General features: G+C 43.4%; 1 protein-coding gene across 1 annotated transcript; it reads left to right on the forward strand.

Moving 5' to 3' along the window:
- Window positions 1-18541: 18541 nt before the first annotated feature.
- On the forward strand, window positions 18542-76387 carry LOC147709665 (extracellular calcium-sensing receptor-like). Its single transcript, XM_086926063.1, has 2 exons — window positions 18542-19243; window positions 76145-76387. Exons 1-2 carry the CDS (start codon window positions 18542-18544, stop codon window positions 76385-76387), a joined length of 945 nt encoding a protein of 314 aa, XP_086782189.1.
- The last annotated feature ends 67792 nt before the right edge of the window (window positions 76388-144179 follow it).

The following is a 144179-nucleotide window of genomic DNA, read 5'->3' on the forward strand; positions in this document are numbered from 1 at the left end:
GAATGAGAAATAATTGACGGGAGGATGTAGAATGAGGAATTGTAGATGAGAACAGAGAATCGGCTGTAGCATTATCTAGAGGACTTAGAATGAGGAATTACCACTGGGACCAGAGAAGCCAGTAGCAGCACTGCCTAGCGGACTAAGAGGAATTAACACAGATGCACCAGTAGCACTGCTTAGAGGATTTAAATGAGGAATTACTACTGCGACTAGAGATATCATTTCAGCACTTCCTAGAGGATTTAGAATGAGGAATTAATGTCGGGACCAGAGAAGCAGCTGCAGCACTACCAAGAGCAACCTTAAAATGAAACACTGCTACACTGTAGGGCAAATAAAATAACTTGCAAAACAAAATCCCTGGATGTTTTCTTTTCGCTATAAATAAACCCTCCACAAAGTGGGGCCCACAGATAAATCTTTGCCTTTTAAAATAAATGTGCTTTTGCTGCAAAGATATTGTAACTTCCTGCCAGCCTTACAAGGGGTTATCATTATAACCAGGTGAAATAACTGCTCGCCGTCAGGGTAAGGTAAATGTAGGAGGTTTAATAAAGGATGGATTAGAGATACTACAACAGTGTCATTTGCGGTCTTCAAAGGACTTGAGGTAATTATACAGATAGAGCAACTCCAACTTACATACCTGCAGAGACGGTATAATTAAAGCGCAGAGAAAAAAAATGGTACACATGCAATTTGGGATAATGTTGGATGACGTGCTATAGAAACGAGTCCTACCTTATCATTATAGTGCTCTTTTTTGCACTATAAAACAGCAGGGCATGCAAGTAAGTAGGGAAGGATAACATAAGACAATACTGTCCTGTAAGTGTATTACGTATATGCTACGGTTTCGTGAAAAAAACAGCAGGCTACAAACAGTGTCCAAGTGTCCAAGTTGCCCATGTTGTACTGCCATTATTTATGTAATGTTAGGGGTTCACCCAATAACCACAGGAGACTTGGTACAGGTAAGTTAAACAATTTATTTAAATTATCGGTAGAGCGCCGGGAACAAGTCCTAACTATGTCCCAGACGCGCGTTCAATGCCGCCCAAGATGGCGGACATGCTCCACGTCATTACGCGGTTGCGTAACGACTGGAGCGCTACACTGCATATCTCCCTCTTTTATAGTACACAAATAAGAAATACAAACCTTTCTGTCCATCAGCCACTCAGCTGTTCACTTCCTCTCATTTCATAATCTCTGTACCTTGCTGGTCTTACCACTGTCCTCCCTGACCGGGTGCGCTTTACCGGGGTAACAGGATGACTCTCCGCACTCTCTGCATCTTAGGGTGTTACCATTCTCCTGGCTGCCTGGGGAGATATTCTCCTCGGAGTTTGGCTGGGGCTGTCCTGGAATTCCATGTCTACAGGATCATCTGCTCCTTCTAACTACCAAGAGCAACTTTAAAATGAAACACTGCTACACTGTAGGGCAAATAAAATAACTTGCAAAACAAAATCCCTGGATGTTTTCTTTTCGCTATAAATAAACCCTCCACAAAGTGGGGCCCACAGATAAATCTTTGCCTTTTAAAATAAATTTGCTTTTGCTGCAAAGATATTGTAACTTCCTGCCAGCCTTACAAGGGGTTATCATTATCACCTGGTGAAATAACTGCTCGCCGTCAGGGTAAGGTAAATGTAAGAGGTTTAATAAAGGATGGATTAGAGATAATACAACAGTGTCATTTGCGGTCTTCAAAGGACTTGAGGTAATTATACAGATAGAGCAACTCCAACTTACATACCCCTGCAGAGACGGTATAATTAAAGCGCAGAGAAAAAAAATGGTACACATGCAATTTGGGATAATGTTGGATGACGTGCTATAGAAACGAGTCCTACCTTATCATTATAGTGCTCTTTTTTGCACTATAAAACAGCAGGGCATGCAAGTAAGTAGGGAAGGATAACATAAGACAATACTGGCCTGTAAATGTATTACGTATATGCTACGGTTTCGTGAAAAAAACAGCAGGCTACAAACAGTGTCCAAGTGTCCAAGTTGCCCATGTTGTACTGCCATTATTTATGTAATGTTAGGGGTTCACCCAATAACCACAGGAGACTTGGTACAGGTAAGATAAACAATTTATTTAAATTATCGGGAGAGCGCCGGGAACAAGTCCTAACTATGTCCCAGACGCGCGTTCAATGCCGCCCAAGATGGCGGACATGCTCCATGTCATTACGCGGTTGCGTAACGACTGGAGCGCTACACTGCATATCTCCCTCTTTTATAGTACACAAATAAGAAATACAAACCTTTCTGTCCATCAGCCACTCAGCTGTTCACTTCCTCTCATTTCATAATCTCTGTACCTTGCTGGTCTTACCACTGTCCTCCCTGACCGGGTGCGCCTTACCGGGGTAACAGGATGACTCTCCGCACTCTCTGCATCTTAGGGTGTTACCATTCTCCTGGCTGCCTGGGGAGATATTCTCCTCGGAGTTTGGCTGGGGCTGTCCTGGAATTCCATGTCTACAGGATCATCTGCACCTTCTAACTCTTCTTCCTCTCCCCTCATCCTTGAGTTCCTTTCTCCTTCCTGTGATGGAACACTGTCCTCCGGTCAGTTCTGATTCCCTTGAGATTGTTGTTCTTCCTCTCGGGCCCACCACAATATCTTGTTGCATTTTGCCATTCTATCTTGGGACCATGTTTTTCCATCATTTAACAGCGCCGCCCGGTCGTACACCTCCTTTACTTGTAAGGGCTCGCTAAATTTACTGTCCCCTTTTCTTTTTAGCTGGGCCAATTTGACTCTGGCCCATTCTCCTCTTTCCAAGTTTGTCTCTTTCACATTCCTCCTCTTGTTATAATGCTCAGTGTATATCCTCTGGGCTCTCTCCAAATTATGATGGACGACCACTGGGGACCATTTGCTCAATACGGTGCGTTCCTTCCAGGCTAGTTTATCTTTTGTGAAAGGGTCACGTCCTCTCAGGATTTGGAAGTGACTGTAGCCAGTGCATGCCAGGGTGATTCTGTATGCCTAGAGGGTACTCTTCACCTCGTTTTCCCAGTCTTTTCCAGCTCCTATTGCAGCTTGGATGGAGCCCATTATGACTCGGTTAAACCTCTCACCAAGTCCATTGCTGACCGGGTGATAGATGGATGTATGTTTTATCTTGATGCCATTCCTTTCCATGTAGTTGTTCCATCTCTCTGAGATGAACTGAGGTCCATTGTCACTCAATATGGAGTGGGGGATGCCTTCTCTAATGAAGGTAGCAGTGAGGAACTTTAGCACTCTTTCCGTATCCATGTCTTCCTGGATGTCTATTTCTGGCCACTTAGAATACCTGTCTATGAGTACTACTATATACTTTTGTACTCCTTGTGCGTCCAACACCGGACCCAATATGCCAATGGACAACTCTTCCCACGGGTTTGTAGGGGTGTCAAATTTTCCCATAGAGGGGCGCATCAAGGTTTGAGACTTGTCAGCCCCTTGGCACTGTCCACATTCCTGGACATACTTTTCGATCACACTGTCCATCGCTGGCCACAAATACATCAACTTCACCGTCGTTTTTGTCTTTACGATGCCTAGGTGCCCTTCATGCAATATGGCCATCAAACGCGGTGTCAGAGCAGCAGAGGGAACTACCTTTTCACCTCGGAATAAAAATATGCCTCGGTCTCCTACAGATAACCCCTCCCTTACTTTGTAGAACTTCCTCTGCTCAGGTTTCATGTGTTACTTTTTGGGCCACCCTTGGAGTATAAAGTGTTTCACCTTCTCAATGTCTTGGTCTTCCTCGTACGCTCTCTCCCACTCTTGTTCACTTAGTACTTTTTCATGGTCCTCCATGAATGCAACACTGTCACCTTTATCTTCCATGTATGGGGAGGCCTCCTACATGGCGGTAGCTCGTCTGAGATAGTCTGCCACTTTGTTCTTTGCTCCCGGAATGTACTCCACGTAGTACCTGTAATCCAATAGATTTAAGGTCATTTTGGCAATGCGTGGGGTGGGGTTCTCGTGCCCACTTGACGTGAGTAGATTGATTAGGGGTTTGTGGTCTGTCTTGAGTCTGAACCTGGTCCCCCAGATAAATTGCCGGAACTTGCCCATGACCCATACAGCAGCTAACATATCCTTTTCTATTACGCTGAACTTCTGTTCTGTGGGCGACAGTGTCCTGGACGCAAATCTGATGGTGACCATCTCCTCGTTTTTTCTCTTCTGCATGAGGACAGCTCCTAGGCCTCTCTCACTGGCATCGCTGGTAAGTATGGATTCTTCTTGCTGATTGAATCCCTGCAAGGGGATTGCTTTGCTGATGTCTTCTTTGATTCTTTTGGAACTCTCCTTGAGCCTCATCCGTCCACTCATAAGTCGTCTTGTCTCGCAGGAGTTGACGCAAATGTTGAGTGTTTGTGGCGAAGTGCTGTACAAATTTACTGTAGTACTCTGCCATCCTGAGGAACAACCTTACTTCATCTTTGCTCTTCGGGGGTGGCGCATCGCAGATGGCTCTAACATTGGCGTGTTTGGGCGTGATACTTTGATTGCTAATCTCATGGCCCAGGTAGGTAACTGAGGGCATTCCAAATCAGCACTTTTCCCCTTCCACCGTGAGTCCATTAAGTTCCAACGTCCGCAACACTTCTGCCAGCTTTTTGTCGTGGTCTGTTTAATCTTTGCCCATCACTAAGATATCATCCTGGAAGTATTGTACTCCCTCTATGTTCTTGAACAGTCTGTGCATCAGCTTTTGGAACACCGCCACTGCAGACGCCAGCCCAAACGGCATTCTGCGACATTGATAACATCCGAATGGTGTTGTGAACGAAGTGAGTTTCTGGCTCGTGTGATGCAGGGCTATCTGATGGTAGGCTGAGGTAAGGTTGATGGTGGAAAACCACCTTATCCCCTTGGTCTTTGCAACATCTCGTCTATCCTGGGCAGGGGGAATTTTTCCACAATTATGTTCCTTTTTAGTTCCCTTAAGTCCACGCATAGGCGGACTTTACCGTTAGGTTTCCTCACCACCACCAGGGGTGCCAACCACTCTGCACAGCTTATCGGTTCAATGATGCAATTATCTTCTAGCCTCTGCAACTCCTGTTGCACCACATCTCTGATGGCTAACGGTATATTTCTCACCTTGTGGGATACCGGTTTTGCGTCAGCCTTCAGATCAATCCTTGGTGTAAATTTTGTCAGCTTCCCAACTTTACCCCGAACGCTGTGGAGAATTCTTCCTTTAATTTGGTGGTGTCAGGTCGTCGTTCCGAACTGGTCATCAAGACTTGTGTGGTGCCTCCCGGATCCAGCTGTATGCCCAGGTCACTTTGATCCATCCATCTGAGCACCGAGGGGCCCTTTTCAGCGATATACAACTTATACTCCGCACTGCGATCCTTAAAGTCAAATTTCAAGATCCGAAATCCTACCATAGGGATGGGCTCACCCGTGTAGGTGACCGGCCGAATGTCCGGAGGCTCCAGCTTCGGTCCCAGGTTGCGTTTGAAGCGTTCATCCCACACCGCTCTTTGTATTATAGTATACGGGGACCCTGAGTCTGCCACCATCTTTATCGGTATCCCCCCTATCACCAGGTCACATTGCGGTTTCTTGGAGCGGTTGCAGTCAATGCCCAGAATGTGCTCTTCTACGCACAGCACGCTGTCCTCCTCTTCCTTTTCTTCATCTCCTTCTGCCCCTGACTCCTGGGCTATGTACTTTACTGTTGGTCTCTTCTTTTTGCGTCGACATACTTTCTCAAAATATCCCATAATTCCACAGAACATACATTTGGTGCAGAAGACTGGACAACGTTTGCTGTACGCTGCATGGGATGAGCTGCCGCATCAGTAGCACTCTTTCTTGGTCTCTTTGGCTTGACTTTTTCCCTGCTCTGCCCGGGGTTTCCATTTGGTTTGCGTCTTCCCTTCCACAGCAGTTGCCTCGCTCCTCTCTGTTGGTTCCATGTCTGTGATCCTGTTGACCATCGACCTGGTCGTCGCGTCTCTCTTTGCCGTGTCTGCACACCTTTTGGATAGTTCCGCTTTCTTTACCATGGCGATGACTTCTTTCAGTGTGGCATCACCATGCACCCACAACTTGTCTTGGATGGCCGAATTCGTTGTGTGCATGACTATTTGGTCTTTAATGAATTCATCATGCAAGGCGCCGAACTTACACGTGATCGCTAGTTTTTTCAGGGCTGCGACATACTCGTCGATGGATTCTCCCACCACTTGTTTCCATTGTTGGAAATTATATCTGTCTATGGGCGTGCACACCGCTGGCCTGTAATGATTATTTAAATCCTCTATTGCGTGTCGGAACACGTCGTCATCTGTCATGGTGCAGGGACTAGATTCTGGAATACTCTTATGCCTTCTGGGCCTAGGTTATGGAGTAATATTCTCCTCCTTCTCTTGCTTGGAAACGCTGCCCCACTCTCATCTTCTAAGGCCTCGAGGTAGTTGACAAAATACTCCCTCCAGTCCTCCCATTTCATCATGGGGTCCCCCGGCTTGGGGAGGAACGGAACTGGCATCGTGAGCGATGAAGGCTGGGCACGCATTTCCACCCACCTTTCAGGTTGTGCCCCCTCTGCCTGGGGCTGCCTGGTGCACCTGACCTGCTTGGGTGTGCGCTGTCTTGCTGAGGGCTGGATGCGCCCTCTCTGCTTTGCAGCGCGTGCTCCACCAAGACCCCCGATGTGTGGGCTGTGCTTTATATGGACTTGTGGGCGTGCTGCTTGAGGTCACGCGCTCCCTCCTTTTTTCTGAGCACGGGCTCTGGTACTCACTGTGGGCAGCACCCGCTTCTTTCCTCACTGACTTTTGGCATGCTTTTCGTGGGAGCGGTGCCCGTGTGCTCCTGTCTTTGTCCTTCTGGCCATATGTGCCTTGTAGTTTGCAGCCGTAAGTGGACGTGGTTAGTGCTCCAGCTAGGCGCTGTCCTCTGCCGTGCTCTCCCTTTGCTTTACACCTGGTGTCGCCTATCACGTGGCTTCAGTTCCTGCGGGGTGTAAGGGTTTGGTCCTCGGTGACTGGCATGTCTGGTATATTTATGATGTTTATTTCCTGCCAAGTCACGGCTGCGTCGCCACTCTAATGTTAGGGGTTCACCCAAAAACCACAGGAGACTTGGTACAGGTGAGTTAAACTATTTATTTAAATTATCGGGAGAGTGTCAGGAACATGCCCTAACTGTGTCCCAGACGTGCGCTCAATGCCGCCCAAGATGGCGGACACGCTCCACGTCATTATGCGGTTGCGTAATGACTGGAGTGCTACACTACAATTTACAGCCTGGAAACTGTTATTTGCGGTTATTTATAGGACCAAAGCAACAGTTTCAGGGAGACCAACTTGCATGCAAAGATGTTAAATAAAGTGTAATTAAAGAGGCACAAACATTTATCATTATGCACCCCTGCAAATTTCGAAAATGTGGTGTGAAGTAGTGTTGAAACCTGCAATTTCGTCATATTATAGTGCTTTTGTTTTTTCAGATAAAGCAGCAGGCTAAGGAGGCTGAACTGCTTTAAATAGTACTTTATGGGGCATATTATCAAGCCCAATTTCGCCACTTTAGCGAACGTTTTTGTCCGAAAAGCGTTGATTTAAATATTGCTTTTTTATCAAGGACACGCTAACACGTGTTTCCTTGAGTTAGCAGCTGTCTTTTCTCCACTTTGCATGTCAGCGATTATTATCGCTAATGACATGCAACATGGGTAAACATTGCTAAAACTGCATCGCCATATTTACAAGGATGCCCCAGACCCGCAAATTGATGATCAAAGTCACGCAAAGGCCCCTTTATCACTGGATTTTAACTCCTGCTATTAATCCGACTTATTAGCAACACAAAAAACCTAGGGGTCTAAAAAGAGGATATTTAAGAACCTCTACATCGAGGACTGGGTGTCTAAGTTAGTACAACCAGAGCCAAGCCTAGACTAACTAATTCTGACTAAGGGCCGGAAAATTCACAAAAGTAAACCAACAGTGATTGTGGAGGAAACACATTCAGGATTCCCATCAAAAGATTGTATGATCAATATTATCATTTGGTCATCCTTCAAGGGTCAGATGTCTCTAGATCATTGAGACAAAGATCGTACCCTTATCAGAGAGATGGGATTCGAGCCCACAATCAGTTTAGGACCAAATGATACAGATCTGATGAGATTAAGTGCAGTGCAAAAGAAAATGTGGAAGTGGTGAATCTAAAATAGGATAGAGAACCACCAATAGGAAATACTTTTTATTAATGAAGAGGTCTCTTCCTATTAAAAACAAGAACAGTGCAAAACTATATGCAGTTTAACCAAATACCTGCATGGGGGATTCACCACTTCTACATTTTCTTTTGCACCTAAGGGGGGTTCAGGAGTGTTCACACTCACTCTGTCTGTCTGTCTGTCTGTCTCTCTCTCGCTCTCTCTCTCTCTCTCTCCCTCCCTCCCTCTGTCTCCCTCCCTCTTTCTCCCTCTGTCTGTCTCCGTCTGTCTCCCTCTCTCTGTCTACCTGTCTCTCTCTATCTGTCTTGCTCCCTCTGTCTCCCTCCCTCTGTCTGTCTCCCTCTGTCTCCCGCTCTCTGTCTACCGCTCTCTGTCGCCCTCTGTTTCCGTCCCTCTGTCTCCCTCCCTCTGTCTCTGTTCCTCTGTCTCCCTCCCTCTGTGTCTCTCCCTCCCTCCCTCTGTCTGTCTCCCCCCTCTTTCCCTCCCTCTCTCTCTCCCTCTGTCTCCCTCTGTCTGTCTGTCTCCCTCCCTATGTCTCCCTCTCTCTGTCTCTCTCTGTCTCCCTTCCTATGTCTCCCTCTCCTTCCCTCTGTCTCCCCATGACTGTCTCCCTCTGCCTCCCTCCCTCTGTCTCCCTCTCTCTCTGTCTCCCTCCCTCTGTCACCCTCTGTCTCCCTCTCTCTCCCTTTCCGTCTCCCTCTCTGTCTGTTTCAGTCTCTGTCTGTCTGTCTGTCCCTGTTTCCCTCCCTCTGTCTCCCTCTCCGTCTCTGTCTGTCTCTGCCTGTCTGCCCCTGTCCCTGTCTCTGCCTTCCTCTGTCTGTCTCCCTCTTGTCTGTCTCCCTCCCTTTGCCTCCCTCCCTGTTTCCCTCCCTCTGTCTCCCTCTCCCTCCCTCGGTCTCCCTCCCTCTGTCACATCTGTCTCCCTCCCGCTGTCTCCCTCCCTCTGTCTCCCTCTATCTGTCTCCCTCTATCTGTCTTCCTCTATCTGTCTCCCTCCCTCTATCTCCATCCCTCGGTCTCCCTCCCCCTCTGTCTGTGTCCTCCCATCTGTCTGTCTCCTTCCCTCTGTCTGTTGCCCTCTGTCTGTCACCCTCTGTAAACCTCTCTCTGTCTTCTATCGCTGTCTCCCTCCCTGTCTCCATCCCTCTGTCTCCCTCCCGCTGTCAGTCTCCTTCTGTCTCTGTCCCTCTGTCTCCCTCCCTCTCTCCCTCTTTGTCTCCCTCTCTCTGTCTCCCTCTCTCTCTGTCTTCCTCCCTCTATCTCCCCCTGTCTGCCTCCCTCTGCCTGTCACACTCTGCCTGTCACCCTCTGCCTGTCACTCTCTACCTGTCACCCTCTGCCTGTCTCACTCTGCTTGTCACCCTCTGTCACCTCACCCCAGCTTACAGGGCACACACACAGCCGCACTGAGTACTTCACAGGTCTTTAAAAAGACCATTTACTTGTTAATGGGGCTTTGTTGTGAATCACCTGGCCCCCATAGAGCAGAGTGTCTCGGAGTCCGCGCTGCTGCAGCAGTCTCTGAGACACTCTTTCAAAGGAATGCCTCTTAATTAGCAGCAGTTATGTGCTAAGTGCCCTTAATACCGGTGTCATCCTGTGACACACCCACCATTTGCAGGCGACACAGTACTGTGTTGGGACACACAGATTGGAAAGCTCTGACCTAGGCTCTTGGGTGCGGAAGCAATTCCAACACTACTAGTCTATTACTGAAATTTGCAGAATTATGTTTAATGTTAAAAATAACCAACATGAATGCAGCCAACAAATAATCTCAGTAGACAGTTTGATGAAGGAGTGAGCCGAGCTCATAATACAACAGTGCTCTGTAGACTTGTTGTGACGCAAGTGACTAAACACCGATCAACATTCCTTAAAACTATCGGATATGAAAGCACCAACCAAAAGGTTAACGTGTAAAAAGCCTATTTGCAGGAGTTTTACAATTGACCAAATAACAGTAAATTCCCAGCACAAAACACCATGAAAACAAGGAGCACCACTGCAATACCTTTTAGTTTGTCAGCATCGGATTCAAGAATCCGATGCTGAGGCAAGCAGAGTACACCAGAGGCAAGCCCGTCTCCCAGCGGGAACTCCCAGTGTTTTAATGCACAGCAATGAAACGAGACAAGAAGCGCAGAAAATGCTTTCACAGTGTTTATCTGCTAATTATTTCTGTCCTAAGCAGTTTATTTTTACCTCTATAGAAACATACCTTGCTTGTGCACTGTACAGCACACTGTATATTGCGGGGTCATTGATATGTCTTGGCAAGCATTTTGATTAAAACCTGCCAAAAAGAGCCGCCTCAATGCAGTGCGCAGATGACATCAGTAATTCAGATGAAAAATAAATAATTTAATCCAAATCATGCATGCACTGCTGGAAGTGCCGTGCTTTGGGGATAGATCAGTGTCATCAGTACCAAAGCGAAACAAGCCCAATCCCCCTTAAAAAAGCCAAAATCCAAACCGGTATCCTACCAAAAATAGCCCAAACTATGATCGACAAAATCAACATCTCAAATTGCAAAAAACAGGCGACTTTAAAGCTTTGGCGACTTTAACACCTTAACCAAGGGGCAAGTTTGACCGTTGTGCTGGTGATTTATTGAGTGGGCGGGGTTTGGACGGCCCCTGGCCATCCTATACACACGCCCACTGTAAAGTCAGACGGCCAGGGACCGTCCGACGCATGGAAAGGGTTTTGGACTCCAATACCTTCGGTTTGCAGGACACACAAAAAAAACCATTAAAAAACATATAGTTGCCAACCACGCAAATGGGGAGACAAATAAGCAAATATTAACCAACAATTTAAAAAAAAAAAAATATATTTATTTAATTTCCTAGCTTATAACACCACACCAATAAAAAAAGTCAGCATTTTCATTATAATGTATTTCCATAATTAACATAATTATTAATCATTTGAAAAAATAATTATTAATAAAAATAATTAATAAACATTGATTTATTATTCATTCTTTAACATGATAATATTCACAACACACACCTAAAAAAAGTACACAAATACCATAATTAGTTACTAATTAATTATTTTTAATGAATTAACCAATATTTATTAATAAATTACTTCCCACCCTTTCCCCCATTTTCACCTATAAACACCACAATACCCCTGGAATCTTTACACAATTAACATAATTAATTTCTAATTCATTAATCAAAATTAATTACCAAATAAATATTGAATCATCAATTAAAAATGAAACTACTTCCCACCATTTCCACCCTTGTCACCTATAAACAGCACAACACACACATAAAAATTATTGCACATTTAACATAATAAATTGCCAATTAAGTATTTAAAATTAATTAAAAAACGAATTATTACATAATTGATAAATGATTTATTTACACATTTAACACTATAACATCTCGATTCAACAATTATTAATACATTAATATTATTCTATACATTTTATTTAATTAAATTACTTCGCACCCTATTCCCCTATACACCCACAACCCGCTACGGTACTAAAAACACAAAATTCCAATAAAAAAAATTAATAACTACATAAAACATTTATTACATTTTATATAATTAAATTACCTCCCACCCTATTCCTGTACAGAACTGAAAATGCAAAATTCAAACAAATTTATTTTTGCTAACTACTTACATTTTGGAACATATAATAAAAATACAAACTGGAGGAGCCAAGATGGCCGCGGAGACGGACGTGTAGTCTCCCGGCTCCCGGAGCCTTTGTCTCCCGCACAGCCATCCTGTCCATTATCCTGCTATTGCGTACCAGCGGGATGTTTGGAAACGTTTCCTGACTCTACTGGTGTTCCTCCGATGTCCCTACCTGTTTGCTAACCTGAGGTTTCGTCGAGATACACGCCGACTCCTCTCCTAGCCCTGGACCCGGGACCCGAGATACAGCGCACCGCCTGTGTCTGCTGCAGCTGCGGGGGCTGATCGATCTGGAACGGCGCTGACATCCTGTGTTGGTCGGATGGCTCTGTGGTCGTTTACACCGGGCGCTTGTGTGGAAGGCACTGCTGGCCAGCTGGGAGTCTATTTTACCGCCTCATCTGTGGGACTCTGAAGGTGAGCCGCGCTTTGCTCTCTCCAGTGTCGGAGGAGCCCCCGGCTACCGGGGCTCCTTCCTTGCCTCGCCTCTGCCTGTGCCGAGCGGAGAGGGACGCCTCGATATAAGCCGTCCACGATTGCGGACTTGTCCTGCTCCGAAGGGATTGATTACCGCACCATAGCGCTGACCTCGCCGGTAATCCTGTGTTGTCCCTGGAGGCAGGATCAAGACGGCTGGCTCCCCAACAACTATGGCGGACGGCGCCTCGGCTCCTGCCCGGTGTACCCAGCTCGTACCCGATTGGGAAGCGGACCTGTCTACTGCGCCTCATACCGCGGGGGTAATGAATGATCAACAGACATTTACCCGCGCATCTGTGCTTCGTGCTCTTACTCGACTGCGGGATGAGTGGCGTGTAAACTCGAGACTGTTGAGGGAGAAACTGGATGGGTTTGTGACTGGATCGTGCTATACTTTGCCTGTTTTCTCCCCTCGCTATGTCTATCAGCCTCCGCTGATCCCTGTCAGTGATACATTGTTGCCGCGGGAGTGTGTGACTAAACAGCAACTTCGCGATGATACAGAGTGTGAACTGCGATCTAACCGCCCTGGCGCTGCTACAGTGTCTCTCTCCCCGGTGCGACACTCAACCTCGCCCACGGAGTCCAGGGGACTGCTGCTACAACATCCGACTATCCTTTTATACTGTGCCTATTCAATGGAGACATCGACACCTTCTGCAATGCAAAGAGTTATTATATTGAAAATGCAGCTCCTTCTATGTGTCGGCTCTGATTGGGACTGGCGACGTCCATTTTGTCCCTGGACATTTCTTCATCATCGAGTGCGGCCATTTTGCTTCTTTGTTCTCACTGGGGCGGGCTTTCTCCTTTTCTCCGACGGTTGTGGCCTCTCACGGGGGGTGGATACGTGGGGTCACCCAAGATCGGGCCAGGGCTAGGTGATTTCTTTAGTGTGATGGACGCATTGACGGGCGGGGACTAGAATGGGACTGCTTTTTGTCTGATTTACTCGCACATTTGGAAATGACTCTCCCCACCTGCAGTTCTGCTTGCTACTTCTGTTGTGCTGATGGTACTTGGGGTGGGGAATGCTTACGGGGCCGGTGGTGACCGGGAGTATGTTGAACTTACCTCCTCCCGCCTTTTCTGAGAGTTGGAGATTGGGATGGTCTTTTCTCACTCTCTCTATTCTCTTTCCCACTTGGGGGTTCTCTTGGGGCGACAGGCATGCCTATTGGGGGGGGGGGGAGGCCGTGGCCTTCCGCTGGTATGCAGGGTGGGGGGATGGGATGTGTTTTATGTTTTCTCTTTGTTTCTATGGCCCTCTTTCTTTTTCTTCTCTTCTTCTGTTTCTTTTTCGTCTACACCTCTTCGCTTCCTTTGGGGTCGGGGTTCAGTGTTATTAGGGAGTTTATTGTATCGTATCATTATGTGACATAGCGGTTGGTCCTAGTTCTTTGATGGTGGTCAATTGCTTTCTGACAAATGCCTTCCTCTATCACGCCTCCTTCCGGGTCCTCCTTGAATGATGATAGCTATCCTGGTCAGTGATTAGCTTCGACTCTCTTCGTAGTTTTATAAATTGTACTCGACAAAATCATAAAATTAAACCTTTTTCTATCCTCCTGCTATGGTTCTATGTTCCACACGATACTCTTCGCTCAGAGACTGCTTTAACGGCGTTCTGTCCTATTGGTTCTTTTTTATCCTTTTCCCATATGTCATAGCGGCCGGCCCGAGGGGTTGTAGGCAGACGCTGTGTATTGTGCATTTTACAAATAAAGGTTTAAAAAAAAAAAAAAAAAAAATACAAACAAATCTTATACAAAAAATACATGCATCACACACACATAAAGTATATACTAACATACATAATATTAATACAAAAATCGATATTTTTAAGGTCTCTTTTTGCAAATGATATTAAACACTTCAATATTTTTTACATCTATATTTTTGCAAATGATATTAAACACTGATATTTTTTACATCAATATTACTTTCCAAAGTCGATATTCTGCACCATGATATTTTGTCTGTTGATATTCTTGAGCCACAATATTTTTGCAACAATATTCAGGTACGTCGATACTTGTGATTCGATATTTAGTCTCTGCAACCACTGCCACTTGTGACACTAAAAACGTGGTATATTTATTGAAATGCCTCTGCCGTCTGGCATACATTGGGAAAACTGAACGAAAAATCTAAACCAGGCTCAATGAACATAAAAGCAATATCAGGACGAATACCAGAAATCTGTCATAGCCTCACACTTTTTGGCATAGAAGCAAGAAGCACAACATCACCCAGCTCTGTTTCATGTTGTTAGAGGCTGTAAGCTTACGTAAAGGCAGGAAGAACCACAAACATCTTCTACAGCGAGAAACCTACTGTATACAATTGCTGGATACCCTTATGCTTAATGGACTTAATGATCGTATTGAATTTAGCTGCTTCCTATAAGCTTTTTCTATAATTTACGTTTTGCTAGATGTAAATTTATTTCCTCAGATTCTCTGTTGTGATTGCTTTGCAATGCTTTCTAATGCTCTCTGGTTGATCATTCTCACTGTTTCCTACTTTTCACCACACTTTACCCTTCCTACTGGCTTTTGTGAAATTTTTCGCTTTCATATTTACCCCTTATTGTTTACCTACCATAACAGTTTTACCATTAATGAAATGGGGCAACCCAAATGGTATGGACCTGGGTTTATGGCGATATAAATAAACAGTGGTCCAGAATAAGCATGGGCGAATTTTGCCAATTCGCGATCCGCGAATTTGCGGATTTGCGAATTCGCGATCCGCAAAATTCGCGAATTTTTGGTTTTTTGCATGTTCGCGGGGTTTTTTGCGTGTTCGCGGGGTTTTTTGCGTGTTCGCAGGGATTTTTGCGTCTTCTCGAGCGGCTTGCATAGCGAAGTGACCCATGCAGTCATTTATGGGAGAGGGAGAGAGATAGATAGATAGATAGATAGATAGATAGATAGATAGATAGATAGATAGATAGATAGAAAGAGAGAGAAATAGAGGGAAAGAGAGAGGGAGAGAGAGAACGAGAGAAAGAAAGAGAGGCCAGATCTCTGAAGGGCCATATTCCTGAGTTGCCCCTACAGAACATACAGCTTTTTATTTTTAGCAAAATGCATATGAAAATTGTGCTGTAAAGGTCTCTTTTAGTTTAACCCCTCCTGACAACTTAAAATGGGTGTATTTGCCATCCTCTCCCTTCTTCCTGTTGTTTATATCTGTAAGTGCTTCCTGATGAGGTTTAATTCCTCGGACAGGTGCCTCGTTGCCTACTTGTAACTATTCTCTGACCCTGCTTCAAGGGTCAGAGCAGGGTCAGAGAATAGTTGCAAGTAGGCAACGAGGCGCCAGGAAGCAATTAGCAGCAGGTGTCCAAGTTGAAGTGAATTTGTTTGTAACCCTTTTGTAAAAGGTTACAAAGAAATTAGGTTCAACTTTTGCACCTGCTGCTGTAAACCTTGCTAGGCTGAAAATTCGTCCCCGCTGATTCGCGGATTTTACCGGAAAATCCGCAAATTCGCCCGCGAAACGGATTTTACGCCCACCCTTAGTCCAGAACCTATTTCTTTATATTTTGATCCAATCAGTATATATTCATGGAGTCAAATATTCATGAGCATTCCTATTGAATCTGCTCCAACACACATATGTACTTGAGTTACTTCAAAGAAAAAACTACCACTACAACAACAGTACATCCAAAAAGAGTACAATATTTAATTCGTTGTCTCTGGTCAAGTAATTGACAATCCACAGAGTTTCTCATTAATTTAGAATTGGAGGTTGCCCAAAGGAGCGTGCAAAAAGGAAGTGATCAGAATGTGTCCAGTGAGTGAAAAGAAGGAAAAGAAATTCAGAATAATAATCATAAAATATTCACATTGATATTATACAATAACGGTTTCACAATTTTCCGTATCAAAACTACCTGGCCACACAAGATAATGATTAATAACCACTGGTATCAGAATAATATAGACAAGGACATCTATGTCAATTGTGCACACTTTTTATATAACAGCAATGGGTCCAAGGTAGGAGTAATAGCGTCAACGTTTCGACTCAGCTTAAGGCCAGCCGGTGAGTTAGACCTGGGCCATGCGAGTCTTCATCAGTACAAATATTAGTAGGGCAGCCAAGGGTTGTAGATGACCCCTAGGGCGAAGGGCAAACAAGGTATATATCCTCAGTAAGCCGAGTAGAATTAACTCCTTTTCAAAGATGATTGAATCATCCCCGGAAATAACAGTCACAATATTCGTCAGAATATCCTAAGCTGGAGTTATCTCAGAACAGTCGTATGTAGGAATCAACTCAAGCTCCTGTCTCAACCGATCAGGAAGCTCTAATCAGTCGTTTGTTTGATTCAAATCGCGCTCCTGTCCCAATCAATCAGGAAGCGTCCCCAAAGAGTTCTGAGACCCAAGAGCCGCCGAGGCAGGGACTTGAACCCTGGTTCCCGGGCCAGACCTCTGCATCAGGGTCTGCCGCTCTAACCATTGAGCCACACTTCTCCAGGAGTGCATGTGCCACCTTCTTCATAAACTAGAGATATCTCAGCCAGAAAATCTGGACTGATAGTCACACTCTCCCAGACATCACAGACATTGTGGCCACTCAGTGGAAGGCTAATATGAACCTTACTTTCCCTTTACAAATAATCAGGTGGAACTGATTGAGGAATAAAGACCGCTGGCATCTTTTATGATGTCATTAGGAGTGTGCCGATTCAATAAAAACATTAAGCTTGCAAAGTCTGTAAAGAAAGCTTGTGAGCCAGAAGCCTGGAATTAGCTTCAATAGTTTATGGGTCTGTGGATTATTACTCCAAATTTGTATGGGATTATGCAAGTAAAGTTAGACTTTTGTTACCAACAATGAAGAAAGGGGGGTTAATTAAAAGATGAAAAGCAAAGAAGTAGCTCCATCAAATGTAAACTGATGCCAAACATTTGCATCCCACAATCTCAACAATAAAATTATAGCTATCAGTTGGGTAAGGTATATAGAGACACATGCATGTACATCATAATATAAATAAATCAGTCCACTATATGTTCCAAAATTTAGATCGACTTACTGATACATGTATTAATTCTATGTTAAAATATCAAAGTAACAAAACTCAAAATAATGATTACTGGGGATGGCCAAGGATTGTTTCCTTAAGTTCTTCTTTAACTTTCTTAAGGATTTATGTTTCTCTTAGCAGTCTCCTCTTAGTTTGAAATGACAAATGCCAATCTGCTTCTGCTCAAGCAGACGATCTGTGCATTAGAACAATACTGCCATTTGTAATTTCTATTGTAATTGTAATTTTCATTTACAGCATTTGATTATTGCATGTCCTTTTAGTTGTTTGCACATTTTCAAGTTCATTATATATGTGTGCTGTGTGGAACTGATTTATATTTTTAAGTATGGTTCATAAAATCTTTACTGCATTTCCAAATCATTAATATATTGCATCCAACTTATCTGAATAGACACGTCAGTGAAAGAATGCCCATGCAAAATTAATTTCTTCATATCAATACGTAAGCTTGTATATTGTAGGAATTTATTAAGAAAATGTACATATATATTTCCTTTACAGTCATCAGCCTTTTGTAACATTGATAAAAGCATCCAGTAACATATTAAGAATGACTTACATTTTCTGTATATAAATTATAGCCCCAAATCCTCAGTATCTGTCACATGAAAGCATTAAACATTGAACAAACATAAGAAAATTGAAAGCTGAAAAATCGAATGCAAAATGGGTAAATGATACTAGAAGTAGAGATTTTGATGATTTGAAAAACGAAGAAAGGAATCAATGGTTTTAGCTCTGCTGGAGATTGTTTTATCCACACGTTGAAGTGTTGACTTGTGAGTTTTTGATGATAATGCTGCTCTTGTGAAGACCTCTCGGGGCTGTCAAGGTTTGAAAACATGTGCAAACCTACAACTGCAAAATGATTGACACTGTGGCTTCCTTGGCTAAAGAATGTTTTCTTAAGAAGTGTCCTAATTTTTCTTCTCTTCTATAGATTAGTCATGGAGCCATGCTATCAGCTCTGAGCGACAAGCTTCAGTTTCCCTCATTTTTACGCACAGTGCCAAGCAACAAATTCGAAAACATTGCACTGCCCCAGCTGATCAGACGTTTCCAATGGTTCTGGGTAGGGATGATAGTGGTGGACAATGATGTGGGAGAGAAGGTTGTTCATGCGATACGACAAGGTATCGAGATGAATGGGGGTTGTGTGGTGTTTGCGGTTAAGATCCATTTGAATTACACCAAGAATAAGGTCCTCAAGGTGGTGGAAGTAATAAAGAAGCATTCAGTCAACGTAATCATCCTGCACAGTCCGGAGATGCACGTCATAGCTTTAATGGATGCTCTTTACGAACACCACGTCACAGGGAAGGTGTTTGTTGCTTCTGCTTCATTCCAGATCACTCCAGGACTGTTCACCAGACAGGCCTGGGAAGTGTTGAATGGGACAGTAGGCTTGGGGCACAACACAAGTCAAATGGCAGGTTTTTGGGAGTTCCTGAGCCACCTTCACCCATCCACATCTACAGGAGAAACATTTATAAAGCTCTTTTGGGAAAAGGCATTTGATTGCAAATGGGCACAATCTCAAGGAAATTTCACAGCACCAGGGGATTCACGTCCTGATGCAAGACCTTGCTCCGGTGAAGAAGCATTAGAAAAGGTGGCCAGAGATCTATTTGAACTAAATGATCTGAGTTACACTCAGCATGCATACCTTGCAGTTCATGTGTATGCGCATGCACTGAATGCACTTATTTTATGCAAGCCAGGCACTGGGCCTTTTGCGAATGGAACATGTGCCAAATCCAGTGACATTCAGCCATGGCAGGTAAGTGTGAAACTACTTCCTGAAACATAATAGTATTCAATAAAACTCCATGGAATGACCTGGATACTTACTGGTAATCTTCATTACTCTGACTCCAGGAAGTCAACGCAATGCTGCTATTTCAACCCCAGACCTCCTGGGTGAGAGGTTGGGGAAGGGGGATGAGGACGGTGATGAGGAAGACCTGGATTCAGAGTAATGAAGATTACTAGTAAGTAACCGGGTCATTACCTTTTCCCGCATCTTCTTTATCCCAGCCCTTAGGTGGAGGGCATACTCAAGCTTAAGTCAAACAGCCGAGACACACAAATTAATTCTAGTGAATTTATTGTTTCAATACCTGGTGAAGTTACACTGAGTTTACTAATCCCAGTACTTTTACCCCAAAGTCTTACGAGGAATCGTCTCCCACCTGCAATCTGTAGTGAGTAATAAATGTGTGTGGGGTAGAAAATTAATGCAAAAAGAGCAATTGATGGACAAAATGCAGAACAATGTCATACATTCACCCCAGTGCAGAGATCTGGGCCTAAATACATCGTTTTTTTGCTCACCATGCCATTCCAGTTTGGACCCAGCCATATGCAAATCAGTCTTGACCCTGCACCCCAATGGGAACAGTCCAGCCCGAACTGCCAGGCCAGGTCCTCCCTGGACGGGAAACAAGCATCCTAAGACCGGTTTTGTGCTTTCAGCCCTCATCAGCCAGGATAGCTTTACTTCAGTGGCATGGAGAGCACGGGACCCACGTCTGGGCATACCTGTTCCACTCGGGGCGACAAATGCAAAAAAAACAATTGATGGACAGAATGCAGAATAATGTCATATATTCACACCAGTACTGAGATCTGGGCCCAAATCCATTGTTTTTTGCTCACCATGCCATTCCAGTTTGGACCCAGCCATATGTAAATCAGTCTTGACCCTGCATCCCAATGGGAACCGTTCAGCTTGAACCGCTTGGCCAGGACCTCCCTGGACTGGAAATAAGCTTCCTAGGACCAGTTTCGGGCTTTCCGCCCTCATTAGTTCTGCATTCCGTCCATCAATTGTGTGACGTTTGCTTTCTCGCCCTACGTGCACCAGGTATGCCCAGACGTGGGTCCTGGGCTCATTGTGCCACTGGAATCAAGCTATCCTGGCTGAAGAGGGGTGAAACCAGTCCTAGGATGCTTGTTTCCGGTCCAGGGAGGACCTGGCTTGGCAGTTCGGGCTGGACTGTTCCCATGAGGCACTGGGTCAAGACTGATTTGCATATGGCCAGGTCTAAACTGGGGTGGCATGGTGAGCAAAAGAATTATGGATTTAACCCAGATCTCTTGACTGGGGCGTAAATGTTTTGATTTGTTCTGCTTTCTGTCCATCAATTGTGTGTCTTTTGCTATAGGGTAATCAGGCAGTGCTCGATGGGCTTGTCTGACAGATCAGTGTATCGGCTGTTTCTTAGCAGGTGGTGGGCCGTTTTTATGGCCATTCTGGCTGGGTTTACTGTTGATTTCCCTAATCTTACTACAAACATTACCTGCAGCAAACAAAATGCATACTCTCTCCCATACCTTGCAAATTAACCATACAGTGTGTCTTTACAGGCTCAAAACTGGCCTTGTTTGCCAGTGTGGGCCAGTTTTATTAGCTGTCCGGTTCTTTAATGGGGGCCACTTTTATTTTGATGCCCGGGCATATTTTTGGTCGAAGTCCGATCCTGCACAAATGTCTTTCATTGAAAAGGTGCCATGAAGTAGATACTTCACGAGTGGAACTTTCTTTAATCCCTCCTGACAGATGTTTCATTTCTGACTCATAAGCAAAGGTTACTTATAACCCTTTACTCAGTGTATAAGTGGATTATTTAAACCTTGCCCAACAAGCCAGAAGGTAACACATTTTCTTGATTGAAGCTGTTTGCTCAACATAAAATCAGAGTGTGTGGTGTACATCCAGCATATGAACTTTTTATTTCCTGTAAGGGTACATCAAAGGTGATAAAAAGAAAGGAGCACTAGATCCTGATAGACATGAAATAAGACAGATCCATTTTTAGAATAACCTTATCTGAAAAGAACCTCAAAAACAGGATCAGTGTGTAATAAGGCACCTAGCCCTCCAATCCTATGACCCAAACAGATAGCTATCAGAAATAAAGTCTTATATAGCACCATCTTCAGATCCTCTGTCTCTAGGGTTCATAGAAGGAGAATGAAGAACTCTTACAACTAAGGGGACAACCCAAGAGGGTACAGGAGAATGAGAAACAGGTGAGTCTAGTGAATAACCTTTAAGTAATGTTACTAATCAATTGTCCATATCTACGCAGTTTGTACCTCTAAAGGCTCAGATTGCCACCCACTGACTCCTAAGTTTGGACACGGCTAAACTCAGGAGGAAACCATCCCTCAAAACATCTAACACTTTTGCTGGATCACGAAGGACAGGAAGAAGACCTCTAAGATTGCACCATATTGAGAAGGACGTCCAGTGCTGGTTGCAAACCTTTAAAATTGATGGGCGCCTTGTGTGCTGAATATCTAATGCTGCCACCGCCAAACAGATTCTGTGAGAAATTAGCCTGAGTTAATAGCACTGCCCTTAATTATTTCCTGTTTGAAGACCTGGATATCTTGTGAGCCCCATTTTTCCTGGACCTCTCATTACTCTAAGGTTGCTCTCTAACCTGTTCCACTTGCATCCGTGGTGTCTATCTTGGGGAGAAGAGGCAGGAAGGGACAACCTCTGGTCAGAATCTCTGCATGAAGCCACCACTGGAGAGAGGGTGAAATTTGATGAGTTGACGGAATCAGATACTCACCTATGATAAGGGGTTTTAATGCTCACATAGGTGTCTTACCAATGGACACATGTGCAAACTAGCCCACAGGACCAAGGATACTATGGATGCATATCCCCCTGGACTGTTAACCATTCACTGGCTGTCACCCTTTGCCTGGATAGGAGACCCTGCAGATTGGAAAGAAGTTTTATCCTTCTGTACTCTGGTAAGAACACTCTTCCCTCTTCTGAATAGAATAGACCTCCAATTAAATGGATTTCTTGTACCAAGATGAGATGTGGTTTGGACTGGTTTATCAGAAATCCGTGTTCTTCCAGTATTTTGATCACTATCGCTACATCTTCCAATGTCTTAGAAAAAAGAAAGAGGTAATCAACCAATTGTCGAGGCAAGGGAAGCATGACATTCCTAAAGAATGTAATCTACCTAACACTGGGGCCAAGAGTTTTGTACATTTTCTTGGTGCTGTTGCCAAATCAAATGGAAGGGCCTTATACTGGTGATAGTTGCCTTAAATGCAGAATCCGAGGAACTTCTGAGATGATTTGTACATTGACACATGCAGATAGGCATCTAACAGGTCTATTGTTACCATACATTCTGATTTTCTCTGGACTGGAAAGGTGCTTGTCAAAATTATCATTTTGAATGTCTAGTATGGAATAAATGTATTGACATTTTTCAACTCTACAACTGGCCTAAACCCCCCTGACAACTTTTGTACCAGAACGATTATTGAATCCTACATGGAGAAAAAGGAGAGTGTGCATGAATGGTTTGGTCGGCCCTAGAGGGCCGACCAAACAGTCAGGGCCCACAGTATTGGGCTAGTCACTCCTCCCTTGCCCTCCAGCTGACCTGTCCACCCACCTGCCCCCAACCAAACCCTTCTGCTTTCTCGCAGTGCGAGAAGCAGATACATAAAATGTTAGTTTTACCATTTTATGTTTCTGCTTCTCGCACTGTGAGAAAGCATTGGGGCGAGTCCTCCACCCTAATGGAGGAGCCGCCCCTGAAGGGTTGATGACAAATACAAACCATTTTCCATTTGTTACGCAAACCCTTAAAAACTTTTAGCAAAGACTGGATCGTGTAACTAGTGCAGGTACTTGTACTTACTGCAAAGTTTGAAGCCACATGTGACTTTTTAATTGCTGCTTCCACCTTATCTACCACCTGAGGGAATACTACCTCCTATGAAATTATATCTCCCTGGGAGAAGAGACCCGCCATGAGCGAGCCTACTTTTTCTGTAGGAGGGAACTCTTGGGCAAAGGTCTGTAAGGGATAACTGTGAACCAAGAATCTGGGAGACGACTGAAGATAAACGTCCTTCCAATGTGTTGGCAACACTTTTCTTATTATTTCATTAACAGGCAATGATTCTGTTTCTCTTCATTGAGAGTGCCTGAAAAAGCCTTCCTCATTGGACAACTCTCAGGCTACCAGCAAGTCTAGGTTCTCTCTCAGATGTTGAAGTATATCTGAAAGCTCCTGTCCCGGACATAATGCTCTTCGACATCATCCTTGTCAATGAGGTCCTCAGCATCCCCGTTTCTGTCAAACAAATGCTGCCTCTACTTCGTTCTTAATCATCTTTTGTATAGCAGCTAAGGTTATTGGGTCATATGTTTAAAGGCAATTTTGTGATCGCAAACGCCAAAATTCACAGAATTTCGGCATTTGCGATCGCAAATCACCAGTGTCAAATGTATGACACAAAACACCCCAGGCAAAATAAGGAATCACAAATTTTCCAATTCCCTATTTTGTGATTGCATTTAAGGAATCGCAAATTGCGATTCCTTAAATGCAATGTAAGAAGCACAGAAAAAGTGCAATTTGGACTTAAGCAATCGAAAATCAACACCAACTTCAAGTTGGTGGCAAAGGGGTGCAACAGGGTGTCCTTTTGACACCCTGGCACCCTTGAAATTGCATTCACAATTTGCGATTCTCTAATTGGATATCGTAAATTGAGAATGTCTTCCCATTCATTCCTATGGGCCTCTAGGCCCATAGGAATAAATGGGGAGGTATTCCTTAATTGAGGTATTCCTTAATTGCGAATTAAGGAATATGTAGGATTCGCAAAATGTATTGCAAATACTACATACATAGGGGTCCATTAGTCTGCCCGCCATCCCATCGCGTATAGGGACCGGCCACCATTAGGGCAGGGGTCCCGTGGGGGTATTATGATGCGCCCTCCACAGTGGCAGGTGCATCATGCATGTTTAACATTGTGGCGGGCGGTGCTCTCAGCACTGCCCGCCACAATGCTAAAAATGCTTTTGATGCATTTGCATACACATGTGTATGCAAATGCAGGGGGGTACCACAGGTACCCCCCACGTGCACCCCCCACCTCGCCTTTACCATTAGGGGCCCGCAGGGGGACTCCAAAGTAAAGACTGCATGCCTTTCCGTGGCGGCATTGCCGCCACGGAAAGGCATCTGAATGAGGCCATCATAATATGTCTGGCGGTGTCTGATAGACACCGCCAGCCATATGAACCTTTTCCGCCCCGGACACAAGGCAACCGGGGCGGAAAAGTTGCGGACGGTGTTTCTGTCCGCCGCAGTTCACCCCCGCCATTGTAATAGGTGGCGGGCGGTCACGGATGTCGGGCGGATCGCTACCGCCTGCATGGCGGTGGCGATCCGCCTGACCTCCTAATGGGCCCCTCAGTTTTTGCAATTCTCAAATAGCAATTCGCAAAAAAATCGCTATTTGAGAATTGCAAATGGGCATTTTCATACATATGGCCCATTGTGTCCTACTGCACAATTGGTGGACCTGACTTCCCTTCCTCCTGAGAAGAGGGATCTACATGAGTCCTCTTCATAAGTGCCTTTCCTGCCTCCACTCTAAAGCACACACACAAAGGCAGTATTCCTACTTCCTTAAATATTGTTTGCTTAGCAATCAAATCTCCTTTGAAAGGAGAGTTTAATATAAATACATATATTTATATGTTTTAAAAAATTGAGGGCTGGGTGCCCAACCCCACGAACCACATGGCAATTGCCTTTCATTAAAAAACATAGAAAAAAAACCAAGTTAAAGTGACTCTATATTTAGGTGAAATGTTAATTAAAACATTCTGTTGTAAACCAAATTACTTGAGATAAATATAACTGGTAAATCTCAGTGGCTGTGTTAGTTTAAAATGATAATTTTAATTGACATTTTAAGTTAACTAAAATGTTCCATTAACCTTTGTTTTTGTGAGTGAAAAAATCGATCTATGATATATTGTATGCATGCAATCCTGCAGATAAGCCAAAAAACCTTAACCTTAGGGTTATTGGACCGTTATATAGTTTTTCTGACTCGTTGAACCGCCGGGCCACTGCAACATACCCATTACACCCGCCTGCTATCTCCTGTGTTTGCCCATCATAACACATTCACTCTAAGGGTAGGAGGGACATAATGACAAACATCAAACGCTTTGTTGAAGGGTGACTCCATAATTAAAATTAAAATCGCATTTTGTTTCAAAACCTATTGTTTTGTTATGTTAACAAAAGCTTATAAAGCGCACGGTCACCAAAGGTTTCATGGCGCTGATCCTGTGTAATAACGTTGCGTACGGACTATTAGTAGGCTTGTTTGAACAGCCATGTTTACAAGGCCCTTCTAAAGCCCAAGAGGTTGTCACAGCTCCTGGTTGTCAATGGGAGAGAATTCCAGATTTTGGGGGCAAGGTAGGAGAACCTACAAACTTCCTGCCGCTTGAGTTTGATGGCTGGATTGGTCAGTAGGTGTAGGTGGGCTGATCGTAAATTGCGCCTAAGGACATGCTTCTGATAGATACATCTGCCGTGTGGATTCCTCACCTTGTGAATATCCCCCTTGCGCCAGCAACATTCGGAAATTCTTTTTCGTAGCCTCGCGCCGACGTGGATAGGACGTCACAGAGACACGGCTCCGCTCGCGACTCCGCTGACGTCACCGACGCCTACAATAGGCCCACGCCGGCGTGATGACATCAGTTCCCTTTTTTCCGCGTCGTCGACGCTAACGGTTATCGGGAATCTCTGTAGCCTACTGGTACATTGTTGCCATTTTGTTGGTTATTTCTGCTTCTCTGTATCCTGTTTCTTCGAAGATGTCATCTAAGAAGACCGGCTTCAAGCCCTGCAGGGAGTGCGGTAAAATGATGTCCATTACCGACCCCCATGAAGACTGCATTTGGTGCTTAAGTTCCGACCATGATGTGGAGGATTGTTCTTCATGTCGGAAGATGAATCCGAAGGCCCTGAGGGAGAGAGAAGCCAAACTTCTGGTTGCGAAGGTGAAAGCTGGAAAGGAGAAGTCGTTGAGGTCTCGTTCTCGAAGGGCGAGGTCGAAGTCCAGGGCGAGGTCGAGATCTGCTTCTCGAGAGAGGTCGTCTTCAAAGTCGGCGTCGGATCATGTTTCGAAGTCGAAGAAGAAGCACAAGAAGAGGAGACATGAGTCCCGACGTCGGTCTGGTAAGGAGTCGGGCTCGAGGTCGAGGTCGAGGTCACCGAAGAAGGTACGTTCGAAGGTGGTTACCCTCGAAGTCTCCGAGCATGAAGGTGAGGCCTCGCCATCTGAGTCGCGTGGGCGATCTCCATCTCCGGCTCCGAAAGCTTCTCCGGTTCCGAGTCCATCTCCGGCGCCGTCCCCGGCCCATGAAGAGGAAGAGGCCCGGGAGGATGTGGATTCCGCGCCTGTCGAAGAGCCGAATCCGATCCCTCTTCAGGACCGGCCTGATGGTTTTCAGCCGCCCTTTCCTGCTCCAGGCCAGGACCCTTCAGCGTTTCTTAACGCTATGTATGGAGTCTTCTCAAGGGCATGGTACCCCTCTGGTGCACCTTCGGGTCCCACGGGTCCATTGGCATTCAGCCTGGGAGTTCCTCACTCCTATCCTCCGGCTCCGTTTGAGGAAAATTAAATTTTGGTCATGATGTGTTCCCTAGCGCGTACCCCACCGACTCCATGTACCAGCTTAAAGTGCATGTAACTTCCCTCCTGTGACAGCTATGAAGACGCAAATACATTTGCGTCCACCGTCAACTTGTCCTCTTTCAGATCCACCATGAATGGATTATATAGTCCGTTCCTAAGTATGCTATGCCACCGTCTTTTTGTAGTACACTTTTCATGTATTCCTGCTCTAGCCAGAGTAGGCCCTGAATTCCTGCCATCTGAACCTCTTTTGTGGCTCCTGACTCTGCCCAGGCTACCTCTCTACTCGTGAACTCTGTCCTACTTTCAGCGCGGCCCCTCGCGCTCAGCTCAAGCCTGCTTTCTGCCAAGACTGACTATAACCTTCGAGTTATCTGTTCCGTTCCCCGAGAATACATTCCTGCCTACTAGATCCTGTAAACATCCTCTCCAGCTGCAGAGCCAAAAGGGCCGACCTGTCTTAATACAAGTAATTCATAGCCTCTGTTGCCATGCTTCCATGGAAGGCCCCGTGCCCCACGCTTCACATATAGACATTCAGGCGCTCATATACGCATCCACAGTTAGCATAGAATAGTCTCTGCCCTAGAGACCTTTCCGCCCAGATAGTATAGTTCCTAAACATCAGATATCAGATATGATAGAAGTACAAGTTGATCTGACATGCCAGACTTCTGTCTCTTTCCGTCCGTGTAAATGTCAAGACCCCTGCACCCCGTCAATCACACGTCATGCAGCTGCGCGCGCATCCAAGCTTCCGATTTCTGCTGACATTGCAACATTCTGTTAGCACCACCCCTTGGTGCCACCCACTTGCGTCACCTATCAGTGACGTTTCTAGCACACACCTCTAGTTCACGCCTAGTTTACGCCTCTTGATGATGTATTGGTACCACGTGTATACTGTTATCTTGTCTTCTCTCAGCTGTTACGCCTCTTACATTGAACCTTATGATGTAAATCAAGTATATAAGCTATGTATTGTCAATAAACGAGAGCGCGCTCATCTATCCCTTCTGACACCCCTGTGGTGGTCAGAACATGATATCCTGATTCCTTTATGAGGAATAAAACCCTTAGAAACTCTAACACCACGGACTCTGTTTTCTTTCTTTCTGATTGAGTTATCATTGATTAAGTACTTACCTGCATAGAAATTAAGAGAGTAAATTAATTATTTACGTCATTTTGGCGCCCGAATAGGGACCCCTCCCCCACCTCACGCGCCGGTAGGTGCGTTGCAATCCGTGTCCCCTGCCATCAGTTAGACGGACTACACGTGTACTGGCAGGATTTCCTGCATCCCCCTCTGACCCACGGAGGTGACGAAGACTGCGATCAGTACCCAGACGAGGCGGTGAGGAGTGCGGAGGATCCCGACCAGAGCCCAGCCGAAAGAAGCAAGGTCCGAGGTGTGAAGAGGCCCACCAGTTTTCCGAAGTTTTCCGAAAGTTCTCCGAAGTTTTCCGAAGTTTCCGAGTCGAGTCCAGTCGAGTTTTCCGAGGCCTTCTGTTTCCGTGCTTCCCGGTGAGTACCATTGCTGGGTCGTATCTAGACGGGTTTGGGTACGCAAGTCCGGTCTGCACTGTTTTTAGGCAGTGTATCTGTACTGTTTAGCAGTATATAAAGTATTCCGAATTTTTGCACTGTTACACCAGTGTATCCGTACCGTTGAGCGGTACATTCAGTGTAGGGGGTAGTTAGCTATGTCTTTTAATGTTTTTATGTGATTAATGTTGTGGTATGAATGTGACTGTTTTATTGTGTATTATTGTATTTCTTGTATCAACTAGCAACTCGTATCAAGGAATAAAGATCTAGCGTTCAAGTAATAAGTAAGCAGGATGCCGTTCCTCAGCAAGTTAAAACAGATCGGAACTAGGAAAGGGTTACTAGAGGAAGAAATTCCTATCCCCCCTAGGGACACTCCAGGCAATTTTATGTATCAAAAACACGGCATAGATGCCATATTATATCTAGATTTATGGGCCGATTACACCAAGCACCTAGATGAGAGACACAGATGGCCTGTTACCGGAACGTGGGATGCTGAGTGCATCATGAGGGTAGAAGAAGCATTATGGAAAAAGAAAGCTAGACAATCTCAGAAGGACGCCATAGAATTTTGGCGTAAGGAATCACGTAAGCGTGCTGACAAAGCACTTCGTAGAGAAGACAGACTTAAAGAATCAGATAAAGAACGAGAAAACGAATTAGTTACTGAAGGGATCCGAGTCAAAACAGAACAAATAGACCGTGCCCGAAATAATCTTGTAAACGGTATGTATCTCATAGCAGATGGGACATCCGAAACTGAATCAGAGATACCGAAAAACTTACCGACACCATTAGTTCCAACTAAAGTAATGCATAAAACTACTAAAGACATATTCCTGAATTCGTATCTAGAGGATGTAGCACCAGCTTACACCAATCTGCCTGTTCGTGCCCTGCCTACTGACAGGGAGGGGGGTGGCACTACGCCCCCAGATCCAGTTCCGCCGGTACCGCGACAAACCTCCCCTGTTCCGCCACCTCCGCCACTTCCTCCACTGAAGACGGATCTACCAAAACCAGTACTACCCGATCTTACTAAAAGACAGATTCAAGTCCAAATCCAGACTCCGCGGAGAGATAATGCCCAAGCATCCGCCTCAGGAGGTGCGACAACGGGTCTACAGACCCCGCCACCGACACACAGATTGCATTTAAAGGACACACAGAATCCTTTCCAGTCTCCCTACTCACCCCGGCTTGAGGCATTCAAAAATAGGATGTCATTTTGCAGATATGATCCCGTACCCGGAAAAGACGATCTAATGGTATTAGCATCACTGCGCTTAAGATCTGCCACCGATAACTTGCTATGCTGTGTAGGAATGCAGGAAGCTCTCGACAGACTATACAAATTCATACAGACAGGGAAAGACCCCGACAGTGTTAAAGCTGCCATGTATAAACAGAAAGTTGACATTCAAAAACAGATATTACGATTCTTCATTAATTGTGTGATAAGAGAACGAGACAGGCCCGGGACAGATCAAAGTGAGTTAGACGCATTAAACAAGTGGGGCCAAAATATAGCAGACGCGAAACATGACAAGGGGACTTGCATAGCCACTATGTCCCAGAAAATTAGAAAGGCAGTATTAACTGCACATCAGGAAGAAAATGATAAAACTTCCTCCGAGGAGGAAGATGAAGATGAAACATCAGGAAAATCTACAGACATTATAGCATATGTAGGTAGGGGAAACTACCTTAGGAAAGGTATCCGTCCGGAGAGCAAGAGAGTCCTTTTCTCTGCTTTAACAAATCCGAATTCTTCTGAGCATCAGTTCCAGGAAACCGATAAAAGGCTTCGAGATCGAGTAGGGTACCATGTACTCAATTCTATGGATGAACAGGAACTAGCCCGGTCAGCCGTGTTGTGGGCCGAAAACCCAGACATATATAATGATGACACGTTAGTGCAGACATTCTTGAACCTTCCCCCGGAAGAACAGAAAATAGCAGGTGTATACATGATTCAGCACCTCCTCATCAAGTTCAGAAACCATCATTCTGATCCAGGTCCCTTACATGAAACATTAGAAGCACTACTCATGGATAGATGGAGAGGTTTTAGTACCAAACTAATACAAATAATTATAGAACAACGACGTAAGTATAACACCTTCCTGAGCTCTGAATATATTCCCGCCCCGCCTCCAGAAAGAAAAATGTACCACATGCAATGCGGTGGTGGCATTGAAAGTCAGAATCCCTTACGAGAAGTACATCCAGTTATGGGTGAGGATCATACTCTGAAACGTGTGTATGTTCACACACCACTGACTAAGTTAGAACTGTTAGAAATGAAGAAATTAGTTCCGTGCCATGATAAAGACCCTGCGGGTTTTCACAGAGAGCTTAAAGACATGTTACTGATGGGAGATTACACGTATGATGATATTATGAAAATGCTAAAGGTACTGTTGCCCACGGGCATTTACGAGAAATTAAAGGAGAAGGATTGGGAAGTGGGAGAGTCAAAGATAGCATGGGCGGAGATAGAAGACGAAGAAAAGAAACGAGTCCCAGGGTTAGGCCTTGGGGATCTGACTAAAGCATTACCAGGTTTAATAGTACAGGTTCTGCCAAGATTATTGACAACTCGAAAGGAAGATTGGGACGCAATCTCGTCCTGTAAACAGAAACAAGATGAAGATACTAGTGACTTTTATTCAAGATTCGAGAAATGTTTCATTATCAATAGTGGTCTAAAAACTAGTAGCGAGTCATATCCACACCTTTTTGTAACAAAATTAGTAGAGAACGCCCTACCACTAGTTAAAAATAGAGTGTACAAGGTTGAAAGTACTTGGCAGGCAAATACGCCATCACAGATGTTACAAATGTTACAATATCACCAGAACAGAATAAGGGAAGAACAAGATCAGGAACAGAAACGTATGAAAGACACGAAAATGAAAATGTTAGTAGCTCAGACAATTCCAGCCGAGGGTCATAGAAAAGGTGGGGCCCAGACCAATCATTCTGCCGCTCCCGTTAAAGGGACATGTAATTATTGCAAGCAGCCAGGTCACTACGTCCATGAATGTCCAGTCCTGAAACATAACATCGAGACAGGTAAAACTAAAGAAAGACCGCGTCCGCCTAGACATGAACAGGGTCAACAACAGACCTCACAGAACGAACAGCCAATGCAGAATACACAGCCTATGCATGATCAGTCCCATACAGTACAGACAGTAGCAGTACCGCAGCCACAGCATGCTCAGACACAGCCCGCTGCCGCAACACGACAAGTATCACAACAGATGTACCAGTATGCCCAGTCAGCATATCCAGATTATCAGCGTTATACATGAAACAGCCTAGGGAGGGAAAGTGATTTGCCTCTTATTGAAATTCCTGTAGATCAAGAAGGTCCTTATGTACATAGTCACGTATTAGGAAAAGACAGAAAGTTTTTAATTGACACAGGGGCAAGTCGCACTACTATAAGTCATAATGAAGTCCCAGGGGCACCCCTCTCAGGCTCACAGAATGTTTCCCTTGGTTTTTCAGGACAGCCTATTGTAAATGAAGTATCAGAACCAGTACCACTAGCTGTGGGTCCATTATCTCGAGTTACAGATTTGTTACTTACGAAATCATGTCCCGAAAATCTGTTAGGAATTAAAACACTGAAGGCTCTAGGAGCTATAATTTGCTGTTCCCCGGAGGGAGTCAGACTCTTTCTACGGGATTTCAAGGGTCATTATGTTCTACGTGACTTTGATGTCAGATTGAGAAATGTACCAGATCACTTATGGGCAAAAGGCCCAGCTGATGTAGGTTGTATGCATATCACACCATACCGTGTTACACTCAAGACAGGAGTTGTTCTACCCAGAATCAGACAATACAAGTTACCACCCGATGCTGTAGTGGCTTTACTGAAAATTATTGAAGAGCTTATCGCCCAGGGAGTGGTCGTAGAGACCGACTCCAATATCTGTAATTCACCCATCATTCCAATTCTTAAACGTACAGACCGCAATGCACCGCCAGTATATCGGCTGGTGATTGATCTTCGAGAACTGAACAAATGCATTGTACCACAGTATCCTGTGGTCCCCGATATCTCCTCCCTGTTAACTGCCATTGATTCAGAAGCAACGTTCTTTACTGTAATCGATCTCAAGAACGCCTTCTTCAGTGTACCCATTGACCCGGAGAGCCAATATCTCTTCGGATTCAGTTTAAATGGACGAAGTTTCAAATTTTCCCGCGCACCTCAAGGATTTACAGAAAGCCCCAGCATCTATAGTCAAGCACTGAAAAGACAACTAGATTGTATCCAAATGCCAGTTAATACCGCTTTACTACAGTACGTCGATGATCTACTGATCACCGCACGAAGTGAGCCCGAATGTGAACAAGCATCTCTGATAGTTTTGCATTTTCTGGCCGACAAGGGACACAAGGTGTCTCCTTCGAAGCTACAATTCTGTGTTCAGCAAGTTGTGTACTTGGGTCACTTGCTGTCCAAAGTGGGGAGACAGCTCACTCCCGATCGCATTCAGTTAATTGTAAACATGCCACGACCCCAGACACAAAAAGAAGTGCGGGCCTTCATAGGCCTCACCTCGTACTGCAGACAATGGATTCCTCAATATGCATTTCTAGCTAAACCACTCATCCAGTAAACAACACAGGAGGCAGCAACTTCGACTGTCCTCCCTTGGACTCAGGAACACACACAAGCCTTTGAGGAATTAAAGAAAGCTTTATGCCAAGCACCAGTTTTAGCGACACCATGTTACAGCAAACCGTTTACACTTTTTGTTACAGAACGTGACGGTACAGCATTGTCTGTCCTCACTCAAGATCAAGCAGGTTCACATAAGCCTTGCGCTTATTTTTCAAGCACATTGGATTCAGTAGCACAGGCACTCCCTGCATGCTTAAAGTCAGTAGCAGCAACAGCGTTAGCAATCAGACAAAGCGACTCAATTGTTTTAGGTCATCAGTTAACAGTACAAGTTCCACATTCTGTAGAGGTTCTGTTAAACAGAACCCAGACTCAACACTTGACTATAGCACGACTGACAGGTTACGAATTGACATTATTCCAGCCACACATAGAAATCAGACGCTGCAGTATCTTGAATCCAGCAACATTGTTACCTACAGTTATGACAGATCCAGCTCCACATGATTGTATAGAGATTATTAATGCAGTAACAAAGCCCAGACGAGATTTAACAGATGTTCCATTGACAAATCCAGACCTGACACTTTATGTGGATGGTTCATGCATGAGAACAAGTACAGGAGAGTTAGTGGCCGCGTATGCCGTGACCACTGAAACTGAAGTTAAAGAAACACATCGTATTGATACATTGTCTGCTCAAGCAGCAGAGCTCATCGCTCTGACCCAAGCCTGTATTCTAGCGAAGAACAGAAATGTTAACATATACACAGATTCCCGTTATGCGTTCGGAGTCGTACACGACTTCGGCATGCTCTGGCAAGAACGAGGTTTTCTGACCTCTCATGGTACAAAGATACAGCATGGTCCTCTCATTCAAGCACTGTTAGAAGCAATACATCTGCCTTCAGCCATATCAGTCATGAAGTGTAAAGCACATACTAAAGCCACAGATTCTGTTTCCCAGGGTAACGACCTGGCAGATCAGACAGCAAAACATACAGCACTGACTCACACTCAGACAACTGACACGACAAAGATAACAGATCCGACAAACTGCATGACAGTCAGGGATCCCACACTAGATGTTATTGACATTCAGACACATGCTACTGCAGACGAAATAAAGAAATGGATCGAACTAGGAGGGATCCAGACAGATCAAGGTTGGATGACGAAGGGAAAATCTACATGGTTTCTCCCTGACTCTATGGTTCAAGTCATGATAAATACAGCACATAGTCCCGCCCACCTTGGAGAGAAAGCAATGCTAGACAGTTTGCAAAATCTCTGGAACAATAAACACTTACGAGCAGCAGCAAAACAGAAAGTGCGTACTTGCATGATCTGTTGTCAGTTCAATCCAGGTAAAAGCGTCCCTGTAGAGCAAGGTGGATTTCATCCTCCCGATCACCCTTTTGAAGTCCTCCAGATGGATTATATCCAGATGGACCGTTGTCGAGGATTCAAATATGTTCTCGTAGTTGTCTGTGCTCTGTCCCGCTGGACCGAAGCATACCCAGTCCCAGATTACACTGCTCCGACCACTGCCAAACAGTTGGTTCGTGAATTTTTCCCACGATACGGCATGCCTCGTGTCGTGTACTCAGATAACGGTCAGCCATTCTCGTCTGCCCTAATGAAAGAAGTTTCCTTGTTATTGGGATACCAGTGGAAGTTCCATTGTGTCCGACATCCAGAAGCCGCAGGCCTTGTTGAGAGGCATAATCAGACATTAAAGATCCGCCTTGCCAAAATATGTCAGGACAAAGGGGTCGACTGGATAGTCGCTCTGCCAGTGGCACTATTCTATATGAGAATGGTCGCCCATTCGAGATCAGGGCTATCCCCGTACGAGGTGGTCTTTGGAAGACCACCGAATATGTGGGGGACGCCCATTCCTAAAAGGATTACTGATGTTGATTCTAATATGTTGACAGATTACCTTGCCTCCTTGATGTCTGCACTCCAATCATGTCGTTCACAGGTTGCCGCAGCCTTCCCTGACAACACCGATGTGAAGGAGCATGACGTCCGCCCCGGAGATGTTGTGCTAGTCCGAAACTTCGACAGGAAAAGTCCGTTGGAGCCCCGCTGGAAGTCTCCGAAGACCGTTCTACTTACGACAAGGACCGCAGTCAAATTGGAAGGCAGAAAGGGGTGGGTCCACCTAAGCCATATCAAAACATTCCCAGGACTGAAACCGGAACAAGACACACCCACCCCCACCAAAGACTGTGATAACAAAGACTTTACCGAAGTTAAAAGAGAAAAGACTCCTCAAGAACAATATCGTATGAAATTGCGATCTAGTCAGTCAGACAGTTTAATTGTTTAAGTCCTCCCCTAGGTGAATCGGTTAAATAGTTTCTGACATGTATCCCCTAGATCGAGTTAGAGAGAGAGAAGAAAAGAAAAGAACATATTGCAAATCACTTCGTAGTCACTGCATAGTGACACTAATAATTATGTTTATTCTAAGTATATTAATAATTGTCGCTAGCATCTTGTTACCTGTATACTATCCTATTTTCAAGCGTGAACAATCTGCTTACAATGTCTCTGCTGAACACACTTTTAGTGAGTTACCTCCTCATGAGCTTTCCTACAGACTTGCGCTGCGCAACAATACATTCATTAGTATGTTACATCATTCTCATCAAACTAACAATGCTACAAATTGCTGGATATGTGGCCGACTCCCTCCCTACCAGAATTATAAGGGAGCCCTGCCTCTCTTTCCTTACCCGTTCACTCACAATGGCTCCTGCGGAGCATGGTTCAAAATAATTAATTCTTTAGATCCCGACATTGCTGTTTTCGATGGGGGTTGGGTTTGGGGAAACCTGAACTTGGTCCTACTAGACGTCTGTTACCCAGATAAGGAGGGACTCCCCATTAGAATAGGAACTGATCTAGAAAATGAAGTATATGGATTAGGTAATTACACAATTAGCCTTATGATTCTTACTGTCGAATCCGAAGCCGCACCAGTTCTACCTATTATGTCAGTACTGCCAGTCACTGGTGAATTATGTATCAAGAAGAAAGGTTCCGTACACTTAGGTCATAGTAAATGCACTACTGTGGTCGAATTCAGTGATGATGGAAAATCATCTTTCAAAGCTATCAGTCATTCTTACTTTGTGTGTGGTCATACCGCATACATCTGTCTACCTCCAGATTGGGATGGTACCTGTTACATTGCATTCCTTCTGCCACCTGTTTTTCTAGCTCCCTCTGATTACCATAGAAACAGCAATCTAGTAAAGAATAGACCCAGGAGAGATGCCCCCCTTGTCGACTACACAGAAACGGCATGGGAACAGTACACTGACTTTAATAAAGGATTCTTTTTCTTTTTAGGCCCTGTCCAGAATAGTAAATTAATACGCAGATTAACTAGAACACTTGAAGCCGTAGTAAATGAAACTACCTCCGCCTTAGGTAACTTAACAGAAGAGCAGTCCGCTATGCGGGTTGTTGTCCTTCAGAATCGTCTTGTAATTGACGTCATCTTGGCAGATAGAGGTGGAGCCTGTAAGGTCATCGGGTCAAGCTGCTGTGTTTTCATTCCACAGAATGCACCATCTGTATATCAAGCTATCACCCGTCTTCATAATATTGCAAATCAGATACATCAGAATCCAGGCACCTGGACTTGGTCCGGTTGGTTCTGGACAACGTTAACAGCTTGGGGATGGAAGATCCTATCCTTCCTAGGCATTGGCCTAGTCCTAGTATTCAGTTGCTGCCTATGCCTGCAGTGTGGGCCAGCGATCTGTGGATTGTGTGCCACCCCTTGTATTGAACATTCCAGTTTCCACTCAAAACGTAACCGAAAGAAAGAAGAACAAATGATGTTACAAGAACAGACTGATCGATTCATGAGGATCGATATTTCATGAAGGGTCCGTAGGGAACAAGGAGGGAATGAGGAAAATTAAATTTTGGTCATGATGTGTTCCCTAGCGCGTACCCCACCGACTCCATGTACCAGCTTAAAGTGCATGTAACTTCCCTCCTGTGACAGCTATGAAGACGCAAATACATTTGCGTCCACCGTCAACTTGTCCTCTTTCAGATCCACCATGAATGGATTATATAGTCCGTTCCTAAGTATGCTATGCCACCGTCTTTTTGTAGTACACTTTTCATGTATTCCTGCTCTAGCCAGAGTAGGCCCTGAATTCCTGCCATCTGAACCTCTTTTGTGGCTCCTGACTCTGCCCAGGCTACCTCTCTACTCGTGAACTCTGTCCTACTTTCAGCGCGGCCCCTCGCGCTCAGCTCAAGCCTGCTTTCTGCCAAGACTGACTATAACCTTCGAGTTATCTGTTCCGTTCCCCGAGAATACATTCCTGCCTACTAGATCCTGTAAACATCCTCTCCAGCTGCAGAGCCAAAAGGGCCGACCTGTCTTAATACAAGTAATTCATAGCCTCTGTTGCCATGCTTCCATGGAAGGCCCCGTGCCCCACGCTTCACATATAGACATTCAGGCGCTCATATACGCATCCACAGTTAGCATAGAATAGTCTCTGCCCTAGAGACCTTTCCGCCCAGATAGTATAGTTCCTAAACATCAGATATCAGATATGATAGAAGTACAAGTTGATCTGACATGCCAGACTTCTGTCTCTTTCCGTCCGTGTAAATGTCAAGACCCCTGCACCCCGTCAATCACACGTCATGCAGCTGCGCGCGCATCCAAGCTTCCGATTTCTGCTGACATTGCAACATTCTGTTAGCACCACCCCTTGGTGCCACCCACTTGCGTCACCTATCAGTGACGTTTCTAGCACACACCTCTAGTTCACGCCTAGTTTACGCCTCTTGATGATGTATTGGTACCACGTGTATACTGTTATCTTGTCTTCTCTCAGCTGTTACGCCTCTTACATTGAACCTTATGATGTAAATCAAGTATATAAGCTATGTATTGTCAATAAACGAGAGCGCGCTCATCTATCCCTTCTGACACCCCTGTGGTGGTCAGAACATGATATCCTGATTCCTTTATGAGGAATAAAACCCTTAGAAACTCTAACACCACGGACTCTGTTTTCTTTCTTTCTGATTGAGTTATCATTGATTAAGTACTTACCTGCATAGAAATTAAGAGAGTAAATTAATTATTTACGTCACGTTTATGCCCTACATGCCGGCTCCGACGCCGCATTGGCATTTCCCGGCTCCGCCAAAGTCGTCGACGCCGATTCCGGCGTCGCCTGCTCCTGATCATCCTCGAGGGCATTCTTCTGTGCCGTCGGATTCGATACCGGCGCCGGCCCCGAATCCGTCGAAGCCGCTGGTGGATCCGGCTGCGAGGCGTGTAAAGGAGAGGTCAAGAAGAGAGGCGCAACGCCTTTTGGAGGAGCAGAGTTATATGGGCTCACAGTCTGATGTCGAAGAAGGTGAACTAGAGGAGAGCTGTTTTGAGGAATTGGCGGATTCTGGGACCCTTGATTTCTCTCCAGAGTGGGAGTTGCCCTCAGGCTCAGGTGCTCCCTCTAAGGATATCCAGCCTTACCATCTGGTTATGAGAAAGGCTGCTGAGCTTCTTCAATTGACTCTGCCTACAGTGGAGTTCAAGTCTAATCTTCTCACAGAAGTCTTGCATTCACCAAATTCTGTGGTTGAGCCTTTACTTCCATTCAATGATGCCTTGACTGATCCTATTATGGAAGTTTGGAAGAAACCTTTGTCGGCTCCTGCGGTATCAAAGAGTGTTGCAAGGAGGTACAGGGCCGCTCCTGAGGACCCGGCTTTTCTGTCTTCACATCCTTCGCCGGAGAGCCTGGTCATTCAGGCTGCCTGTTCAAAGAAGAGTCTTAGTGCCTTTCCGCAGGTTCCTTGTGAGAAGGAAGCAAAGAAACAGGACCAGGTGGCAAAAAAGACCTTTTCATCGGCTAGTATGGCCTTAAAGTCAACTAATGCCACATGCCTAATGGGGAGGTATGTGCATGCCCTGATGGACTCCTTGCGTATCCTGGCTCCTAAAATTCCTGACGCAAACCGGAAGGATTTTGAGGAGGTGATTAATGACACTCAGGCTGCAGCCCGCCAGGTAATTCAAAGTGGTCTGGACACTGCTGATTCTGTGGCTCGTATTATGGGCACCGCTGTTGCCACTAGGAGGTCAGCCTGGTTGAAGTCATCGGACTTTTCGGCTGATGTTCAGGCGACTCTGCTTGATCTTCCTTTTGATGGCTCAGGTCTCTTTGGGAAAAAGGCGGATGCGGCTCTTGAGCGATTCAAGGATTGCAGGGCAACAGCGAAGTCTTTGGGCCTCCAGATCAGGGGCACTTCTTCCGGCAGAAGGTTCAGGGGCTTTGGTCGCTCCTTTCGGAATTTCCAGCAAGGCCAACAGCAGCAGCAGCAACAGCAGCAGCAGCAGCAAAATTCAATGTACAGATCGTACAGGGGAAAACAAAGAGCGCGTCCTCGTGGACGTCAGCCCTCCTCTTCCTCCACCTCTTCCAACCCCCCTGCTGCAGAAAAGCAGCCCTAGATCCGCTATTCAGGATCATGTGGGTCCGGTTGGGGGTCGGCTTACCCATTTTCTACAGGATTGGGAATCGGTTACGACAGATCTTTGGGTTCTCAATCTTGTAGAAAATGGGTATGCCCTTCCCTTTCGGGAATTCCCCCCTGCTTACCCTCCTTGTCAAGGTTTTTGCACCCAGGAACATCTGTCTCTTCTGCAGGAGGAGGTTCTAACTCTGTTACGAAAGGGTGCGATAGAGGTGGTCCCAGAGCAGGAAAGGGGTCAGGGATGCTACTCCCGGTATTTCCTGATCCCCAAAAAGGATGGCAGGCTTCGTCCTATCCTGGACCTCAAGATCTTGAATCTCTATCTGAAGCAGGAGAAATTCAAGATGCTCACCCTTGTTCAGGTTCTTCAAGCGTTGATGGAAGGAGACTGGATGGTGTCGCTCGACTTGCAGGATGCGTATTTCCATATACCCATCCTGAAGTCGCACAGGAAGTATCTCCGTTTCACGGTTGGGTCGCAGCACTACCAGTTTGCGGTCCTTCCGTTTGGTCTTACTAATGCGCCTCGAGTCTTCACCAAGGTGATGGCGGTGGTGGCAGCTCATCTCAGGAGATCGGGGATACCTGTGTTCCCGTATTTGGACGACTGGCTGATCAAAGCGGAGTCATCAGAGAAGGTGCTCCATCATCTGCAGGAGACAACTCAGTTGTTGTTCAGGTTGGGTTTTTCGATAAATGTACCCAAGTCTCACCTGGTGCCCTCCCAGCGCAACCTGTTCATAGGTGCCGTACTGGACACTACTGTTTGTCGTGCATTCCCTCCACCTCAAAGGATTCGCGACATACAGGAAATGATTCCTTTGTTTTACCCTGGAGCGGTCGTTCCAGTCCTGAAGGTCCTTCGCCTGCTCGGTCTGATGGCTTCTTGCATTCTCCTGGTCAACCATGCACGCTGGCACATGAGGGCACTCCAGTGGTGCCTCCGCAGGCAGTGGTATCAGCACAACGGAGATCTCGGGGAGTCGGTGAAGATCTCCAGAGAAACTGCAGCGGATCTGTCTTGGTGGAGCGTGGAAGGCAACCTGTCGCAAGGGAAGCCTTTCCATCTACCTCCATCGGTGGCCACGGTGATAACGGATGCATCCACTCTAGGGTGGGGTGCTCATCTGGGGGATCTGGAGGTCAAGGGTCTTTGGTCTCCAGAGGAAAGGTTGCTTCACATCAACCTTCTAGAGTTGCGGGCGATACGTTTGGCGCTCAAGGCCTTCCTCCCTTCCCTTCGCGGTCAGTCGATCCAAGTCCTGACGGACAACACGACCGCGATGTGGTACATCAACAAGCAGGGAGGAGTGGGGTCGCAGTGTCTCTGCAGAGAGGCTCTGCGTCTCTAGTCCTGGGTTCAGGACCACCAGATTTGTCTGATGGCAAATCATCTGGCCGGAGTTCTGAACGTGCGTGCAGACAGTCTCAGTCGGCAGTTCTCTGCCGACCACGAGTGGAGGCTTCATCCGGAGGTGGTTCGTCACGTCTTTCGGACGTGGGGGACTCCTCGGGTGGACCTGTTTGCCACTCGCGAGAATGCTCACTGCCCGTCATTCTGCAGTCTCCAGTATCCGATGCAAGGAGCCTTGGGGGACGCGTTTCAGTTGAGATGGGAAAATCAACTCCTTTACGCGTTTCCTCCCATACCCTTGATTCCACGGGTTCTGAGGAAAATTCGCCAAGACCGGGCCCAAGTTATATTGGTCGCCCCGGATTGGCCAAGAAGGGTGTGGTATACAGATCTACTCCACCTCTCCTCTCACCCGCCGCTCCGTCTCCCTCTCAGGGCAGACCTCCTCTCTCAGATGGAGGGGCAGGTTCTACACCCCCACCTCCAGACATTGCACCTTCATGCCTGGAGATTGAACGGGGCAACCTGATGTGGTGGATGTCATTTTGTCTGCCAGACGTGACTCCACTAAGACTGTCTATTCTTATAGATGGTCTAGGTTTGTTATTTGGTGTGGTGAGAATGATATTGACCCATTGAGAGCCCATTTATCAGCTGTGCTACGGTTTGCTCTTTCTTTGGCACAACAGGGGCTGGCAGTTGCCACAGTTAAGGGCTATCTTTCGGCGCTGTCGGCTTTTATTTGTTTGCCTGATCAGCCCTCTCTTTTTAAGTCTCCTGTAGTTTTGAGGTTTTTGAAGGGTCTTGTAAACAAGTTTCCTCCTACCCCTTTTATTGTACCTCAGTGGGACTTGAATCTTGTTCTGACTTTTCTGATGGGCTCTCCCTTTGAGCCGCTTCATACATGTCCTATGAGGCTTTTAACCTTTAAGGCAGTTTTCCTTGTTGCAATTACCTCGGCAAGGAGGGTGAGTGAGCTTCAAGCTCTTAGTTCCAAGCCCCCGTTCCTGACCATACATGCTGATCGGATGGTTCTAAGGACCAGGGCTGCTTTTCTTCCTAAGGTGGTGACTCCTTTCCACCTTGGTCAATCCATTACCCTCCCTACCTTTTATCCTCCCCCACACCCTTCCAAGGAGGAGGAGAGGTTGCACCGTCTGGACCCTAAGAGGGCGGTGTCTTTTTATTTGGACAGAACTAAAGACTGTCGCTTGGACGATCAACTCTTCATTGGCTTTGCTGGCTGCAAGAAGGGAAGAGCGGTCCATAAAAGAACTTTATCAAGATGGATCGTCCTCTGTATAAAGATCTGCTACTCTTTGGCCGGTAAGGAACCTCCAGAGGGTATTAGGGCTCATTCCACTAGAGCTAAGTCTACTACCTCTGCTTTGGCTAGAGGTGTTCCTGTGGAGGACATTTGTAGGGCGGCAACCTGGTCTTCCCTCCATACTTTCGCGAAGCATTACTGCTTGGATACCGAAGTCAGGAGGGACGGCCACTTTGCGCGCTCTGTCCTTCAGGATTTCCTGGTTTAGAAGAGTGGACACCCTCCTCCGGGAGTGGGGACTGCTGTGGGACTCTATTCACAAGGTGAGGAATCCACACGGCAGATGTATCTATCAGAAGAACAAGTTACTTACCTTCGGTAACGCTTTTTCTGGTAGATACAATATCTGCCTGTGGATTCCTCACTGACCCACCCGCCTCCCCGTTGTCCACTCTTCTATGCCAGAGTTATTGTACTGTATTGTATATTTATTTTGTTGTCAAGGAAATGTTTCATTTGCTTTACGGCATTTGCTTTACACTGTGTGTTTTGCCTTGTCTATTGTATACTGTGTATACTTTGTATATATCTACTGTCATTGGTCCGTCCGTGTGCCTCGATGGCACGGAAAAAAGGCGGAACTGATGTCATCACGCCGGCGTGGGCCTATTGTAGGCGTCGGTGACGTCAGCGGAGTCGCGAGCGGAGCCGTGTCTCTGTGACGTCCTATCCACGTCGGCGCGAGGCTACGAAAAAGAATTTCCGAATGTTGCTGGCGCAAGGGGGATACTCACAAGGTGAGGAATCCACAGGCAGATATTGTATCTACCAGAAAAAGCGTTACCGAAGGTAAGTAACTTGTTCTTTGTGACCATGTCATTGATGAACTTTGGGCTTTTACAATGCAGTGCCTTAAAGACAAGACAACCCGTCTAAAATGCAGCCCGTTGTGCCACAGGCAGCCAATGGAGTTTTAGCAGGCAAGGCCTGGCCGATTGCCATCTCGGCTATTATAATAAAAACCTATTGTTACTGATATTTTCATCTGTTTCTTTTTTATTTATTTATAAAACTCAATAAAACATTTTGAACTGTAAAAGCATGCATACTCATCTTGTTGGATCTGCAGAAAGGAAATAATTTGGGCTCGTTCCACTCTTATCCTATCACAAGCAGCTCTTGGCGGGCATTTCTGTAGTTGTATTATTAGCTTGGCAGAGTTTGCGAACAGGGAGAAGAACTCTACTAGTAAGTTCTGGGATGAGAAAGATGGGGGACGAGGTAATGGCTGGCAAACAGGGATATTAAGTGTGAAATAGATATAGAAAGAGAATAGAACCCAAATGAGACACTGTTTCTGCCCTTAGTTGTTCTCATGTGGTGTCCATTTGTATACGTACTCAGGCAAACGCCTGCCGTCACACACTACACATTACTGTATGTGCAGTCTTAGGATGCCCACTCAGTTCCTAACTGCACATCTATCCAGCTATGGATGTTCAAGAAACATCCCATGCATTATCACCCTATCATAGGCCCCACAAAATGATGATGATGAAAGATTTGTTTTTGTTCACTGCAGAGTCACTGACTGGTTGACACTAATAATAATTAATCACTAGACTATAATGTAGTAATTTTTTTGTATTTGAAATGAGAGTGCAAACATTCAGTGTTAAAGGTAGTCACGCAATAGCTAAACAAAGTACAGAACAAAGAGCGGGAGGCAAGAATGGTGGGTGAGATGTATCCAGGCTGTGCACTGCTGTAAAGGAATGTACAGTGAAACAAAATGAAGGCAACAATCAGCATATGGAATTTACTGTCCAGCAGAAAACTTCCATTGAGCTGCAAAGTTGCCCTTTCTTGTAGTACAAATAGCGCTTGGTGCTGCTACGCACTACATTGCTACATTGCATCCAGATGACTTTCCACGAATGGTAAATAGGCATTCCATTGCTACCACCTATGGTTTTTGACACAAAGCTAGATCTGCAAAGATTGTCCACCTGCTTAGCATCAAAACACAATGCCTCCTAGAGGCTGGCACAAATGTGGAGAAATGTTTAGATTTTTCCTAACATTTCAAACATTGTATCTGTGCTGCATTAAATAGCTTATGTATAAAGTAAGAAATGTTTAAAAAAATGCCTAATAATAGGGTTTGCGCCAGAAGGTTAACCTTTCCATACAAAACCTATGCTAGACAGCAGACACGTCTTTGCATAATGGTAGAAAGGTGTACGTGTGGCACTGGGCAGCCCGTGATCAGCAGCAGGCCATAATTAGTGAATATGTCTCTGCTCCCCCCCCCCCCCCCCTGGTGATCGCTGCGGTGTGTTGCACCATTTTTTAGGTCGAACCTAGCAGCAGCACACATGGGCTGCTCGCTCTGCGAGGCATGCTGTATTAGGGTATACACAGGAAGCCCCGCTCACTCTCCGCCTATATTCGTCATTGGCCTGTGTCATTGTCATTCATAAATGCTGGCTTCTGATTGGTAAATAGGCTAGTTAGTCCCTCCTTGGTGCCCCCTTGTCTGCATTCGTTACTGCCCATAACGACTTGACCGTTTACTTGGCTTATTACACAGTCTGCATTATAAGTGGGTGAGCACTATTTTGTTTATTGACAGTGATGGGGACAATGGCCTCCGATTATCTTATACAGCGGTCTGTGCTCTAAATTGTATGCTTTAGGGACACCACGCTTGGTTAACATTTTCTTTTTTTAACTTTGATGTTGAGTGTGGCGCCCGTTTCAGGGACACGCTCTGTATATATATCTTTTTTTTAAGTTTAATACTGAGCGCTGTGCCTCTCCAGGGACACCGTGCTCTGTTTCTTTCTTTTAAAAAATACATTTTATAGTGAGGTCGGCACCCGCTTCACGGACACCGCGCTCTATTGCAAAACTTTGAACTATTGGTATAGAAAATGACAATGCCTTTTAATATTATAAAAGGTATTGCCATTTACAATGCCAACAGCTCAAAAAGTCATAATTGCGAGACCTATTGCATTGTCAATGCCAGTTATAAATCTGCCCCTCTGTGTCTTCATGGGAACTGATATTAGTGCAGCATAGATCTGTGCACTGAAGTCATGTGTCTTGTGAGCTCATGTCAACAAGGTGGACCCATTTGTAATGTGATGATGCCATCAGCTGGCAATCATCTACCTGGTACTTGATACACATTCACTGGGGTCACCATAAATCAGCAGTCCTTGATGTCTACCTGAACTTGGTGGCAAATAACTTTTGTGCTAACCATCCAGTTTAATTCTCACTATGGGCCAGTTTCACAAGGTAAACTTAGACCAAAAGTCTAACAGGCACATGCGTCAAGCGATTAAGAAATCTCAAATCTTGCGAATCGCAAAAAAATGGCATTTGCGATCGCAAATCACTGTGTGCCAATGCATCAAAGTTATTTTTGCAAGAATCTGTATTATGTCGCAAAAATAAGGAATCGCAAAAGTATTCTGAGAAAACATTTGCAATTCTTTATTTGCGATTCTTAAACAGAGAATCGCAAATAAAGATTTGCAAATGAAATGCATAAAAAGTTGCTAATAGCGATTTTCCTAGAAATCGCAAATTTGCTATTGCAAAATAAGAAGGAACACAAACAGGTGGTAATCATGAGTGCAAAACTCACACAGCTGCAAACCAACTGAAACTGATTTAAACACACCCACAATGAGCTCCTACAAGTCACAATGGCAGGGCTGTACCTGATGGCGAGGAGGATGACTCTGCAGGCTGCTCGACAGAGAGGGAGGCGAATCAATGAGCGCATCTTCAGAGTCCGCATAAATTTGCTAGGACAGCAGGAGGACGAGACATACGATAAGTATAGGCTGAATGCAGCAGTGATACATGATCTCATCAATGAATTGGACCCCATCCTGCAACGACAGACTCGTAGGACCAATGCCATCCCAACGCATGTACAGGTTTTATGTTGCCTACATCTACTGGCATCAGGCAGTTTTAAGGGTGTAATTGCAGTAGCAGGAGGTGTGTCGCAAAGTGCATTGTCAAGAATATTCAAAGCATTCCTTGATGCCATGATGGTCCGGATAGGCTCTCATATACCTTTCCCTACCACAGCCCACGACATTGTTAAGACTAAGCAGGAGTTTTACCAGATTGCAGGCTTCCCACAAGTTCTGGGTTGTATTGATTGCACCCATGTGGCAATATGTCCCCCTGCAGCACAGGAATATTTCTATAGGAATAGGAAATGTTATAATTCCCTCAATATTCAGGTTCTGTGTAATGCCAAAAACATCACAACGGACATTGTGGCTCAATTTCCTGGCAGTGCCCATGATTCATATATATTCAGGCATAGTGGCATTCACACCCGTCTTGCAAGGGGAGAATTTGGAGAGGGACATCTGCTAGGTAAATATGTGCAATACAGTAACACATTCATTGTACGTATGTCAATGTCAAACAACCACTGACACCCTTTGCTCCCTCACATGTTGGTGACAGCGCATACGCCTTGCGAAATTTTGTCATGACACCTTACCTCAATCCTACAACTGTCAACCAACAGAGGTACAATGCAGCACATATATCAACAAGGAACGTCATAGAGCGCACATTTGGGCTGCTGAAGAGTCGATTCAGATGCCTTCATAAGACCGGTGGAGCACTGAAATACAACCCTGAACAATGCTGCAAGATAGTCGCAGCATGTGCCATGCTGCACAACATTGCGACAAAGGGAGATTTGGAAATGGAGCTGTCTGACAGCGACTCGGAGGATGGGAACCAGCAAGTGCAACACCACCGTGCCCTACAAGGATCAGGAGCAGCAGAAGTGCACAGGAGAAGATTGGAGATCACACAAAACTACTTACAAAAGGAACAAATACTTGAAAGTCAGTAATAAGGTCACATTGTAACAATGGTTACGTCACCATCTTTGAAAAACATTGTACATGGGAGCCTAGCAGTTTCTCCCACGTACACCCATACGTCTGTCAGGGGCAGCATCTTCATGCCTCACGTTGGGAGTGGAGGGGGTGCCGCTGTGTGTATTGCGTCCCACTGCAGTGGCAACTGGCATTATTGTACTGCCCATGCTTGAGGCACACTCACTACTCTCTTCCTGTGCAGACATGTCGCCTCCACTGGTGGATGCATTCATCATCTCAACAGCATTGGTTACCTGATCTAGTGCTTTGGCTACATCTCCGCTCCAATGACACATTTAGGTTTGCATGGTCACGGACCTACGTGCCAGCAGTGCAGTTGTAGTGCCCAGCCTATTGTTTGACTTTAAAAAACAGCCCAACATTAGAAATACTCAGAAAGAAAATTAAAACATGGCTATTCTGTGTATAAATTACGCTAACCACAGACCTGCTCAGGACAATGGACAAATCATAGCGCCAAGACGCCTCCGGGCATTCGCGCGCTTTAGAAATGGATAAATCAAATCAAATCAAATCACTTTACATACAGATTGAGGTTCTGCATAAGTTGCCGATGCTGTCTATTGTGAGAAGCATGTCCCTCCTGCATGACCTTGGTCAGTACCTGCACACTACTGGACAGTACAGCTCTGTTTTCTGCCATCTTTGCAATTTCCATCTTCACTAATTGTGGAGAAGTGTGGCTCAATGATTAGAGCAGCAGACCCTGATGCAGAGCTCTACCCCGGGACCAGGGTTCAATTCCCCGCCTTGGCGGGTCTTGGGCTAAAAAATTCCACGGACCTGGTAATTCTTGCCTCGGTGCCTATTCCAATCATGGAGTCCCACTCTGCAACTTTGGGCAATAGCTTGCTTAATCTCCACAACGGCCCCCACAACGCTAAGGATGCCTGGCCTCCACCTTGGGGGTGCCTAGGAGTGGACGCCTCTCAGGGAAAGCCAGGATGGGTTCCACAGCGGTATTCGTACAAGTGCCTTGAGGTCCTTGCGGGTGAGTAGTGCGCTATACAAGTATCAATTTTACTAATTGAGAGTTCTTGCTCTGCAGGCGATGGGTACGAAGCATCTGTCCCTCCAGGCCACCCCAGACCTCATTTGTCTGCTCCGCCTGCTGTGTTCTGGGTGCTCAGCATCTTCTCCGTCACACTCTGACATTGGCCATTTCAGACATACAGGCATGAAAGCTTTCCACTGAATCTGCTTGGTCGCCATCCAGGGACACAATGAGCTGGGTATCATCGGCGTATTTAATCACACTGATATTATACATTTTAATGATCCCCAGCAATGGTCGCAAGTATACATTAAACAGAATCGAGCTGATGGAAGACCCCTGTGGCACTCCATATTCATTTTTTACAAGTTGCGATTGGTAAGGAGGGAGCGCTACGGCTTGCCACCTGTCAGATAGATAGGAACGCATCCACCCTAGTGCCACCCCTGTTACTCCTAGGGATTCCAGCCTTGTCAAAAGAATGTCATGGTTGACCGTGTTGAATGCGGAGCCCGCATTTGGAGATTGTCCAGAACGGTCACCAAGGCATGACCTGGTCTAAAGCCAAATTGCTCCTCCGCCAGTTTATTGTTTGTCTCCAAAAAGAGAGACAGTGCCCTACTGACCAGACACTCCACTATCTTGGTCAGGTAAGGCAGGAGGGAGATGGGCCTGTAGTTCTTATAGCCCCAAGGATCTAGTGTGGGTTTTTTCAGAAGTGGCGTGATAATTGCCTGCTTCCTTCCTTGAAGGCAGATATGCCACAGGGTCAGCAGTACGTTCCCACCTAATTGATGTAGCTCTCTGGATGCCCAAATGGTGAAAAAACGCCATGGGCCTCAGTCTCCCCATCCCGCCCACAGCTGCATAGCATGTGTCCTGGCCCTATTGATGGTCCTCGATCCAACTGATGAGGCTCCACAACGGAGTCCTTGGACTTTTTGTTTGTTTGGTGACAGAAGTGACCGGAAAATACACGCAGGTTGGTGATGTTCAAGTAGATTTATTGAAGATAGATGGGAGATCAGTAGTACATCAGTATATAGCCCCACCAGGAGTGCCCAGCAACCCCCACCTCCATAGAAACACACCGAGCCACTGTGCACCCCCTCCCTTGCCAATCTGCCCACCTGTTCTTTTTCAGCCTTGTAGCTGTTTTTGTATGTGTGTGTTGGATTCAAACAACTGTCATGCGGTCAATAAAAATAAGTTTGTGTAATTTCGAACTGTAAAACCTGCAGCCATTGCTAAATAAAAACAATATAAGAAAGAGTCAATTTCAGGTAATTCAATCTTCAAAATTTGAATATAGTCATAAGAAGTTCCCCACACTGTGGTAGCGGTTGAACTAATGTATGGTAATTAAATATTACTTTACATAAAAAAAATATAAATTCACAAAAAAAGACAAATGTTACAGGGATGTTATAATCAGGAAACAACATAAAGAACAGAAATTCACTGAAAAAAACTAAAGGTTACAGGGACGCTATAGTTAGGTAATAGAATAAAAAAATGTAGAAATTCACTGAAAAAACAAAGGTTACAGGGATTTTATAGTTATGCTCAGACACACTTGTACACAACTATTGAAATTCAACTGCTATAGTTACCTGACTTAATTGTAACTTACACCCCCACAATGCACTGCTTCTGACCTCCTATTACATCACTCATGACATGGTCAGTGATGTCACTGATATCATAACTTATGACATCTCAAATGACGTCACCGATTACAACACATTACCTAACATCTTACATATTACCTAGCATCCTGCAACTAAAAGATAAGTAAAGCAAATAAGTATTCCATATTTTACATAATTAAATATCAAGTAATTAATTGACTAGTAATTATTATTCAATTATTAAATAATTATTACTTTATTAAATTCCTACCCCACACCCATACATGCCTAGCAGTCCACAAATAAAATATAAGTAGAATAAAAAGGTATTCCATAAATTACTTAAAAATCAATCAAATAATGAATTAACAATTACTAATTAATTGTTCATTAATTATTACTTAATTAAAACCTAACAGCCCACAAATTAAGATATAATGAAAATAAACCAAATTTACTTAATCCTTTCACTGCGCCCGTCGGCCAACGACTGTCAGAAGCACTACCTCCGTAGTGCTGTGCTCATCCGTTGGCCGACGTGGCCCCGCCCACTCAATCAAACCGCCGCACCGCAGCGGAATTACCGCTGCGGTTAAGCGGTTAAAATACATAATAAATATCGATCATATCATTAAATATAACATATATGATATAATTTGTAATGATTTATTACCTAATTAACTTTCAACCCTATTCCCCTACAAATCCAACACCCCGAAACAACACTATGTAGTACTATTAACATTTAAAAAAAATATTTTAACTCACTTAAAATTACAAGTTAAAACTCAAAAACAATTATTAACATTTAAATAAACAATAGTAACACATGCATTTAATATATCGGCTAAAACACATCAAATACTTTAACTTATTTTTAACTACTATATTAGTGAAGGCAATATTAAAAAATTGATATTATTTACAACAGTATCACTTACCTCAAAAAATTACATTCTTGTCAATGATATTTCTGCATCAGAATATTTGTATGTCATGATATTTAATTTCTAACATTTCTATCCCTCATATTTTTAAATCGATATTTTATCCAAACAACGTAATTTGAACCTACTACTCAATGGAATGCAGCACTTTGCAAGAAAACCCAATGAAAGAAGTAATACATTTCCTGAACAGAGGCAACTAAAGATGTCACTTCTTGTTCTAACTGGAATTTAATTAGCTGGAACATGACTGTGTGAGAAATTCGGTCTTTAATTGTCAGAGGTGCACCCTGTCCAAGTAGGACCCACAATCCTAGTGAGGGTAAGTTAGTCACACAACATAAATTATCCTGTGCTCACCCTCTGGTTACTTGGCACTGAGCATACAGGCGCAAGGCAATATGTAAAGTATTTGTGCAACTACAACACACAGTAACACAATGAAAACACCGCTAAAAAGGCTCCACACTAGGTTAGGAAAATAGACAATCAATTTATAAATTAGTCAAGACCAAAATGACAAAAATCTAATAACTAGGTCGAGGTATGAATTTTTAAAGAATAAAAATGTCTGTAGCGCTTAGATGCAATAATCGCCAATGGGTTATCTGGTAGTGCTGGCAAAGCCAAGTGTTCAGACCGACGGTGAAGGTGTGCTTGCCAGATACACGAGCCCCGCAAGCCCAATGAACACAGTACCTTGATCCTGGTCACAAATGCAAGATGCAGGGTGCAGATGAGCAATGCAGCAATGTCGATCCCACAGTCAAGGTGATATGTTGATTTTCTTCACACAGTGGTGGCGATCCTTCTATTCAGAAGACCATGTGCCGAGGTGAGAAGAATTGGTTACAAAGTTGATGTGCCAGGTTCTCCGCGCAGTCGAGGGAATGAGTTGATTCTCCCACACTGCAGCAGTCGTTCTAATCCGTCAGTTCTTTAGGCAATGTGCGGGAGATGCTTTGATTTTTCTTTATTAAGTATCTGGGTCCAACCAATTGACCAGGCACAGGAGCAGGTGGAGAGACATTGTTATCCCTGAATTTCAAAAAACATGAGGCAGGCGAAAAAGCCCTTGGGTATTACTCTACAAGGCAGAGTCCAGCTCTCCCTCAGCATGGTCAGAGGTCAGCAGGCAGCAGGGCATCACAGCAGAAAAGCAGTTCTTCTAGAGAAGCAGCACAGCAGAGTGACGTTCCTTCTAGCACCACAGCAGTTCTTCAGACAGAGGTTCTTTACAGGTCCAGAAGTGTCTGATTTGGTGGTGTCAGAGATCCAGTACTTATACCCAGTTATGCCTTTGAAGTGGGGCGATTTCAAAGAAGAGTCTTTGAAGTGCACAGAGGTCCTTTCGTACAGGCTCTGATTCCCTACAGTGGGGGTAAGCAATCCTTTTTTATTCTGTGGGAAGGGAAGATGGCGTACTGACTCCACCACCGAAGGACGCACGTCTGCTCTCTCCCAAGGTCTCCATCAGCCCACCATGATGCCTCTCCTCCCACCCGGCACCCGGCGGTAAGCAGCAGTAAAGTAACGCGGTGGTGCATCTAAACTGAAAAGGAGGAACATATCCCGGATGGCAGTGCGAAGCCGCTACCGACTATTAATGAAAAGCGGGAGATGCTCAATCGAACAGAAGAAGGCGGTAGATACTTGCGGTGTTCTGCTGTGGCCGTTTTGACTAAACTTAGTGGTACTGGGCTGCTCTTCCTTTGGTCCTGCGGTCTGACAGATCACTCGTGTCAGCTGTGCAGTACACGGTGCCCACATAGCGAGGTAGTTCACAGCCAGGCGCCGCTGCAAAAAACGGTGCGGCTCCTGCTGTTGGATTCTTGTTTTCTGGGGGATTCTCGCATCGGTCTTGCTGTCGGGGTGGAGACCTGTAGCAGCGGCAGCCGGGCGCTGGGATCTGTATTCCAGCTTAAGGTAAAGCTGAAAGCGATGGCTCCTCCATGGATGACTCGTCGGGGGGGTCGAGGCTCAGGCAGAAGGTGGGGGTCTCCCAGTAGCTGTGGAATCTGTGAACGGCCAGGCCGCTTCTGAGAGGGATGTTGCAATTCACAATGGGACAATACCTAGGAAAACCCCTGTATGCAATAGTATGTCTGGATGCTTAATGGATCCTCAGGTGGGGAAGCCTATTCTTAAGCAGTTGTGTTCAGGGAAGGCTACAGCGCTTCTTCGGTCCTGTGGATCTGAATCTGCTATTCCCCATGCCCAGATGGCTGAAGTACTCAATACTGCAGTTAATGAGGGCTGGGGGGGGCATGGAGGACTCTATCAGCAGTTTTAGAACAGATGCCTCCTCTGTGGGAGCGAGCTTGGTGGATCTGGTCCCTGTTGAACTCCTTCCCCCTCTACTCGATGTTGCAAGTGACGTGTCTGGAGCTACATCTCCTATTTCTGAAGGTATCCCCCAACTCAAGGGGGCAAATAATGAAGGCTCTCCTGGTCATTTAAATTGAATCCAGCAGGAGATCGGTTCGGGCATTGGTGGCAGTTTGCCTAACAGGTCTAACTGGCGACGAAATTGGCTGCAGCAAGGGGTTGGTGAACGCAGCTGTGGAGTCAGGGAAGGGTTTGGATTCTTCTATTAATTTTTCTCCATCTGGTCAGGGCAGAGTTAATATCAGTAACGATAATGAAGGTGTGTGTAGTCCCGGGGGTAATACCCCTGAGGGGAGAGAACCCCGAAAGGATAGGGCCCTAAATCAGGTCAGTCTGGAAATGGTGGTAGAGGCCGTGGGGGTGCTGGAACTAATGCTCAGATCTTAGATGCACTGGGATGATTAAAGGGGGCATCAAGCTCTACTAAGGCTGGTCCAGGGGTAAGTCCATTACGGATATGGGTGCCATCAAAATGCGAAGTAAGAACTATTGTCTCCAGACTATCCAACACAGGCTCACAGGGGGACATGGTGGCTCCTGTCCTGATGAATGTCCGCTTAGACTCGCTGGCTACCATCTCATGTATTACCCCCACAGTCCCTCAACCAACTAGAAATTCGAATGTGGCCGTCGCCAGCATACACAACACGGTTAGTGCACAAACCCTGGCCACGGCCGCTGGCTCTGCTTATGGTCAAAAGTCTGCTTATGGGAAGCTTCTCTATCCTAAGGGGTAAACACCCGCTGAACTTAATACTCCACCTGCAGTGTTTGGGTCCCTCTTTTTCCCCCATGGTTTGTTGGTTAGTGAAGAAGTTGGAACAAGGCATAATGCTGGGCAGGATTGCTTAGTCGAAAGAAATGGAGTGGGTGACGAGCCTTCACTTTCCAGTATTATGCAGGCTCCTAATGTTCCGGGAGCTGAAGCACAAGCTTACTACCAACAGGCAAGGGCGGATTGTACTGAAATCAAACAAGCACTATCGGAGGTCACTACTAAGGTTTTTCATCTAACAGCTGAGGTCTCTGAGCTGCGACAGCCGGTGGCAGGCGTGGAGGAAGTCAATACTCATACAGTCAAGTTGGTTACTTCACAGGAGTCACAGTTGATATCAATGCATCATAAAATCGACGATCTTGAAAATCGGCAGATGCGCCATAATTTGAGGATTTTCGGGGTACCGGAAGGGAGAGAAGGCTATGATCCCTGTGCATTTGTCATTGATCTGTTACAGAAGGCCTTCCTGACTTGGAGGACTGGGACATGGACACGCAAGTTCAAAGAGCGCATCAACTCCCTTTATTTCTTTCATCAAGTTCTCAAGCTAAAACCAACTTTGCTAGGCCTATTTTGGTATTCTTGGGAAACTTCCTGCTCTGCCAGGCTATTTTTCTTAAGGCCCGGCCAACGGCTCCTGTTGAAGTGGACTCTATCAATAAACAAAAGAAGAGTGTCTGGGAGGAGGATAGGCTGTTCTGGGGAGCACAGTAACAACCACACTGGGATGTTAAGGAAGGCCCTCACTCACCACCTAGTGATGACATGCTTCATCATCGGGCCCCACCAAAGAGACCGAATGTCTCTTTGGTGTGCTGCAACGCCAGGATTACTGCGGAGCGGGTTGGTGAGTTTAGGGCGTGTTGTATGGAAATGAACATTTAGTGAGTGATGAGGGTATTTAAAATGTCAGTAGTGTATCTGAAGTAATTTATTAAATGATCACTAAAGACAAAAAGGTATAAAATATATGTGAGGATCCAGTCCACTTTTAATTGAGTGGTGGGATCCTAGAGAGTAGTCAACATGTTTCTTGCCATCGAAACGGTGTTAATTTACCCGGCAATTAGTCAGGACTGGGTGTGATAAACCCTGGCGGTATGGGCACTCTAAGGCCCACCCTTACCTAGGGACGTGAGATGTGAAAATTATAGAAAAAGGTGAGTGAAAAAGTGCAAAAAAATTAGGAATAATTGATTAATTCCTAATTACTCCTGGTTTAGGAGGCTTCTACTGATCGTTTCTGCACTTTTAAGGTGTTGGGAATGAACACCATGGGTCTCAGGAGGGGGGTGGGAGCGTATTCGGCACACCGCCCTCGACGCTCGGCACCCGTAGTGTACCTACGTCGCCCTCGAACCGGACCCTGTGTCAATCTTTGTGAGGTCTGATTTGTGTAAGTCAACTATGGATAAGAGATGGCAGCTTCGCCAGCTCATGGACTCATTTAAGTCTGTTTGCTCACAGGTTTTTTTGCAGGAGCCTGCCCGGCTTAAAGTTATCAAGGATGGACGCTCATACATTTTTGTAAGTGAGCAGAAGGCTAAAAAGGCACTGGCTAACTGGCAACCCGCCTCCAATGCTTGATTTATATAGTATCCTGCCTTGATTTTTTGAGTATGGGGTGGAAAATGTTATTCGGGATGTATTAATGAAAGATGGTCTTTTTTTGCTTATAGCAAAGTTTTTCGTTTTCTGTTTGGTGGCAGTTTATGTACTGGTTGGGTGTGGATGGAGGGGGCATGGTGTGGGAGTTTGGTGGGGGTTTCTGGGGGGTTGGTCGTGACATTCTTCGTTTGCTGTCGGTTTAGGACAACTTTAAGGGGGGATGATTCCTTTTCCAAGAAACGGGGTGGAGGGGATGGGGGTGATTTGAAGGGTCTGGGTGAAGGGGGGGGGGGTTAAATACTCACGGCATAGTTAAAGTAGCGCAGAAAATGTCTAAAAATAGTAATAAGCATCGGTTTGGGGAGTAACTATTTTTCTTGGATACGGATAGAGTACGATTCGGCATCTCAGAATCTGTGTAATGTCTAAAGTCAAATTTATGAGCTGGAACGTCTGTGGGCTGAACCTGGCTAGTAAAAGGCGATTGGTAGCTGAAGAGCTTAAAGGATTTAAACTCCAAATAGTCGGATTGGCTGAAACTCATCTGGCCTCTAAAGACAGAAGCTATTTCAAACAACTTGGCTTTAATCTGATTGTCTGTACTTCGCAGACGGCATCTATACGGTGGTCGCTTTACTGAAGGATAAATATTTCTAAATAGCTGTGCTACGAACACATGCTGATAGCCGTGGTAGGTGGCCAATCGCGCAGATTTCAATTCTCGAATGCAAGGTTACAGTATGTATGGTCTACGGTCCTAATGTTTATTGTCCTGAGATTATCCTCACTTAAACTTTGAACTCTTAGAATGGGCTGGGGGACTCATTGTAATGGGAGACTTTAATTGCATATGAGATAACAATATTGATACTACAAATACGTCTGCAAGAGCTAGAATGGTCCATATAAGGGCAGCCATACGAGACATTACATATCCATCAACTGGATGATGCGTGGTGGACACTGTTCCCTACAACATCAGGGTTCACTTTCTTTTCTCACCCCCACAAACATTACTCTAGGATCAACATGATTTTCATTAATGATGGGCTGTTGGCCAATGCATCAATGGTCGTATGTCCAAAGGTAACCTCGGACCATAATCCCATCATGCTTACTGTATACCTTGGTCTGTCTAGAGAAGATCAAGCTAGGGAATACTTGTTCCCTCTGCATCTTTTAAACAATTCTGATTTTGTAATATATATGCAAGAGGTCTTAAAGGTATACATAGTTAACAATCTCTACACCACATCCCTCGCTTTGGTATGGGACTGCTTAAAAGCGTGTGTGAGAGGGGCTACTTTCCAGTATACAGTAAACAGGACCGACTTTATAGTAACCAGTTAGGAAATGAACATAGGCAATATATCGAGTTAGAACAGCAACACACCCGTGCAATAGCTTCAAAAGATGTTAGTGAACAACATATATATGCCCAGATTATTGATGTCAGAGCAAAACTTAGCAGAAGGTTGAAGAATAAAGTTGCTAATAATTTCCATAAGATTAGAATGAGGCAGTATGAGTATGGAGAGAAGGTGGGAAGGGTACTGGCTTACCCGCTTGCTGACCAGAGGGCTAAGTCACACATTAAGAAAATCAATGGTGTGGATGGTGCTACCTACACGAAATCTGAAGACATAGCAGAGCAATTTACAATTTTTTTGCTAGCTTATATAAGGAATCATGAAGCTATAACCAACAAGTGGCTACAAATTATTTACATGAGAGCGTCCTACCTGCTCTGGATCTGTCTCAAACCTTGGCCTTAAAGAGCAATGCTGACCTTGAGGAATAGAACGCAGCAATTGGGGCTTTGCCCAGCGGCAAAGTTGTGGGTGAGGACACCATCCCGCTTGAGTTTTATACACTTTTCAGGGATGTATTGATGCCAGTACTCCTGGAGCTGATCAATGAAATGTTGCTGGGAGGGGATACTCCCCCATCGTGGAATAGAACTAATATTGTGGTCTTCACCAAAAAGGGCAAACCTTTGGAGGACTTAGGTTTATAAAGACCGATATCCCTTAATAATGCGGTTGCAAAAATCTTTTCCAAGTTTAGAACAGCACAGTTTCGTTCCAGGTAGGGACACGGTAGCACATATAAATATTGCCTTTGCAGCTTTTGATATTGCTGGTTATTTGAGTCAGCGGATGGGGATGCTGATGTTGGACGCCGAGAAGGCATTTGACCGAGTTGCTTGGGGGTTTCTATGGTGTACTATGTTATCTCTAGGCCTCGGTCGGAGGTTCGTCTCGGCGGTCCAGCGACTCTACTGCAATCCCCCTGCTGTTATCTAACTTAATGGTTATACATCTAGTGTTGTTAGTATACAGCGGGGCACGCGCCAGGGGTGCCCGCTTTCCCCCTTATTATTTGCTCTCTACATTGAGCCATTTATTAGGCATCTCCTTCAGAATGTTTTTATCATGCCAGTGTCTTTCAACAGCATGACCTTAAAAGTCACTGTTTAAGCAGATGACATCGCTGTATTCATTACTGGGCCAGAGGAGGCTATAGCCGTATTAACACATGAAAACAAAACAGGTGATGGACAGAATGTGGATCAATGTCACACATTCACCCCAGTCCAAAGATCTGGGCCCAAATCCATCGTTTTTTTGCACTCCACACCACCCTAGGTTAGACAATGGCGATATGCAAATCAGCTCTGACCCTGTGCCCCATGGGAACAGTCCAGTCCGAACTACAAAAGCCATGTCCTTCCCAGAACGGAAACAAGCATCCGAGGACCGGACCGGTTTCGAGGTAACACCTCTCATCAGCCCGGCTAGCTTGACTCCAGTGGTGTGGAGTGCCTGGGACCCACGTCTGAGCATCCCCAGCGCACTTATGGCGGTATTGCAAACAAAACAGGTGATGGACAGAATGTGGATCAATGTCACACATTCACCCCAGTCCAAAGATCTGGGCCCAAATCCATCGTTTTTTTGCACTCCACACCACCCTGGGTTAGACAATGGCGATATGCAAATCAGCTCTGACCCTGTGCCCCATGGGAACAGTCCAGTCTGAACTACAAAAGCCATGTCCTTCCCAGAACGGAAACAAGCATCCGAGGACCGGACCGGTTTCGAGGTAACACCTCTCATCAGCCCGGCTAGCTTGACTCCAGTGGTGTGGAGTGCCTGGGACCCACGTCTGAGCATCCCCAGCGCACTTATGGCGGTATTGCAAACAAAACAGGTGATGGACAGAATGTGGATCAATGTCACACATTCACCCCAGTCCAAAGATCTGGGCCCAAATCCATCGTTTTTTTGCACTCCACCCCACCCTGGGTTAGACAATGGCGATATGCAAATCAGCTCTGACCCTGTGCCCCATGGGAACAGTCCAGTCCGAACTACAAAAGCCATGTCCTTCCCAGAACGGAAACAAGCACATGAGGCACAACATTTTGGTTCCTTTTCTGGCTATAAGCTTAATCTATATAAAACACAGTCAATCCTTAATTACGTACCAGTGCCTCCTCTACCTCAGCTAGGTATTACTGCTTCTGCTATTTATCTTGGTGTGTGTCTTAGCGGTCATACTGAGGATTTCATGGCCTTGAATTATGAACCATTGCTTAAAAAAAGGACTGCTGATCTGCGGAGGTGGCACGGATTGCCCTTGACTATTATTGGGAGAAGCAACATAGTGAAAATGAATGTCTTGCCTAAATTTCTTTATCTGTTTCGTTCTATTCCTTTAAGAGTTCCAATGTCTTTTTTCAAACGGCTCGACAGTGTTATCGGATGTTTTATTTGGGGTTATCGTAGAGCTAGGAGAGCTCTTAGATAAATAAAACTGACATACGAGCAAGGCGGGTTCAAACTCCCCGATTTTAAAACTTACTTTTGGGCAGCCTTTCTCAACCGCATCCAGAGTCTACTTTTTTTTGACCCTATATGATGAAAATTTGGTTTGCGTATGATCTCGCATTTGGTCCAAATACGGGCTTTCTTCTACACTATATGTCGGACCCAAATTACTTCGAGAGGGTCCGCTTTAAGATAGTTAGATATATTTATCATATCTGGCAAGATATCTGTAAAGCTTTTGTTGTGCCAGATCTACATGAATTCATTTTTTTATGGGGAAATCCTAGTTTCCCGGGCATATTCTTGGACTCGGTGTGTAGAATGTGGCAACAGTGTGGCATAACATGGCTAGGGCAGCTGTATGATGAATATGGTTTTAGGTCATTTTCCTCTTTAAAAGAGGAATTTGGGCTATCCCACAATTCATTTTTCAAATACCTGCAAGTCAGGGACTTTTTTTTATACCTCAGAGGTATTGCAGGCTATTTCTAAGACCTTAGGTTGGGGTCAGATTGGAAAAGCCTATGAGAGCTTCATATCTGTAATGGAGAATGACGGATTGCAGATTTTAGCAAAACTCAATCGCATGATTGCAATTGGAATTAATATAGAAGAGGTTGTTGACTCAATGGCTATAACCAACTCTGCTGTTACCTCAATTAATTTGAAGCTGCAACAACATTGCACCATGTTTATGCTATATTACACCCGCAGGTTATTTCGAAATGGGCTACCTCGCTAGTGTCACCAGAGTCATACTGCCCTAAGTGTAATGAGTATGCTGCTGATCTCAGACATATGTTTGTCAAATGTCCACGATTAACTATGTTTTGGTATGATGTTACACGTGTGCTGAGCAGGTTTGCCGGCAAGGAGATTCAATTAACTGAGATAAAAATAGTATTGGGGTCAGTATTAGATCCGGGCTATTTATACAATTCTATAGTCTCAGTTATTATTATTTCTGCTCGGCTGTGTATCGCTAGGGCTTGGATTGATGTACCCAGTCCCAAAATCACAGATTTTTGGTTATTATTGAGGGGGGTTTATGAAATGGAGCTGGCGTTAGCGAAAGCTCAGGGTTTACGTTCCAGGGTGAAATTTGGGAGGGTTTGGTCAAGTTTTCAGTGGGACTAACTGTTTTATTGTTTATATTTTTGTCATGGATTGTCTGTATACACATTTATAATTTTTCTTGATTTGGCTCGGACAAATACTATGATGATGACTGTTTTGTATATGCTCTCTTTCGCTGTTATTTTTTTTTTTACACCTTTATTTTAGCATTCCGTAGAAATACAAGCATGGGCCTACAACTGCGGGGGCCGGGCATTAGACAAATTAAAATTTGTTAATATCACAATACGACACAGCTCATCAGCCGACAACCCAAAGGTCCGGCAGTGATTCAGAGTAAAGCTTGTATTGGAATGCATAGTCGGAGTTCAGGATAAGACAGAGGTTTCATTTTATATTATATAAGAGAGGATCAAGTGCCATACAATCAAACAGAAGAAGCGGGGGGCAGGGTAAAAAACAGGATATACATATAATGACCACTATAATGGAGATTCGGCGCAGGAGCGTATAGGTCGATACAAAAGAACACACAATATACATTTCCATGTTGCGCCAATACTCGAGGCCTGCCCACCCACAAATCAAGACATCATAAAAGCGAAAGCACGAAGTACAAGCATACGATAAGAATCCGAATGATTTGTAATTATACTGACCCTATAAGAAGAAAGAAAAAGAAGGAAGGCCATAGAAAATAAAAAAGGCAAAATAAACCCCCCCCTTAAGCCCCTCACCCTGCACCCCTGCAAATGGCTACAGCCTGACCCCACTAGCATCGTGCCTGTCGCCCCTAACAACTAAAACCCCAAAGGTAGGAAAAAGAAGAGCGGAGGAGGGCATATCCATGTGGGCTCCCAGCCCCTTTAGACCCCCCCGCCTGAAACAGCCACCCCCTATCAATAAAAGATAAACTTATGACAGCAATGTAGAGAAATTAGAGGGTACCGTGAGACACCGCCCAGCCTCTTAGAGCAAACAGTTGCAGGTCCAACACTTGTAAAAGCCATGGCAACCCATCCCGATCCAGCCGATCTTAAACTTGGCCCTTCCGAACAAAAACACAAACCCCTTCCAGCGAGACCCAGAGTCACACAAAGAAGCAATAGAGAAGAGAAGAGTCAGCAGAGATCAGCCCATGGCTACCAGCAGGCAGTGAGTTCTCAAGAACCGTAGATGCAGACGAACTCTCCCTCCGAGATGAACAGTCCCAATATGTCTTGAACAGGAGTCGTAGCGTCGCCAAGAAAGGAGAAAATGACCACAAAAGAGATGGAAAGTCACAGACAAAAGTCTCCGGGAGGGGAACGCCTCACGATATCTCCAAAGCCGGCAGTGGTGAAAAGTTCAGCAATACCATGCCATCCTCGGGAACACCATCCACCAGGGCACCACCCAATGATTGCATTACTCGTTTCTTCATGGGGTCCTCGCACGGAGTCAAAGTGGCCGCGTTTTGAATGGCTGCAGAATCCTGTTTCAACAATAAGGCCGGGCCCGGTTCCACCAGGAGAATTTCAGATAGGCGCAAGTCCAACTTGCTCAGCAAAGTATCCACATGTGAGCGGAATGCCCAAAGTTCTGCCAGTATTAACCGCAGCGATGGCTCTTGCACCGTTTGATCCATAATCTCGTGTTCGGTATCAATCACAATCACCTCCCCGGGTGATTCCGGCACCCGCGGGGGGGATAGACAGGATCTCGAACGTGCAATTGCGAAGGGTGACCAGTCTTTGTTTGCAACCACGGTCAACCCAGTTAAGGCCGCAGGCCAGTGACCCCGAACCACCAAACCCCGGCGGGAGCAAACCGGGGCCGCGGGACGGGGGCCCCCACCCGCAGCCAGCAGCACGCAGACTCACTCCTCCGTCGATACTGAGCACTGAAGACGATCGCCACCAAATCCGGGCTGAAACAAAGCCTCCACTCCGGTCGACCGGGCCCAGCCTGAGTCTCCTGGCCGATGTTGTTGCACTACAGCCCGGCTGTGAAAGTACTCCAGGCCCCGGCTTCACCGCTGGAGCAGGCTGCAAACTTACACTCGATGTAACTCCGTCAAACAAGCTGATAAAAGTTTCCGGATTTCACCATCGGAGTGCGGGACAGTTCATGCACACACAGACTAGGCGTTAAGTCAGGATAACATGCAGGATTTCGCGGCGGGTTACGAGGGTCGACGGAGCCGGGAGCCTAAGCAGCCATCTTGCTTGCTGACGTAGCTCCTCCCCCTCTTTCGTTGTTTTGATGCTCGGTACTCTCTTCCTTTTTATTTTATTTTGTTCTCTGTGCTATGTATGGTTCTTTGTTCCTGTTTTTACTTGTGACAAAAAAATAATTAAATTAAAAAAACGAAATTCAACAGCTATAGTTACCTGACTTTATTGTAACTTACACCCCCACAATGCACTGCTTCTGACCTCCTATTACATCACTCATGACATTGTCAGTGATGTCACTGATATCATAACTTATAACTTATGACATCTCAAATGACATCACTGATGACAACACATTACCTGACATCTCACATATTACTTAGCATCCTGCAACTAAAAGATAAGTAAAGCAAATCAGTATTCCATATTTTACATAATTAAAAATCAAGTAAGTAATTGATTAGCAATTAGTAATAAATCATTAATTAATTTTTACTTTATTAAATTCCTACCCTACACCCCACATGCCTAGCAGTCCACAAATAAAATATAAGTAGAATAAAAAAGTATTCCATAAATTACGTAGTAAAAAATCTATCAAATAATTAATTAACAATTACTAATTAATTGTTAATTAATTATTACTTAACACCTTGGCTGCTAGGGAGATTTTTCTCCTGTGCTGATATTTCATGACTCCCATTGTTCATGACGAGCTCAGCTCGTCATCAGCACAGCTCCACTGTGCCTCATGACGAGCTGAGCTCGTCATGAGCATCGAAGGGGTTAATTAAAACCTAACAGCCCACAAATTAACATATAATGAAAATAAACCAGAATTACTTAACCCTTTCGCTGCACCTGTCGGCCAACAGCTGTCACGAGCACGACCTCTGTAGTGCTGCGCACGTCCGTTGGCCGACGTGGCCCCGCCCACTCAGTCAAACCGCCGCACCGCGGCGGAATGGCCGCCGCGGTTAAGCAGTTAAAATACATAATAAATATCGATCATATCATTAAATAAAACGTATATAATATAATTCGTAATTATTTATTACCTAATTAACTTTCCACCCTATTCCCCTACAAACCAAACACCCCGAAGCAACACTATGTATTACTATTAACATTTAAAAAAAAATGTTTTAACTCACTTAAAATTACAAGTTAAAACTCAAAATCAATTATTATATCAACTAAAACACATTTGAATAATTGAATTGAATAAATTAACAAACATATATTTTAACTACTATATTAGTGAAGGCAATATTAAAAATATTGATATTATTTACAACAGTATCACTTACCTCAAAAAATGAAATTCTTGTCAATGATATTTCTGCATCAGAATATTTGTGTGTCATAATATTTAATTTCTAACATTTCTGTCCCCTGATATTTTTAAATCGATATTTTATCCAAACAACGTAATTTGAGCCTACTACTCAATGGAATGCAGCACTTTGCAAGAAAACCCAAGGAAAGAAGTAATACATTTCCTGAACAGTGGCAACTAAAGATGTCACTTCTTGTTCTAATTGGATTTTAATTAGCTGGAACATGACTGTGTGAGAAATTGGGTCTCTAGTTGTCAGAGGTGCACCCTGTCTAAGTAGGAACCACAATCCTAATGAGGGTAAGTCAGTCACACAGCATAAATTATCCTGTGCTCACCCTCTGGTAATTTGGCACTCAGCATCCGGGCCTAAGGCAATATGTAATGTACTTGTGCAACTACAACACACAGTAACACAATGAAAACACTGCAAAAAGGCTCCACACTAGGTTAGGAAAATAGACAATCATTTTATATAACAGTCAAGACCAAAATGACAAAAATCTAATAACTAGAAGTCGAGATATGATTTTTTAAAGAATAAAAATGTCTGTAGCGCTTAGAAGCGATAATCGCCAATGGGTTATCTGGTAGTGCTGGCAAAGCTAAGAGTTCAGGCTCACGGTGAAGGTGTGCGGGCTGGATACATGAGCCCCGCAATCCCATTGAACACAGTACTTTGATCCTGGTCACAAATGCAAGATGCAGGGTGCAGATGAGCAATGCATCAATGTCGATCCCGCAGTCAAGGTGATACGTTGATTTTCTTCACACAGTGGTGGCGATCCATCTATCCGTAAGACCATGTGCCGAGGTGAGAAGAATCGGTTACGAAGTTGATTTACCAGGTTCTCCGTGCAGTCGAGGGAATGAGTTGATTCTCCCACACTGCAGCAGCGGGAATGCATTGGTTCTAATCTGTCAGTTCGTTAGGCAATGTGCTGGAGATGCTTTGATTTTTCTGTATAAGTGTCTGGGGCCACTTCCAATCGACCAGGCACAGGAGCAGGTGGAGAGACTTTGTTATCCCTAAATTTCAAGAAACAGGAGGCAGGCGAAAAAAAAGGCCCTTGGGGATCACTCTACAAGGCAGAGTCCAGCTCTCCCTCAGCATGGTCAGAGAGCAGCAGGCAGCAGGGCATCACAGCAGAAAAGCAGTTCTTCTAGAGAAGCAGTACAGCAGAGTGACAGTCCACAGCAGAAAAGCAGTTCTTCTAGAGAAGCAGTACAGCAGAGTGACAGTCCTTCTAGCACTACAGCAGTTCTTCTGACAGAGGTTCTTTTCAGGTCCAGAACTGTCTGTTTTGGTGGTGTCAGAGATCTAGTACTTTTACCCAGTTATGCCTTTGAAGTGGGGAGACTTCAAATAAGGCTCTTTGAAGTGCACAGAGGTCCTTTCTTTCAGGCTCTGGCTCCAGATTCACTACAGTGGGGGTAATTAATCCTTTTTGTAGGGACAGGACACTGCCTATATAGGTATAAGTGTCAGCTCCTCCCACCCATCCTGTCCAGGATGAGCCATCGGGATGCAGATAAGCACTCAGACATTCCTAATAATTCCTTGTGTGTGACTGTCCATAGTGATAGACAGTGTCAAGCTGTCACCCAGCCCAGATGTGTATTGGAGACAGACTGCAATCACATAGAGTTTTAAGAGAAGAGAAATGCCCACTTTCTAAAAGTGGTATTTCTAAAAGAGTAATGCTAAATCCATTCCAAAGATATTAAACAAGATTGAACTACTCCTTTCCAATCAGGAATTACAGCTTAAAAGTGTAATATGGAATTCTCGATGATAACCTATAAGAGAAATAGGATTCACAATGGTAAAAAAAATTGTTTTTGTTTCCTGCTATTAGGGCTTGCAAAACTCCAAGTACATATCCTACCTTTTACTTACATAGCACCCTGGCTTATGGGCTACCTAGGGGTTACCTTCAGGGTGACTTATGTGTAATATAAAGGGGAGTTTAAGGCTTGGCACGAGGTTTTTGTAATGCAAAGTCAGCATGGCAGTGAAACTGCACACACAGGCTCTGCAGTGCCAGGCCTGAAACATGTGTAAAGGGCTAATTATGTGCAAGACTTAATCAGTGTTGCAGGCTCACTAGCAACATTTAATTTACAGGCACTGGACACAGTTAGTACACTCTACTAGGGACTCACAGATACATTAAATATCCAAATTGTGGATAAGCCAATGTAACCATGTTTGGGGGAGAAGCACAAGCACTTTAGCACTGGTCAGCAGTGGGAAAGTGCTCAGAGTCTTAAGGCCAAGAAAAAGAATCAGCAAAAACAGAAGGTAAGCAGGCAAAAGGTTTGGGATGACCCTTCAGAGAGGGTCATTTTCCAAGATGTTCTGCCTCCAGTCTAAGGCCAGGGCAGACTAATCAATACCGTGATGGAATTCCCTGCTTAGGGCGATAGAGCATGGACAATGGGCAACTACTACATGGGTACTTCCCAGTTCTATGCCTCTCTGAACCCAGTTGGATCCCTCTGTCTATACTCTCTGAGGCCACTGAACTAACTCATGGGGAACCCTCTTTACCCGTGGACCCTATCTGTACAGCACCTAACCGTAACTTGCACACAGATACGTCTCAGTAGGTAGACAGTAATGCCATGGCCAACAAAGTGATGTGGTCCATTCCACCCCCTGGGTATGACATCTGTCCCCCAATCCAAGAAAAACTCTTTCTACAAGGACAGCAACCAACAGAGGCCACTGACAGCTGTTAGTTTCAGCAGTCCGACCCCCGGCTTTCCAGGGGCCTCTGTCCTCTGTGGCTTCTCACAGTGGGGGGCAGTAACCCAAGTTGTCTTGCACCCTTTTTTCTACTCCACCTCCCACCAATTCATGGTTGGTATCCTAAAACTGGTGACTCAACCCAGGGCCTGTACCCTGAGGCTGAACAGAAGTCAGGGGTAAGTATTTCCTCCCCTTGCCCCTCCATCTAGGCTTCTGTAGCCTCTGTTTGGTAGTGGATTCCCCAGAAAACGGAACTGTCAGGGCACCTGTGGCAGCTGTCCCTCCCAATTCTCCTAACACCAGGGGCAAGTCATTCCCACAGATGCAGTCACTGGGCATCTGGGGACTAACTACAATCCTCCTCTAGATCCCCTCCCCACCCACTCTAAGGACACCAGGGCCATAGGGTGGATAATGTCCTGCCCCTGGGTCTGAGTCACCCTATATACCTGGTCGGCTAGCCCCAGTATCCCTCAGAGCAGTGACTGGGACCCCATTCACTTTCACCTGGTTGAAGTGACAACTTTCACCTTCAGGGATCACCTGCTCACCCTATGAGTCTACCTCCCAGCTGAGGGAGATGTCGGCATGATCTGTGACCTGCCCCTGGGGACTATCTTCCCCTGAGGCCACATTGTCCACTCCCGTAGGGTTCCCACTAGTCGGTGGTTTCTGTGGACAGAGTCACCCTGCTTGAGTCATATTTGAGAACAATCAAAGCAGCGGGCTAGAAATGGGGGCGCCCATCAGACCCTCCCTCTTCTTCTCAAAATGGACAATGGAACCCTTTCCTTCCCCCTTAATTTGAGACTTGTCTGAGTCTCCCTTGACCTAACCCTCAATCTGTTTGGAGGATCCTGAACCACCCTTCTTGGGGTCTCCCCAGGTACCTTTTTGTACAGTGTGGTGCTGACCCAGCTGTCTGCCTCCTCAGCAAGCTTCCTGGGATCAGTCAGCTTGCTAATAACCAGGTGTTCATGCAGCTTGTAAAACAGATCTCAAGCATGTGCTCCTTGAAAATTAGGAAAAAGAAGCTTGGCGAACAAATATGGGGCATAGTCTCGCATTACCTTGAGCCTGAAATGTGAGCCCCTGGCCCGTATGGGCTAGTTGACCTTTATAATTTAAGTGTTTTAATTCCTATCATCCCACAATTTAATTTAGAATTCATGATTGCTCATACTGTATCTTCTCAGTCTTTTGGTTTGTATTATGTATGTCCTATCTCTATCAATTGTTTTTTCATTGTATGTCAATGCTGTTTGATTTGCATGTAGCAATCATATATTTTATGTACTAGGGTGACTCATCCCAACTGACTCATGTATTTTGCAAAAATAAATAAAAAAAGAAAATAAAGAAAATTAGGTTGTACAGCCCTGTATATTCTTCTACTGGGCTTCCCCTCACCCAGCCCTTCAGTGCCTTGTTAGCATTATCTATGAAATACACCCATGTCCGTAATGAGTTCTTGTGGCTGCCCCTGAATCTATGCCAGAATTTCTCATGGGTCAGACCAAACTTGCTGTCAAGAATGGCTTTCATTGCAGTGTAGTGTGTCTGGTCCCTCACCTCCAATGTTAAGAGTGTATCCCTGTCTACTGTAGGCATGTACTTCCATAAACTACCCCACCCCACCCCCAGGACTCCTCTGGGACCTTGTGCACTCTTATAGTCACTTCATAGCCTGAAAACCATTTATATATTTCTGTCATGGTTGCTCCAATGGGTGACATGGGCAACGCTGCAGAAAACGCAAGTGTTATACCTGCTTTGTATTATGTGTACACAAGTGGTCCATTTAGGTACCTCGGAACATTCATGAGCAGGGAAATGGCCATCTTGCACTAACATTGTTATGTTTTGTATTGTTAGTTTATGCCTTTCCTTTTATTTCCCTTTATGATTTGTATTATGGAGTATTGGAACAAGTTAACCCGTTGACCGCGGCGCGAATTCCGTCACGGTGTGGGTGAAATAATGAGTGGGCGTGGTTTGGACGGCCCCCGGCCATCCTCCCCACATGCCCACCAAGAACATGAAAGAATCACAGAAGCCATCTTGGGCGTGGCTGATACTAGAAATAGCGGTCTCATCTCCCAGCCGGTGCTCGTTATTGAAGATCCTGTCTTGTGTGCGGTGCGGTTCCGAGTTCCTTCTGTCTTCATGCTGTGCGTGCATTCTTTGGCAGCAGCTCTGGAATTCTCATTCTTGGGTTTCTCTCTGAGTCCTGGATCCCAGAGACAGGTATGGGATGTCTCTGTTGCATTTTTGGATTGTTGTGAATGCCGGCTCGTCAGTTTCTTAACAAAACAATTGCCAATACTGCTCAAACATGCACATACAAAAGTGGTGGGGGGAAAGGAAAGTATGTGCGAGTGAATGGAAGTCCAAAGACGTAAAAAGATCTGAATTAAATATGTTAACACTCCTGTATGATAAGGGAAATATAGGATGTTATTCCCATACCACTCTCATTAATACGGCCCTCTCAAAATATTTACAACTAGGATGGGCCTAGGGAACTGAATTTCTCTTTTGAAAAACAAATAGTAGTCAAGTTTGAATGCAATTAAATGAATCCAATACAATACATGAAGTCATAAAGTCAATAAACACAAGTCTGTCAATACAAGGGGCGACGCGTTTCGAGTCCCGTTAGTTCATGGGACTCTCCTCAGGACCAAAACAGAAAAAATCTGTAGGGGTTTCTTCTGAATTTCTTTGGTGAAAATGGAATAAAGTCGCATGTATCTCCTTTATCAGTGGCATCTGTTAATCAACCTCAGTTAGATGAGAGGAAGTGATGTGCTCATTCTTGATATTTTGTATAAGTAACCGTTGGTCTGCTTAGTCTCCCGTCAACTCGTTTGGCAATTGACTTTGGCGCCAAACAAGTTGCCAAACGAGTTGACGGGAGATCTTTTTACGTCTTTGGACTTCCATTCATTCGCACATACTTTCCTTTCCCCCCACCACTTTTGTATGTGTTATACATTGTTTCGAATATTTGTGGTATGAGTGATGCTTTGCAAGCTTGACGAATAAGTGCTTGAAATATATGTAGTTTGTCCCCTTTTTCTGTTTTCGTCTACACAATCCTTTATACACCACACTGTATATATTCACTAACCTCCTCTAAAGATTCGGTTTTCCTTCTTAGCGTTGATTCAAGAACAAATAGAATTACTTTAATTGTGATCCATGAACGCTTGATGTAAAAAAGCAAAAGAAAAAAACCCAAAAAATGTTGTTGAAAAGAAATACATTTATATTTGTGGATACACATTGCTGGATGGAAAAAGTGGTCTTTCAAGTTGAGAATTATGAACTCAACTTATTGATTCTTTGATAGAAATGTTTGAGCAGTATTGGCAATTGTTTTGTTATTTATAGACGTGGCGCAGCCTTACTGCGCTTAAGCCAAACCCTTCCTTGTTCTTAGGCTCGTCGGTTTCAGCACAGATCAGCATTTTGAAGTCAATTAGCATTTGATTTTCGTACCGCCATAAGGAAAGAGAAAATCACAACATTGGTTGCAGTTCCTAAATCAGACACTGAAGAGCACTGTTACCTAACAAAAGTTATTTATTTTATTTCTGTAACTTTACTATCACAATATTATAGTTTCTTTATGGACACTTTTCTGTAACATTCCTATGTCGTATGTCTTGAACAAAATATAAGATACAGACAAAACAATATATTAAGATGAATGCGAAACAAGAACTGATGAAAGGTGAATTATAACTGGCGCTGTGAGTCTCTAGAATTTCATAGGAGTATAATCAAACCATTGGATGAAAGCACAGTAATTTCATCAGTCTTTTCAAAATAGAAGCTCCTACACTGTTACTAGAAAAGGTTAAAACTTTATTTCCCTACAGGTAATAACAGGTTTCTATTGAAGGATGTTTACCATCTTATGCAACAGTGACTTTTAACATCAAACAGTTAATTGCATGCTCTCTTGTTTCAGGGCTTCCTCCCCGCAGTACCCTCCCTATAACACTTCCCCCATTTGGCCACTCTGAACTTCTGTTGCAAAGTACAGAATCGGTGATGCCGGAAGGTGGGCATATTGTGGTTACTGCTCCTGAGGAATCAGACTGTGACAATTTCATCCCTCACCACTTAACTGGGCATAAAGTCTTTTGGTATGCGGACCCTTACTTCACTAGTGGACACTGCAGTATTTCTGCCACCATTACTGCTGGATTCCACCTGTAGTGCTTTGATGTCCAGCTCTCTGCGGTTACGCTCATGGGCCAGTTTTCTCTCCTCCAGAACTTTTCTCTCCTCTCAGCCAGAGCCAGCTCCATCTCCAATTTACTGAGCTCCAACTTAAGCTTTCTCTCCTCCCTCCTGTCCTCCAGCTCCCCTGGGGTCAAGTGATGTGATGAGATGCTGTTCCCTGCTTTAGGAACAACCACTGCTCCTGACCGGATGCTGGCTTCCCTCTCCACAGGCAGTCCCAGATCCACCTCAGAATCCAGGATCAGTTCCTCATCCTCCTCAATTTCTTGCTGCTTCTCTCCTGGGGCATCTCCCCCCCCTTCATTACATTTTCTCTGCTCAGGCTCTCAGTGCCTTTAGCAGCTCCACCTTCCTGGTGAAGCCTTTCGTTGACAGGTCAACTCCCTTACTAAAGTCTTTGAGCTGTACCACAGTGTAGGTCTTCAGCTTGGCGAGCTTAAAATCCATCTTTGCAGGTGCAGATGCTGCTTCTCCAGGAAACAGACATGGTTTCCAAAGAAATCTAAAAGCCAATTAGGGAGAATTGAAAAGGGTTTGAATTGGTCTTAGTTATAGAGTGATAGCGTGCACAGAGCCATTGTATGGAACCGCACAAACACAGTCCTATACCATCACTGCCACCGGTGTTAGAAATTGGGTCTCTAGCTGGCAGAGGTATGCACCCTGTCCAAGTAGAGACCTCAATCCTAATCTGAGTGAGTCATTCATACACCATAAGTTATCCTGTGGTCACCCTCTGGTACCATGGCATTGAGCAGGGAGGGCTAACTTAGGAGTCAATATGTAAAGTATTTATGATACCCAATGCACAATAACACAATGAAAACAGCACAAAAGGACTGCACACTATGTTAGAAAGATAGACAATAATTGTATGAATAAATCAAGACCAAAACAACGAAAACCCATAAAGTAGAAATTGAGGTATGAATTTATAAAGAATACAAATGCCTGTAAGGCTTAGAATCAATTAGCGCCAATTGTGGGTTTTCTGGTCACGCTAGACTGGGGCAAAGTCAAGAGTTCAGGTCAACCATGATAGAGTGCGGGCCAGATATAGGGCCACTTAGGCCCCCAGGCCAGAACACAGTACCTTGATCCTGGTCGCAACACCGAGATGCAAGTGCAGACGAGTGATGCATCTATGTCTATCCTGCATTGGAGGTGATACGTCCAAGATGATGTGCTGTGTTGAGAAGCATTGGTTCTGAAGAAGATGCATCGGGTTCTCAACACAGTTGAGGGGGTGCTTTGATTCACCCACACTGCAGTGATGCGCTGGTTCCGGTGCATTGGTTCTTTAGGTGATGCACTGGTTCCAACTATGATGAACCAATTGAGCTCCCACAACAAGGTTGATGCTCTGGGTCTGCTGCACACAGACTGGAGATGCGTCAATTTGTCTGGAGCAAGTATCTGGGTCCACTTCCAATGGACCAGGGAGAAGAGCAGGTGGACAAGCCCTGGGAGATCACTCTGGGTTCAAGACAGAGACCCACAGCAGAGTCAGAGAGCAGCAGGCAGCAGGGCAGCACAGTACAAAAGCAATTCCTCCAGAGCAGCAGTCCAGCTCAGTGACAGTCCTTATAGCAGCACTGCAGTTCTTCTGATTTAGGTTCTTTACAGGTACAGAAGTGTCTGATTTGGTGGGGTCAGAGACCCAGTACCTATACCCTGTTGTGCCTTTGAAGTGGGGGTGACTTCAAAGAAGGGTCTTTGAAGTGCACAGAGGTCCTTTCTTTCCAGTCCTGGCTCCAGACTCACTACAGGGGGTAATCAACCCTTTGTCTGAAGACAGGACACTGCATATTCAGGTGTAAGTTCTAGCTCCTCCCTCTCATACTGCCCAGGATGAGCCATCAGGATGCAGATGGGCACTCAGACATACCTAACCTTCCTTTTTCTGTGGCTGTTTAGAAGGAATGCACAAAGCCATGCTGTCAACCACCCAAAGCATTAATTGGAGACAGGATGAGGGCACGCAGAGCTTTAAGAGCAGAAAAATGTCCACTTTCTAAAAGTTGCATTTCTAAAATAGTAAAGTTAAATGCAAGTTTACCAGTAAAGAGTATTTATTGTTACTATTCCAGGGTTATAAAACATGACCGAGCTGCTCCTTTCCAATTAGGCATTATAGCTTAAAAGTGTAATAAGGAATTCCCAGTGTTAACCTATGAATGTTCCCAATGTTAACCTATAAGCGGAGTAGGCTTCACAGTACTGCCAAACAAATTTGGGTGTTTCCCATTGACTTACACAGCACCATGCCCTATGGGCGACCTAGGGCATACCTAGGCATGATATATGTGCAATATAAGTGGAGGTTAAGGCTTTGGCTAGGGGTTTTAAATGCCAAGTTGACATGGCACTAAAACTGCACACACAGGCTCTGCTGTGACAGGCCTGAGACATGTGTAGGCTGTCTGGATTTAGGTTTAAACCTATAATAACTGATAAAACCCCACCGAGACAGAAATAGCCCTCACCAGTGTAAATATATAAACACTGAAAAAACACTTGCACAACCACAAACTAATTGTCATTTAAAGAAAGAAAAAGGAGAGGCGAAGAGTCATTTTTTTCTTCCTGAAGGGCCTAATACAATGTAACTTTGTTGTACAAGGCTGCAGCATGAAAGACTGGGCTAACATTATTCTGCTTGAGGTTTGTACTTTAGGGAAGTCACTAAAATATTGTTTTTTCTTCCTTTTGATTTTTTCAGTTTTGTGGTCTTTAGTTTAAAGTTGTGGGGTTTAGAGGATGTTTCAGGTCTTGTTTAATTATTGTATAAACTGTATAGAATCAGGAAATATCAAAATCATATTTGATATTTTGTCTGTGTTTGATTCTTTCACTGGTAGCTGAAATGGCTTGTTTCATAAGAATCTTATCCCAGTATGTGCCATCACATTTACCCACAGAGAATGGGTAAGAACCCTTGATACATCAACTCTCAGTTTCTACTGAGTCAGTATAGATAGTAGGTGAATTGCCAACACCTCAGACTTTAAACATTCAATGCAAGTATACTGACAAGTATATGTGAAAAGAGTGCTATCACCAAGCATCTGGGATAGTGGTGAAAACATGACACCCGACGTTTGGAAAATATTGAACGCAGTGTCACTTGAAATGCTGCTGCAAAAAGGTTTGTTCCAAGTTCAACAATGATTGGAGTGGTATTGTTTGTATGTGCAGTGATTCCTCTACATGTATGAAAAAGTTGTTTTATGACCTGTCAAAACTGATACCTGAGCTGAAGTGCTTCCCTGTAAGAGATCCTTACCACTTATTAGATGGTATGCTGAAAGCATCCTTACAATCTTCGAAGTTAATGAAGAACACTTTTGACTTTTTAGTCCATTTTGATGCACTGTTTTGTTATGCGCGGGAACTAAAATGCCAATATTTCTCATTTTGTGCTTTGTGTGGCATCAACGAAAGAGTCATCCCAACTGTGCCACCTACACTTAGCAGATGGTTCTCATTGCAAAAGAAAGAGCTGGGAATCCTATATTATCTATGTGGCAATGATGCCAAAGGCAAGAAATGTGAGGATCTTAGGTCACAGATTGATAGTAATGTGAAAAGAAAAAAACTCTACTACATTCTTAGATTTTTGCTGTAGTGGACATAATAAAAACAAATAGAGTCTGAAAACACTCTTGGCTTCCAAGTGTTTAGCTTAATTGGTGTAGATGTGAAACATTTCCTTGAGAGTAGGCTGGGTGACTCCTTTAGTGAATTTGGCACTGTGACATGTTTCATGTTAGAGTGCTTGCAACTTGCTACCGAAAGCAGTGTTGAAGAGCAATTCAGGAGCATTTATTTTACAATGTATGAGAAATGGCTTGCAATGATGCATAGATATGTCCCCTCCCCAACCAAGGCATTTGAAGTCAATGAAACCTCACTGTCATACTCTGTACAAGTTCTAGATCCCTTCCGCAAAGGGAATCTTCTCCGTAGTTTTAAACGTGCTGCTTCATTTTTGACTGTTTCAATAACTCTGAGGGCATAAGCACCCAGTTTAATGCAAATGTTGCAGAACCTGCCCAGACAATCACAATCTTCAAGTGCACCAGTATTGGCATGAAAAGCTATGTCAGTGGACAGAGTTAGCAAATTGTGTACTGGCTGTTTTGGATTTGCCTGTCTCAAGTGTCAATGTTGAGAGGGGCTTTTTCACAGAAAAGGAAAGAGCGAGTGCACATGACCAAAGACTCACTGAAGAAGTATTTTATGGTACTACATTCAGTTTGATTTGCAAACATGTATTTGGACCTTGTATATACTGTACATACACTGTATATATACACCATGCACTATCAGTGCAGAAAGCATTCAATAATAAAAGCAAAACGTTCCATAAACACCGGAAAAACACTGTTTCTGTTGTTTTTAATGGCGTGAAAATGTGTAATCACTGATAACCGCTGTTTATTTTAAGGTGTTGAAATCACTTGGAAAACACTGGAAAAAAAACACAAGAATTTACCAAAAACACAAACTGAAAACAAGAAAGTCTAGACATGTGTAAAGGACTACTTGCGTGGGTGGCACGATCAGTGCTGCAGGCCCACTAGTAGCATTTAATTTACAGGTCCTGGGCACAGGTAGTGCACTCTACTGGGGACTTACAGATGAATTAAATATCCCAATTGTGGATAAACCAAAGTAACCATGTTTAGGGGAGAAGCACATGCACTTTAGCACTGATCAGCAGTGGAAACATGCTTAGAGTCCTACAGCCAATAAAAGGAATCAGCAAAAATATAAGGTAAGTAGGCAAACGGTTTGGGGTGACTCTTCATAGAGGGCCATTTTCAACAGACCTTCTCTGCTCATCTGAAGTAAGTAAAAAAAATGCTTATAAATGTATTTTGTGTCCATGCATGTCGATGAGGGGGTGTTTATATGAGAGAAGGTTTGTGTAAGTGTAAAGGTATGTGTATATGTAAGTATGTCTGTGCGAGTGAAAGCAAAGGTCAAAGTGTGTATGATGTTGCTTCCGCTGCCCCAGGCTTTTTGGTGGATTGACGTCCATGATGGTAATTGTTTCACGTTGCACTTCTGTTTCTTCACACTTACAGGTTCTTCATTATGTGAAAAGTGTTCACTTTACAACTAAAACTGGTGACAATGTATCATTTGATGAGAATGGAGACGTCCTGGCTGCATACAACATTATAAATGTGCAGGTGCAGAACAACACCTTTGGATTCATAAACGTGGGCAATTTTGACAATAGGGCTCCAGAGGGTCAAAAACTTGTTGTCAATGCTAGCGCCATTATGTGGAACACAAGAGACTCCCAGGTCAGGCCCACAAAATAAATGTATTGATTGTAATTCATGTATTTTTGTTGCTGTTACTGCACCTGCATCTTAATATTCTTGCTGAGGAGGTACTTACAGCCCTGGTACAAGGGTTTTCAGGTAAAAGGATAATAGACTAATCTATGGAATAAAATGAAGCACCTCAATAGTACAGAGCCAGGATGTTGGGAGTGGACTGTCTCTGTGTGGTCTATTGACCAAGTACATGATTTCTGGGTACCTTAATATAAATGTACATGTAGCATAATTTCAAATGTAAAGTATTTTGTAAACACCTTAATAAGAGTTAAAACTCGATATCACAAAGGCAGAGGGCCTTATTACATGTTTGGTGGTTAGGGACCACGCCAAACCCGTGGGTGAGCCGCCCGCCAGATTAGGAGTCTTCTCCTGTATGGCGGGCTGTTCTTTGTTGTTACCACAGTGGTGCCTGAAGCTCATAATATGCTTGGCAGGACTGTGCCAGTCCCGCCAAGCATACTATAAGATCAAGACTGCGGCAACACAACCAGGGATCTGGTTGCAGTAGTCCCAGGGGCGGCCAGACCACTCTGCTCGTAATAGGGCGGTTGGAAGATTGTCACCTCTGCATCCCCAAGAGTCTGGTGGTCTGTGGACCGCCAGACTCATAATAAGATCCATATACTAGAATCAGAACATAGTATAAACTTGGTGAGAAGAAGCACTCCAATGTTTGGATACATGGCCTGTCAGAAATCATAGTGTAGGAAAAAATGACCATCATTTTCTACTTTCTCCACCCTAACAAAATAGCCTGACCTTATAACTCCTTGCCACATGCCCCCCAAAAATACCAAACTTCTCATCCTCAACAATCTGAGTCAACCTTCCCTATACCCACCGACAACTGGCTGCACCTATACACAAGCACTATCCTCCTGCAGCAAACACCCCAGCATCTTATTCTTATCTCACCCCTCACCATTCCAAAACACTTCCAAAGCAGAAGTGAACAGATTAATTTCAGAATGGTCCTATGAAAGATTCACACAATTTTGGCTCAATTTCTGGCTCGGGCGCATCCCTGTGGGACCATCCCCACCTGGCCATTGTGGCCAGGGTATCTCTACCCTGCCCCTTTATATCTTTTTATAAACTTATTTCCAGGGTAGGGGACCCTCTCACTGAGTCCTACAATTGCTACCTACACATCTTTGTTGATGTGGGGGCAGCCAATCAGATCTTATCTGTAAATCTGTCAGCTCTGCGGATCCCTAGCTGCGTGAAATATACAAATTAAAAAAATGTCTTCCAGGGAAGGGGATTTAGTCTCTAAGTCCTACGATGGCTACCTACATATCTTTTTTTTTATGTGGTGGGAGCAATTCAGATCGTATCTCTAGATGTGTCAGTTCTGCCGATCCTCTGCGACGTGATAAATTTATATATTTGTACCTCAATCTCTTGAAAACTACTGAATGTAATTACACAAAAAGCACGCTTTCTGGGCCAAGATCTTCCTTTCTACCAAATATGGTGTGGTTCCATTCAGCTATCTTGGCTATAGCTGTATCTAATTTTCCTATGGAAAAATTAATGGGGAAAATGTGTTTTTGGGACCCCTGTTTTCCTGCCCCCCCACGCGACCGAGGTACACAAAACTTTCCAGAAAGTACCTGAGGTGGATGAACGTTTTATGCTTTTTTAAAGTTTTGTAAAGATTCATCATACAGTGACAAAGATATTAGCAAACCAAAACCTGTTTTTCCTATTAAAACGATTGAGAGTTTAAAACATAATGCAACTTCTAATTGATGTCCTACTTTGAAAGTAAAATGCTATTGATGTAAAACATTGGCCATTCTCAATGGTATGTAAAATGGTCATAGATGAAGAGAGAAAAAAGTTTGGCAAGGTATCGAATACTGTGCTGATGACTGAAGAGGATTCATCAGAGGAAGATGATGTGTAGAGTGGGTGAAAGTTAGGAAAAGTGATGCTATTAAAATTATAAATTCCATGTCTTGCACATATATCAATGTGGATAAATATAGTTGGAGTTGATGTTGATATGTGGGTGGATGAGTGTTCACTATATACACTAATTGATAGAAATACTTAGATGAATTTTTCATGAATTAATTTAGAAAGCATTTATGCAAATCCATGAGTATATTGTGGATCAAATTTCCGATTTTAGGGTGTTTTAATGATCCCATTGGGTTCAAAGGAAAATCAACTGTTGGAAAACTATATGTGGTGGAAAAGGATACACTACTGTTGAGCTAGAAAGAGCAAAATAAGTTGGGTATTACTTTAAATCCTAATCACCCAGATCAGGTTGCGGTTATGAGTATAGCAAAAATTGGCAAATGAAGAGTTGAATTCTTTGAAGTATTCCAGGATACGTTAGGAACATTAAAAGAGTTTCACACTGCTTTATTATTAAGCAAAGACCTAGACCTGAGCTCCAGAAGGTGGCATTGGTTCCTTTGTCAATGAGAGAAGCATTGATAACCAAACTGGAGAAACTTTGTGCTGAGGGTGTCATTGAAGTGAAGTGAAGTGAAGTGAAGGGGTTTTGTAGAGCGCGACTGCTGCCCGAAGGCGTCCAAGCGCTAAATAATGGAAAAGAAAGAGATTCTGAGGGTGAGGGGGAGCAGGGGTATTAGTTTCTGAATAGGAGTGTTTTGAGTTCTTTGCGGAGGTGTAGAAGGGTAGGGTTGGCTCTAAGTGAGAAGGGGAGCGAGTTCCAGAGTTTGGCAGCGTTCAGAGAGAAGGACCTGCCTCCTGCTCTTGCTTTTTTGATTCTAGGGACTACGGCAAGAAGTGCATTCGTAGAGCGCAAGATTTTTCCAGGGCAGTAGGGGGAGAGAAGTGAATGGTTAATTTCCGGCTTGCTCTGTGGAATGCTTGATGCGAAATGCAGAGCACCTTGAATTTTATTCTCTCTCTGACTGGGAGCCAGTGAAGAGATCTGATCCCTGCCTTGACTGACTCTCTGCGAGGGATCTGTAGGAGAGTGCGGGCGACACAGTTCTGTGTTCTTTGCAGTTTTTCCAACACATACTCTGGGGCTCCTAAGTATAGAGCATTATTGAAGTCCAGCCTGAATTGTACAAGGCCCTGAATGACCACTTGCCTGGCTTCGAAGGGCAGTAGTGGCAGGATTTTTTGAAGCTATAGAAGCACGGAATGGCTTATGCCAGTTGTTTTAATCTGAAAACAGAGGGAAAATGTATGCACCTGTGTCGATTCACCCGATTTAAGCAACTGCCCTTGGATAGACCGACACTCATTACAGGATATAAATCAGATGCAAAGTACTGTAGGGGAGTACAGATGTTTTTCAATGTTAGATGTGTCCAAAGCATACTATCAAATTGTATTAGATCCTCATAGCAGACACTTAACATAATTTGTAAGACCACAAGGTGGATTTTGATATCTACATATGCCCTTATGTTTGGCATTAGTCACTGTCGTTTTCAGAGGGTGATGCAGAAATTGTTATCTGGTATAAAAGTCATTACTGCATTCCAAGATGACATACTGCTTTACAGTAAGAAGAAGATAGAACTTGTTCTATTTTAAGATCAGTCATTTGAAGATTGGAAAATGCTGGACTCACCATTGGTGTGGAAAATGCAAATTCACAGTGTCTGATGTTAAATATGTAGGCCATGTCATTGGAGTAGAAGTTAAAAAACCTAAGCTAAAACTATTGAAGCCAATGAGTGATTTGATTTGATTTGATTTGGACTTGTAGAGCGCATGGCTGCCCTGGAGCGTCCCAGCGCTAATCCTGATCTGAACCTGGTGAACTCAAGCAAAGCGAGGTTAGAGGGTGGTCGGGAACAAAAAGGTTTTAAGTGCTCTTCTGAATTTCAAGTAATCCGGTTCCAATCGGAGTACTCTAGGGAGAGCATTCCATTTGTTTGACACATTCAGAGAGAACCGTCGGCCTCCTGTTCGTGCTTTCCTCACTCGTGGGACAATGGCCAGATTTTCTCCGTCCGAGCGAAGGACCCTGGTAGACTTGTAAGGTCGGATCAAACCTCTCAGGGCTGGAGGGCCTTTACCTTGCAGGGTCTTATGTGCAATACAGAGAGACTTGAACGAGACCCGCTCTTGGATGGGGAGCCAGTGCAGGGCATTCAGCAATGGTTTGGCTGAGGCTCGTCTCGGCGCCCCCATCAGCAACCTGGCTGCGGCATTCTGAGCTCGCTGAAGAGTCTTAATGGTGGCAAGAGGGGCTGCAAGGAAAAGGGAGTTACCATAATCCAGTTTGGACAAGATCAAGCCCTGGATTAACAGCTTTCTAGATTGAAACGGGAGGAGAGGGAGTACTTTCCGGGCTGCCCGGAGCAAGCCGAAGCAGCCTCCAACCACTTTCTGCGCATGGGTCTTGAAGGTCAGTTGGGGTTCGAACCAGATCCCGAGGCTTTTTATTTGCTGCTTAGGGGGGGGAAGATCTCCCATACAGGCAGGCCACATCTGCCTGCCTGTATGGGAGTGTGCACCGAGCCCAGTTATTTAAGAGCAATTGAAGTAATTTCTGGGGGAATATTATGCTATGAGTGTGAATCATTTCACTGACATTAGTAACCCAATGAGGTTATTCCTGAGAAAGGGTGAGAAATATGAGTTGAATGAAGAATGAGTGAGGTCTTTTACTTATGTTAAAGAAAGCAAAGCTAAAGATCCTAATTTCAGTCTGTATAATCTGAGTTACAAGACAGTTGTGGTGAAGGGTGCAAGTGCTTATTGTATGGGTGTGGTTTTGATGCAAATACATGAAGGAAGAGAACAAGTTATAGCATTCCCATCAAGAATATTGAAAGGTGCTGAAAGTAGTTATTCTGTGATCGAAAAAGAGGTGTTGACATGCTGGTGGGGGATGCAATACTTTAGAACATATTCATGGAGAAGATTTGAATTAAGAACTGACCAGAGGCCATTGGCAGATATCTTCACAACTAAAGTTGGAGTGAAGGCCCCTGCTGTTATAGCTATGTGGATGTTTAGACTCCATGAATATTCTTTTGAGACGAAATATGTACTAGGGATGTGAAATATTGTCTATCACAATTACAATTAACATTAGCGGATGATTGTGAAACTGATGATTGGATGGTAGCTAATTTAAAAATGTTAGTGACTTTGGGTAGTGATGAAAGTCTGTCAAAGGTAAAACACAATTTAACAGGTTGCTGGACGAAGGAATGGATTAGTGATAAATTACTTGGAAAATACAAATTGGTTTGGTCAGAGTTGTCAGTGGTAGATGAGATTTTGTACAGAGAAGAGAAACTGTTGATACTAGAGTCCATTGACTGAATTATTGCATGAAGGACATGGTGGTACGTCGGCCATGAAACGTAAGGCACATGTGGATATTATATGGCTAAACATGGATAGGGACATAAAAAGGCATTTGAGAAATTGTTTTTTTGCAGAGATGTGTTTGTAAGAGCAGGGTTTCCTTAGGAGATTTTTATGGATAATCGATGTCAGTTTGTTTCAGAAATGATGTATGATTTATTTCTAGATTTTACAACATACAACATCACAGGAGCCATGTTATATCATTCAAAGGAAAGCCGTTTGGTTGGAGAATTTAACAAAGGAGTGATAAATTGTTTGCACTTGGATACTAGAAGTAATTTGTACTGAAACAAGAGCTGAGGAATATTTTACGGATATAGAGATCCATGCTTCATTCAGTTAAGAATAAACACATTTTTTATGGTTCTATTTGGGCAAGAGCCTACAATGATTGCTTGGCCTTGGTGGATGAGGAAGGGGATGAAGGGTGGATATGATGCTCAGACGGTAGGTGAGAGAGTCAGAGACAAACATATTATGTACAAGCAGAGGTATAATAGTAAACTAAAGAGAAAGATGTGGCAATTTGATGACAGAGATTGGGTACATGTGTAGTTATAGCCACCACCCTCAACGCACGCCACCACCCTCAACGCACTCAACACCGGCCGAATCCCGAGATGCTACCGAGCCACCCCGAGACGAACCCACGGACCCTTCAGCTGTCACGCCTGCAAGTTCTCCTGCATCCGGACCTGCCCCGCACCAGCACCCGCCAAGCCGAACACCAGCAGCAACCACCTCAAGTGCATCCTACTCAACACCCGCTCCGTCCACAGACACACCATTGAACTCTGGAACCTCCTCGACACCACAGCTCCTGACGTCGTCTTCCTCACGGAAACCTGGATGAACGACTCCTCAGCGCCCGACATCGCCATCGCCATCCCAGAGGGCTACAAGATCACCCGAAGAGACCGAGGCAACCAGACTGGAGGAGGCATCGCCATCATCTACAGGGACACAATCCGCATCACGACCAACACCGACGACACCCTGACAACCGCCGAACACCTCCACTTCCAGATCCACACCGACCCCAAGACCACCCTCAGAGGCACCCTCATCTACCGACCCCCGGGACCACACACACAATTCAGCGAAGACATCGCCGACTTCATCAGCCCGCACGCCCTCCTATCCGCTGACTACATCCTCCTGGAGGACATCAACTTCCACCTGGAGAACAACAACGACCGCAACACCACCACCCTGCTTGACAACCTCACCAACCTCGGACTCAAGCAGCTGGTGACCACCCCCACCCACCTCGCCGAACACACACTCTACGCTGTCTTCTCATCCAGCAAGGACATCGTCTTCAGCCACGCCACCGGACTCCACTGGACGGACCACAGCTGCGTCCACTTCACTTTCAGAAGATTCACGATCCACCACCACCAGCAACAGGTTGCTCGAAGAAGCTGGAACAAGATCACAGCAGACCAGCTCGCCGCTTCCCTGAGCCAGCACCCTCCCGCCAGCTCTGCGAACCCCAACCAGGCCGCCGACAACCTCACGAAGTGGATCAGCAACTGCGCAGACGACCTCGCCCCACTGAGGACCCCGCCTAGCAGACCCAGCAGCAAGAAGGCCCCATGGTTCACCGACGAACTCAAGAGCTCCAAGAGGAACTGACGAGCCCTCGAGAAAGCCTGGAGAAGGGAGCCAACACCGGACAACATGACCACCCTCAAGCTCGCCACCCGGAAGCACCATCAACTGATCCACGCCACCAAGAAAACAGCATTCAAGGACCGGCTATACAACAATGCACACAACTGCAAGGAACTTTTCAACATCGTGAAAGAGCTCTCCAACCCCAACGCCGGAAACAACAACATCACCCCGTCTGCAACTCCATCGCCTCCTACTTCCACAACAAGATCGCTGACATACACAACAGCTTCAGCCCACAAACAACGCTCCCAACGACCGCACCAACGCCCCCCACCACCACCCTCAGCGCCTGGACCCAGATCAACACAGAAGACACCATCTGCACGATGAACTCTATCCACTCCGGATCTCCGACCGACCCCTGCCCCCACCACGTCTTCAACAAGGCCGACGCTGTCATCGCACCCCACCTGCGGGACATCATCAACACCTCCTTCGACACCGCCACCTTCCCTGAGAGCTGGAAGCACGCCAAACTCAGCGCTCTACTAAAGAAACCAACAGCGGACCCCACCGAACTCAAGAATTACCGCCCCATCTCGCTCCTCCCGTTCCCAGCCAAAGTCATCGAGAAGACCGTCAACAAGCAGCTGGCCGCCTTCCTCGAGACGAATGGATCCCTCGACCCCTCACAGTCTGGCTTCCGAGCCAACCACAGCACCGAGACCGCCCTCATCGCTGCCACCGATGACATCCGAGCCCTGCTGGACAACGGTGAAACAGCGGCCCTCATCCTCCTAGACCTCTCCGCGGCGTTCAACACTGTATGCCACCGCACCCTAGTGCAGCGCCTCAGCAACATCGGAATCCAGGAGAAGACACTGGAGTGGATCATCCCCTTCCTCGCTGGAAGGACACAGAGAGTCCGCCTACCACCGTTCAGATCTGCAGCCACGGAAGTCATCTGCGGCGTTCCTCAGGGCTCCTCGCTCAGCCCCACCCTCTTCAACGTCTACATGAGCCCCCTTGCGGCCATCGCACGCTAACACAACCTCATCATCATCTCCTACGCCGACGACACCCAGCTGATCCTCTCCCTGACCAACGACCCCGCCGCCACCAGAAACAACCTCCACGAAGGGATGAAAGACGTAGCCGAATGGATGACGACCAGCCGCCTGAAACTGAACTCAGACAAGACGGAAGTCCTCATCCTGGGCTCCTCGCCCTCCGCCTGGGACGACTCCTGGTGGCCCCCCGCCCTGGGCACCGCACCCAAACCGACAGACCACGCACGCAACCTGGGCTTCATCCTGGACTCCTCCCTCTCCATGACCAGACAAATCAACGCTGTCTCCGCGTCCTGTTTTAACATCCTGCGCATGCTACAGAAGATCTTCCGGTGGATCCCCACTGAGACCAGGAAGACGGTCACCCAGGCCCTCGTCACCAGCCGACTGGACTATGGCAACGCCCTCTACGCCGGAACCACCGCCAAGCTCCAGAAGAGACTCCAGCGGATCCAGAACACCTCAGCCAGACTTATCCTCGACATCCCCCGGCGCAGCCACATCTCCGGACATCTGAGAGACCTGCACTGGCTCCCCGTCAACAAGAGAATCACCTTCCGTCTCCTCACCCACGCACTCAAAGCCCTACACGACCAAGGCCCGAGCTACCTCAACAACCGCCTCAACTTCTACGCTCCCAAACGCCACCTCCGATCGACCAACCACGCCCTCGCCGCCGTCCCCCGCATCCGAAGAGCGACAACAGGAGGAAGGTCCTTCTCCTACCTGGCCGCCAAGACCTGGAACACCCTCCCGACCGACCTTCGCCTGACCCAAGACCACCTCTCCTTCAGGAAGAAACTCAAGACCTGGCTGTTCGAGCAGCAGCGGCACCCCACCCCCCCTCCCCAAGCGCCTTGAGACCCTCCGGGTGAGTAGTGCGCTCTATAAATGCCTTGATTGATTGATTGATTGAGTTGGGCATTAATGTGAGAAAGGCTGAGTGTAAATTATCTGGTGAATTTTTTATATTATTTAATGTTATGTTATATTTTGTTATGTTATATTTCGTAGACTTGTAGAGTGCCCTATAACCTGGGAGGGTACCCTAGTGCTGGGGATACAGTATGTTATTAAAAGGTGGGGAGAAATGTAATGTGAAAAGACCTGTTCATGATCACAGTGTAAAAGAAGGTGATGATTGTGTCTGCGGTACTGGAGTACAATTTGCCAATGTCGTCTAAGAGAAAGACGGTGTCCTGTATGGTTGAAGGAATATGTTAATTAAGTGTGATATTTTGACTGGTTACATTTTCAGTAGAGTTATATACACATATGAAGGTTGTACAATATCATACTGTTGTTATATAAGGATGATATGTTGAACTCTTGGTAAATAGTAATTGCACCTTAGCAGTAGAATATAGTGAAAGAAATCTGTATTAGAGTATTATTATTGGGATGGAGAAATGACTGGGCATTCTTTCTGTTACTGCTGTTACTAGGACCGCTTCTCAGGACCGTGTCACAGACATTATTCACTTTGTCTGCCTGTGCAATATCCCAAGTGCGCCCTGATGAAGGAAGCCTCTATTGGCACTTGTCGGCGCTTTTCTTGTCCTTGTGTGTAGTGATATGGATGTGAATGCCTGTGTATGAATTTGACTGTACAAAAAGGATGTTTGGATGTATGAGTGGATCTATTTGGTGCCTTTTTTGAATTGTCACTGCGTGTCCTAGGTTTTAGACTGTTTTTGCACGTTTTTGATTATGTAAATTTTTCCTAAATGTTTTTTACTGCCCAAATGGAATTATCTATCTAAAAAAATCATGTTGATATTTATATATATATAAAAAATGAAAATTAAAAACTTTTTTGAATACATTTATTCTCGTTGTGGTGTGTGGGTTAACTGCTGATGTGAGTTGAACTTTGATCTTTGTAATTTAAGGGAACACCCCTTTTTCATGTTTTTTCCTCTTGTTCTCGCCCTGGCGGGTTGTTCCCCAATTGTAGTTTTTCCTTAGATTCAGGGTCCCTCTTCTGTTTTACAATTGATTCCCGGTACTTTTGCCGTGAGAGTTAGATAGGCCCCTCCCTTTGGCCTTGAGCTCAGCAAGATCAGTTTACATGTGGGACCATTTCTAGGTCCTAGTAAATCTGGATTACTGTGTCTTCTAGGTTTACATTTTTCTTTCCTTCTTCCCTTGGTGGGGAAGAACATTCTGTTGGTGCACATATTCATTCTGTTTTGTCTACTTCTGTGACATCTCACTTCTTACTCCTTTGGACAGACAAAAGGTCATGGATGCCATTAAAACCTTCGGTTTTAGTGAGGAAGACTTCACCAGGTTGCTTGGACCTACCACCTCTTCCGAACAACCCTTCTCGCTTAACAAGGGTACTAATGATGAATGGCTTGAACTTCTCAACTTGAAAAAGAAATCAAAAAGGACAGAGTTCCACGCAGACTTCATGATTAAATATCTAAAAGCTGGAGTCATACCCAATGGGTTGCGTATTAGAAATATACCAGGCTTATTTGTCGAATTGCGCCTTTTTTTAGAAAGATGGTCTCTTATTGCCAATCGTTGTTCTAGAGACCTGATGCTACTCATTATTGAGACAGCTAGAGAGGTAGTAGCTGAGCTGCTTAAAGAAATTACAGCAATGGAGGAATCACTCCTTAAAAATGATGCAGTTGGCGACGCCAAACGCAAACTTGAAGAAGTTAACCTAGAACTCGACTCCTTCAATGAGTATATAGTTAAAAGAAAGGCAGAGAAACTTAAAAAAGACATCAGATTCTTTTCAGAAGAAAGAGTATACCCCTACTTACATGCCCAATACTACACCACTCGGGACTCATACCAACAAAATGACCGACAATACTGGTCAAATAGGCAAGTACGGACTTTTTCAAACACCTCTGAATCTGACGAAGGTGGGTCCACCTCCAATGAAAACCCCTCGGATAGAAGGAACAACTTTGATGGTCCTCAAAGATCCCATCATTTTTTAGGGAATCGCCGAGGGACGAATCGTGTTCGATTCAGACCATCGGAAATGGGACGCTTCCAGAATACAGGTTTCCATCAGACGGAGAACCAGCCACGTTTTCTGGAGACAAGACAAAATCGGTACTGGAGAAATTAGAGACATCTACTAATCAGTCTCTGATCCCCATTTTTAACCTGTCAAAAAAACCTCTAAAAGACAGTACTGTAGCAGTTCTATCTCGTGGATTATCCTTTGTCCCGAGTGCCCCTTTCAATGCATTCGAACTTAACAAGGATATACAAGCCTTTTTTCGAAAAGTCCGCCTTAAGAAGTTTTTCATGGGAAGAGAATTTGAAGGAGAGAACAATACTTCTGGTTTCCGACCTACTTCAGTCTTTATGCCCACCATTGAGCAAGTTGGGCCCGAGGTGGAAATATTTGAGAAAAGCGTCTGCTCTAAAATTTCTAAACTTACCAAGTTTGTTCCTAAACCACCTTATAATCTTAACTACGATGAGTATCAGGCCCTTAAGCAATTGTCGACTGATTGCACCCTTACTGTGAAACCGAGCGACAAAGGGGGTGGTATCACAGTTCTGGATAGTGATTACTATAAGGAACAGATCCTGCTCATGCTCAGTAACCAAGAACACTACCTTAGAGTGGCTAATTATCCGTCCAAAAGAATAATGACTGAGATTTCTAATGTCACGTATAGTGCCTTACAACGTGGGTCGATTTGCAAACAGGAATTTGATTTTTTGAATAAATCCTTTTTCAAAATACCAGTCCTATATGGACTTCCTAAGTTGCATAAAAGCCTTACATGTCCACCTTTTAGGCCTATCGTTTCGACCATTGGGTCCCTTACCGAACCCCTTTCTAAATTTGTAGACTCTTGCCTCTCTCCCATTGTAAGTGGCCTCCCTGCATTTGTCCGTTACACCGGACATCTCATTACTAAAATTGAGGGACTAGAATTCAATACTGACTCCGACCTACTTGTCTCTAGGATATTGAGGCACTATACTCTAATATCCCCCAAGAGGGTGCCCTCCAAGCTGTCAAGAAAATTCTCAGAGACTCTGATTGTCCTTCTGAGAAACTGTTTGTTCTCGAATGCCTAGGTATTGTGCTTAAGGAGAACTATTTTGAAATTGACAAGTCCATCTATAAACAAGTCTTTGGCATCAGCATGGGGGCGGCATGTGCTCCAAATGTGGCTAATTCCTACATGGGGATTTTCAAAGAGAAACACATTCTCAATGAGATGGCCCCGTTTTTTGAAAACGTCACGAACTACAACCGGTTCATAGACGATATCTTCTTCATTGGGCGGGGGACACAAGACCAACTTGATGAATTTATCCTATGGATAAATCTCTGTGACTCCCATCTCAAATTCACAGCTAACATCAGCTCCTCTAAAATTGAATTTCTAGACATCTGGATTCAGGCTATTAATGGACACATAGAGTTCTCCCTTTACACCAAGCCCACAGCACGGAACACCCTCTTGATGTACGATAGCTTCCATCCTCGTACACAAAGAAACAGCATACCGTTCAGCCAGTTCCTACGGCTTCGTCGGAATTGTACTGACCCTAGGGATTTTGAAACCCATGCCACTGTATGAAGAAGAAATTTCTCGACAGGGGATACCCTAATAGGCTTATTAGGGATTCTTATAAAAGAGCCAAATATTACAACCGGGAGGCTCTTTTAGAATCAAAAACCCAAAAACCTGATGACAAGTAAGTGTTAGTTACCACCTACTCTAACTTTAATGATAAACTTCGATATATCATTAATTCACAGTGGCATCTACTTAACCTAGACAAAAATATGGAGAAATTTGAGAAACCTATAATTGCGTTTCGTCGCAATAGGAATCTCAGAAATGTCCTTGTCAGAGCTTCCCTCCCTGACGTGCCCATGGTCAGCCAACGCAGCCAAAGGGACTAACCCCATTACTGGGAGTCATAAATGTGGCGGATGTCACGCCTGTGATAATATCTTGACTGTCCCTGAATTCAACTGGAATAAAAAAAGAATTACGTTGAAAGATATGACGAACTGTAGAACTAGAAACGTCATATATTTCATCACATGTCCGTGCTCCAAGGGCTATGTAGGAGAAACGGGCAGGGAATTCAGGACTAGGTTTTCGGAGCATAAATCATGCATCAGAAACCTACGCCCTGGAGCCCCGCTTGTTGCACATTGAAAGCCCTGAATCACACCCTGGAAGATCTGAAATGGCTTATTTTGGAGAAAATAAAAAACCCTAAGGATGGCAACATTGATGCCATTAGAGCCAAAAGAGAAGTCTTCTGGATTTTTTATCTTGAGACGGCTGTCTCAGGATTGAACGAATCTATTCCCTGGGAGAATGCCATTCAGTGAATGGTCTGGAGAAGTAGCACTTCTGCGCGTACTTTCATGTTCTTCCATATCCGTCCAGTTTTTCTGTTCGAGACTTATTTATGAGAGTTCCTTTTTAGGTTAGAGTGTTTATTCTGTAATTCACTTGTCTGTTTTGTTCCTTACATATCCTTCTTTGTTTTATTTTTAGTCGATTCCTTCTTTAAAAAAAAAATCCTTTTTTTTGTTTATATTTTTCTTTTTCGGTTATACCTATGATCCCCGGTTCCTTTTCATTTTATTTATTTCATTTTCCATTTTTCGTATTTCGTGGTTTTTGTCTTCCCCACTTTCGGTGTTTTATGTTTTGGATTGTGTCTTGGGTTTATTAAGATGTATATTTTCCCTGTAGTTGGTTCTGATAGTTTGTCTTCATTGTCTCCTATTGTGGTGTTGTTTATCCTTTAGCCCTTTGTCTATTTTCCTCTCCCTGAATTTTCGGCGTTGTCCATTTTCGATTTCTATTGCGTTCAGGTGCTCTGCATTTTCCTTCATCAGCACCTGTATATAATCCCACTGCTCCCTCCGCTTTCCCCTACCGACAAACCCCTGCACCGGAGGGAGAAGGAACCCGGCGTTCTCTTCTATCCAGGACACCATTTAAACTTGGACCACCGGGTCGCTTCAGGTCAGTTTAGCCGGATCTTGTGTTCACCTTTTGCGGGTCTCGTGTGTTCCATTCTCCCGAGACTCCTTTCCACGCAACTTCTCTCTCGCTTATCTTACTCTAACCCCGCTGAAATTCCTTTTTTTTAAAAATAGAACTTTTCTTCATTGTTTTTTTTAGGCCCCCTATTCCCCGGGTCAGAAGTGTTTCAATATCTTGATGTCTCCCGTTTTCATCTCACCGCAAATAAAGCATTACTCATTTCCTTTGCATTGAGGTATGTTTCAGTTGTTGCACGTCAATTCTGTACCGTGTTGGAAGCACGACTTCCTCATGTTCTGTGAAGCTTATTTCTGCTTTATTGCTTTTCAGGTCACTTTTTTCATTCCTGGCTCCGCTGCTATTTCCTGTATTTTATCAGCGTCTGTCATTCCTTTTGAGGTAGCTCCCCCCCTTTTTTTCATATTACACTCATTTCACCCTGCTTTGCCCTAGTGTAACTTGTATAGATGTGTTATCCCTGTTTTTATTTTTATGTCCCTATCAGATATCTGGAATGTTTTCGCTGATTTGCTTTTAAACCTGGCTCCCTTTGAACGCCTGGATCCCCTGTGGGCTTATCTAAAAGTGCGAAATCTTGACCTGTGGAACCCTGAGAGTTCTCTCCACGTTTTCATGATTTTACAATCTGCTGACCTTTTTACATACCTAAAGGGGCTCTGTTATTGTAGGGTATTTAGGTAGGCTGCCATTTCTTGAAATCTGGCTCTGGTTACAGGTGCACCATCTATGTGGCGACCGATCTATGTATTTTCTGATATTCTTTACACACTTTTTTAATCCTCGATTATATTTTTTTCGGTGCTTGTAAACTTTGGGGATATAAGGAGAGCTTATCTCTATTGATATGCATGTACTTGGTTGATTGGAACCCTTCCGTCTTGCTGACTCTATTTACAGGCCACCTTGCCCTTGTTTATGAAATTTTATCCTGAGTTGTCCCTAAATTGTCCTTTTTGTCCACAGAAGAACCACCCTCAGCCTTGCTGTTACTAGGACCGCTTCTCAGGACCGTGTCACAGACATTATTCACTTTGTCTGCCTGTGCAATATCCCAAGTGCGCCCTGATGAAGGAAGCCTCTATTGGCACTTGTCCGAAACGCGCGTCGGCGCTTTTCTTGTCCTTGTGTGTAGTGATATGGATGTGAATGCCTGTGTATGAATTTGACTGTACAAAAGGGATTTTTGGATGTATGAGTGGATCTATTTGGTGCCTTTTTTGAATTGTCACTGCGTATCCTAGGTTTTAGACTGTTTTTGCACGTTTTTGATTATGTAAATTTTTCCTAAATGTTTTTTACTGCCCAAATGGAATTATCTATCTAAAAAAATCATGATGATATTTATATATATATAAAAAAATGAAAATTAAAAACTTTTTTGAATAAATTTATTCTCGTTGTGGTGTGTGGGTTAACTGCTGATGTGAGTTGAACTTTGATCTTTGTAATTTAAGGGAACACCCCTTTTTCATGTTTTTTCCTCTCATTCTTTCACTATAACCATACATTTGATAAAGATTAAGCAGAATTTCAAATTTATTTATAAAGTTTTATTTAGCGCGAACTTGATCCTGAAGGATATCAGAGCGCTTTACAATTTGAGGGAAAGGAAGGTAACAGATCAAAACAAGAATCAAATGGGGAATCTAATAGGCATTGAATCATACAGTGCACGCATAACAGATCCTTTATAAACCTGGGGTAACGAAGAATGGGCTAGTCGATGAAACATAATGACATAAGGGGAGCAAATACAATAATAATAAACAGGACTAATAACCAATACTGTAGTATGTCTGATGCGATTAGAGCTGACAATTGTCCCTCATGTTAAGGTAAGAACTTGTTCATAAGGAATCTTTTTGCTTCCAGTTTGAAGGCAACCTTGGAAGAGATTCTACGAATTTCTGGTGGAAGAGAGTTCCACATTTTTGGAGCAGAGCCAGAGAAGGCTCGTTGGAATGTTCTCTTTTTGTGGAAGATCTTAGGTTTCAAGAGGAGGGAGATAGCACTCCTTGACGGTCTCCCCCCTCTGGATAGTTCTAGCTTTTGCGCAAGGTAGTTGGGGGTTTTGAAGTGGAGGGCTTTGTGCGATGGCAGGCAATCTCCAGTTGAATTCTAGCTTTATAGAGCAGCCAGTTTAGAGATTTTAAGACCGGGGAGATGTGGGCATTTTGCTTGGTGACCGTAATCAATCTGGCCGCTATGTTCAGTGAAGCCTTTAGGGGGGCCAAAGTGTATTTGAGGAGGCCACATAGCGTAGGACTGCCATAGTCAAGCCTCGGCAAAACAAGCACTTAGACCACTTGTTTGAAATCTGATTGAGGTAGGAAAGGTTTGAGATTCCTGAGTGTTCTCAGACGGTGGTTGGCTCCCTTGCACACGTTGCTATTATAGGTCTTCATATTCAGATGCTTGTCCAGGGTGATTCCTGGATATTTCGCTGAGTCAATAATGCGGGGTGTTATGAGGCAATATCTATAGTGCTCAATTTTCATACAAATGTTTTCACACATAGATTCCCTGATTATGGTTTCCACAGTATTTAGTTTGAGGCGATGAATCTTCAGCTTGATGATCTTGGCAGATTTATTTAGATATTAAACCATTTTTGAACCATTGATAGTCCATTATAGTAGCCCTTTGTGACATTTCCGGATATAATGGGTCATTTCAGATTCCCACAACTGCTAGTGGGGTATTTTCAGCCTTCTGCAGCAGACATATTAACCTTACAAACTATCTGGCACCTGCAAGCAAAATAACCATCTCTAGAGCAGATATATTATCTCACCGGGCTATATTTCACAACAAACCAGTGCCACTAGAAAGACTGTATGCTGGACCAGTGTCAGTCAAATGTAAGTCATCCCTGACTTGTGATAAGCCTGCCCCAGCCCAATAGACTATTAAACCCACTATGCCGTTCCGGAATCTGGAGATTAACTGATTAGACATTGCTTCTGAATGGTTGGTAGGTTTATGTAGTAACAACCAATTATGTATCAGGAGTAGGAAAGGTCATGAAAGTTGCTGGCTTAAGAACAACATGACTCAAAGGCCTGCACAATTTTGCAATTTTTTCACACATCAAATACTTGTTTGGCATAGTATATGTTAAATGTGAGAAGGGAGCTCGGCTAATCTACATTGAATACTTGGCCTCTCAGCTGTAACTGTGAACTACTGTTGGTAGCACCTATGATGTCAGCTCTTTACACACACACACACTGTTGCGTCCCTTAGGGGTCCATGATATCCCCTTGTTCATCATCTACCTAACCCCCTTAGCAAACCTTATTAAATCATTCAACCTCAGCTGTTACAACTATGCAGATGACATCCAAATCATTTTAAAAATGGGTAGTCTGGAAGACCTCTACAATTTAAAACTATAATCATATGGTGATGAATGATGAATAACATCTAAAGCTAAGTACCACAAAGACAGAGATTATGACCTGCACAACATAGGATTCAGACCTATCCTTGATAACACATTTCATCAATGTCACGCAGAGTGTCAACTACACAGTGAAAAGACTACGTTGCATCTTCCCATACATTGGATACCAACAAAAACTACAAGCTGTCTTCACACTCAAAATATCCAAGCTTGACTTTGTTATCAGTATATATAAACTTGCTGCACTCGCATTCATCAATAGCAAAATACAACTCATGCAAAATGCTGATGCAAGACTTCTTCTCCCCCTTCAGCCAAGAGAGCACATAACTCCAGTTTTGCAATCATTCCACTGGCTACCTATAGCAAGAAGGGCAACGATCAATGCACTTTGCATTGTCAACAGACCTTCCCAAAGAAAAGGGCTAATGTACCCACAAGTTCAGTTCAAGCAATACAAACAAAACAGGACACTGTTCTTCAGGCTTGCACCACTTATCATCATACCACCGTACCATAGGAAATCCGTAGGATGCACTGCTTTCTTAGTACAAGCCGCCAAGCTCTGGAAATCACTACCAGCTAGCATCTGAAGTATCCAGCAGCATATGCACTTTAGAAGACAGTGGAAAATATGGCTACACCACTTCACATCTGTAATGACCGGATTTTCGGACAAGATAGAATCAGCTCACCAAGACACCACCAACCCAGCCGAAACGTAACCACCTCCCTCCTCAGGACCTACTTACCAAGGCACCTGGGTACCTACCTGAGGATGGGGAATTAGCAATATACAAGCTTATATCCTCTAAAACACCGCCAAATCTATAGGATTACTAGGAATACTCACAATTTACTAAGGAAGTCTATATTCCACACCACACTCATACCTTATAGTCTCGCGGCACTCAGGCCCAGACTAGGCTACCCTCCTACTCATAATGAGGGGGGCAGTTTCGATTACTTCCCATTACACACTGACCACAATCAGTGCTCACTCAGGCCACAATCCTGTGGGAATACACATTGACCTCAATCAATGTTCTCATTAATGCCACTCTCTCTAGCAGCAATCTCACTAAAAACCGTATCCTTCCGGTGCTCTCACAAGCCACAATCATGTGGGTATACACACTGGGCTCTCCCAGTGCTCTCACTCTCTCGCACAAGCCACAATCCTGTGGGTATACACACCGGGCTCTCCCAGTGCTCTCACTCTCATACACAAGCCACAATCCTGTGGGTATGCACACTGGGCTCTCCCAGTGCTCTCACTCTCTTACACAAGCCACAATCCTGTGGGTATACACACTGGGCTCTCCCAGTGCTCTCACTAACGCCGCTACACAACGACTATCACTATCCGATGAATACCTTCAGCTCTATCTCTCTCTGTTGGGAAGTTTCTCTATATATATCTAATATCTACTGGGGATGTAATATTATAGGTTATGTGATAGATAGACAGTTCAATCCTCTCACACAAGAATGGCCAAATTACAATATGCAAAGGTTATTCTCTAATTCAAGTGCCCCCTGCTCCTTTGCTAAGTTACCATTTACCCGGACGGGAGACGCGTCCGTCCACATAACAGCATCTGATTAGAAGAAAGGTTAACTTTATTATAAGAAAACAACAGTTACACAATGGTTCACTAAGAACTGGGGTCCCTTTATTAAACATAGCAAATTATAACATCACAATAACTAGCAATCTAGACATAGCCTGAAAAGTAAAGGGGAAAAAACACATCTAAGGAATACACAGATCTGCGAGGTCTCTTTATTAACAAGAAAGCTCAGATTACTAACACATCCACATATAGCTGACAGGAACTGTAGATAGCTAAAAAGTGAAATGGATTATAACAGACTGCACACCGCTGAAAGAAAAGGGATTAATCAGTGCAACAATACAGTAGGGAATCTAGCCTAGGAAATAAAAGAAAAGTGAATGATTAAGTGTAAAGCAAACTAGTTTAAAATACCTCACCCTATAAGAAAGGAATGTTTCTCTCTCTCTCTGGTGGAATCAAGGCTCTCTCTCTCCCTCTGTCACCACGGCTTCACTCCACTGGCTCAACTGTTCCAACTGGCAGCTCCAACTCTTCCATCTGACTGCTCTCTCCAGCTTCAGCAACCAACTGACCTCTACCATTCCAAAAACCGACTGAACTCTCTGCCTCTCTGCACTTCGCTAATATGGAATGCTCTCCCCTAGTGGAAAGTTTCAGCCAATAGCCTCCTCCCACCAAATCCATGTACCAGTCTCCCTGCTCCAGACGCTCTCACAGTGATCAGCTGCTTGTTTCGTCTAGAGACTTGAGCCCCAGGGACACTTCTTGATAGGATTCAGCTCCGGCCGGTTCTCTCTAGTTTGCAAAGAGCGAACAACACCTCATAACTAAAACATCACACTTGACCTACATGCATCTCAGTCTGCAGAGGCAGAAAGCAAAATGGAGTCTCTCTGGTTCTGGGCCTTGTAGGCCCAAAAAGGATGAAATAGATACTTAGCTCTATACACAAACCCTACCACTAGGTAATATAAAGTCGAAACTACAGGATCCACCCTCTACTATAGGTAGAATGATGAAAGGACACATAATTATGTCAAAGCCAGTAGGCAATAGATGGATTTGAGTCAGGATTAAGGTATCTATCATCATATAAAGCGGCTATCCTCTAGTTTATGCTTCTATTTCTGAAAAGAGGCCTGAAAAAGACCAAAACAAGCTAAGAATAGGGATCTAGGATGGTAGCAAGCTTAAAGTCACCATCACTCAGAAATAGAACCAACAACCCGGTCAGCACAACATCACAACAACTGAACCCAGACAGACAGTCCCACCCTCAAACTCAATCTTCAGTTTACAATCCACAGATCTGAAAAAACTCATCCAGCAAACTATCTATGATAGGCAGGTAAGTTAGGGAGGGCTGGCCTATGGTTCGGCAAGATATTATATAGTTATGTTACTTCATATATAAAATTCTGGCCCACACTAATACTAATACCACAATACTCTGCGGTCGGCAGCCAACTGTAGCTTACACCTCTTACCTTCACATAAGACCTATCTGCTATATGAGTTGTCCATCGCCAGTGCTGTGTTGCTAATAAACCAGCCATCACCAAATGAACAAGCATGGAATACCTGTAGAGATCTATCACACAATGCTGGGCAATCAAAGTACTTTATTCTAGTCTTCAACTGCTGGTCCCAAATATCTGTCTGCTTCTTTACATCTCACAATGACAATCAGCTATGGGACACCTCAAAACCCATCACTCTAGCACAGAGGGTGCCGCAGTGTTCAATTTTGAGCCCAACTCTTTTTAATCTGTACGTAGCCCCCTTAGCTGATATTGTACAAAAACATGGAGTATCAATTGTGTCGTATGCCGACGAAACCCAGCTAGTGGTCACGCTGACACCCAATTCACCACAAGCAGCTAACAGATTTTCAGCCTGCCTGAAAGATCTGGCTGGGTGGATGTCAGACAATTGCTTAAGTCTAAATGGCAATGAGACTGAGGTGATGATAGTAGGAAATGCTTCATCAATATGGTCGCCGGCATGGTGGCCAACTATGCTTGGCCCAGTTCTAAATCCAAAATCGGAGTTAAAAAACCTGGGAATATGGATGGATTCAAAGCTGTCTTTAGATGCTCAGATCAATAGAACAAGAGGGAAATGTTTCAGAACTTTGAAAATCCTAGACATTCTTCCTATATCATCAAGAAAAACCCTGATCCATGCTCTGGTCACAGCAATACTGGATTATGGGAATGTGCTGTTGCTGGGAGCAACATAAAGAGGATTACAGATGTTGCAGTCCATCCAGAATGCAGCAGCACGTCTGATCCTGAATCTGCCAAGAAGGGCACTGTCGTAAAACGCACTAAAGACACTACACTGGCTACCTGTTAAAAATGAATCACAATTAAGGCACTATGTTTTAGTCATCGTATCTTGCAAGGGAAAGGCCCTACCTATTTGCATAACCTACTCTCTGTATACGAACCAGAACGTCAGTTAAGATCTACCGGAACACATCTGGTAAAAGTACCTAGGATAAAAAGAGCTTGTTTGGGCGCAAGATTGTTTAGCTATCTGGCAGCTAAGAGCTGGAATGAACTACCCATGTCTCTCCGGAAAGAACCTTTAGAGAAGATCTTCCGCAAGTAGCCGAAAACATGGCTTTTTTCACAATAGATACATAACTACCTATGAACTGCAGATTGAATTGTTCTGAGAATTATCAGCAGTTATCCACAGCACAGGGAGACACCAGCCGGTGTAACCAGGCGCTCTATAAATCTAAATAAAGTAAACTAGTAACAACTTCCATTCCAGCAGATCTCTTCCCTTCTCACTCCCTCCAGACAGGCAAGCTCAGGCCCACAACTATTCACACATTTTCTGACTGGACAATCCAACAAAGTAACTAGCTAGGCCGATCATAATCATATCATATAACAGGTCGATTATAATCATGTCACAGATGACATTAAACACTTCAAACATAGGATTACAAAACAAGCACAGCATCCTTCCAACCAGGCTCTGTATGGTGTAGCTTGCTACCCATAAAGGTAAACACGTCAGTGCCCCTCAAAGGATTAATAAGAGCTATACAAATGCTGAAATACAATACAATATTTATTATTTGTGCATCACCAAGATTTGTTTTGGTCCTATTATAATCTTTGTTTACATTACGTTTCAGAAGTACAAGACACATATGCTTCTTATAATGATATAATTTGAAACGATTACGATTGTGTGCGTGTGTCAGTAGAATTACGTCCTGAGGCGGAAAGCCGGGACTTACTGTGCATCTTTAGAGTTCTTACTCTTTTAAAATCGCTGCATTTTAAAAAAAGCATCACGTAAAATTTGTTATTTGCACTTTATTTACCTGTATACTCGGCTGTATTCTGGCGCTTCTAACAACCCCCTGAACACAGACTCGCTGTCTAAAATAGGGGATCTTTTGGCTGCTGATCACGCTTGATCTCACCCCTTGCAGCCGATTGGACGCTGCTCGGGGGGCCGCCATTTTAGGTGAGGAGCGGAATCAGGGTCAGCATTCCTGTGCTTCGCCCCTCCCGCCCTCCCGCCCTCGGCCACTACAAAAGCCCTCTCAACCCACACCACGAATGATTACGATTGTGTGTGTGTGTCAGTAGAATTACGTCCTGAGGCGGAAGCCGGGACTTACTGTGCATCTTTAGAATTCTCACTCTTTTAAAATCGCCGCATTTTAAAAAAAGCATCACGTAAAATTTGTTATTTGCACTTTATTTACCTGTATACTTGGCTGTATTCTGGTGCTTCTAACAACCCCCTGAACACAGACTCGCTGTCTAAAATAGGGGATCTTCTGGCTGCTGATCACGCTTGATCTCACCCCTTGCAGCCGATTGGACGCTGCTCAGGGGGCCGCCATTTTAGGTGAGGAGCGGGATCAGGGTCAGCATTCCTGTGCTTCGCCCCTCCCGCCCTCCCGCCCTCGGCCACTACAAAAGCCCTCTCAACCCACACCACGAATGATTACGATTGTGTGTGTGTGTCAGTAGAATTACGTCCTGAGGCGGAAGCCGGGACTTACTGTGCATCTTTAGAATTCTCACTCTTTTAAAATCGCTGCATTTTAAAAAAAGCATCACGTAAAACTTGTTATTTGCACTTTATTTACCTGCATACTTAGCTGTATTCTGGCGCTTCTAACAACCCCCTGAACACAGACTCGCTGTCTAAAATAGGGGATCTTCTGGCTGCTGATCACGCTTGATCTCACCCCTTGCAGCCGATTGGACGCTGCTCGGGGGCCGCCATTTTAGGTGAGGAGCGGGATCAGGGTCAGCATTCCTGTGCTTCGCCCCTCCCGCCCTCGGCCACTACAAAAGCCCTCTCAACCCACACCACGAATGATTACGATTGTGTGTGTGTGTCAGTAGAATTACGTCCTGAGGCGGAAAGCCGGGACTTACTGTGCATCTTTAGAATTCTCACTCTTTTAAAATTGCCGTATTTTAAAAAAAGCATCACGTAAAATTTGTTATTTGCACTTTATTTACCTGTATACTCGGCTGTATTCTGGCGCTTCTAACAACCCCCTGAACACAGACTCGCTGTCTAGAATAGGGGATCTTTTGGCTGCTGATCACGCTTGATCTCACACCTTGCAGCCGATTGGACGCTGCTCGGGGGGCCGCCATTTTAGGTGAGGAGCGGGATCAGGGTCAGCATTCCTGTGCTTCGCCCCTCCCGCCCTCCCGCCCTCGGCCACTACAAAAGCCCTCTCAACCCACACCACAAATGATTACGATTGTGTGTGTGTGTCAGTAGAATTACATCCTGAGGCGGAAGCCGCGACTTACTGTGCATCTTTAGAATTCTCACTCTTTTAAAATCGCCGCATTTTAAAAAAAGCATCACGTAAAATTTGTTATTTGCACTTTATTTACCTGTATACTCGGCTGTATTCTGGCGCTTCTAACAACCCCCTGAACACAGACTCGCTGTCTAAAATAGGGGATCTTTTGGCTGCTGATCACGCTTGTTCTCACCCCTTGCAGCCGATTGGATGCTGCTCGGGGGGCCGCCATCTTAGGTGAGGAGCGGGATCAGGGTCAGCATTCCTGTGCTTCGCCCCTCCCGCCCTCCCGCCCTCGGCCACTACAAAATGGAGACCCCATTTCGTAGGCGCAACGGACGGGTGCAGCGGGCGTGCCCGTCTTCGTCCGTCCGCGCCCGCCCGAGCCCCCTGGTCCTCTTATTACATCCCCAGCGAAAATACTCAGGGATCTGCAGTTCTCCAACTTTCCCCTACCGCTTGGCGTGCGGGAGCGCACTGCCCATATGGAGATCGCCAGTAAGTCACCTAACCTTGGCACCCACTCTGACCACGGTCTCACCCATCCTTGTCCTGTGGCCCCCCCACTGGCACTCAACAATGACACCCACCTTTGGGTGCTCTACCTTAATACCCGTTCCATGGTGAAGCACCAGCTCGACCTATTCTTGTTGCTCAACATGGATAAACTTGACATCTTGCTTCTAACGGAGACCTGGCTTACGCCGGACTCCCATCCGGATATCCTGGCGACCCTCCCCCCGGACTATTACATCCTCAATGTAAATCGTCCACTGAGTCGTCCTGGAGGGGGAGTAGCTGCCATCATACACAAGAATTTCAGATTCCTCACCTCTGCCTCGCTCACCCTATCCGGGGTAGATAACATAGTTATCAGCCTGGAAACCCCTGGGGGCGCTCTGGCGATTGTACTCCTTTATCGCCCCCCCCCCCAGCTGATGCCATTGTTCCCTTTGTCTTTCGGTGAGCAGGTAGCTGACCTGCTTACCCATCACTCCCGACTCGCTGTATTCGGCGACTTCAACTACTGGTTTGATGACAACCAAGCCGGACCCCACGCCACTGAACTCTTTGAAATTCTGACAAACCTCAATGTGTCCCAACATATTTCTTCCCCTACCAATATAAAGGGTCACATTCTGGACCACATCTGGACTCACAACCTCGTCCTGTCTTGCCTAGTCATTTCCCCCTGCCTCTGGTCAGACCATCACCTAATCAAGGTCACTATTTCAATTAAAGGGAAACTCAAGGCTCCCTCCCACCCCGGGGGATAGAGCCGTAAATGGAATTCTTATGATTCTCAGGGATTTATTGATCACTTGACCAACACCCGCCCCACTACTCACCCTGAATCAGATATCGATTCCATGCTGGATGGGATAACCACCGGGCTGTCATCAGCTAGTGATACATTCGCCCCTCTCACTAAATTTGCCCATACCAGACATGGCAACTCTCATCGCTGGTTCTCAGAGGAACTGAAAGTACAGAAACTCAAATTGCGTCACCTGGAACGAAACTGGAGACGGGGTTACTCCAAGGAGGATTGCACTGAGTTTGTGAGGGCCCGTAATGAATATAAAAACGCCATCACTAAAGCAAAGGCCTCACATATCACGGAAAGAATCGACACAGCTAGTGATATCTCTAAAGAAATCTTTAAAATTTTGAACGATTTCTCATTCGACCACAGAGTACTTCCAACCCAGGCCCCCACCCAAGAAACCTGTAATTCGCTCAATTCCTATTTTATCCAAAAAATTGTAAATATTAAGAATGCTATCCCTCTCTCCACTCCCGTTAGCCTTTTTGACTCCCTCCCTCTTAACCCCTGCTCCTTTACCCAGTTCCCACCAATCACCTTCAGCACTCTCTCTGAGCTTATCACTCGTGTCAAATCTGGATCTCCTAGGGACTGCTGCCCCCCCAAGTCCTCAGGGCAACTTTTTCTGCTCTGCCTGATTGTATCCTCCCTCTTTTGAATTCCTCCCTTAGCTCCGGCACGGTCCCCAGGGCGTTTAAGGACACCATACTGGTCCCCCTTTTAAAGAAAACAGGAGTCGACCCCGCCAACCCTGCCAATTACAGGCCCATCTCCCTCCTGCCTTACATCTCTAAACTTCTGGAGGCCTACGTTACCACCTGCCTCTCGGCATTCGTCGAGAGCTCCGGGTTCTTGGTACCTAACCAGGCTGGCTTCAGACCAGCTCACTCCACCGAAGCAGTCATCTTAAAAGTCTTGGACACCCTTCGGGAGAATGCCGACAGAGGGTTCCCTCAGGCACTGGTCTTTCTGGATTTATCGGCCGCATTCGACACGGTGGATCATGACATCCTTCTCCACCGTGTCGGACAGGTAGGCATCCAGGGACCCGCCTGGGAATGGATTAAGTCCTTCCTCTCGGGCCGAGCTCAAACAGTCCACCTAGGCCCCTTCACCGCCACCCAGGTCCCCACTACCTGTGGAGTCCTCCAGGGCTCCTCCCTCTCCCCATTATTGTTTAATTTATATCTGCGCCCACTGATCCATTCACTGAGCACCTGGAACTGCACTGTCCTCAACTATGCTGACGACATGCAGATCATTTTTCCCTTAGATTCCCCGGATGCTGTTCCCAACTTTCAGGCAGTAATGCTGCATATCCAACAATGGATGATTTCCAACCAGCTTAAATTAAACCCTGAGAAGACGGAACTCATCCTGCCTGGTACTAGTCCTTTATATTGGGGCCCCCACTTCTGTCCTAAAGAGCTTGGCACTCCACCTAGCCCTTCGAATTCGGTAAAAAGCCTGGGCGTTACCATCAACACTGATCTCTCCCTTAAAACTCATGTTGGCACCATCATCTCTGCCAGCATGTTTCAGCTACGAAAAATTCGCAAGATCTCCCACTTATTTTCCCATGAATCCCTGGTGCAAATCGTCATCTCTCTTGTCCTGTCCCGCTTGGATTTTTCCAATTCCATTTACTGGGGGCTACCTAAGTCCCTTCTCCATCGCCTCCAGCTGGTACAGAACCAGGCAGCCAGACTTATCTGCAAAACTCTCAAATGGCAATCTGCCAGGCCTCTCCTGGCCAAGCTGCACTGGTTGCCTATTGAACAGCGAGCTGCTTTTAAAATCGGCTGCCTGGTATATAAGGCCCGGCAGTCCAAGGGCCCGGCCTTTTTAGAATCCCTCCTCAACCCTCATTGCCCGGCTCGCAACCTTCGCTCTGCCCATCTCCACCTTCTCACCACTCCGATGGCCAAACTAAAAAAACTGGGTGGCCGTAGATTCAGCTACCTGGCACCTAAATTGTGGAACTCCCTCCCTCTCCATATAAAAACTTCTGGCACCCTACTAAGCTTCCGAAGGAGCCTAAAAACTTGGCTCTTCTCAAACCTCACTTAAACTACGATTCCCACCCTCAATCTTAATCACAGCGCCAGGAAACCTCCGGTGTCAGCGCGCTTTATAAATACAGCATAAGATAAGATAAGATAAGATAAGATAAGAAACACTTGTGCAGTTCATTTACAGGTATTTAAATTATGTTGTGCATTAGAGAAAAAAACGGCATACTACAGTCTTTCTTTTTTCATTTCTTGTACCCTAGTGAAATTGTCATATGTTAAAAGAATAAGTAGCATTTTGTCAGAAGACATAGTCTGTCATTTGACCTCTGTCTTTGAACACACAATGTGACAAAAGTAAGACACAATCTAAAGACATTGTATTGCCCATTCATCTTCTTAACTTCAGCATGGTTATTTTGGGGATGTTGCAACACTCCCCACCCTCACACCTCGAGTTCCAGTGACTCTCTTTTTTTCAATTATATTGTATGCATTCAAATGTGACTGCAGCTTGTTCAGATATATCAAGGTTTCCATAAATGTCGCTCCAGCTGCCTGGGCCATTTGCAGGGGGGCAGCAATTAATATAGGCTGGCCAAGCCCCCAATTGCCCGTGGCCTTGGCCCTGCCTTTCGCTGCTTGAAAAAGAGAAGGCTCTACCTCTCTATTTTCAATTTAAAGGATGGTATCTTAAAGAGGATGACCATACAAGATCTTAGCTCTTTAATTTATACTGTTGAAACCTCATCTTGGTCCGGTGTATACTCTTTGGGCCCAATTCACAAAACTAATTTAAGACAAAATCCTAAACTTACTACCATTTTGGTATTCACAAAAGGCACTTACTTATTTTGGTATTCACAGCAGGCACTTAGCGGCAGATGTATCAAGATTCCATTTCGCGAGTCCGTAATTGCGATTTTTAGCGAATCTCAATTTTGGAATCGCAAAATGGGATGTATGATGGAATCTGCGATAAATGTGCGATTCCTAAAAAATTGCAGAATTTATTGCGATATTTTTGCGATGTCTTAATTAGCGAATTTTGCAAATTAAGAATTCGCAAAAACGGGATCATGCAATGCAGGAAAAGCCTGATGACATCACAACCAGGAAGTTTCAGTGATTGCTTGCACCTACTTCCCAGAGCCACACCCAGTGGCAGTTGGAAGAGTGTTCTGAAGCAGAGCAGACCTGTTTGGAGAGTAATGGAGTCACAGAAGGCACAGGAGGAATTGCTATTGGAAAAGAGAAAAAGGAAGCAAAAGTTTTCTGAAAAGGAGCAAGAAATCCTCATAGAGGAAATGGTGTGTAACCATGAGGATCTTTTTGGAAAAAAAGCACTGAAAGTTCCTGACTCCAGGAAAAGGAATATCTGGCTGGAGATCAAGGAAAAAGTTAATTCAGTAGGAGTCACCACTCGCTCCATTGATGAAATTAAAAAAAGGTGGTACACTATGAGACTCAGATCAAAAGAGAGACTTGCTGATAGAATTAAAGAGGCAAACAAAACAGGTGGTGGAACCTCTAATGTGGACCAACCAACACTCTATGAGGAATCGATAGAATCCACCCTGCTACCAGAGAGTGTGAGTGGAGTGGCTACCATTGATAGCTCTGAACCTACAGCAACTACACAAGGTAAGATGAATGCAAATTGCATCAATTTATGTGTGTAAAGAATGTGTGTGTGTGTTCTGTGCAGAAACTCATTGTCAGATAAATAGTAGTCCACTTACACTGTAAAACCAGAAGTGAGCAATGCATCATGGGAGTTTTAGTCCAATTAAGATTGTAGTACTCATCATCACAGTAACACATGTTATTTGACCAAGTAGTAATTTGGCATGCTGAAGCAGTGTAGTAAAAGTTGTTGTCTGCAATGACATTTTTTTATTTTAAAGAAACACAAATTCTTATTTCACACTCTACATCCACAGAAGATACAAGAGACTCCAGGCCAGACAATGATTTGGAAAGTTCTCCTACTCATGTGACGTCTGACACAGAAGAAGTTGTCACTGATGCCCCTGTACAAAATAGGAACATACACAGGAAGCGCAGGCGTGTTGCACCTCTGGAACCAATGGTAGTTGAAGAAAATTCAGATGCAGATTCAGTTCCCAATGAGACAGTCACAGTGTCCCCTCAGGACTCACACCAGCAACCACAAACTCCAAGGAGGGCACGCTCATTCCGTCTGGAGGCATGTGGAAGCAACAGAGGAGCAAGTGAAGGAGGCACTGTGTTTGCTGGCCTTGAGAAGGACATTCTTCACTTACAGCGCCTGCAACACAAGGCACTCAGATCAATAAATAGGCAGCTACTTAAATCTAATAAAAATCAGGAAAGCATGGCTGCATCAATCGACAAACGCTGCCTGACCCTTGTACAAACTGAAAATGCATGTAACAGGGCTGCACAGGCTGCACAAGTCAGGATGCATACCTACACCAAGGCAATCAACAGGCTTTGTGCAGTCACAAGCAATTTCACGAGGCGCAGCATCAACATGCAGCGATAATTAAGTGACTGCACACGTGAAATGGCGAAGAGTGTGGACAAAATGACCTCGGTCTTGGAAAGTCTGCAAACCACCAACTCAGGTGCAAGCGCTCTCCTATGCTCCGAAGAAAGTGAGGACAACTCCAGTAGGAGTAGTAGAAACCCTACCCCAACTAACCAATTGGGACAAAGCAGAAGTGGAAGGCGTACTACTTCTGGACCTGAGCAAGAAGCCATGCCTTCACAGGAGCAACATGCTTCCAGCCGCCAGCGCAAAAAATAACTTTGTGATTACTAACCTATGCAGCAGAAATGCATTGTGAAAGTTTTTTTTTCCACGTATGGATATTTTGATTTACAATATTGGAAAGAAATGTTTAAAACATAAAGCAGTATAGTTTGTATATTGTGAATAAAAACAACAATTACAAACTTGAGTTAGTATTTTGTTTTTTCTTACCTAAAAATAATTTCGTGTAATCTCTGTCCTTCTTTGACGGCCAGCCATGGCTTCTACTCCTGCCACTGCCATTCTTGGTGGAGGGATATCATCGTCATCAGATGAGTCAGAGTCACTCACTTCAATGTCTGTGCCTTTGCGAATTGCCATGTTATGCAGCATTGCACATGTTGTAACAATTTTGCAACATGTTTCTGGATTGTATTGCAATGCACCTCCACTTTTGTGTATGCATCTGAAACGGCTTTTCAATATTCCAAAAGTACGTTCAATTACCCCACGTGTGGACTGGTGCGCCCTGTTGTACCTTCTTTCACTTGCATTTGCAGGATTTAAGTATGGTGTTAGGATGAAATCACGCACTACATAGGCACTATCACCTGCAAGTAAGAGAGAAAATAGTAACTGTATGTTCCATTTCATTTTGATTGATGGATGGATGGATGTTTGCATGAGTGTTACTCACCTAGCAGGTATTCATCTCCAAACTGACCAGCACTAAGACGTCTATGAATTCCGCTATGTCTGAAGATGAAAGAGTCATGTGTACTCACTGGAAACATTGCTACAATGTCATTGATTATGTTTGTTGCATTGCATATGATCTGGATGTTGAGCGAGTGGTAGCTTTTTCTATTGCGGAATACATATACTATGGCTGAAGGTGGAGTGATAGTAATATGGGTTCCGTCAATGCATCCAATCACATGTGGAAATCGTGCTATTTGAGAGAAATCCAACTTTGTTTCCTGTATGGCTTGTTGTGTATTAGAGAAATATATATGATGTTGGAGTCTCCTTAGCATTGCATCCAGGAACACATGAAAAAAACGTGATAGGGCACTCTGTGACACTCCACCAACCTCTGCAATTATAGTTTGAAAAGAGCCAGAAGCCAAAAGGTGCAGTGAGCACAATACCTGCACATGTGTTGTATTGATTGTGTTCTGCCTGTTGGATGTGCCAAAAAAGGTTCCAATTCATTAATCAGGTCCAAAATGGTGTGAGGATGTAGTCTGTATTTTTCATAGATCTCCTCCTGAGTCTGCTGGAACAGCGTAATGCGTATTCTGAAGATTCTCTCCTGTCTTTGTCTCCTATGGGCAAGAGCTTGAATACGCAGCCTCCTGGCAATCAGGTACAGTCCCGCCATTTGAAATGTAGGAAAATGCATTCTGGGAGCCTTTTTATATTTTTTTTGTGTTACCACCTGCTTCTATTTGGTGTTAATTGCGATTTCTTTATTTTGTGAAATCGCTATTTGCGATTTTTTCATACATATTGATGTGATTTCTTAACTTGCGATTTGTTATTTGCGATTTTCGCAAATTTAGGAACATGTAAAATAAGAAATCGCTATATATTCTGCGAAAAATACTTCTCGCACACTAAGGAATCGCAGAAATTGCGATTTCTTATTATGCGATGCGATATCTTTGATACATGCCAGTTGCACTTTTTGTTGTCGCAAATGCTGCAAAATTGCGATTCGCAGCATTTGCGACATGCAAAACACTTGATACATCTGCCCCTAACTCATTTCGGTATTCACAGAAGTTAGGAGTCCTAACTTTACTACTCCTAACTTTAAGACTTTCAGTATTCACAGAAGCCGTTTAGGAGTCATAAAGTTAGGACTACTAACTTCTGTGAATACCAAAATGAGTAAGTGCCTTCTGTGAATACCAAAATGAGTAAGTGCCTTCTGTGAATACCAAAATGGTAGTAAGTTTAGGATTTTGTCTTAAGTTAGTTCTGTGAATCGGGTCCTGTGTGCCTAGACAAGAGTCTTAACCTGAATGCGCTTATGCACTGACAACCAATGCAAATGTCTGAGATGTTGAGAAGTAGAGGGATGGCGAGGGAGTCTCAAAGAAAACCATGCAGCAGCATTTTGTACCACCTCCAGCCTATTAGTCAGGAATTTGGGTAAACATAAATAAAGGCTGTTCGTGTAGTCAATTCTTGTACTAATTAGTACATATGCTCCTGATTTCTGAGCCTCCAACAGAAGAAGATCCAAAAATGTTTTTAAAGTGCGATGTAAAAAGAAAAACATGCCAGGGGGAGTAAGAATTTACTGTTGCAAAGAGAATTTGTTGTCAAATTTTATTCCCAGTTTTAAGATATCAAATCTGGGAGAGGATGGGTGGCAAATCATCGTTGATCTTCCCAAACCAAGAATCTTGCTTTTGAGGTACTCTTTAAATCATCCTGCTGCATCAAATCAATAGTTTTGGATTAACACCTCTTGAAGGAGGCTCCTGGAAAATGGTTAGCTTTATTTATGTCTAGATTTAACTTTGTGTTGTTGGCATAGGACACTATTTTGATCTGTACATTATTGGAGCTTGAAACCCAAATGTGATGAGTGCAGGAGTTGTCATTGCTCCAAATACTCTGATAATTTGTGTAAACCAGTTTTCTGCCAGCATCTTAAAAAAATACTGGCAGCAGAAATATAGAATGAAGATTGGATAGAATGTCAGAACTGATGGATGACTTTTGAAGAAGAGGTTTGATCCCTGCCTGCTTCCAGAGAGTAGGTACAGTGGCTGAATCTAGTAAGTTGTTAAACAGAGAATGTTGTATTTCGTATAGAAAATGTGTCAAAAAGGGGCTACTCAACCAGAGTGGGCCTGGTTGCTTGTATTACATTCAGCATGAAATTAAAAATATATTTTGTTTGAAGGAGGGCTTAGCATCAATATTAAAGGCTTTTGGTTGTAAAACAAAAGTTTATTTACTTGAAAAATATAACGGGGTCCATTTTTAGCATTATTAACTCTAGTAACAAAGAAATTGGTTTCAGCAATTTTTATTGATATTCTATAGGCTTTGAGTGATAACTTGTATCTTACTTTATCTTCTGCCCCCTAGTTCATCCTCCATTTCCTCTCTAGCTTTTTATATTGTCTCTTTTCTATTGCAAGTTCCAGTTTATTAACTCATTAAAAAATGTGGTTGTTGTTGCGGTTTTGAACTGAGTGGACGGAATCCTGGGTCTTAATCAGGATGAGATTGATTCAAGAAGAAACACCTGTAGTTAGAACTGAAATGGACAGCGAGAAATGAGCACCATTGTACCATTAACTAACGGTGAGTGGATTTTTAAATGGAAAGATAATAAACCTATTCATCATGAAGGGTACAACGTACCTTCATTAGAATATAAAAAATAATTGCAAAATGTAAAAAATAAATGAAGGAGAAAATGACTTTACAGTGTGAAATCAATAGGATTGATCTCAAGGGCCGGATGCTGCAAATATTTGCTTAGCTGTCTTCTTGATTGCCTGGGAAAATGGTGAAGTAGCTACTCCCAATAGCCACCGTGCCACCATGCACGGAACAGTATGTCTTTTTAAGATTGGCACAGTTAGGAGGAAAATCCAAAAAGAGGAAAACACTACTTGGCAATTTTGTAGTTCCTGATTGATGGTGAAGATGGAATTGAAGAAAAACAGCACTGAACAAACCTCCTCTTCACTTTAGGAACCAGAAAATAAGCAAGTGCCTTGGAATGCAGAAAAACTGGGAGCAAATATCTGGCACAACATTAAAAGCAAGGGGCAATGAATGTGATTAACAATAGTAGAAAGCATTAACCACTTAACAACGTCCCCAATATATAATACGAACAGGAACTAACCTCCCATGAAAAACCAGTCCTATCATGGTTTGGGAATCTCCTTATACATTTATGGACAGCATACCATCTTGGATAAGGTTCTTATATTGGGTTTCACTGTACCCCCTTTATCCAAAGACCAAGCCTGTGTTTGACATCCTTCGTCTAGTGCTGTGTTCCACTAAGAGAAGGCATTCCTTTTTGCCCTGATCACCCCAATTTCTTTCTTGGTACAGGTTGTAACTGACTGACTGTGTCCTTGGCTCTGCTTACCAGACCCAGGGCCAGTGCTCTTATTATAAGGTATATGTTAATTAGGTGTAAATACAATTGATACTGACAGTCTAACTGTAAGTGCCTAGTGTACAATAGGGCCTGTAGGTTTAGAGGCCCAGTAGACTTAATTCGCTTGAGTGTGCACTGCTGTGTTGCCTGCTGTCACGTTAAAGGCAGCCCTGCTTTTCAGTCTGCCTTCACATTAAAATTATATGAAAATTCGACTTTGGATTTAAAAGTACTTTCAAAGGCTCAGGCTACTTTATTGTTACATATAAGTCACCCCTGAGGCCTCCCCTACATCTCCCAGGGGTAGGGTGCCTTATAACTATAAGCAGAGGCATTATAAAATATGTTTTATAAGCCATGGTGAGGGAAAAACTGCCATCTTCATTTTCACCATTGTAGAAACTAGTTCAATAGGCTAACATGGGAATATTTTATTTAAGCATAAATATTGACAGGAAGAGCTAGAAATGTAATTCAAAGAGTTAAATTATTAGTTAGAGCAACTCTAATAGTGTGCCATTGTTAAAAGTGTTATAACTATTACAGAAAAGAAGTTAGAGAACTGTATTCTCTGTGAGGCACACTCCAACCTTCAAGCTTCCCTCTTCTGATTGGCCAGCCCCTGCCAGCCTGAACCAAGCTGTCTTAATGATGTGTGAAGAGGCCTGCTAGAGAAACAAAGCATTTCCTGTGGGTGGAGAGTTGCAGGTGCAGAAGCAAAAATGAAGAAAGGGGTGGAGTAGCCAGACTGGTCTTCAAAGGGAGAATGGCACTTTAGGACAGCACAGGCTCACCCTAACATCCAGTACCCCCAGCCACACAGGAGCCCCTGCAATTAGATTACTTAAGGGACTGGAAAGGTAGTAGGCAATCTTAGCCACACCAGTGGGTGGCCTATCTGGATCTAACCCTTCAGGAGAGACGTTCTCCATTTTGGATTTTAGAAGAATAGTGCTTTCTGGGACAAGAAGGAAGGAAGTGGTCATACAACTAGGTGGCACCCTGCATCCCATTGGTCAGGGGTGTCCCTGTTTGATTATCAGGAACCCAGAATAAATATGAAAGAGCTGTATGGCAACTCAGATATACTGCTTTAAACAACAGGGAGAAGAAGGACAACCCTGCTGGAACCCTGATTTGCACCCAAACGACTGCACTCTGAAGGACTGTACCTGCTGCGCAGTCTGGTATTCCAGCCCCAAGTACTTTGCATGGTTTGCAATGATTAAGGAGTGGATTCCCTGCAAGCTAAAAGTTAACAGAGTCCAACTGTATCATCTCCACCAAAATGTCCCCATCATGTAGTGAATTTAGTGGCCTTTTAAGGTTTTGGCCAGGTGCATTGTAGGACTTTTAGTCCCAATATTTCAAGGACCAACTCGGAGCTTCTAGTGCTTGAAATTGGTGTTTTGGAGACTTTGAACCTGAAGTTCAGGAAGACGTTCCAGATGTTTGGAGCAACTTTTGGAAAAAGCTTCATAAGGTGACCAACTCTACATCGAGAGTCAAACTGACTACGTCAAACTGCAACCTGGCCTGAATTTAAGGTTTGTCCCGCTAAAAGCTCCGGAGCTCAAGACTTCTGGGAGTTGACCAAGGGCTCTCGCTGGACCAAGCTGAAGAACCCACTACAAATCTGGCCTAATGAAGGGCCTTGCTAAACGTCAAGAGAAAAAGCTTAAAAAATATTTTAGGTGGAAAGGTAAAATTTTGACTTTCAGACCAGGGCTCCATCATGGTCATCCTCAAACTTTGACTTTATCCCGGTCACACGCGACCAGATCTCCCAATTTGGTACTATTGCTTTTAAGCACTAGAAAGTGTTAATTCTTTGCAAATTCATATCTCCGGTTCCGTACATTTGGTTTTTGTAGTTTTGGTGCCATTGCAAAGATACAAATATGTCCTATATATAAAAATTGGTGTTGCATTTTTATTGTGTGCTGTGTCTTACTTATTTAATGTATTTCTTGTTTTTAAATGCATTACACACCTGTCTCCTAAGTTAAGCCTGCCTGATTGTTGCCAGCTACGGAGGGTTGAGAAAGGGATTCGTTTGTTCAATAACTTTATTTCGGCCACCAAGGACCATAAAAGTTCATACATATAATACAAAATTTAAAACAATAAATAAGAATGTCATTTAAAAGTACGTTGTTTATACAGATAAACAAGTACATACAATACTGTACATAGTATAAAACAAGATTAAACTACTTCTCATTATCAAACTCCACGATAAATATAAAAGAAAAGCAAACTCATGCTAAACACTAGGTACAATAATTAATTTCCTGCGTTTGTGCCACATTGCGTTAAAAAAAACGGGAAACTGCAAAGACTATTGGAGGATGGGTATCATATTTTAACACCCTAAATGCATGCGCACACTGACGAAAACCTGGATTTCTGCAAATTGCAATGAGCCAGTGCTTGCCCTAATACGCCGGGCAAAAGAAAAGTACGTGAATTTCGTCCTCCAGACTAGAGCCACAGGCAGGGCACTTCCTGCTCAAGGCTCTATCCCATTTATTGGTAAGAGCTCTGAGTGGAAGAGTGCCGAGTCTGAATCGCATATACAGTTTGCGTGCTACTGCAGCGAATATTAAGTCTAGGAATTCCTCCCTTTTATAGTCTTCTTTAACCTGGAGGAACTCAATGGTCAGTCTACCCCCGTAGAGCTCTCATGCAGGGAAGCTAAGTTGTAAGTCTTATAGTGGTGTTTCAGGTCGGCTTTGTATCTCTCCCGGCAAGCAACTTCCGGGGTTTCCCAAAGATCCGATATGCCTCACCTACAAGTTGTTGACTTTATGTGGGAAAGCCACCTAATGCTCTTACTTCTTAATGCACCCCAAATTTTCACAAATTCATTTTTATAGCAAGAGAGTTCCGGCACGGACCACAGTCTTTTCCAATATAATAGAGGACATAAGGGCATAACTTCCTCAAGAGGGAGTAGCCCTAAGTACATACGCAGTGGAACCAGAGGAGTACTTACAGGAAGACCCAGTATATTCCTGACAAATGCATACTCCACCCAGGCTAAATTTTGAGATTTCTCATTCCCCTAAAGCTCGGCCCCATATAGGGCTGCCGCTCTGCCCTGTACACTGTAAATTTCAATTACTGGGGCCGCAGGTTTAAATTCAGACACTCCATGCAACCGCTGGATCCTCCCCACCACCTTAGTTAGCTTAAGTGCGGCTTTGACCAACTGCGGGTCCCATTCCAAGTGTTCTCCCAAGGTGATACCTAAGTATCCGAACGTCTTCACTCTCTCCAATGGGGTTCCACCTAGGAGGGGATTGGGGCATGTCTGTCTCGGTGGGTTAAAGATCATGAACTTGGTTTTATCCAAGTTGATCTCCAGCCCCCTCAGTACACAGAAGTTGGCAAAGCCATCGAGGATACGTTGGATGCCTGTTGATGTCTTGGACAATAACAAAGTGTTGTCCGCGAACATCAGTACGGGCACCCTGCCGGTGGCTAGTCTCGGGCTATCGATATTACTTTCTCCAAGAAGATGGTCAACCAAACCATTTATGTAGAGGCAAAAAAGAATGGGAGCCAGTACACAACCCTGGCGTAACCCTTGGTTCACCGGGAAGCGACCTGACAAATCCCCCTGTTTCCCACACCTTACCCGGGCATAAGTGTCGGTAGCCAGTCTCATTAGGACATTAAGTAGATACTGTGGTATGCCCAAATCTTGAAGTACCTTCCACACTTTACTTCTAGGTAGTAGGTCAAATGCCGACCACGGGTCAACAAAGATCATGTAGAGGCTGCCACCCTCTAGAGTCACAGTTTTCCAATAAATGACCTGCAGTCTAAACAACTGGTCCACCGTTAATGAGCCCTGCCTAAAACCCACCTGGAAAGGGGATAGGATATCGTTATCCTCCATCCAACTCTGTTTTCTACCTAAAATAATTCGGCCCATCAGTTTCTGCGTCACATCTATAAGGCTAATCGGCCTGTAGTTTGACGACTTAAGGGGGCATCCTTTCTTGTAGATGGGTACTATTTCAGCACCCCGCCAAGTATCTGGGGGGTCCATGCCGTTAAGTATAGTATTGAAGACACAGACGCCCTTTCCACCACCAGCTGGGACACTGCGCCTCTGGCGACCACTTGGCTAGCTAAATAGGGAGTTCTAGTCTCTGAACAAACCCCCTGACTGCCGTTCTTGGTCCCCTTGGCAGCACACTCTGAGTCCTTCCTAGCTATCCAACCCTCCTGTGGACTGGGTACTTTAATGGGCCACCTAGAGGAATCAGGACGGCTGTGGTCCATACACAGGGCCTCCTCGTCATCCTTAGGGGACTGGGGTGGGTCAGAAGTCTGCCGTCAATCTATCTGAGAAAGGGATTCCTTTATTGAGACGCTAACAGAACCTTAGATTGTGTTTGTGGCCTTATTACTACTGGTAAGTCAATATTTATCACTACTAATAAACCACTTTCCAACATTCGCAGCTCTGGGAACCCCGGGAACCGGCCAGCCAGTGAAACATTCCTTTAGTCGTCCCCGAGGAAGGAAACACCAAAGTGACTTAAGTGGAATGGGTGCCCTGCAGCACACCAGACGTGAAGCTCTCATGCATGCTGTACATCAGTGTGATGTCACCAGACGCAACAATCTCAGACATGCTGTGTATTAGACCTGTCAGCGTTAGGGTGGTCTTCCCCCAGACCTTTTGCCTGCTTACCTCCTTTTATTGCTGATTCATTTTGTTGGACTTTGGCTCAGAGTACTTTACCAATGCTGATCTGTGTTAAAGTGCGTGTGCGTCTCCCCTAAACATGTAACATTGGTTTATCCTCAATTGGTATAATTAATTTACTTATAAGTACCTTATAAAGTGGTATACCATATGCCCAGGGCATGTACATTAAATGCTAAGAGTGAGACTGCAGCATTGATTGTGTCACCCACACAAGTAGCCTTTCAAACCTTTCTTAGCCATGCCACTGCAGAGCCTGTGTGTGCAATTTATTGCCACTTCGACTTGGTATTTGAAACATATTGCCAAGAATTAAACTCCCCTTTATTTATGCATAAGTCATCCCTAATATAGGCCCTAGGTAGCAAATAGGGCAGGTTGCTGTGTAGGTAAAATGTGAGACATTTACCTGTTATGTTTTATAAGCCTGGTAGTGAAACCCCCCCAATTTTTTTTTTCACTGCTGTGAGGTCTACTTCTCTCCTAGGTTAAAATTAACCCTGGGCGTAGTCCACGAAGTAGCGCTATGCGAAGCCCGCGAAGTGCATTTCGCACTACGTGAGCTATGCGTAGCCCGCGAAGTGTACTTGGCACTACGTGAGCTACGCGTATCACTACGCGAACTGCGTAGTACCCTGTTCGCACTGTGCAAGATGCCGTTTTCAATGATTGCAAAGTGCGGACAAGCATCCGGCACTGTGCAATCATTGAAAACGGCATCTTGCACAGTGCGAGCTGTAGTTTTCTGCCGCTCGAGTAGATTTTTACTCTGAGGTATGTTTGTATATTGATTGCGTAGGACCGCTACTAATTATTTGTTAAAAACAGCGCAGGCGCGCTAAGTTTATTCGCTTTCTTGACATCGCAGGAGCGCTAAATGTTTATTTCCATTCTTGACCGTGCTGGAGCGCTAGGAATTAAAGTTTTTGTTTAACTCCGCAGGAGCGCTAACTGATGTTTGACAGATACCACACAGGAGCCCTGTTGGACACCGCTTAGAAGCACTAACAGTTAATTGATGAATATCGCGCAGGAGTGCCTACTATTGTTTGTTTATAACAGGCAGGAGCACTGAAGCTCCTTTCTGTTTTCTTCTAATTTCATTCTGGTTTTATCATGGGAATGCTGTGCACTGTCTATGTTTATAGTTTATTGAATTCAGGCATTAAATTGAATGAGTATACAAAAGCTGTTCAGTGACTTAAACTGAATGAACAAGGATATGCCACAAACATCTCCATTGCTGAAGGTTAATATTATTCCCTCAGCTTGTTTTTACTTCCTTTTTTACGCTTGTCTGATGAAGTGTGTGTGTTTGTGTGTTCCTGGGTAATCAGTTAGATTACATGATACATTCTCTCTTCTCTCTCTCACTATTTACAGTACTTATCATACAGAGTGGAGTGAATTTCATTCCTCTCTTGAGTAGAGAAGAAGCACCTTTCTACTGCCGGGCCCTTTCCCCAACACTCCAGCCTCCTTCTCACCTGTGTAAACTTGTGTCAAGAGTCAGGGTTGGGGGAGCTGTGGAGTGGGTACATGTCGTCTCTGCAGGGTCTCACCGCAAGCTTAAGGTAAGGTTGTGGTGGTCTGACAATTTCCCAAAATGCTGAACCAGTGCAACAACGCAGTAATTGTTCTCTCTAAAAACATTTTCCCCCAAAAACTTCCCAATACTAAATAAACAAGATATATATAACTTATACCAATATATTAGAAATGATCCTGTTACAACTGTAGTCCTTCCTTTGTGTCAATGTTCATAAAACTACCTAGGCTAGACTAAAATGGCTGTTGTTCTAAGTGACGACTTTACAAAACATTTTCCTCAGACATTTCAAATTTTAAACACTTAGTCACAATATTAAACACGTTAAAATGTACATTCCAGTGCATTTTTTTTGTTTGAAATGTTGTTGTCCCTTTAAGAGAAGTATAAAACGATATGTCCACCATTTTGTGACCTTTGGTACACTGATACTGGTAATAGTCACATGTCTCTTCCGCTTGAACAGTGACAGTTTGCTGTAGAGATACCGCCACATACCAGAGAAAGTAAATACAGCGCTTAAGTGAGTACCATACCTAGTAACGGTAAATTATTCCACATGATTACTTAAGTTATTTTCTACATTATTTCACAGATTTAGACAACTTCAAGAGAAAATAAAATTACATACAGTAGTCATTTACCATAATATGGGTACACATTAGTTACATTTCACATGAAAGTAATTAGAAAAAATGTCAGAATAATTTCTGAAAATAATAAAAAAAAATGTTCCAACACCCCCGTGAACAACTTTCAAGGGAGATGGTCGGCAGACACAGGCGGCATTTTTACTATTAAACCTCCACAATGGGCGTCCCTCTGGGCAGGTGCTAGACACTGTTTTTGGATAAAATTACTATTGAAAACCCGCTGTGGCTGTTCAAGCGGGCAGGTGCTGGACAGCGTGTAGGTGCAAAATTACTATTGTAACTCCACGGGCGACATCCCTCAGGACCTGTGCTGGGCAGTGACTGGGGGCAAAATTTCTATTCTAACTCCTCTGGGGACGTCTCTCAGAACAGCTGCTGGACAGTTACTGGGGCAAAATGTGTACTCTAACTCCACTGGGGGCGTTCCTCAGTGCAGGTGCTGAACAGTGACTGGGGGCAAAATTACTATGCTAAATCCACTCAGGACATCCCTCAGGACAGGTGCTAGACAGTGACTGGGGCCAATATTACTATTCTAACTCCGCTGGGGGGGGTCCCTCAGAACCGGTGCGGGACAGTGACGGGGCAAAATTTATATATACTCCGCTGGGAGCATCCCTCCGGGCAGGTGCTGGACAGTGACTGGGGGCAAATAACTATTCTAACTCTGCTGGGGGCATCCCCTAGGGCAGGTAGTGGCTAGTAATTGGGGGCAAAAATTACTTTTTTAACTCTGCTGGGGGCGTCCCTCAGGGCAGGTGCTTGACAGTGACTGGGGGCAAAATTGCTATTCTAACTCTGCTAGGAGTGTCCCTCAGGGCAGGTGCTGGACAGTGACTGGGGAAATAAAAATCTATTCTAACTCCGTTAAGGGCGTCCCTCAGGGCAGGTTCTAGAGAATGACTAGGGGCAAAATTGCTATTGTAACTGTGATGTGTGTATCCTTTTGGGCAGCTACTGGACAGTGACAGCAATGGGGATTAATATTAACATGTATTTATTTTTCCTACAGTGCCTGATATATTCTCCAACTATTGTGGAGTCTCTGAAAACAATCAGCTTTTAACTCCACCCATCACACATTAAAAAATAAGCCAACTTTTACAAACAAGTAGTCAAAACACAACAACTAAACATCTACAACTAGGAAAATCAACATCATTGGACAGGGCTATTCTTTAAACCCAAACCTGGTTGTCATCAGAACAGACTTTCACATACAGTAACAAGGAACAAAATACTTCAGGTAAAGAAATGATACCATTCCATTTTTCCTTCTATAACCAGCATCTTTTTTTTTGCAGGTTGTAAAGTGCAGATAAGCTGCCCATTGTAACAACTTGAACAGAGTTTCTGTAACATTCCTTGTCTCTCTTGCTAGCATAAACTAACCAAACAATATGTCTTTCTTTCCAAGCAGGCATACAAAATGTGTGCAAAATAATAAATATACATAATGTTATACTTTTTACTATTTCTTTTTGTCTCCACAGTTATTAAACCTACAGCATTGGACTGAACAAACCACCAAACCCTTTCCAGATTTACCATATGCCATACTTACCCAAAAAGTACAAATACACAGAATACTCTAGGTAAACAAATCTCACTTTTCAATTCCTCCTGTAACCAGAAATTAGTGTCCAAACAAAAACAAATGCATATTAAGAATGCCATAATATTTTCAACAAGGTTTCAACAATGTTCCTTTTCATTATTACTACTTTCAGGTTAACAAACTGTCGTTTTTCTCCCAACAGGCATGCACACACTCTACATAACAAATGAATATTGCAGAAAAATAATTTGATCGTGTCATTTTTTTCAGGTTTTCCCTCCAACAGAATCTAAAGAATCGGCGACACCAAGGCAAGCAATATACGTGAAGCCAAGGAGGGAAACCAACTATTCAAATATAGTGGCTAACTTTATTGTAAGGATAGATTGACTGAACCCTGGAGTCATTGGAGTTGTGTGCAATATTTTTCATCCTATTACACAGGCAGAGCGATTTCTCTAGGTGACTGTGTTGAAAGCACCTCTGAGCATAAACACTCTGCCTCCGCAATGGAGATAGACGTTAGAGAGAATGGTGCAGAGACAGAGTATCGATTTAAAAATACTGAGTTGCACAGGGTTCAGAAATATCGACAGCAAGAGTATCATGGTCAGGAATATTGACTTAAGGTAAGTTACATTGATTTAAAAAATATCGAAGTGTTAAATATCATTTGCAAAAATATAGTTCTTAAAAATATCATTTTTAAAATTAATGTTATATATTTTAGTATATATTTTATATTTATGTTTTTTTGTATAAGAATTGTTTGTATTTTTAATATTTGTGATACATTTTTAGAATTTATTAATTTTCTTTTATTTGAATTTTGTGTTTTTAGTTCTGTAGCCGGTTGTGGGTTTATAGGGGAATAGATTTGGAAGTAATTTAATTCAATTACATATTATTGATTATTTGTATATTTAACAATATTAATAATGTAAAGTAATTTATTATTAATTAACTAATAATTTGTGTTAATTAACTTTAATGAATTAATTGGTAATTAATTATGGTAATTGTGTAATTAATTTTAGGTGTGTGTTGTGGTGTTTATAGCTGCAAAGGGTGGGAAGTCATTTATTTTTAATTTATGAAATATTAATATGTGGTTAATTAATTTTAATAAAATAATTGGTAATTAATGATGGCAATTGTGTAATTAATTGCATGTGTGTGCTGTGGTGTTTACAGGTGTAAAGAGTGGGAAACATTTATTTTTAATTGATGAATTAATTGGTTGTTTTTTATTGTAATTAATTGGTAATTAATTAAGGTACTTGTGTAATTAATGTGTGGTGTGTTTTGTTTATAGGAGTAAAGGGTGGGAAGTAATATGTGTTTAATTAATAAATATATAGTTGCTAATTAATATTAAATACTTGACAATTATTTTGAGTAATTGTCTATTTTTCTGTGTGCTTTTTTTACTTTTAAAGGGGTAAAGGGTGGGTAATAAATACATTTTAATTATTTAATTATTAGTTGTAATAGTTATAGTTTTTAATTTAAAAATAAGTTTTAATTGTGTTTTTATTATTTTATAGTTTAATTTAGGTGTGTGTTGAGGATATTATAGGGTTAAAGTGTGTATCGGGAGCACACGGTGGCACACCAAGATGGCCGCTCCTTAGAGGAGCTCTGTGACATTGGGCAACAGTCGGAGCTTGAAGGGCTGTTTTCACGGCAACGGCGTGGCAGTGTAATGATGGATTTCCTTGTCGGAAGTGGTGTAGAGCGCTGAGGCAAGTTTTTTACACCTGAAAACGGTCCATTTGGACACTTTTTTAAAAATTTGGTTCAGCCTCGGAGTCACCTCGCACTGCAGCTGCCATTTTGTGCGTTTTGATTCTCACACCTTCTTCAGGAGACAGTGCGGCGGAAATGCCCCTGTGGACTGTGTTTTTTGCCTTTTTAGTTAACATTAATGTTACCTTATAACTAATGATGTATCATTAGCAACTGTTGTTTCTTCTCCTCATTACCTCATATGTTATTAAGGCTACTTATGCTGGCATCTTCGGTCAGATCCCCATCTGAATTGTTAGTGCAATTTTTAGTCATTTTGTAGTGTGGACCCAGATTCCTGGACCTTGAGAGAGTTACCTATTTGGTCCTGTGGAAATAAATAGTCTCAAACATGGATCCCATTCACCCAAGGGGCTACTGGCTCCAGGGGTAGCAAAGATTCTGTTGGTAACACCAACAAGAGAGTCAACAAAGATCTCTTCTCCCCAACAAAATCACCTCTCCTTCTGACTTTGGAGGACATTATGGATGAACTACTCAACATTCAGCCTTTTTTGACGGATACCCCTGCAACACTTCAAAGACCTGAGGAGAAATGGTCTGGTTTAGATTTAAGGCTTTCAGATGTAGAACAAAAGATTAGTGACGCACAAGATGTTGTTGATAAAGTGGAATTCTTTCTCGAGAGGTAGCGCAACTGAAGAAAACTTCAGAGGATTTGGAAAATCGAAATAGGCGCAACAACCTTCGAGTTTATGGAATTCCGGTAGGCTCCGAAGGATCGGATATGATCTCCTTTTAAAGACTCACATCTCCCAGATAGTTGGTTTGCCGAAATCTACTGATCTCAATATTCAACGGGCTCACAGGTTTGGCCCCCAAAATGCATCATCCTCAAACAATCTGCTGGGAATTATTGCATAATTCCTACTATACTGTGATCTCATGGCTACTCTCAATGCAGCTAAGCAATGTAAACAGTTGCTCTGGTCTGGCCCAAAAATCTTTTTCAGTCAGGATGTCTCTAAGCCCACTGCCACTTGCCAGAAAGAGTTTCTAGCCCTCAGACCGACTCTGTGATCCATGAATGCTGGCTACGGCTTCATTTATCCATGATTCTTCAAAGTAACCTACAAGGACAGAACATTTACTTTTGAGGATCCTGCTGAGCTTAGGAAATGTATTCACGTTCACAAAGGAGAAGCTCTGGAACTGAGCAAAACTTGAATGTTTTCTTACATATTCTCTCTTTATTCCACAGGTCTCCCCTTCGTATCTTGTTCTATGCTGATGTTCTTATTCAAGTTGTCCATCTGTTTTGTTGTGTGTGCATTGCATTGTCTCACTCGATGTTCGGTAAGTTCCCTTCTATTGTGCCACTTATGTTTACGTTTAATGATTACACCTTTCTGAATTTTTGTTGCCATTAAACTTGTTTTTTCTCGGTTTCGCTCTTTGGGGTGGCCTCTGTTCTCCTCGCCCCCCACCTACATAAATGTTTTTCTTGTTTAGGGATATTATGACTAAAGTCTTTTGGCTTTATGTCATCTTCTCTTTGGCTATATTTCAAAGGAGACTGCGTTCTCCTTTTGCCTCTCCTGCCTATCCCTTTCTTCTCCCCTCTCTCTCCACTATTATCCTTTTTTCTATATTCCCTTTATTTTACTGCAGCTACTCCTTATCTCTATGTTTTTATTTTTGTGATTTTTTACTACTTTCTGCATGGTGTGGTTAATTGAGTACACCAAGCCAGCTGTTTAACTTTTCTTCCTTTTTCTCAATTCCTATTTCCCCATATTTACTGGTCGTTTTTTTCTTTTTGGAATTATCTTCATTTCAGGAATTGCACCACTTAAGGACTTTTTGGACTTTGCAACTTATCTATTTTACTTTTCTTAAGTCTCTTGTATTTTTGTGGTTAATTTTAAATACGTTTTTTCGATGAGGGGATCATGTATTATCTATGGAATAGGAAAAGTATCCGGAATCCAGTTAAAAAACAATGTGTATTATCCCATATTGCTAAATTGAAATATCATGTCCCATTATTGCAAGAAACGCATCTTAAAGAGCAAGGTTTGTCCTCCGTGCGTAAATTATGGGTTGGAGATGTTTTTTTGTTCCTCAGCAGTTAATAATAACATTATAAAACATAATAAAAATCTCAAACCAAATTCATTCCTAATAGAATGCAAAATACTTTTTACAATGCTATTACATCTAGAGGGTTGTTGAATGTATGGAGAATTTCTCACCCTGATGTTTTAGAATTCTCCTTCTTCTCCCCTCTGCACAGGTCTCATTCCCAAATATATATCCTATGTCTTACCCAATCATCTCTTTAATTTATGAAAAATGTTGAGATTGGCTCCATTCTCATATCTGATCACGCCCCTGCCATATTAGACATGGAATTTCCTACTTCCACACCCATCACACTCCAATGGCGTTTTGACAATGACCTTTTGTTAGACACTCAATTTGTTGAACAATTTACTCAGTTTATGTAGCAAGTTTTTAATAATAATCTCCCCTCTATTTCACAATTTCATTTCATTTGGGATGCTTTCAATGCTACTGCCAGGAAATTTATAATCGACTTTGTTTCCCAGACAAAAAAGAAGGCGCTTAATGATGCAACATTAATATTAAAACAGATTAAGGCCCTAGAGCATGAATATTTTAATTCAAATTGTCCTGACACTTTGTCCAATCTCATTAAAGCTAAAACAAAGTACAACAAACCATCCTGGGATAATGCCTGCAACAATCTCCTTAAATTTAATGCTAAATTGTATGGCGGGCGGAACAAAGCTGGTAAATCCCTCGCCAACTATCTTAAACTTAAAATACAAACATCTAATATCGTTGCCATCACAGACAGTGTAGGAATCAGAAACATCATTGATGCTAAGATACTTGAGTGTTTCACTGAATATTATACTACTCCCTAGTTGACCACTTCCGCTGACCAAATTGAATCCTTTTTTTTCTATTCTCTTTATTTTACTGCAGCTACTCCTTATCTCTATGTTTTTATTTTTGTGATTTTTTACTACTTTCTGCATGGTGTGGTTAATTGGGTACACCAAGCCAGCTGTTTAACTTTTCTTCCTTTTTTTCAATATTTACTGGTCTTTTTTTTCTTTTTGGGATTATCTTCATTTCAGGAATTGCACAGCTTAAGGACTTTTTGGACTTTGCAGCTTATCTTTTTTACTTTTCATAAGTCTCTTGTATTTTTGTGCTTAATTTTAGATACGTTTTTTTGATGAGGGGATCACGTATTATCTATAGAATGGTAAAAGTATCCATAATCCAGTTAAAAAACAACGTGTATTATCCCATCTTGCTAAATTGAAATGTCATGTCCCATTTTTGCAAGAAACGCACCTTAAAGAGCAAGATTTGTCCTCCCTGCGTAAATTATGGGTTGGAGATGTTTTTTTGTTCCTCAGCAGTTAATAATAAGAATGGTGTAGTTATCTTGTTTCACAAGTCATTAAATGTTCTTTTGCAAACTGAGGTCAATGATAATAATGTTATATGACTTTTACTGAAGGCTAATGTCAACAATACTCAACTTTCAATTTGCAATGTTTATGGCTCCAATGGTATTGATTTAGCATTTTGGAATGATTTCTATACTCTCCTTTCTTCTCATGTCTCAGAAAATTTGACTCTGGGAGGTGATTGCAAACAACTTATAGTTCCTTTTTTAGATTGAAAATCCCAAACCAAATTCATTCTTAATAGAATGCAAAATTCTTTTTACACTGCTATTACATCTAGAGGGTTGTTGGACGCATGGAGAATTTCTCACCCTGATGTTTTAGAATTCTCCTTCTTCTCCCCTCTGCACAGGTCTCATTCCCAAATATATATGCTATGTCTTACCCAATCACCTCTTTAATTAATGACAAATGTTGAGATTGGCTCCATTCTCATATCTGATCACGCCCCTGCCATATTAGACATGGAATTTCCTACTTCCACTCCCATCACACGCCAATGGCGTTTGGACAATGCCCTTTTGTTAGACACTCAATTTGTTGAACAATTTACTCAGTTTATGCTGGAAGTTTTTAATAATATTCTCCCCTCTATTTCACAATTTCATTTAATTTGGGATGCTTTCAATGCTACTGCCAGAGAATTTATAATAGATTTTGTTTCCCAGACAAAAAAGAAGGAGCTTAATGATGCAACATTAATATTAAAACAAATTAAGGCCCTAGAGCATGAATATTTTAATTCAAATTGTCCTGACACTTTGTCCAATCTCATTAAAGCTAAAATAAAGAACAACAAACCATCCTGGGACAATGCCTGCAACAATCTCCTTAAATTTACTGCTAAAATGTATGGGGGGCGGAACAAAGCTGGTAAATCCCTCGCCAACTATCTTAAAATTAAAAAACAAAAATCTAATATTGTTGCCATCACAGACAGTGTAGGAATCAGAAACATCATAGATGCTAAGATACTTGAGTGTTTCACTGAATGTTATACTACTCCAGAGTTGACCACTTCCGCTGACCAAATTGAATCATTCTTTCAAACCATTCCCAAATCCTCCGATAACCATGTTGACCTCACATCCCTCGATAGTCCAATATTAGAACAAGAAATTACAAATACTATTAATCAACTTCTGAAAGACAAAATACCTGGCCCAGATTTACAGTGTGTTTCTTCCTTTACTTCAAACAATGTGTGGTCCCTCAGATGTTAGTCCTCATAAATAATTTCCTGCCATCTGGTAAAATGCAGTGTTCTTTTACTCAAGCAATGCTTTGTTTGATCCCTAAAAAAGACAAAGACCCCTCTTATTGTAAAAACTACAGCCCCATTTCCCTAATCAATATGAATTGTAAGATCATTGCCAAGTTATTAGCCTGTCGTATTATTCTGGTAATCCTGTGACCTAATTAATATATATTGATCAGGGTTTGTAAAAGGGCGTTCCATTACAGATAATGCCAGGAATTTCATAAATATTACTCATTTAGCCTCCAAGGCAGATTCTTACTTTAGATGCTGAGAAAGCTTTCAATAGAGTAAACTTGGAATTCACTTTTGGCGCACTAAAATGGCACTGTTTTAGCCCCCTTATCCTAAATACATCCAGTTGCCATACTCTGCTCCCTCTACCTCTATTTGGTTGAACGGATGTCAATCCAAATATTTTTCACTCCACAGAGGAAATAGACAAGGGTGCCCCTTATCCCCTCTTTTATTTATTCTTGCCCTGGAACTCTTTTTAGAAAACCCTTTTTGTTCTCCACAGTACACGAGATTTCAATTTAAACATACAGACATTGAGTTTGCTGCATACGCAGATGATATTTTACTTTACCTCTCCAACCCCACTACCTCTTTGCCGGTGTTTTTCTCTTTACCTGAAGAATATTCTCTAGTCTCTGGTTATAAACTTAATGTTGATAAATCTGAGGTTCTGCCATTAAATAAATATTGCTTTTGTTATATGTTTCATGGTACGGGGCTCAAATGGAACTCCAAAAGTATTAAATACCTCGGCATCCTCTACACTAATAGTATCAAAGAAACCATTTCAATTAACCTTGCAGATATACTTAAAAAACTTTCGGCAGTCATTGACAGTTGGTCCCCACTTTTTTTTTTTATCTTGGTGGGGTAGACTAGCTATAATTAACATGATGCTGCTTCCAATCATCGATATTTATTTCTCCATGCTCCCAATCACTCCCACTTTATTTCTATAAAATTATTAACCACTCCTTGACCAAATTCCTATGGAATAATCACAAGACTAGGATTTCACTTATTCAACTTCAGCAGCCTAAATAATTAGGAGGGGTTAATTTTCCTAATGTTAGGCGTTACCATTCTGCATTTTCCCAGAAACAAGTTCACCACATACACAATTAACAGCCTGGAGCTCACTAGAGCGCACTAGAACAATCTCAATACGCACCATTCTCTTTTATTGTGGCAACTCGCTTATTTCGGCCCCCTAGACACTATTTATCTCCTACTTTCACGCATTCCACTGCAGTTGACACTTCCTTGTTTAGAGTTAATCTTTCCCTCTCGGATAATTTTACACACACTCCTGTTTGGTATGACAAACACTTAAAAGAATGGATTGATTGGAAGGAATGGATTGATAAAGGCATAATTATATTCGAGCACTTGTTGGCTGCTGGGTCTCCTATGGACTTCACAGAGATCCAAAAGAAGTATGATATATCTCTTTTGCATGCTCCCCATTATTCTCACATCAGATCATCTATAATTCAACTTCTGGCTCAGAACTCCTCCTTAGACACACATTCTCTCCCTAGATTTTTTTACTCAATTTAAGGCATCCACTATTTATAAGATACTGTCTCACCCTACGGATCCCAGAATCAAATCCAGTATAGAACTTCTATAGGAAAAAGACCTGGCACAAGAACTCCCGTTTTGGACTTGGGGCTCCATCTGGGAAAAAATTCACACCTCTTCATGATCAGCAAGTACAACGCAGATTCTATATTATTTTTACAATGGGCTTTTCCTAACTCCTGCAGATCTCCATAAATACAAGTTGTTGGAAGTCGCAAAATGCTTGTCTTGTCCTCATGAAAAGAGTGATTTACTTCATATGTTCTTTCTCTGCCCTTTGGTTAAGATCTTTTGGTTACTGATTTGGGAAAAATGGAAGGAGATTTTATCTACCAATATTCCTTTTGATATTGTGCACGGTTATCTGGGTGGCTCCTCTCTTGAATGGAGTGCCCAGGGAGACATGGGTAAATTTGTGGACTCGTTCATAGCTATTACCTTTCAGTTTATTCCCACCAATTGGAAGGACACTGCTAAAATATCGTATGAAGCTTGGTGGAACCTGTTATGCCATCATCACAGACTAGATCGTACACAGCCCACCTCCATACCCCTAATGATTAAAAAGGATTTACTTTGGTCACTACTCACAACATTTCTTTCCAGGTCTCAACAATATTTTGTTCAGTTAGCTCTTATGGTTATGTTTGCATTAATGGTTTAGCTGCTTCTATTTTTCTCCATCATTCCCCTTTTTCCCCCCTTCCTTCACCCCCATCTTTACCTTGGGGTAAATTGCATTTGCATATGGACCGATTTAAATCGTTTACATTGATTTTGTTCAGATTCTCCTTCATTTGGCTCACATCTGTTTGTGTTTCGACTTATTTTCTTCTTTTATCTTCTATATTTTAATTTGCGTAATGAAACTGTTTGAACTTTGTTTTATAAACTATACTGATGTTTTACTTTTTATATTATTTCAATGAAGCATTCTAATTTACAAAAAGTGTGTGTCGTCAACTAATGTTTATTCGTTTTTTTATTAATAATATTTTTTAATTCATTATTAATTATGTTAATTATGGAGATATATTTAATAAAAAATGTTGACGTTTTTTGCTATTGGTGTGGTGTTATAGGGTAGGAAATAAAGTAAATGCTTTTATGTTTTAAATAATTCTTTTGTTTGTAAATATTTTCTAGTTTAAAAGAATACTTTGTTATACATTTATTAATGTATTTGATATGATATTTGTAATTTTTTGTTATATGTAATTATTATAATAATATGTGTTCTTTTTACATGTTTAATATATTTTATTTAAAATATGTTATATATTGATTTTTTTGATTTTTTTAATGTTTACAAGATATATTTTTTAATTATTTGAGTGTGAATATAAATTTTTGCTTCTCTGCTATCCAACACTTTCCCTAATGTTGCACTCACTGGAGTGGGAATAGTAATTTTTACCTCTCTGCTATCCAGCACTTTCCTTTCTGTTGCACTCGATGGAGTGGGAAAAGTATTTTTTATCACTCTGCTATCCAGCACTTTCCCTACTGTTGCACCCACTGGAGTTGGAATAGTCATTTGTTCCTGTCCACTATCCAACACTTTCCCTACTGTTGCACTTTCCGGAGTGGGAATAGTAATTTGTACCCTTCCGCTATCCAACACTTACTCTACTGTTGCACTCACCGGAGAAGCAAAAATTTTTTTTACCCCTCCGCTATCCAACACTTATCCTACTGTTGTATTCAGTGGAGTGGAAATAGTAATTTTTACCCCTAGGCTATCCATCACTTTCCCTACTGTTGCACTCCTTAGCGTGAGATTAGTAATTTTTGCCCCCCAGCTACCCAACACTTTCCTTAATGTTGCTCTCACTGGAGTGGGAATAGTACATTTTACCCCTCCACTCTCCAACACTTTCCCCACTGTTGCACTGACTGTTGTTGGAATAGTAATTTATACCCCTCCACTATCCAACACTTTCCTTACTGTTGCACTCACTGGAGTGGGAATAGAAATGTTTACCCCTGCGCTATCCTGCACTTTCCCTAATGTTGCACTCACTGGAGTGGGAATAGTAATTTTTACGTCTTCGCTATCCAATACTTATCTTACTGTTGCACTTAGTGGAGTGGGAATTGTAATTTTTTAACCCTTCGCTATCCAACACTTTCCTTAAAGTTGCACTCTTTGGAGTGGGAATAGTAATATTGACCGCTACGCTATCAAGCACTTTCCCTACTGGTGCACTCTTTGGAGTGGGAAAAGTACTTTTTCCCTCCGCTATCCAACACTTTCCCCACTGTTGCTCTCACTGGAGTGGGAATAGTAATTTTTACCCCTCCGCTATCCAACACTTTCCTTCCTGTTGCACTCACTGGAGTATAGGAGTCAATATTTTTAACTCAAATTTATTTTTACATCCATGTCAGTGAACCAGTGAGAATGTCCAACAAATAAAAAATCTTCCGTCCACCCCCAATGAACCCTGTGGCGCAGCCTTGAGGGGAAGTATCACAAAATATTCTCATCCATGTTGCTAGTAGTATGCCTGCAATACCCAACCTTAGAAGGTGATATAGAGGCAAAAACAGGCAGGTAATCCCCAACGAGAGACTCCACATACCTTTTCTGATTTTTAACATTCCCCAAGAACTAAAAGTTACTTTCACTAATTAAACTTTTCTATTGCATGATAACGAAAACCCTAAAAATAGAACACTAATTATTTCAACAACCCATAACCTGGTAGCACTTGAGAATAGTGATATTTGGATGATGGGTGGTACTTTTAAATCCATACCTCAACCATTCACCCAAATATACACTATTCATGCCAATATGAATTCCCCTACTGTACCAATGGTAGACAGTTACTCCCCGATAAACAATCCTCAACATATTCAGATTTTTTGTCACTGATACAATCCAAAACCTTACATAAAATCCCTAGAAAAGTAGTTATTGACTTCGAATTATCAATTATTAAAACCATTGCTAAATTATATCCAACCACTCAAATACAAGGATTTTTTTCCACTTTTCTCAGGAATTTTGGCAAAAAACTCAAGACACAAACTATGGGCTCCATTATGATGGCCACGTCACGGAATGCGGGACCGTCCGCAAGGGGTTTGGTGGTCCCGCACCTGAAATTATGATGCCACCGCCACTGTGGCAGTGGCAAACCCTATTCCCAGCATTGTGGCGGGTGGTGCTCACTGCACCGCCCGCCACAATGCTGGGAATGCACGTTGTGCATTTGCATGCACAATGTGACAGGCAAAGCGCGGTGCCTGCCACCTAGTGCATGCAAATGCAGGGAGGTACCATTGGTCAAACAGTGAAAAAGCGGCAGACGGTCTTTCCATCCGCCGCGGACCACCCAGCCATCATAATATGGCTGGGGGGTCTTTGCAGTGTGGATGGCGGGCTGATCGCCCCGCCGGGCCGGCGGTGACTACCGCCGGCCTGGCTGGGGCGATCCGCCCCCATCCTAGTGGGCCCCTTAGTGAGGATTATATGTCTGACAGGAAACTGCAATTTGAATACGTAAACTACCTGCATTATGCTTTGTACCACCTGAATGTGTGGACAAGTATAACACATCAATTACTGAATCAGAATATTTTACACAAAAAGACAACAAATTGGCACCCTTACCAAATTATTTTGAAGACACCTGGATTGGCCATCAAAGCAGGTTGAGTCATAGGAGGAAGTCATGGTTCCTAATTGACTAGTGGAACTGGTATGCGACCTGCTTAGAGGGTGGTGCAAAGACTAACAATGCCTTTGAGGGATGGCACAACTCCTCCAACAAATCTATTGGCAAAAATCATTCAAACCTCTATCATTGTCTGGAAATTTTCAAGAAGGAGAAAATTTCCAGGAAATGTGGATTGCACAATATTTTACAGGTAGTCTGAATCCCCGAGTATTCAAAAGGAATAAAGAAATGTCAGAAACACTATTGGCAAAACTCAAAGAGTTTTCCTTTGATGGGTGCTTCAGAATACCTGGAAAATATTGCCTTTACCTTGCACTATTAAAACTTTCTAACACTCTTTCCCATTATTTGCCTGTTTTCACTAATCTCTATTTTTAATTTTTTAAACATTCTTTCCTTCAAAAATTGTAATAAACACATGTTTCCTACCTGATGATGTCTTCTTTCTTTACCTCTTGGTAACGTTTTAAGTCCACCTGTCACCAAGAGTTTTTTGTGTCCCAAATATCTAAATGTGACTCCCACATCTAAATGCATAACCTCTCCAGAGAAAAAACGAAGTCCATAACCTGAAAATAAAACATTCACTTTCTCCAATATTAGTCATACAAGGATACTTTCAAAAAGTCTGTTTAATAGTTAAAGTCTTCCCCTTCCACAAGTGGCAATTTAATAAAAAAATTCAAAAAAGACTTTTGCAAAAAAAGAGAAATCCGTGGTTTCCAATCAAAGTATCCCATTGCAAGAAAAAATCCAAATTGGCTGTCTGTCCTACAAAGGCAAAATTCCCGGTTCTCAAAGAAGTTCCAGATACTGTTTCCATGTGCAATGGCCTTGTTCTACCACGTATGTGATATTTCTTCGAAAATAAAAAAAGCAGCATAAAAAAAATCAAAGCTTTTTTTTAAAAAGTACTCACTTATCTGTTTTCATACTTTTAAAACAATGTTTGATAGTAAAAACAACCTTCGCGACACGGGCATACTACTGCAACCTTTAAGGAAATGGAATTGTTTGTTAAACATTACAACACTCAACAACCCTACTGTTAAATATCTCCTCCCTTTATCCCTACAATAAAGGTAGTCACCTATATGAATTTTAAAGGTAAACAAAGTTTGTATTACCTGACCGCAGCTCTTCCTTCCATCCAATCTCTCCAGCGACGCTGCCACCGTCTGTTGAAAGAGACGCATAAACACGTATGTCATAGCTAAGTGTAAAAACTAAAAAATTATAATTTTGCCCATTGAAACAAATGGAACATCGTGGGAATACTACTTTTGAATTTGGTTAAGTACTCTTTCTAAATTTGTATATTTATTATAATATTTTTTTTATTTTTAAATATTCAATGAATGTTTACTATATTTTTAGATATTTAAAAAAAGTTTAATAAACTTTTTAAAATAAAGATTAGTGCTGTCTTTATTTTCTATTTTCTACGCTGACAATGCTTTGATTTACATTTGTTTTATGTTATTTATGTGTTTTAAAGATGTTTATATTACTTTTTAAAATTAAACTAAAACACTTCAACCTTTTTTATATTATTTTTGAAAATGTTGTATTTTATTTTAATTAAAATTAATACTCAAGTTTTAAAACGAATACCTGAGTATTAGTACACTTCCCCACCTGGTATCCCTATATCCCTTACATACCATCCCTAAAATCATTTGTCTTAGATTTCTGACTCCATTATATGACATTTTTTTACAGTTAAAAAATGTTGTATAAATCAGTACCCAGATATGAAAATTAATACCTGAGAATAATACATTTCCTCACCCTTATTCCCTATATCCCTAACATCATTTATCTTGAACTACATTGTAGTTAATTATTTAACTTTTAAAAATGTTGTTTTGTAAATTACTTACCACAATACTTACCTATATACTTCCAGATAAATGCATGGTAAAGGCATGCATGGTAAAGACATTTGTGTTAAACACATATTCTTTGTAATGGGAGGCGTAGTACTGTCACATGCTTGGTAAAGACGTCGTTGTAAAGGCATGTCGTATTAATAACTATGTGTTAAAGGCTGCTTCCTGCCCTGGGCCAGTGGAAGTAAGTTTTTCTGTGCTGCAACTCTCGACGACAACTCATCGCCCCCGCTGCGCCGATCGGAACTGACACATCACCCATCTTCAGTGCTGCTCGACGGCGACACTTCCCTGAGTGCGCGGCTCGATGATGACAAATCATCTACGAATCCCACGGATTGACAATAATGTATTGTATCCCTGCTCCTTGCTTCCTGTCCTTGACGTCTACGCACCACCCAGCCAAAGGTATTTTTTCGGCAAGCCAAGGCTGGTCCCTGTATCCGACCTATCGTCCATCGCGATTGGCTTGAACTTTTGGATTTACCCGGGTCAAGCACGACCAGATATTCCTGGTTGATGCTTTAAGACTATAAGCACTATATTTTCAAATATTCCTTAAAAATTCATAACTCCCCTTCTATTTAATAGATTTTTGTCATTTTGGTCCTGATGTATTCATTCAATATTGCCAGTTTTTCTAAACCTATGTGGAGTCTTTTTGTGGTGTTTTCATAATGTTACTGTGACCTGTGTTGCACGAATGCTTTACACTTTTCCTCTTTAGATTGGCCTGACTGCTCTTTGCTAACTACCAGAGGGTGAGCACAGGTAATCTAGTGTGTATTTGACTTACCCTTACTGGGGTTGGGGTCCCTACTTGGGCAGGGTGCATACCTCTCCCAACCGGAGACCCCAATTTCAAATGATGAGCCCAAAAGTGACACTCATACATTCTTTGCATCAGTGTGATGCAACCAGACATGACACTCTCATACATGCTGTGCATCAGTGGGACGACAACGGATGCTGAACTCTCATACATGCTGTGCATCAGTGTGACCCCACCAGATGCAGCACTTTCATGCAGGGTATGCATTAATGTGACACCCCACTCTTCTGTCTGGGCTCACATGCAGCTTCTGGAGACTTTCGGAGTTCAGTTAGAGGGCATTTGTGACAATAGTATAATTTGAAATGATGTTAATCAGAAAACATAGCTACTCATCTCCAATGTGTGCAGTACAAAAGTTCACAAATATCCACACTAAAACCTGATTCTAGGTTCTCTGAATAATACAGGAAGGACTGGATTTTTAAATAAACATGTCTCAGCACTTGTACAGAACTTTAGGTGCCTTTTTATTGCTCACCTCCTTGCTCAAGTGCTTTTGAGCCCTGAGCTGTCACTCAGCCAGCACATTATTTTTCTATTTCAAACAGATTGAATAATATATATGTTGGTCTAGTAACAACGGTCTATGGGCCTAATTATGAGTTTGGCGGTGTGGGAGCAGGCTGCAATGCCACAGCCCCGCTCCCCTACAGCCAAAGCTCAGCGGCGACAGCCAGATTATGAGTTATTTCGTGGTCTGGCAGGCAGGCGGTTTGGCAGTCCTGCAGTGGTGCAGTACAAAGGCTCATTTGCAAGCCTTAGAACTGCACTGCTGTGGGACCACCAATGTACTTTCCTGCACGGTATGGCCTGTGCAGTCCATGCCATGCAGGAACAGGGGTGCATGCACACAGGCAGGCACAACATGTGCCCCCTGCATGCACAGGGGCAAGAGGGGGCCCTGAAGGGCCCCTCTGTTTCCTCATGCCAACAGTTTCATGGCATGAGAACTGCCTTGAGACTGCTGGCAGTGAGGAAACTCGTACTATGCTTGGTGGTGCTGCAGCGGTACCACCAAGCATATTACGGCCTCCAGACCACCTCGCCACCGCTAGGGATCATGGATCCCTGGCAATTGCTGTGGTCCTAAGGAGGTCCGACTGCTGTACTGTAATATGGCTGTCGAACCGCTGGTGCGGCAATCCCCGACCACCACTGCACCTCAACCATGAGTTTGGGGGTCCCATGGATCGCCAAACTCGTAATTAGGCCCTATGTGTTTTTACAAGACATATGAAATGATTGATTTGAATTTTAATTGAAATCTATTTCACTCAAAAGGTGACGTGCTGAAAATGGAACAGCATAAAATTGGCTCTAACCTTATTATCCTTGATAGGGCTATATATATATATATATATATATATATATATATATATATATAGTTAGGATTTTTTTCCTATGGGATTTCTGAAAATTCTATGTCGAATAACTTTGGCGTTTGTGGACGGAATTTGCTGAAATTGTCAGGAAAATGGCACATATTGTTTCTGAGCAGTCCCTGAAAATTTGGGGGGGTTTCGTCATGGGGGGGGCCGAGAAAAAAGGGGGGTCCCAAAACGCATTTTTCCCATTCATTTTTCCATAGGGCGGTTGGAATCACTTTTAGCTCGAACAGCTGAATGGATTTACACGAAACTTGGCAAAATTGTAGATATGGTTTGCCTGACATGCCTTTGCTATGTCTCAATATATGTGCTCCAGTGGATTTTGAGAAATTAACGTTTCAAAAAACATATATATCTGTGACAGCGCTCAGGTTCGTACCTGACGCGTAACGGAACTTCGCTAGGAGAAGCGGATTGGCTCCCCAGTGACTGAACATTCTAAACAGTCCGGAGCGGCCACCATCTTGGGTCTCGGTAGGATCGAGACACAAGATGTGGCAAAAACAAAGGGGGAAATGAGCATAAGGGGGCAGAGTACATCCTCCCTGACCCCCTAGGTTTGAAGAGGGGGCTTTAAAAGGGCCCCGCGGGGAAAAAAATAATAATTTTTATTATTGTTTTTTTGCGGGGGGAGCGCTCGGTACGCGCACCGGGAAGCGTAATATTGGGAAAATAGGATGAAAGAATGTTCAAATATTGTATATTTATTGATTGTTCTTTTTTTTTTTTATTTAAGTACCAACATGTAGGTACCAATGCAGAGTCTAAAAATAAAAATACACCATTTCCTTTGTAGATATCTTGCATGTTGTTTCAGAAGTTATTGTGGTATATGGAATTCATAGCGTAGTCTGTCAGGAAAGCAGAAACACCATGGAGGCAGGAGATGATAAAGAGATGTTAAATACACATTGGAGATAATATAGTGGAAGAAAGGAAGTAACTATGAGCAAACTTACTATGTAACACAAAAAAGTTGCACAGTATATTTAAAGTCTAATTTTACATTATAATCAATTTGCTACTAGTTTACAAAATACATATAAAAATGAATAATGTCTCAAACTATTTTTGAATTATTAAATATAAATTTATTTTTCTGATTCGTTTTCAAAATTAAAAAGAACTTCTAATAATTCATTGTCAGATTTTTTCTCATTTTCAAACAGGTAATCTACAGATTCTACACATTGCACAAGTTCAAAGTCCCGTGATTCATCAAAGAATTCAGAGTCAATTTCTGTATCTTTGTTGCATTCTGCAACAATTTCGAAGTTATTTTTTTTCTCTCCTTCCATTTTTGTGCTGTAAAATGAATTTTAAAAAAATATATCAGAACAGATAGGGCACTGTTGGGTTTAAGTACAGACAGGTAGTTTGGTTTTTTAAACAGTGATTTTATCTTTGGGCAGTGTATGGTATCAGACTGGAAGTAGAAATATAATAAAATGTATGTGATAAAGTCTAAGTCAATTCTTAATTATACAAGACAAGCCTAACTCCATCCATAACTAAAACAGAGAAGTCTATCTTATTCTATAAGTATTACAGAGGGATAGTATATAACTATCAGAAAATGTTTTCCTAATTAACTAAAAGTGCAGAACATACTTCATTTTTTAAAATAACATCTTACCTTTCAAAAAGAAGTTTAAGTTCTCAGTTGAAGTGCACTTGATATGTACTTCAGGAAGTAGTAGTCAAAATGGCTGTGTTTCTCTCTCTTTCTTTATATATATTCAGGTACATAACCAATCAAATGTCATGAAATAATAGAAGATATTGAAAGTAGTATTTTGATTGGTTGTCAATTCTAACACTTTATAAGTGTTTTTCCTAGGTAATTTACCTCAGGATATTTAGTCAGGCTTACAGCATAATTTTCTCAATGGAATTCCATCAAATTTGTGTAAATGGTACGGACTGCTATGTAGTAGGGCCTATTCTATATTTGATGAAAATGTCTCTAGTGGTTTTTCTGTAAATTACTTTCCCACCTTTTTTTAACGAGCGCTTACCGGTGCACTCCCCGGTACGCGAACCGGCAGCGTTACGGGAGTCCTCCATTTGGTGTATCGGTAGAATTGAGACATAAGATGGAGGACAAACAATGTTAATGGGTAGAAGGGGGCACGGTAGACACTTTGTGACCCTCTAGGTTTTCTGAGGGAGGATTAGGACGCTGATATATGCAAAAATAAAAAATAAACAATTTTGGAAAATTTCGCGGGGGGAGCGTCCGGTACGCGCACCGGTAAGCGAACCGGGGAGCGTGCTTAGGTGAAAAAAAAAAAGTTAGAAAAAGATAAACGTTTTGAATGATCAGAGGTAGGGTAGCTCTGAAAAGAGCTATTGGGTTCTGTGGCTAATTTAGGTACCTACAAGTAGGTTCCAATGCACACTTTTAAATAAAGGACGAATATTCTATTCCCTTCATCGGGGAAGTGCACACCATCTCTTCTGTAGATGTCTTGAATGTTGTAACGCAAGTTATTGTTGTATATTAAACCCATTCCATAGTCTCTCATGTAAGCAGAAACAGATTTATTCACATGTTTCCGTTCTTTCTCAAATTGTGGAAAAAATTGGTTGGACCACTTACATTTCTGTCTTTGACATATATTAGAATATACCAAGGCAGTTTGGGGAAAAAGTGTCATCAATTGAAGAAAGGTGTTCTTTAAAAGCATTTCCAGACCAACCCCAGTCATAGTGCCCGAATCATTTCCACCACAGTGCACTATTAAGAGGTCAGGGTTTGGCAGATGCATACATTTTTTTTATTAAAAACATATAAAATATATTTGTGAATTAAAATAAGAATACATTTTACAGCTTTTGATATTTACTATTAAAAAACCATTGAAATTCACTGAAAAAACCATAGGTTATAGACCATATATAGTTAGGAATTAGCATTTACAAAACCTTAAAAATTCACTGAAAAAACCATAGGTTATAGACCATATATAGTTAGGGATTAGCATTTACAAAACCTTCTTTTACTCGCACAAAACCATTGAAATTCGCATATATAGTTAGTTCCACTAACTATATATCGCGCACCCGCAATCCACTGCTGATCATGTCACATATTACATCATTCATGACATGGTCAGTGACATCACTGATGACATCACTGATGACATCTCAAATGACATCACTGATGACATCACTGATGACAGCATCCAGTGACTGTATGTTTCTATAAAGTTAAAATATGTCTTACATATTGAAGAATGAGTGGATGTACAAGTGTCTGGATGAAGGATTTAGTAGGTGCATGACTGACTGTATGAGTGAGTGATTAAATGTGTCTCACTGAGTGCATGGGTTAGTGACTAAACTGTCTTAATTTGTGCATCATTATGTCTGTTGTTCTGTAAACTGCTGCATGTGTTGATCAGTAGCTATATGAGTAACTATATGGGTTATTGATTGGGTGCCCAAGTATTTGTATGGGAGACTGAGTGTGTGTGTGTGGGTGACTGGGAGGTGTATGACTCTGTGCATAGATGTGTGAGCAGTTGATTCACTAGATGTATGGGTTCAAAAGTGGATGTGGAAACAGCTGTATGGGCTGTTGATTGTGTGCATGAGTGTATTGGTGAGTGAATGGATATCTCAGTGCTACATGTCAAAGAAAGTACATATGTAAAACACAGTACATGTGAGAGTTGACATATATAAATAACTGTGCATAAGAGCCAGTGAATGTGTGAGTGGCTGTATGGATCATTGTGAACTTGTATCAGGGATTGTATAAGAGAGTAAATATGTGTTAGTATATGTTTGAATAAGTAAGGTGTGTATAACTGTATAGTTGAGGAAATGGAGGTGTGATTGATTCTTTGCATGACTGACTAGGTGTGAGTAACTCCATGGATGAGTGACAGTCTGTGAGTGTCTGTGTACACTGAGTGTATGTAAGGTTATATTAGAGTCTGAAGAGGTTCAACGTATTATCACATGAATGATATAATCAGTGATGTAATCAGTAATGTCAAATGAGATGTCATCAGTGATGTCATCAGTGATGTCATTTGAGATGTCATCAGTGATGTCATCAGTGATGTCACTGACCATGTCATGAATGATGTAATATGTGACATGATCAGCAGTGGATTACGGGTGCGCGATATATAGTTAGTGGAACTAACTATATATGCGAATTTCAATGGTTTTCTGCGAGTAAAATAAGGTTTTGTAAATGCTAATCCCTAACTATATATGGTCTATAACCTATGGTCTTTTCAGTGAATATATATATATATATATATATCTAACAAAGTCCTGTCCGCCCGAGATGCAAGGACGGTGGAAACCAGGCAAGGACCTCGTGCTTACTCCCAATTTATTAAACTACCTCCACTTCAGCCTTCGTGGTAAGCAGTGAAAATTCTTTATTTATAAATAAGTCGGCATAAAATTAACAGGGACTAGTGCCCTCCATGACGTGTTTCGCTCCGCATGGGAGCTTGATATATATATGTATATTAAGGCCTCATGTATTCACAAGATATAATGGAACTAACAAGAGAAAAGTGCACTTAAAGCCACATATGGAGAGCAGCTGCTACGTATTCATGACATTTATAAATGTATGTGTTCGCTAATGCCTTGTTTTCAGTTAGGAGTTTCAGTTTTATGCATTTATACAAAGATGTTTTTCTTTCATCATATAATAGAATATGCATTCATGAGAAATGCATTTACGTTGATTATGTGACTGTTCACGTATTAGCATTAATTTAGTTATAACGTTTATTAAAGCCTTGCATTTGTTAACTTGACAAAAGGCCTTAAGCATTTGGGTTTTGCAATGTCTAACTTTCAATGTGAATGTTTACTTGGATGGAGTGTTTTTCTTCCCTCTCCAGGTACCTAGTATCATGGCCTAATTATTGGAAAAAGGCTCTTTGTGTGAAACAGATAAGGAAGTGAGGGGTAGTAAAAGGTGCAAGAAATTATGGCCACAGGGGAGGCTTACTGTCCATGTGGAATGAAGGTATAAATTCAAGGTCATCTTGGGATATGTGGATTAAAGAACAAAGAGTTATGGCATGTTTTCAAAACATACATCAAAGAAGAAGGAATTATGAGTGTATTTCGCCAAAGAGAGTATTGTTTGAAGGTGGTCTTTACCTGAGTGCAGGACAATAGTTTAGGATGGTCTTTGAGCGTAAAACTAGGCAATGTTCTTTGGCAATGAGCACGCACTACGCTGAGGCTTCTTTAGGATAGGAGGGGTTTACACCTCTTTGCCTTACATTCTGTGCTTCATTCTCGTAATATGTCTTCATGCTATGCAATATTTTCAGTTAGAATCCTCCTGAAGTTTCTTGCTGCATCTTTCTCTTTATTTTATGGATCTAATTAAACTTAGCATCATAGTATAGTTTAATTGGGGAATTAGAAATCTTCAAGCATCATAGACATGAGGATGTGACTTTCCAATATTCTCATTCTGTTGTGTTTTTGTTATTTGGTACCACTGCTACTGAGGTTCTCATTGGTTATTTACTGTTGAGAATTAATTTTGTTCGTAGAGTTGAAAGTCCTTTGATTATTCCGTATTGCAATGCAATGTTTCTGAGACTGATTTATATTACATTGGCTTTGAATTTGTAATAAGTACATGCTTAACCTGACTATCCAACTTGGAGCTTTACTGTGTAGCCAAATGGGCTGCACTGTACTTGTGAACTAATTGAAACCTAACTCCAACAATGAAGTCTTGAGAAAGCTGTATGCTGCTTTGTAAGTGGAACAGAGGCTGCATTGTAGTTACAGGCCTGAGGCTTCTGGTCTGATGGAATAGGTCAATGGAACTCAAGGCTTGCCAAAGTGTGCTCTTCCAGTCATTGAAATCACCTGATGCTTTCCCGCTTGTGTTGATGAGTCTCTACAGCATACCTGATCGAGTACAGGATTTCCCCTATGGGATTATCCTGGTTAGGGCCATGAGACTGTCTGCAGTGCCTGAAACATGCTTGTGAACATCACTGATGATTTAGTGCTAGACTACTGTAAGGTGCTGGCTGATGTGGTACGTTTTGTGTCTCATCAAGTCAAAGCCGCTACAGTCCCACCTCATCAGAAGCACTGCTATGACCTGACTCGTGGTGACTGGATCCTGGTCAAGAAACATGTGAGGAGAAGCTGTTTGGAGCCTCGTTGGTGGGAGCTATACCAGGTGATTTTAACCACAACTGCAGTGAAGTGAGAAGGTCTCCTGAACTGGGTGCTGGCTGCCCACACTCGCCATGTCCCATTTTCCCTTGATGAGATAACGGCACCTGTCCCAGAAGAGCCAGTGGTGGGGGACCCGCAATGGGAACAGGTTATTCACACTGTTGGGGATTCATAAGAACTTGAGTCAGCACTCGTTCAGCCTGAAAAGGGTCCTGAAGGGTTGATTACTGTTTTCGGAAATTAAATTGGTTCTGTGGCTATGACACTATACGAGTCAGACCCAGATAAATGGCTTAGTGATCTTCAGTCACGAGTGGTAGCTGGTGAATGTTGGGCATGATGATAAGAGAGGAGAAAACTGATCCCAAAAAGAGAAGGTGATCCTGCTTCAAATTCAGGAGACACAGAGAACTCTGATCTGAGTAACGCTGTACAATGAGGAGAAAAGACACTCAGAAGGTCAAAGAGAGAAAGAGTGCATTTTCAGAGGTACTCTTCTCCTGAGTGGACATATTTCTTTGCAAATGACCGTGAGTTTGAATTCTTCGAATCCTGGAAAAAAAGTGGACATTCATCTGAATCTGAGGGAACCTCATCTACAGTTTCAGCTCACGTTTGAATTTCATTTGCTAATAAGACTAGGTGCTTTGGGGTACTTTCTTTTTGACGTGATTGAGCTTCCTTTATTGGATGCCAATGAGTATCCTGTGTTAGTCAGTGAACTTAACCACTTACTTTTGGAACTGATTGTTAGTGAAGTCAAGCCTTTTATTTTGAGAGACATTCAATAGGGTGCAAAAAAGAAAGGAAGGCTCATAAAGACGTTGTGCATAATCTGTTGCTTATTGTCAAACTTGGTTTTGTTGCTTGCACAGGTGGAAATCGATACAAAAGATTCTGTAGCTGCTACATTCCACTCAAAGGTTTAGATTTTAGGGAAGAAATGTAAGCCAATACCATAACAAATTTCATAGCTGATGTTACACCTAGTACTAGTTCTAATAGGCATCGATGCATCATAATAAGCATATGAATAGTCGTAGTACTTATAACAATACCTATAGGGTTGTCTCCAGCTACATTTAGGCCAGGAGAAATGATTTCAACAGTTGCGCCAAATACATCATATCCCACTGACAATAAAGTACACATATGGGGAACTAAAATGCTACATACAGACATGTCAGGGAGGTTTGTTTATGTACAGGAAGTTGTCCCTTTCTGCACATAAACAAACCTAAAATGCTAGTTTGTAACTTACATGTGTGCTGCTTCATACAGCACACATGTAAGTTACAAAATAGCATTTTTAAAAAAGGTTTTTTTATGTACAGGAAGGTACACCTTCCTGTACATAAACACACCATAGCATTTTGCCTTTTCCATGTGTGCTGCACAAGGCAGCACACATGGAAAAAGCAAAAAAGAGGAGAAATAAAGCATTTCTCCTCTTTTTGCCATCTTAAGACCAGGATTTTCTGGTCTTACGTTCGGCACTGCCACCTATTACCGCCAGCCTTGATAACAAGTGGCAGCATCGAATTCAATGGATGTTGCGGTGGACGCCCACTACAACACCCACTGCACGCCCCTTTCATGCTAAATTTAGCGTGAAAGAGGCACTATTATCAAGGCAGCGTTAAGCCACTTAACGCTGCTTGGATAATAGGGAGCTGACCCTGTCACCACCACAACATCACAAAATGTGATGTTGTGGTGGCGATAGGGGCTTGACAATATGCCCCCTTGTCTTTTGAAGAGTTTATTCTATGAACAAGGTAGTTTTCTATATTAGTTTTGAATTTTGATTTAGTAATTGTCAGCAATTCTGCTATGTATGCATTTAAATAAGAATCCTTATTTTAAGGGTGCAGAATTGGCAGGTAAATATTTTGTATCGCTTAATGCCCTAGGTACAGCTTTCGCTCAGAGACGCAATGTGACTTGTTCAATATCTGACCTGGAAAAGAAATTTCTGAATTTAGACAAGACTGGACCACTACCCCTCTATCCTTTTGGCCCATTCATGCAAACCACATTACATTAGCACCAGAAGATAGGCTGCAATGTCCTTACTGCAGTTGTCCCCCGGGTGCAATAGACTGAAGCCCACCACCTGGTTGTGTTGACCCAGGGGGTGGAGGCCGAGGCTGGGTCACTCTTGACCCCCCCTGTCCACCAGAAGAGTACACTAACTGGCAGAGGAGCGGTGAGGAGGACATTGTATCTGGTCTGAAGAGTCCTAGGCCTGTTGAAACCGATCTGGGTGGAGGACCTGGACTATGGAGTAAGCCACGGGACCCGCTCCCCTGAAATCTGGAGGGGGGCAGAGAAAACTACCTCACACTGTGCCCTACGTGAAGCACAGCTTCAGCTCCGACACGACCCAGCAGGGGTCGACTGGCTCCATACAACGGGCCGCGTTCTCTGCCTGAGATTGAGACAGGGTGGGGCACGGAGGTGGAGAGCAGGCCCTGATCATGAATGCTCCTCATATACACATCATTGACAACCCTGCTTGTCGTGTGGCCCTGTGCAAGACAGAGATCGCCCACTCTGCCTGAGTGGTAGCGCAGAAAGACTGCCCTCCACTCACGCTTCTGAGATATGGGCCAACCGCCATGATGAAGGACAAAGAACCAACAACCCAGCTACAGGGGAAAATGGACAAGTTCATCAAAATGCTCTCCACACAGCCCGAGACGGCGGAAGTGGTGCAGCCGCCCTCTGACACAGCATTACTCCTGCAAGCCATTCAGAGCTCCAGAGAAGCCCTTGAGGGAAAAAATGGGGAAGTATTTTTTTAGGTATCATTACTCTGACTGGACTGCTGCAAAGTCTCAGAGAGGGTGACGGAAGCTGAAACAAGGGTGTCAGAGGTAGAAGACGCAGTCAAAGACCTCCAAAAAGCAACAAGGCACCTGCGAGGTGTTGCCGTGGCCATGCAATGGAAGATCGATGATGCAGAAAACCGGGCCCGGAGAAACAACCTCTGCTTTGTGACATTTCCTGAAGGGACGGAGGGCTCCAACACCGTAGTGTTCCTGACTAAATAGCTGATGTACCTCATCCTAGCAGACCAGTTTTCAC

The sequence above is a fragment of the Lissotriton vulgaris genome, chromosome 6 (assembly GCF_964263255.1).
Source record: "Lissotriton vulgaris chromosome 6, aLisVul1.2, whole genome shotgun sequence".
Taxonomy (NCBI): domain Eukaryota; kingdom Metazoa; phylum Chordata; class Amphibia; order Caudata; family Salamandridae; genus Lissotriton; species Lissotriton vulgaris.

Coding starts and splice junctions, on each gene's coding strand:
- LOC147709665 (XM_086926063.1), top strand. CDS start 18,542: ATGATAGTGGTGGACAATGATGTGGGAGAGAAGGTTGTTCATGCGATA. Junction 19,244..76,144: donor GTGACATTCAGCCATGGCAG/GTAAGTGTGAAA, acceptor TCACACTTACAG/GTTCTTCATTATGTGAAAAG.